Here is a 144,179-nt window from a genome sequence, read left to right as displayed (position 1 = left end):
ATGATTTAGCTGTTATGCTTAACCGTTCAAAGTGTGCAGTTAAGATGCAGTGGGCACAGCGTAACACATTGAATTGTGTGGCCCTATACCGAGAAGAGAGAGGCCCTCAGTGTAAGGCCAGGTTCACATCACGTGTTAGCAGCCCGTTCAACGCATAGCGTTGATGGGCTGCAAACGGTATAGCATAACACGATCGCGTTATGCTATACCCGCTAGCATAGATGATTCATCTGCGCTAGCGGTGACGGAGCCTCAGACGCTGCAGGCCGCGTCCGAGGCTCCGTCAGCGAATGACGGCACATCGCGAACGTGTGCCACTTTACGGCATGCATCGCGATGCACCCGACAATGGGGCTTAATGGCAGCGTTAATGGACTGCGTTACACCGCGTTATACCAATAACGCAATGTGACCCCGGCCTAACCTGTTATTCATATGGAATGTTCTTAACAAGTAATGTGCCGACATCTATAACCGCCAAGTGTGAACTGCATAGATGAAAGATTTAAGCATTGTTACTGCTACGCATTGTACATATGATCCAGACCACACGAACAAGATTTTATTTTTTTAAACGTGTCTGCCTTCTTCATCTTGAAGCTAACGGGTCCCGGCATCCCACAAATCATCGCAGAACTTAACCTGAATGTGGCAGAATCAGAAACCACAACATGTGCACACACTCAGGGACCCATGTTTTGGGTGTTTAGGGCCCCCAAACTACTTCTCAGGAACCCTTATACCCTCATGCTGTGAAGGGTAAAGCGGAGGATCATGTTTCACTTTTACTGCCTTACCCTGTATGTGAAACTCATGATATAGAAAGGGAGGGTAAACATAAGGTTTGAGAGTTTGGCAAATAGATCAGCATTTGTAGCTCAATATCACAAAAAGGAATCTAAATCAGCACAGTTACAGATAATATACCATACATCTACAAATATAATGCACGATGAATGAACATTAGCCAAAACAATATTTACATCTACTATACATCCACAATTGCCTAAGGACACAAATGGAATTTTTTTTTATTGATTGCTATACTTTATGAATTCATAAAACGTTCCAACAATTTTAACCTCTTAATACCTATCTTGTTGACTTTTAACTGGTAGAGAGTCAGATCATTGGAATGTCTGTGCTCATACAGTATATTGTATGAGGAAATGACCTATCTATTTGTATGCTTAAAATAGGTACAAACCAGACAGGCCTAAATGCATCTGCACTATGTTTTTTGTGCACTTTTTATATTTCTTTCAGGGTGCAGTTGGGCCCAAATGGTTCTGCAAACGTGTGGCCTCTGTTCACACGGGATGCATTCTAGTTGGCACTGGGCAGCCCCCCTATATGGTGTTACTAAGAGGTTGTGAGCCAGAAGCCCTGCATTCCCTGTGTGAACATTGCCACATGTGGATTATTTCTTCTGCACTGGTGTACTACATGGCCAGTCCCTGATTGTAGGCTGGCTGTTTCATTTGGTATTTATGCACCTGTGCAGCTGCCATTTTACTTGGGTCCGCTGCACCCTGGATTAGTGCAGATGCATTTAGGCCTGTCTGGTTTGTATCTGAATTTTTTGGAAGATTTTTCCTCTTTTTGAGGTTTTCATGCTTAAAATAGGGTAGAGTGTTGTAAGTGACATCAGTAGTATTGTAAAGAAGGACAACTAGAATAGATATGCATATTAAGACAAATAGCGCAAAATAATAGAACATCGCAAACTTATATAATACCCTGTGCTGAATGTGAATACTTAAAGATGCGCAGTGAAAATATTTAATGTACAACAACTATCTTGATCTAGCCTTGAAAAGTAGGGATGAGCGAACCTGAACAGTAAAGTTCTGGGTCCATATCATATACCTAGTGTCCCATACTGAATCAAGAACATGGACTCTTTAATGGATGTTCGGTTTCCTGTTCAGGTTCGTCAGACTTATAAAACTTGTTGAAAGGCTGCAGGGCAGCCAATGAACAAGCTTCTATACTGTGAGCATTTCCAGAACCATCACAGCCAAGTATTGGCATGGCTGTGATTGACCGGAACAACACGTGTCCCTGCCTATAAAAAGCCTGGATCACGAGTGTTGCTCCATTTATGCTTTTCTTATTTTAGAGACAGGACGCAGCTGGAGTGACAGACAGAATCTGCCTCGCACTCTGCAAAAAAGTTGCTGTGTGTACTCTGAAACCTCGTCTGTGGTAGTACTGTGCATTTTAAGCCACTGTGTGTACTCTGCAACACTGCCTGTGGTAGTACTGTTCCCTTTAACCCCTTTCTGCCATCTGACGTACTATCCTGTCCATGGGACCCGGGACCCTATGCCAATGGACGGGATAGTACGTCATAGCGATCAGCGGCGCTCACGTGATTATCACAGCTGACACCCGACACTATGTGTCAGGGGTGGTCACGGACCACCCCCGACACGTTAACCCCTGGCACACTGCGATCAAACACGATCGCAGTGTACCGGGGTTTAGGGGAGCATCGGCAGGGAGAGGGCTCCCTCCGTGCTTCCCTGAGACCCCCGCAGCAGCGTAATGTGCAGCACTGCTGCGGGGCCTCCTTCCCTGCAGGTCCCCGGATCCAAAATGGTGGCGGGGACCTTCGGGGGACTGCAGGGAGGCGGCTTCCTCTCTGCCTGCAAAGCGCCGGCATGAGGAAGCCTGCAGTACTGCCTATGACAGATAGCTGATCTGTCACAGTGATCTGTGATGTGACAGATCAGCGATCTGTCAAATGAGAGTTATGTCCCCCTTGGGACAATGCAATAAATTTAAAAAAAAGTGTAAAAATAATTTATAAAAATCGCTAAATAAATTAAAAAAAAATAATATTCCCTAATAAATTCATTTTTTGGAAATAAAAACAAAACAATAAAAGTACACATATTTAGTATCGCCGCGTCCGTATTGACCCGCCGTATAAAACTGTCACATTAGTTAACCCCTTTAGCAAACCCCTTAAAAATTAAAATAAAAAACAAAGCAAAAAATAATGCTTTATTATCATACCACTGAACAAAAAGAGCAATAACGTGCGATCAAAAAGACAGATATAAATAACCATGGTAACGCTGAAAGTGTCATCTTGTCCTGCAAAAAAACGAGCTGCCATACAGCATCATCAGTGAAAAAATAAAAAAGTTATAGCTTGCAGAATAAAGCAATGCAAAAATAATTATTTTTTATATAAAATTGTCTTTATTGCATAAAAGCGCCAAAACATAAAAAACGACATAAATGAGGCATTGCTGTAATCGTACTGACCCGAAGAATAAAACCACCTTATCAACTTTACTGCACGTGGAACGGTGTAAACGCACCCCCAAAAGAAATTCTTGAAATGCTGGTTTTTGTTCATTCTGCGTCACAAAAATCGGAATAAAAAGCGATAAAAAATGTCACGTGCCCGAAAATGGTGCCAATAAAAACGTCAACTCGTCCTGCGAAAAGTAAGACCTCACATGACTCGTGGGACAAAATATAGAAAAATTATAGCTCTCAAAATGTGGTGATGCAAAAACTATTTTTACAATAAAAAGCGTCTTTTAGCGTGTGACAGCTGCCAAACATAAAAACCCGCCATAAATAGTAAACCATAACCCCTCGTTATCACTCCCTTAATTAGCGAAATATAATAAAATAAAAAAAATGTATTTATTTCCATTTTCCCATTAGGGTTAGGGATAGGGTCAGGGCTATGGTTAGGGTTAGGGCTAGGGTTAGGGCTGAGATTAGGGTTAGGGGTGTTTTGGGGTTAGGGATGGAGTTAGAATTGGGGGGTTTCCACTGTTTGGGCACATCAGGTGCTCTCCAAATGCAACATGGCTTCTGATCTCAATTCCAGCAAGTTCTGCGTTGAAAAAGTCAACTGTTGCTCCTTCGCTTCCAAGCTCTGCTATGTGACCAAACAGTGTTCTACCCCCACATTTGGGGTATCAGCCTACTAAGGACAAATTGAAAAACAACTTTTGGGGTCCAATTTCTCCTGTTATCCTTAGGAAAATAAAAAATTGGGGGCAAAAACATCATTTTTGTGGAAAAAAAATATGATTTTTTTATTTTCATACCCGGGTGTTATAAACTTCTGTGAAGCCCTTGGGGGGTTCAAAGTGCTCACCAGACATCTAGATAAGTTCCTTAAGGGGTCTAGTTTCCAAAATGGGGTCACTTGTGCAGGATTTCCACTGTTTAGGCACATCACAAGCTCTACAAACGTGACATGGCGTCCGATCTGAATTCCAGCCAATTTTGCATTCAAAAAGTCCATCAAAGTCTGCATTCCAAAACGTCACTACTTCCCTTCCGAGCCCCGGCGTGTGCCCATACAGTAGTTTTCTCCCACATATGGGGTATCAGCGTACTCAGGACAAATTGGACCACAACTTTTGGGGTCCAATTTCTCCTGTTACATTTGGGAAAATAAAAAATTGGGGACTAAATGATCATGTGTGTGGAAAAAATATGATTTTTTTATTTTCACGCCTGGGCGTTATAAACTTCTGTGAAGCCCTTGGGGGTTCAAAATGCTCAACACACATCTAGATAAGTTCCATGGGGGGGTCAAGTTTCCAAAATGGTGTCATTTGTGGGGGGTTTCCACTGTTTAGGCACATCAGGGGCTTTCCAAACGCGGCATGGCGTCCAATCCCAATTCCAGCCAAAAAAGTCAAATGGCGCTGCTTCCCTTCCAAGCCACTGCTTCCCTTCCGAGCTCTGCCATGCACCCAAATAGTGGTTTACTCCCACATGTGGGGTATCAGCATACTCAGGACAATTTGCACAATAACTTTTAAGTCCTGTTACCCTTGGGAAAATAAAAATTGGGGGTGAAAAGATCATTTTTGTGGAAAAAATGTGATTTTTTAATTTTACGACTGTACGTTATAAACTTCTGTGAAGCCCTGGGAGGTTCAAAGTTCTCACCACACATCTAGATAAGTTCTTTGGGGGGTCTAGTTTCCAAATTGGTGACATTTTTGCGGGGTTTCCACTGTTTTGACACATCAGGGGCTTTCCAAACGTGACATGGCGTCCGATCTCAACTCCAGCCATAAAAGTCAAATGGCGCTGCTTCCCTTCCAAGCTCTGCCATGCGCACAAATAGTGGTTTACCACCACATATGGGGTATCAGCGTACTCAGGACAAATTGCACAATAACTGTTAGGGTCCTGTTACCCTTGGGAAAATAAAAACTCGGGGGGAAAAGATCATTTTTGTGGAAAAAATATGATTTTTTAATTGTCCGGCTGTAAGTTATAAACTTCTGTGAAGCCCTTGTGGGTTCAAAGTTCTCACTACATATCGAGATAAGTTCCTTGGGGAGTCTAGTTTCCAAAATGGAGTCAGTTGTGGGGGGTTTCCACTATTTAGGCACATCAGGAGCTCTCCAAATGTGACATGGCGTCTGATCTGAATTCCAGCCAATTTTGCATTCAAAAAGTCCATCAAAGTCTGCATTCCAAAACGTCACTACTTCCCTTCCGAGCCCCGGCGTGTGCCCATACAGTAGTTTTCTCCCACATATGGGGTATCAGCGTACTCAGGACAAATTGGACCACAACTTTTGGGGTCCAATTTCTCCTGTTACATTTGGGAAAATAAAAAATTGGGGACTAAATGATCATGTTTGTGGAAAAAATATGATTTTTTTATTTTCACGCCTGGGCGTTATAAACTTCTGTGAAGCCCTTGGGGGTTCAAAATGCTCAACACACATCTAGATAAGTTCCTTGGGGGGGTCAAGTTTCCAAAATGGTGTCATTTGTGGGGGGTTTCCACTGTTTAGGCACATCAGGGGCTTTCCAAATGCGGCATGGCATCCAATCCCAATTCCAGCCAAAAAAGTCAAATTGCGCTCCAACCCTTCTGAACTCTGCCATGCGCCCAAACAGTGGTTCCCCCTACATATCAGGTATCGGCATACTCAGGAGAAATTGCACAATAACTTTTGCAGTCCAATTTCTCCTGTTACCCTTGGTAAAATAAAAAAAATGGTTCTGAAGTAATTTTTTTGTGAAAAAAAGTTAAATGTTAATTTTCTTTAAACATTCAAAAAATTCCTGTGAAGCACCTGAAGGGTTAATAAACTTCTTGATGTGGTTTTGAGCACCTTGAGGGGTGCAGTTTTTAGTATGGTGTCAATTTTGGGTATTTTCGACCATATAGATCCCTCAAAGTGACTTCAAATGTGATGTGGTCCGTATAAATAAAATGGTGTTGTAAAAATAAGAAATCGCTGGTCAACTTTTAACCCTTATAACTTCCTACCAAAAAAATTTGTTTCCAAAATTGTGCTGATGTAAAGTAAACCTATGTGAAATGTTACTTATTAAGTTTTTTTGTGTGCCATATCTCTGTGATTTAAGGGCATAAAAATTCAAATTTAGAAAATTGCAAAATTTTCAAATTTTTCGCCAAATTTCTGTTTTTTCACAAATAAATGCAAGTTATTTGAATGAAATTTTATCACTAACATGAAGTACAAAATGTCACGAGAAAACAGTGTCAGATTCACCAGGACCCAAGGAAGCATTTCAGAGTTATTACCTCATAAAGGGACAGTAGTCAGAATTGTAAAAATTTGCCCGGTCATGTACGTGCAACCCACCCTTGGGGGTTAAGGGGTTAATCCTCTGAGCATACTTTGCAACACCATCACTGGGAGTAATAAGCCTTTAAGCCACTGTGTGTACTCTTCAACCCCACCTGTGGGATTACTGTGCCAAAAGCCACTGTACTCTGCAGTTGTGTCTGTTTCAGAACACCATTGTGCATAAAAAAAAAATTCTACTCAGCAGCCATCTCTTTGCCATTTGTTGGCCAGACAAATAACTTTTCTGGACTTTTCCTTTTCTTTGGCTTTTCTTTAGTAGTGTGGCAAGTAAATAAACCTCTTTACCTTTTGTAGATCAAAGAAATTTTTTTACTCTATCGCTGTGTCTATACAAGTATTGTTTGTAAAAAATAATTGGACTCTGAGGCTTTTTTTAGGAAGTGTGTCTAAAAAGTAATTGTAGTCTAAAGAGTGTTCAAAAAAATTTTTACTTTTCACTTTGCAGCTGTCTCTATCCCATTTGTGGGCTAAAAATGTTATTTTATTCTAACGCTGTGTCTATATGAGTACTGCATCTAAAAAATTATCCTACTCTGCAGCCGTCTTTTTGGTAAGTAGTGTATGTAAACAATTGTTTTATTATGCAGCCATCTCTTTTTCATTTGTGACCAGAAAACAATGCTTTTTTTCTACTGTGTATATATGAGTAGTGTTTCTAAAAGCGTTTTCTTCTATGCAGTTGTCTTTTTCCCATTTGTGGTCCGAAAAAATTATTTTATCCTACCAGTGTGTCTACACAATTTGTGTGTCTAAAAAATTATTCTACTCTGTAGCAGTCTTTTTGTGAACAGTGTGTCTAAAGAAAAATTCTACTCTACTGTTTTATCTGTACGAGCTGTGGCTGTTCCTTATAAAATGAACCGTGCCTTTAATACTCTGTGTGTACTCTGCATTTCTGCCTCTGGGCGTACTGTACCAAAACATCTTAAGGAGTACTATGCCTAAAAGTCTCAGTGAGCACTGTGCCAAAAATAATTTGTGTGTACTGTGCCAAAAAGCCTCTGGGAGTACTATTCCTAGAAGCCTCTGGAGTACTGTGCCAAAAAGCCTCTCTGTGTACTTTGCAGCTGTGTCTGTACGAGTAGTGTAGCTAAAAAATTATTATACTCTGCCGCTATGAAAGTACAAGTTGTAATTCTAATAAATGCACAGGCATAAAGTAAATGTTGCCTAATGCTAAAACTAACCATGCAGATGGTGGTGCTGGATGTCGCAACAAGCTGAGTAAAGTTTTCCACATTTCTGCCATGCTAACCCTTACATCTGAGGTGGTGCCCCAGCTGAAATGATGACGGAAATAATGATGGCACATTGTGCTCATAATGGACATTCAGCAATGTGGCCACACAGTAATCAGCACTTGTAACAATTCGGCCAAGTTGGCGATCATTGTGCAGGCACAGCAGCTTGTATTGCCTTATGTGTGCCAGGCTGACCTGACTAGAGGTAATGACAAGCTGTCCTCAGTGGGAGGTGTATCATATTTGTCCTCTGTATTAGCTCTGTTTTCCCCCAGCCACGCTACAGTCATGCCATGAGCTGGTTTGAATGCCACCCTGCTGTAAACACGGTTGTTCCTCTTGTTCCTTCTCATACTCCTACTCCTCTTCCTCATCACCCTCATCCTCCAAAACTGTACCCTGGCTGGACATTTGTGTATCTGGCCGCTGTTGGTACAGGAACCCATCCTCCGAGACCGTGTTCCGCCTCCTTTTCTTCCTGTGATATCATGTCATCCATCATCTAACAACCAGTATGCATATCAGCAAATCAATGTCCTGAAGGATAGAGATTCCAGCTTAGTAAAAAAAATTAATATTTATTTATATAATTAATAAAAATCTAAAACAACAAACAGCAGGACAGAATAAGCTTCCCAAAAAGGAGGGACATAAGCTTTACATGGATCCAACTCATGTCATGGAATCTTTTTATGCAGACATATACAGATTATTAATAATCAAAGGGCAAAGTGCAAACCGGTAGTAATCAAATGGTAAGAACGTTTAAATTGGAATACCATTTGTGCTGCATTTGCATTCATGTAGTCAAAGTGCATATGCAACAGCATTTATATAGTTAAAGTGCATGTGCACCTATAGTCTAAACAAAAATGCCTTCCCATTTGTGCAATAATAGTGCATGGATACCAGATCAGAGGCAAAAAATAGGTAGCAGGATGTCTGAAGTAGTAAACAGTGGAAAGTATATTACCTAAATTCAGAGGTAACCAGAGGAGAAAATAGGAATGCTGTGTCTCTGCACCCCAATGCCATTTTACTTTTGCTTCTTCATGGAGAGTGTCTAATTGTAGGGGACCCAGTATTGCTTATACAGTGGGTACGGAAAGTATTCAGACCCATTTAAATTTTTCATTCTTTTTTTCATTGCAGCCATTTGGTAAATTCAAAAAAGTTCAATTTTTTCTCATTAATGTACACTCTGCACCCCATCTTGACTGAAAAAAAAAACAGAAATGTAGAAATGTTTGCAAATTTATTAAAAAAGAAAAACTGAAATATCACATGGTCATAAGTATTCAGGCCCTTTGCTCAGTATTGAGTAGAAGCACCCTTTTGCGCTAGTACAGCCATGAGTCTTCTTGGGAATGATGCAACAAGTTTTTCACCCCTGGGTTTGGGGATCCTCCTCCATTCTTCCTTGCAGATCCTCTCCAGTTCCGTCAGGTTGGATGGTGAACATTGGTGGACAGCTATTATCAGGTCTTTCCAGAGATGCTCAATTGAGTTAAGGTCAGGGCTCAGAAAAAAATGAACTTTTGTGAATTTACCAAATGGCTGCAATGAAGCAAAGTGTGAAAAATTTAAAGGGGTCTGAATACTTTCCATATCCACTGTATCTTTAATCTACCAATCGGTTGCCTCGTAATGACGGGAAAATAAGCAGCCACTTATTGGTATTAGGCGGCATATAGCGTGCTTGCTCCATTCCTTGAAAGCTAAGGGGACTTCTTGGATCGTGTGAATTGGACTACATGCTGCAAAGCATGTCAGTCACATGATACAGCACTCCTGCAAGTCAGGAAAGACAGCAGAGGCATATGTGCTCAACCAAAAGCTGCTCCAGGTTCCAAACAGAAGCCATTGGAGAAAAAGGGAAATCTAGTATTTAGTGATTGGGTTACCGCTTTTTGTAAATTAAATTGAACTAATAATGCACAAAATTCTAATGGTTCCAACCAATGTTATTTTATAACCTTGATATTAAAATTATTATAATTACATTTGCAAAAGTTGATATTAAAATCAAGGTATTTATACAGTGGGGCAAAAAAGTATTTAGTCAGTCAGCAATAGTGCAAGTTCCACCACTTAAAAAGATGAGAGGCGTCTGTAATTTACATCATAGGTAGACCTCAACTATGGGAGACAAACTGAGAAAAAAAAATCCAGAAAATCACATTGTCTGTTTTTTTTTCATTTTATTTGCATATTATGGTGGAAAATAAGTATTTGGTCAGAAACAAGCAATCAAGATTTCTGGCTCTCACAGACCTGTAACTTCTTCTTTAAGAGTCTCCTCTTTCCTCCACTCATTACCTGTAGTAATGGCACCTGTTTAAACTTGTTATCAGTATAAAAAGACACCTGTGCACACCCTCAAACAGTCTGACTCCAAACTCCACTATGGTGAAGACCAAAGAGCTGTCAAAGGACACCAGAAACAAAATTGTAGCCCTGCACCAGGCTGGGAAGACTGAATCTGCAATAGCCAACCAGCTTGGAGTGAAGAAATCAACTGTGGGAGCAATAATTAGAAAATGGAAGACATACAAGACCACTGATAATCTCCCTCGATCTGGTGCTCCACGCAAAATCCCACCCCGTGGGGTCAGAATGATCACAAGAACGGTGAGCAAAAATCCCAGAACCACGCGGGGGGACCTAGTGAATGAACTGCAGAGAGCTGGGATCAATGTAACAAGGCCTACCATAAGTAACACACTACGCCACCATGGACTCAGATCCTGCAGTGCCAGACGTGTCCCACTGCTTAAGCCTGTACATGTCCGGGCCCGTCTGAAGTTTGCTAGAGAGCATTTGGATGATCCAGAGGAGTTTTGGGAGAATGTCCTATGGTCTGATGAAACCAAACTGGAACTGTTTGGTAGAAACACAACTTGTCGTGTTTGGAGGAAAAAGAATACTGAGTTGCATCCATCAAACACCATACCTACTGTAAAGCATGGTGGTGGAAACATCATGCTTTGGGGCTGTTTCTCTGCAAAGGGGCCAGGACGACTGATCCGGGTACATGAAAGAATGAATGGGGCCATGTATCGTGAGATTTTGAGTGCAAACCTCCTTCCATCAGCAAGGGCATTGAATATGAAACGTGGCTGGGTCTTTCAACATGACAATAATCCAAAGCACACCGCCAGGGCAACGAAGGAGTGGCTTCATAAGAAGCATTTCAAGGTCCTGGAGTGGCCTAGCCAGTCTCCAGATCTCAACCCTATAGAAAACCTTTGGAGGGAGTTGAAAGACCGTGTTGCCAAGCGAAAAGCCAAAAACATCACTGCTCTAGAGGAGATCTGCATGGAGGAATGGGCCAACATACCAACAACAGTGTGTGGCAACCTTGTGAAGACTTACAGAAAACGTTTGACCTCTGTCATTGCCAACAAAGGATACATCACAAAGTATTGAGATGAAATTTTGTTTCTGACCAAATACTTATTTTCCACCATAATATGCAAATAAAATGAAAAAAAAACAGACAATGTGATTTTCTGGATTTTTTTTTCTCAGTTTGTCTCCCATAGTTGAGGTCTACCTATGATGTAAATTACAGACGCCTCTCATCTTTTTAAGTGGTGGAACTTGCACTATTGCTGACTGACTAAATACTTTTTTGCCCCACTGTAGGTGCAAGTGCCAAGCACTATACAATTATTTTGGGACATAAGTGATTAACTAGCTTTTTTTTCTAGGAGACATAGAAGTGGGATTGTAATGCTGATGACAGCATCATCAGCATTGGCCACATTCGTGAAGTACATGAAGCAGCAGAACACTGCATATATGTCCTGTATCACCAAATGCTGCCTGCACAGTCTCTCCAACATGTGCAAGGTGGCGTTTCCTTTTATGGTTAGGCCCAGGGTTGCTATAAGATTTTGCCCATTATCGTACAACACCGGGCTTGATGTTTTGCAGCATTAAATGCTCATCAGTCTGTTCTTTGATCCCCATCCACAGCTTCTTTTCTCAGTGTGGGATTTTTGCCCCAATCAGATGAGTTTCAGAACAGCTTGCTCTCGTATTCCTCTGGCTGTATTGTGCAGGTGTAACGTTGACCAGATGAGGAGGCGGATAAGGAGACGGTGGAGGAAGAGGAGGCAACATGGACAAAAAAACATTCAGCAATCCTCGGTGGTGGTAGGACATGCACTAAAACGCTTTCCGCCTCAGGCCCACTACATTTACACAGTGGGCAGTTAGGGAGATATTACCTCCCTAATCAAATAGTTTGATGACTTATCTGATTTATCCTCTGCAAAACTGACTTACAACACCAGTTTTGCAGAGATTGGATATTACCCATTTAAATTCCTCAAATTTATGTGTAATAGTTATAGTAATCATCCAGTGGCATTCATGAAACATATGAATAATTTCTGCTTGTTTTAACTACAATGGATTGATATGTGCAAATCTTTTTCTGAAACAGGTGATAATACTCAACAAATGTGCAGGTGCAAAATTGTTCCCCATAGAAAAAACATATAACTGTTTCTAAAAAGCTCCACTATCAATTGCTGCGTCTCGCACAGACTCTCCAACATATGCAAGGTGGAGATTTTCCTTATGGGAATGTTGCATATGAGGCGGTGAGAGGGAAAGCATAAATGAAACTGCAGAGCAGATAGGCGAACAGCAGCAGGGTGAGAATACCAAAAGTGAGAACACACTGCCCATGCTTTCTGACCAGATGAGGAGATGGTGGAGGAAGCAGAGGAAGAGGCAACATGAAAAGAGAAAAGGCTAGGGGCCAGCCGCTGTGCACAGTATAAGCCAACTTAATGACTAGAAGCCATCCTTGACGCTTTAGCAACCTGCCTCCCCATGACCACCAACTCTTCCTCTGAACTGCCTAAGTCACTTGGAGGACCGTGACTCCATTTGAGGTCTAAGACCTCATCATCCCCCTGTGAAAATCTGAGTTTTTTTAAGTTGTATTAATTACCTATACAGGTTAATTATGCAATTATTTTTTATTCCTTACATCCATGGTCTTACAGCAATTCCAGGTAGATGGCCACAATGCAATGCCCCAGTCTACAAGATACCCACCCCAGGGCCAGTAGATTCACTGCTCTCATACCAGGCAATATCTACTGTCTCCTAACTTTTAGTTGCCCCACAGCTTTTGTATCTCCCGCCAGTATAGTCTGTAGTCACAGTCCATGCTTCTCCAGATGACAGATACCATGACCATAGCACATGTATCTAGCTCCAGCTAGCAACAACAGTCCTTAGGATAGTTCCTCAAATCCAGATGATAGATAGCATGACCATTGCACATGTATCCATCTCCAACCAGCAACAACAGTCCTTAGAGTAGTTCCTCAATCCAGATGGCAGATACCATGATGGTAGCACATTTCCAGCTTCAACCAGTAACAACCCCACAATTTCCTCATAGGTGTTCAAAATACCCCAACCCCCTCCCTGGAATTGAGCCTGGCCATCGGGAAACACTCCCCTCAAAGCTAACTGTGCATTGGTGGAGGTATTTTCCTGAAGCCGAGCCCATCACCTGGGATTGCATGTGAGACCCCCTGAGGTGATGGCTCCAGCGGGTGAAAGCAGGTTGTGGGATACAGTGACAGACAGAAGGCAGAGCAATGGTTAACAACCTTGACAGTTTTAATGTAACAGGGGATTAGCTCCTCACAGGGAGATAAAGGGTTAACTGGGAGAATAACAGTCCAATTGTAAAGGATATGAAGAGTTAATAAACAACGAGAAAGCAGTTCTTTGGTGCATTTATCGTGTCAGGAATCCTTCAAATCGCAGGCACTATTTGGGTGTTGATAGCGTCAGCAATGGCTGGTGTGGTGTTGGTACGAGGAGACTCTGTGGGCAACGATGGTCTGTCTTCCGGCCGCAGCAGTAGGTCTCCGGCACCTTCCGCTGAGGCCCTAATCTATGAGCATATACGGCAGACACAAGCAAGGCCGCAGAACTACCAGAGTCCACCGTGGGTGAGCAAGAATATGCCGGTAAGGTGGGCCGTAGATGTCTATTCAGCACCCGATTCTCTTTCTCTGACACTTGTGCTGTACTCACGGTCGTGACACACACGGCACCTCGTTTTCTGTCAGTTACCTGGCACACCGCGGTTCTTCATCTGTGGTTCCCGCTGGTGACAGCGGGTGTATCAAGACGCATGCAGGTGCGGTCCTGTTGCTCAAGCAGAAGAGCGCACCTCTCTCTCTGCTGTCTGCTGCCTGCTCCCGCCAAGACTGACTGTTTCCATGTGTGCTGTCCCTGTACTTTCCCAGCCAAGCCCCCTGCTTCCCAGTGCAAAGGTCCATCCGGTCTCTTGCTGCTTCCCCCAGACAACAGGGAAGACAGCCCCAACAGTTCTGGACCTGGCACAGGACAGGTACCCATGGCCCGTTCTCCTCCTTACATGGGTCTACTATCCTTATCCACGTAATGGGACTAGCGGCTGAGAGAACAATGGCTTGAGGCCCCTGAGACACTAACAAGAGTTATGGAATAACTACTTTACCTGATTACCAATCTTGTGCCTGGTCTTCTGTATGCATAAGATCCAGCCCGCAAGTTTTTCTCTGCTTACTGTCACTGAATGGAAACAGAGATTCCTGAGGCTGAACATTTTCCAGGAGAGATTTGTGCCCTTCAACTGAAGTACAAGTAAATCTCAAATTAAACACTGCAACATCAACATGACCAGTGCTCCATGCTGGGCAAAGTCTGCATCCCTTATAGCCCTTAGAGCCCTAGATTCCACTCTATGTGCATTGGTCCAATAGTCTTTAGTCCAAGGCCAGCTCCTCACTCCCCCATTGCATCATCACACCTTTCAATTCTGTCTGTAACTCTGCTGCCCTACTAATCCACTTCTGTCCTCGTTAGTCCTCTGCTTCTATCTTTGGCTAATCCTTTCATAGTCTACTAATTCCACAACATATCCACTTCAAGCTGGTAACACTGACCTACAAAAGCCATCCATAATATGTCTCCCTCATATATCTCTGAACTAATCTCCCGATATCTCCCACCACATAATCTCTGGTCCTCCCAAGACTTCCTTCTCTCTTCCACAATCATACGTCCATCATCCAATCGCCTACAAGACTTCTTTTGAGTATCCCCCATCCTGTAGAATTCTGTTGCCCAACACATTTGATTATCCCCTACATTTGGAACTTTCAAGTGGAACTTGAAAACTCAATGTATTCAGAACAGTTTACAGCCTGGAATGACCCTTCTGCCACCTCACCAACACTGGCGCTGTTGCAACACCCAAACATACTGTCTCCTTCCCCATTTTCCTGTAGACTATAAGGCTGCAAGAGTAGGGTCCTCTTCCCTCTGCAACTGTCTGTCACTATTAGTTTGGTCACTGTAATTTCTATTTATGGCTTGCGTGTAACCCCTCGTCATGTACAGCACCATGGAATCAATGGTGCTCTAAAAATAAATAATAATAATAATAATAATAATAATAATAATCCCCCACATGATGTTCCACCCAGTCTTCACACCTACTCCTTGCCAGTGTACATACAGTAGAAAGCTGCAGCAGTTGGCACCTGTGTTTCATCATCAGCATCATCAGTAATGTGCTGCAATAGTCCGCTATTTATTTACACTAGCCCTCCCATGTACTTATCCTCCAACAGAATAAGTTGTTGGGCATCAGTGCACTAAATCCCTTCAAATTGTGAGGCAGGGCCAGGTGAGTGACCCATGGAACCACAGCCAGCAGAGTAATCAAAAAATACAAGTGACCGCCTCAAAACTTGGAGTTCAGACTGCTTGCCTGATTTGCAAGGTGGGGAGGTGGAAGACAGATGCCGATAGGTCGCAAGTGCCAAACCTGCTTATTCAGCATGGGACCGGGTGGAAGACAAAGTCAAGGGACTGAAGATGCTCTCAGCCAAACATTCTAAAATCACCTCTACTTGTTCTGGCCTCACCATTAATCCAATGGTTCTCGGGCCTATGAAATCATGAATAACATCCTGTCACATGCTTGTACAAGAGGAAGGTGTTTCATATGGGTGCATAGCAGACACAGATCAACCACACCCTCTCTGTCCATGCAGAAGCTACATCACCATGACCAGCAACACAGCCACATCTCCTATTCAATGCTCTCCTCATTGTTTTCAACCCCCAAAATTGCAAAATATTTGAAGGCCTGTATGCACAAAGGGAGAGTGCCCCGCAGATTATTACACTGCCTGACAGGCTATCACATCAAAAATCAGTAATAAAATGGCAGTGTTGGCTACCCACTCTGCCTTTTCCACCTATACCACCACCTCCACCTCTTCCTCAACCTACTGCTCCACTTGACCTCTACCTCCTGGTTCAAGATTGTATTTTTTTCTTTTTTTTTAATTCTAAGTCATTTTCCTATTTACATTTGCTTACAGGGCAATTGTCCTGCTCTTATCTCGATTTAGAATCCCTTTGCAGCCCCCTAGCCCTTACTATGACTATTTTACAGATGAAGTTCAGGTCCTCATTAACTTTTATTGGGTTCAGGGTCGAGTTCAGGGTCAAGTTCAGACCTGAATCAAACTTTTATCTGTAACTTTGCTGAATCTGCCAAATCCAAACATCCTCGGGTCTTCTCATCCATATTGGACATTTTATGGCCTTGATTCATCAAGACCAAAGTTGTTCCTACCGGTCTTGATGAGGGGGTATGCTGGAGACAGATGCTCCTGATTCATGAAAAAGTGCACGCCTCTTTATGAATCAGGAGCACTTGATGAGTGGCATACACCTCTGTGTGTGTCTTGCCAGAAATCATACTCCAGCCCCTGGAGAATGATTGGTGGCATATTGAACGCAGCTGCTCATCATGAATTTGACAAACCTTGGTCACCACGTCCCTGTCCTACCCAGGCGGAGCTGGGAGAAACTAGCATGTAAATGCCCGAAATATCAATATTTAGGTGCAGCTCCAAAGTATGCCTAAATTTTGTGACTTTTCAATGCTTTTATGGCAGAACTTTGGTAAATCGACCCTTATCTATGCACTGCATTGAAATACAAGTTGCTGTACAGAAATTTCACTCAGTTTTTTACTAACAAGTCTTACAGAGCAGCCAGAAGGAATCTGAAATCACCTTGGTCCATTTGGTTAATACTGAATTACTTCTGTCTATAATAACTTCTATTATAAATGGTCAGTCATAACAAGAGAGCAGATACATTAAGAAATTAACAAAAAAATTTACATAGGAAAGCAGGAAGATTAAATGTTTACATTCACTTTAAAAATATCTCTAAATGTAATAAATTTCCGAGAATCATTCTGGTGATAATTTTTCACCTTTTTTTTCCATTCATAATTATATATTTTAGATTTTTTTTATTATGGAATATGTTTCGATATAATGAATGAAATACAGTATCTACAACTTGTGTAAAAGCAATCACTAAAATTGCAAAAATGAGTGTTTCTCCAATTTCCTTGTAGCGTATTAGGTTACATATAATAGGTCTGCCTGAATGAGCAGTGTTTGCATTAACTGGATACAGCCCATATGATACTAAATTGGGAGCTTTGACAAACGTGAACATTGGTAATTGCTGAAAATCTTGTTATATACATCAGCATGAGAGGGATGACGGTGACTTATTCTGTATGGCACAGATTAGTCCTTTCCTTTGATTGAAAAATGTTGACTTTATCACATACCATTTACAACTTTTAAACAAACTCTATGATTAGATTATAAGATCACAGTTTACATATCTACTCAATCAGTCCATGATATTTATGTAGCATCTCAGTCGGAACGAATTGGAATAATTCCAAAGGTGACTCATTTTACTGTCAACATGCAACAATACTTATGGCAAATATAGGTTTTATTTTAAGTAATATCATTTCACAAATCATACTGATTATTATTTTGATACCAGTCAAATTTCTAAGGAGACCTGTAAGAAAAAATAAAATATGAAGATATGATCTGTGGAGTACATTAAGCCCAGTCCATAATATCATAATATTCTGCTGGCGGTCTGTGCGGGCTGCAAGGGGTCTGTGCGGGCCTGCCGGGGGTCTGTGCGGGCTGCCGTGGGTCTGTGCGGGCCTGCCGGGGGTCTGTATGGGCCTGCTGGCGGTCTGTGCTGGCTGCAGGGGGTCTGTGCGGGCCTACTGGGGGTCTGTGCGGGCTGCCGGGGGTCTGTGCGGGCCTGCCGGGGGTCTGTACGGGCCTGCTGGAGGTCTGTGCTGGCTGCCGGGGGTCTGTGCGGCCTGCCGGGGGTCTGAGCAGGCCTGCCGGGGGTCTGTGCGGCCTGCCGGGGATCTGTGCGGGCTGCCAGGTGTCTGTGCGGCCTGCCGGGGATCTGTGCGGGCTGCCGGGGGTCTGTGCGGGCCTGCCGGGGGTCTGTGCGGGCTGCAAGGGGTCTGTGCGGGCCTGCCGGGGGTCTGTGCGGGCTGCCGTGGGTCTGTGCGGGCCTGCCGGGGGTCTGTATGGGCCTGCTGGCGGTCTGTGCTGGCTGCCGGGGGTCTGTGCGGGCTGCCGGGGGTCTGTATGGGCCTGCCGGGGGTCTGTGCGGGCTGCCGGGGGTCTGTGCGGGCTTTCCGGGGGTCTGTGCTGGCTGCAGGGGGTCTGCGCGGGCCTGCCGGGGGTCTGTACGGGCCTGCTGGGGGTCTGTGCTGTCTGCCGGGGGTCTGTGCGGGCCTGCCGGGGCTTGTTTGTGTGCAGGCATCGTCCGATTGGACTACACGTCCCATCGGGCTATGCCTGCTACAATGACAGTGATTGACACATTAGCCAATGATGGGACAGTAGTCCCATCATCCGGCTAATGTGTTGAATGTAAAAAAAAAGCATACATACTGCATACTACATACATACTACATATATTCAACATTCATACAACAAACATACATACTATATACTACATACATACTACATATATACTACATTCATACAACATACTACATGCTACAAATATACTACATATATACTACATTCATGCAACATACACACATACATACTACATACATACTACATATATACTACATTCATACAACATACATACATACTACATAATACATATATTCTACATATATACTACATTCATACAATATACATACATACTACATATATACTACATTCATACAACATACATACATACTACATACTTACTACATACATACAACATGCTACATACATACAACATACATACTACATACATACTACATTCATACAATACATACATATAGACATACAGTACATATAACATAGAGTACATACTCACCATCACTTGTCACTTTGATCCCCAAAACCAGTGTCATCTCACTGTAAAAAATATTAAAACAACAAACAACCAATATACTCCCTGATCCGCAGAAATCCACAAGTGTCCGACAACGATCTCCTGCAGCGCATCACTGAGAGGTTACTATAGTTCACTGATCTCACTTTATGGCAAAAGCTGCGTGTGAACTTTCTCACACAGCAATGCCAAAAGTGAGATTAGGGACTATTTTTTTACAGTGGCGGAGGAATACAGTGTGAAAGGATACCTACATCCCATCATTGTATTCCTGGAGCCCCTAGAGAGCGGTCGCATCAGCTGATGCTGCTGTTCTCCATGGGAGATCATCGTGGGACACTCGTGGATTTCTGCGGATCAGGGAGTATATTGGTTGTTTGTTATTTTAATATTTTTACAGATGACACTGGCTTCAGGGATCAAAGTGACAAGTTATGGTGAGTATGTACTCTATGTTATATGTACTGTATGTCTATGTGTATGTATTGTATGAATGTATTGTATGTAGTATGTAGTATGTATGTTGCATGTCTATAGCATGTTTTATGTATGTTGTATGTATGTAGCATGTACTATGTATGTATGTATGTATGTTGTATGAATGTAGTATATATGTAGTATGTATGTAGTATGTATGTTGTATGAATGTAGTATATATGCAGTATGTATGTAGCATGTAGTATGCATGTATGTTGTATGAATGTAGTATATATGTAGTATGTATGTAGTATGTAGTATGTATGTATGTATGTTGTATGAATGTAGCATATATGTAGTATGTATGTATGTTGTATGAATGTAGTATGTATGTAGTATGTAGCATGTATGTATATTGTATGAATGTAGTATATACTGTATGTAGTATGCATGTATGTTGTATATATGTAGTATGCATGTAGTATGTATGTAGTATGTATGTAGTATGTATTTTTTTTTACATTCAACACATTAGCTGGATGATGCGACTACTGCTGTCCCATCATTGGCTAATGTGTCAATCACTGTCATTGCAGCAGGCATAGCCTGATGGGACTTGTAGTCCCATCAGACGATGCCCGCACAGACCCCCGGCAGGCCCGCACAGACCCCCGGCAGCCCGCACAGACCCCCGGCAGGCCCGCACAGACCCCGAGAGGCCCATACAGACCCCGCCCACACGCACAGTCTCCACCCACGCACCGCCCACACTCTTCCCCCTTCCTGAACTGGATGTGCAAGGAAAGAAAGGGTTTATTTTCATTCTGATATTTGTCAATCTCTAAATAATACACAAGTGTCTAGAATCAAATCATAAAGAAATATCCCCTAAAAATGATACTTTATTAGGTTAAAAATAACCAAAAAGCCCCATTGACTTGCATGGGTTTCCGGTATCGGAATCGGCGATACCCGATATTTTTGGGGTATCGGTCTGATCCAATCCGATCCGATATTTCCCGATATTGGAAGGTATCGCTCAACACTAGTCTTATCCAATGACAATAGGGTGTCGAGAAAAAGTAAGATACAGTCACCCTACTGAGTTGCTTAATGGCAACACATGAACGGCAAGTAACAGCTACTGCACATATACCGGACGATAAGACCACCACTGACACGAGGAAAACAATGGAAGCTATCACTTATGGGCTACTGAAATTAATGAAAGCCTTAAAATCAAATCAATTATTGAAACTGGTTTATAAGTCAACCTGATGGTTTGTCCTGATGAAGAGGTCCTGCGTGACCTCGAAACGTGTTGACTTATAAACCTGTTTCAATAAGTTATTTGATTTTAAGGATTTCATCTCAGCAGCACATAAGTGATACCTCCCGTCGTTTCTCAGTTGAGCTTTGGATAGATTGGGCAATGCCGTTACCCAACTGCTCGCCAATATAGCACAGCAGCTTGAAGCAATCACACAATGCACACGTGCCACGAAATCAAGCAGATGCAGTGTGCGAAGAAGGGAGTTTCCGTGCACATGTGTTTGATTTCACCCCCAACCTCATGAAGAGTCTATATCGACTATTAGCGCATATGGAAATGGAGTTTTCATAAGACAATCCTATATACCCTATCTCAACTTCAGTATGACTGCTGTTAGTTTGACCCCAAGTTACCCCAATCCGATCTACTATGTATGGAAACATCTGTCATAGTCATCAAAATGGTGATCATTGTGTTCATGCTGGTGATCAGTGTCTCTTTTTTGTTTTTTTGTTAGGTACTGTAGATCCAGGTGTCTTTAGATCTTGCTAGCAGCACGTTGCAAAATGCAAAAAGAACAATAGTGTTCATCTGTAAGTGGTTAGCCACAGATGGATTTTAAAATCAAACAGTTAATAAATACTTTGGAGCCACGTCCTTACTGTTATCTCTGCTCCATTTTACATTATACAGAATAGACAGACCCAGCATACATAGTATGTTAGAAAAGCCCACGTTACATATTCTCCATATGTTTGCTGTATATGTTCGGAAAATACGTGCCTCTGTGGTTCTACATTAAGGCCAACTGTTTGCTTCTAAAACTACAGCGCAGTTTACATTGTTTCAGCAAAAAATGAGCATGTTTCTGTGGTGTTCCTCACTTTGTAGTATCTTCTCTGTATTTTCACAACAGTTCTTGATAACAAGTGTAGGCACATTCTAAAAAGTCACTTGGGGTCATTTAAGACATTTGAGGTCACATCTTTTTACGTACTGCAGTAAATTCAATAAGCCTACACCAAACAATATAGTATGTGATGAAATCACTACAGTATGATAATGAAGAAGATTAAGGTGTGTGGAATGTAGGAACATTTGGTTACTGGTAGCACTTCAAAGGAGACATAACTACCCTGAAATGTTAGTATTTTGGAAAGATAATCATTTACTCCTTGGATATTACAATGTTCTTTGGGAAACAAAAAGCAATGAGGGTCATGGGTTCCACTATTGCACACACCACTGCAGTGGCACAATTGGATCAACACTAAAGTTTGCTTTAGCCATACCGATAATTGGTAAAAGAGCATTCGTAGGAATCACCTAATCAGGCAGCATGTATCGGGCACCGACTGTATGATCTCTGCCAGGTGTGTATGACTCTGAAACACTGTGATGTTTCCGAGAAGGATATACTTTAAAAGCTGCTGTGGAGCAAGCCACAATGGAGATGTAGGTCTCTTCCTACATGCCATTTAGGTACAGGCTGGTCAGTCATTAGCAGATGGCGGGGAGAAACCGCCTGGGACCTACATGTCCAACTGTCCAACTCTTCTTCTGTGTGGCCCATGCAGCCAAACATACCTGGCTGAGATCATACAGCCAGTGCCTGATACATGCCTGTGATTTGGGCAGCATGTATCAGCTGTCAAGTTCATTTTAATGGCCGATGATGGCATACAGCTCTGGCAAAAATTAAGAGACCACTTTCAAATGTTCAGTTAATATAATAATAATCTTTATTTTTATATAGCGCTAACATATTCCACAGCGCTTTACAGTTTGCACACATCATCATCACTGTCCCCGATGGGGCTCACAATCTAAATTCCCTAAATTAGTATGTCTTTAGAATGTGGGAGGAAAACGGAGTACCCGGAGGAAACCCACGCAAACACAGAGAGAACATACAAACTCCTCGCAGATGTTGTCCTTGGTGGGATTCAAACCCAGGACTCCAGCGCTGCAGTGCTAACCACTGAGCCACTGTGCCACAGTTTGATTTTTCTCTTTGTAAGGCTACTTTCACACATCAGGTTTTCGGCGTCAGGCGCGATCCGGCGTCGTGCCGGAACGCCGGATCCGGCAAATGTTTTGTAAAACCGGATGTGACGGATCCGGTTTTCTGCCGGATCCGTCTTTTTCTTGACAGACAAAACCGGATCCGTCTCATCCGGTTCATCCGTTTTTCTATCCGTTTTTCGACGGATTACGCCGGATCCGGTTTTTAAAATTGACCCTTGTGGCCTTCCGAACGGGATTGGCTACTGGAAAACTATATATAGCATGTTCCTACAGCCCTTCTTTGACAGGTTGTAGAGGAGAAAGTGCAGGTTGGAGAGAAGAGCAAGTTACTGGCGAAGATGGATGTTGTCATTGGAAATATTTTGAAGAATTTGGCGGATTTTATAGCGGAGGCGAATCGTTTGAGGGTGATTGTTCTGGAGAAGGAGAGAGCGAGACAGCAGCGCATCAGGCATCGTAGACGACGTTTGTGGATCCACCCCATCACAGCCAAGAGAATGACGCGTGGGGTCTATTCTACACTCTGCATGGACCTTCAACGAAACCCGGATAAATTTTTTGGATATGTTAGGATGAAAATGGAGAATTTTGATTACTTGGTGGAGCGCATTGCACACCTCATAAGAAAAGCGGACACCTATTGCCGCTTCTCTGTTTCACCCGCAGAGCGTCTGATGGTGACTTTAAGGTAAGCCACATTTATTGGATGTGATCGCATCAGAGCACACTTTCACTGCAATCTTGTTGGTGGTAGTTTGTATCTCCAAGTGTTATAGCTCAGTTTTGGTATGTAATGCTGTGATTTAAAACTAATTTATTGTTTTTTAATTCCCCGCAGATTTCTTGCAACTGGAGAATCCCTTTTGTCACTGCATTTCCAGTACAGACTCGGGATTTCCACCATATCTGGAATTGTGAAGTACACATGCCGTGCACTGTGGGACTCCTTAGCTGAAGAGTTTTTACCAGAGCCCACAACAGAGAGGTGGATTGAAATTGCTGACAAGTTTCAACAGATATGTCAGTTTCCCAACTGCTTGGGCGCTGTGGACGGGAAACATATCCGCATTGTAAAGCCAGCTGGATCGGGATCGGAATATTTCAATTACAAGAAATATTTTTCAATTGTCCTCATAGCCATCGCTGACGCGGAATACAAATTTATTGCGGTTGATATTGGGGCCTATGGCCGCTCCAATGACTCTCAAGTTTTCAAACTGTCTGCCATGGGGCGTAAACTGTATGGAAACACCTTCCAGTTCCCACCACCTAGACCGCTGCTGCAAACATCTGGTCCACCTATGCCATTTGTCTGTGTAGGGGATGAAGCCTTCCAGCTGTCAGAACACCTTTTGAAACCGTACTCTAGCAGAGGATTGACAAGACCAAAACGCATTTTTAATTACCGCCTCACAAGAGCAAGAAGAATGGTTGAATGTACCTTTGGTATTCTGACAGCCAAATGGCGGGTCCTATTGACTGCGATCAACCTCAAGACAGAAACTGTGGACGAGGTGATCAAAGCGTGCGTGGTACTCCACAATTTTGTTATCTGCAAGGAACCCATTTCCATTGAGGACACCTCTGAAGAAACCACCTTGCAAGATTACCATGACATTACCACTAGAAGTTCTGTGACGGTTTCAGTAATGAGGGACAATTTTGCCCTATACTTTATGTCACCTCAAGGCAGAGTACACTGGCAGGATGACAGAGTGTGAAAGATTTGTGCCCTAACCAAACTTGTGTACCTTCTGTACCAACAGTATATACCTTTGCCAACCAAAGTTGGCTATCTTGTCATGGTCTTACTATTTTTAGCTTTAGGCCACAGGTGTGTACCTGGTTGTGTTTTATGCAAAGTATTTCACCTTTTAACAAAAGTTGTGTACATTGTTAGGAAATCACCAACAATAAACACAACTTTTTAGGTGAAATACTTTGCTTCAAACACAACCAGGAACACAACTGTGGCAAAAAGCTAAAATTTACCCACAGTTATATACCTAGTTTTGAATACCATTTCACCTTTTAAATACCCTGTATTTAACCTTTTTCGCCGCAGAAAGAAATGACAGACAACCAGTGTAAAATAATTTAACTTTTATTGAAAAATGGTTTTTTTAGTAAACTTTTTTAAAATTTTAATAAACTTGTTTAATAAAGCTTTGAAACCATAAAACTGGTCATTTTTATTTAAATACACACATTATAAATCTGTGTAGTGTGTGGTGGAAATACTGCTGGAGGGGCTGCGGGACACTTCGACACTGGGAGTGTGGAGAGAGGACTGGGATCGTGGTGGGGAAGGAACAGTTAGAGGTGAAGGTGTGGAAAAAACTACAGAATGGGTGGACATGTGGGAAGCAGAAGAGGTGGTGGGTGGTGGAGTGGAGGGTTGGGCAGGGACTGTAGGAACAGATGATGTTGATGGCAAGTTGTATGGGGAAGGAGTTTGGTACGGGGCAGGTTGCTGGAAGTGGGGAGATGTCTGGTACGGGGCAGGTTGCTGGAAGTGGGGAGATGTCTGGTACGGGGCAGGTTGCTGGAAGTGGGGAGATGTCTGGTACGGGGCAGGTTGCTGGAAGTGGGGAGATGTCTGGTACTGGGGAGGTTGCTGGTACTGGGGAGTTTGCAGGTACTGGGGAGGTTGCTGGTACTGGGGAGGTTGCTGGTACTGGGGAGGTTGCTGGTACTGGGGAGGTTGCTGGTGCTGGGGAGGTTGCTGGTGCTGGGGAGGTGGATGGTGCTGGGGAGGTGGATGGTGCTGGGGAGGTGGATGGTGCTGGGGAGGTGGATGGTATGTAATAGGAGGGGGAGGATGGAAAGTGGCTGGAGGGGGTGTAGATGTAATAGGAGGGGGAGGATGGAAAGTGGCTGGAGGGGGTGTAGATGTAATAGGAGGGGGAGGATGGAAAGTGGCTGGAGGGGGTGCAGGTGGAGGAACTACTGTGGTGGGAGGAGGAGGTTGGGAGGTAACTTGCTGGAGAGCAGCGTGGCATGAATGCATTACATGCATCTGCTGGGCAGGAGAGAGCGTTTCCATGCGCTCCACAACAGACCTGAAAAAGGTGTGGTTTGGCGAAGATCTTGCTTCTGAATGCATGGTTTACAGAAGTGTCTTCACCTCCAGAATGCTGGAGTTGATCTGCTGATAGCCTGCGGAGATTTGCTCTGACAAGACTTTTAGACAGTTCTGGAAAGATGCATTCAGATGCAAGAACTCTGGCGCATAAGTCTTTTCCTGACCCCTCTGCCGCTGCCGCCCAGTACCCGCAGGTGTACTAGAGGTGGCAGGGGCAGAAGGGTGGGGTAAAGGGAAAGCGATCTCCTCACCAGCAGCTTCATGTAATGTAGGCGGCCACGATGCTCCTGTGCTGGTGGATGGGACAGATGGGTCGAATGTGTGGGAAGGCTGGGAAGGTGCAGATGTACCGGGGCGGTCGAAGTGTCCCTCGGTGCCGGTCTCCTCAGGGATCACCTCAGAAGGGTCCAATCGTGCAGGCTCCCGAGTGCTGCTCACCGTGCTGTGGAATAAAGAGAAAAAAAAACAATTAAAATAGTGACATGGTATGGCCCTGGCTGAAAAAAAAAAGTTACATCTAAACATTTTTTTGTCACATGTGGTGTGTAATATTTACCTTCTGGTGAGCATTGTCTCCCGGAGGAACGACAGGGCTCGTGCGTACTTGTACTTGCTCCTGCGTCCTCCAGATCCACTCGGGGCCCGCATCTCTTTATTGAACTCCTTCTTGAAACGATCCCTCACAGACCGCCACCGCTTCACAATTCTCTCCCCTGAAATGAGAAAGGACAAAGTGGTTAATATACAACATCAGTGTTTCCCAAACTCCAGTCCTCATGGTCCCCAGGGGTCATGTTTTCAGGATTTCCAAAGTAAATAGAAATTTTGAACACATGATCCGTGGGGACCACGAGGACTGGAGTTCGGGAAACACTGGTTTAAATCAAGCAACCGGTACTGTATATACTTACGCTCTTTAATCTGGGCCCGAGCTTCGAGGTCCTCCCAGCGGTCCACAAGGAGCGAACAGATTTCCTCCCAGAGTCGTCGGGTAACGATAAGGTCAGCGTGGCGGCGGTCAGCCATATTCCAGAGCGGCTCCCTTTCTCTGACGAGATCGATGAGGCGGTCCACATCAATCCCTCCATCCTCACCGTCAGAGTCGGGAGCACGCTGTGAAGGCTGTTAAAGAAAAAGACAAAAATAACATAATTAGCCTCCACAAAAGAAATGAAATAAAAAGTGCAAAAAAAACAAAGCAAAAATATTTATACTTACACGCTGGTGACCGCCGCGTTGCTGTCGCCGACGACCCTGGGAGGCACTGCGAGGACCTCTTGGCCGAGCACCAGATTGGGAAGACTAGAGAAGAAAACAAAAAATGTTATGTCTTTGGATGTAGGCATTTGTTTGCTGTGTGTGGTCTGCAGAATATTGTTTTCTATGTGTTGTGTGTAGTGTGATGTTGTGTTTCTGCGTTTGATGCAAAAAACTTACCAATTGTGAGCCCACTCCAAGTGTCTGTCCACCCCTTCCTTCTTCTTCTGTGAGCTCCTCTTCATCTTGTGATTCCTGTTTTGAAATAAAAGGCAATGAATACACATATATTACAGAGATGATGGATTTTGGAAATAAAAACTTACCGTCAAACGCTGACGATGCGAGGGAGGGCTCCCAGAAGATGTGCTGTCTTCCTCATGGCCAGACTCCATGGCTGTGGGTGGTGTTTCTGCTGCTGCCATTGCTGCTGCTGCTGCTGCTGCTGCATCTATTGGGCGGCTGTTGAATAAAGAGAAACAAAGGGCCAATGAATATCTTGATATTCCATAGCCCTAGTTTGGAGGAATGGGGGATTTGATAATTACCGTCTCTCATCTGCTGCTGGACTCCCCTCCCGTTGTTCAGCATGCTGCTCCATTTGGGGTGGTGCTGATGGTGCTGCTGCTGCAGATGTCTGCTGCCTTCTCCTGCTCCTGGTTCTTGGCTTGGGTGGCATGTTGGGTGTGGCTGAGGGTCCCATTGTCTTGCTTTTATATATGTCCTGTGGGCAGAGCTACTGAGCATGCTCAGATCAAAGAAACCGGATCCGGCGCTCATAGGCTTTCATTGTATGAAAAAGCCGGACACGCCGGATCCGGCGTGTCCGGCTTTTTCGACGGAGACAAAAAACGTTACAGTCTTCGTTTTTTCCAGACGCCGGATCGCGTCACATTGCCGGATCCGGCGAAAATCGGATGAAATGCATGGCCATCCGGCTCGATCCGGCTCTAATGCAAGTCAATGGGGGGGAAACCGGATCCGGCATTGCATTTCGACGGATCCGGTTTTAGTCAAAAGCGCCGGATCGCGCCTGACGCCGAAAACCTGATGTGTGAAAGAGGCCTAAGTATGTTTTTGAGTGAAATGTAAATTGTTCTTTTAGTCTATGAACTTCTGACAACGTCTCCGAATTTCCAAGCAATAAATTTTGTATTTTTTTTTACAAAGAAAAATGGTCAAAATTAAAAAGATAAAAAAACAGTGCTTACAGACGTCAAATAATGCAAAGAAAACAAGTTCATAATCATTTAGAAACAGCAATGCTAATGTTTTAACTCAGGAAGAGTTTAGAAATCAATATTTTGTGGAATAACCATGATTTTTTAAAAACAGCTTTCATGCGTCTTGGCATGCTTGCCACCAGTCTTTCACTCTGCTCCTGGTGCAAAAATGTAAGCAGTTCTTCTTTGTTTGATGGTTTGTGACTATCCATCATACTCTTAATTACATTCCAGAGGTTTTCAATGGGGTTCAGGTCTGGAGAATGGGCAGCCCATGACAGGGTTTTGATGTGGTGGTCTCTTAATTTTTGCCAGAGCTGTATGCAATCACAGCATAACACAATCCTGTCTGTGTGTCATAGGTCCACTAGAGTGAGTGACTGGATATTAATGTGCACTACATCTATAAAGAGGTCAAAACGCTGCCTTACGGCCATGCAACTTTAGGAATTGCACTGATGACTGCATAGTCAGTAAAAACACAAACTTAAGCCATTGGATGGTATCATAAATGTAAGACTATTGTGTTGTAAAGAATTTGTGAATCTTTACAAATAGTGAGCAATATTTATAGGGTTTCTCTAATAAAAAGCTATGTCATTTACATGTGCTAGCAATCAGTAGAATACAAACACTATGTTATCTCTATTCTGCTAATGGAAACAGTCCATCATGATGATCATGAGCACATCAAAACAGCCCTTTACCTCTGTCTATTTTGGTGTTCAGTTGCTACATTTCACATGTTCTGCAGATGATTGATAGCAGGGAAATTAGATAAAGAGAATTTCATTATTTTTCGTTTGTAGCGACTCTGAATGCCCCATATGACCTAGCGTACATATGACCTAATACTCAAAAATGACTTTTAGCAAAAATGTCTCACAGTGACAATTAAGATCAAATAAAAAAGTAACAATTTAAATTTTTATTTTGCACTATATTCCAATTTAATTGCCTGAATCGTAATATTTGTCATAAGCATTTTAGATTTTCCTATCACTGCACTAGTCATAATATATGACTAAATGACACATCTGTGCTGCTAGTGAGGTGTGTCACAGACAACATATCAAGCATTTTCTTGATATTTAGGCATGTATTTATTGTGTAGGTGGTAGAGCCTCCTAGAGTACTGTTGCAATTCTTTTGCATTCTTTTATGACATACCATATTCGACTGTATCCAGTATTACCAAAAAAATGTTCTTCTAGAGATATAAGGCAAAATATAGGAAATAGATACTTTTTCCTTTTCAGTTCGCTCATTACCTCCACCTAGTCATGCACTCCTATGTGTCCTTAGTAGAGATGAACAAATCTGGCAAAATTCAAATTTGCCAAATCACATAAATTTTAATGGGAAACTCAATTGACAGAAAACATATTCTCCATGAATTGAATGATCCCTATTAGGTTATGCGCTCTCAATAAACCACAAAACATAGCAAACTTAGTGTCATGATTCTGTTTTCGGTGGCTCAGGACCAGAGTCTCCTTCCCTGTCCATTCTGCTAGGGGCGCCCTAGCTCACCCTTTTCACCAGATTACTTCTGATGAAGACGCCGGGGCCACACACCTTGCCTTAGGTCTTGAATCAGTTCTCAGTCAGTACCTTTCCCCCACCCAGGGAAGAGGGGAGTAGTAGTGTATCGTAATAGACTAACCAGACTAGCAAGGTAATACAAACAAGGATAAACGAAAATACCAATCATAGAAAAATATGCTCCCACAAACATCAGAGGAAAACACCTAGAAGTGGGGCATGGGAGAAAAACAAAGTAGGAGAAGGAAGGGATTTAGCACACAACTAAAACTGTAATGAATGGAAGTGGAAGCAGAGATGGTGAAGTTCACATTCGTTTTTATTTTTAAAGTGGAACCTCGGGACCACGTCCGGGGGGCTCCGAAGGGGGCGTGACTAGTGAGCCCCGGGCACCCGTGGTAAAGCCCCTCAGACAGGGCCAGAATGGAACACCCAGAGGACACAGGTGCTACCTCCAATTAGACCCCAAACACGTGGCAGCTGTCCCAGCGGGACCAAAAGGGATAACAGTCGTTACAGCAGAGTCCGTAATGAGCCGGGACCTGAATCCGGGTAGTTGGTAAGGAGTCGGTTCCAGTGACCTTCACACAGTCTTTGGACATGGATGGCTGTTGGCGGAACGGGATGGCTTTCGCCCAGGTGGTTGCAGATATAACCAGGAAGCACAGGATACTGACATGCTGTGGAGACAGATAGCATTAGAGAATGCACAGAGACTGCAGATGCAGCACAGACAGGTTAGCATTAGAACTGGATGTAGCAATGATAGATACTCATTGCTCCGGCGCTATCCCTATGGAGAGACCAAAAATAGCAGCCAGTGCGCTGCCATTGGTTAATTGCACTTTTTGAATATTGCACGCCACCCCTTTAAGAAGGCAGGAGAGCAGGCAGGCAAGTCCTTATAGCCTTAGCTAGAGATCTCCCCACAGGATGCCAGGAGGTGGAGGCAGGAGGGAGACCAGAATGCTGAGATCCAGAGGAGGCCAGTTGCTGCCTAAGGACAGCATGTGAGGCTCAAGGTGAGTGCCCTGAACGGAGGGCAGTGGCAAACCTGGACGCAGCACCAGGACGGCGACCAGGTGTAACAGTGGCAGACCTGGGCGCCGCACCAGGACAGGGACCGGGTGTAACAGTATCCCCCTCTTTACACCCCCTCTTCTTCAAGCCTGTGTAGAACCGTTTAAGGAGAAGAGGAGCCTGGATGTTCTCCCTAGGCTCCAAAGATCTCTCCTCAGGACCAAAACCCTTCCAGTCCACCAGGTAGCAGGTCTTACCCCTTACTTTTTTTACTGCCAGGATATGTTTTACCTCGAAAACATCATCCTCCGAGATAGGGTCAGGAGTGGTACCCGGATCCTTAAAGAAGGGGCTCAAAACTACTGGTTTGAGGAGAGAAACATGAAAGGAGTTAGGCACACGTAGGGAAGTAGGCAACTTCAGCTTGCACGAGACTAGATTAATTTGTCTCAAGATCTCAAATGGTCCGATGAACCGGGGACCCAATTTGTAGGATGGCATCTTTAAACAGATATACTTTGAAGAGAGCCATACCTTGTCTCCGGGACAAAAGATAGGCGCATCCAAACATCTCTTGTCCGTGTGCCTTTTCATACGCTGGAAGGCTTTCTCCTGTGCTGTTTTGGTGTCCCTCCAGACCTTAGAAAAATCATCGGAGAAAGTATCGGCAGCCGGAACGCCAGATGATTCAGAGATGGGAAGAGGTATTCCGGGTTGCAGTCCGAAGACAATCTGAATGGGAGACTTTCCAGAAGATTCACTTACTTGGTTGTTGTAGGAAAATTCGGCCCAGGACAGTAAGTCTACCCAGTCGTCATGATGCACGTTGACAAAGTGATGCAGGAATCCAGCCAGGATTTGATTTGTCCTCTCCACTTGTCCATTGGACTGGGGATGGAATGCTGAGGAAAAATCCAGTTCAATTCTTACCAGTTTACAAACTGCTCTCCAGAATGTTGAGGTGAACTGGACTCCTGTGTCGGAAACGATGTGGAGAGGGAAACCATGGAGACCGAAGATGTGCCAGATGAACAGATCCACCAACTCAGGAGCAGTTGGAAGACCGGGTAGCAGAATGAAGTGAGCCATTTTAGAGAAGTGGTCCACCACTACCCACCCCACAGAACAGCCAGATGAGATCGGAAGATCTGTGATGAAGTCCATCGCGATGTGTTGCCAGGGAGCAGACGGAATTGGTAGGGGCTGAAGCCTACCTGCGGGTAGATGCTTGGCCGTCTTGTTACGGGCACAAGAAGGACAGGCTGTGACATACTCCTGAATGTCCTTAGCCATAGCAGGCCACCAATAGTACCGGGAGATGAGTTGCACAGTCTTTCTCTGACCGGCGTGACCAGCTAACTTGGATGAGTGACGCCACCGAAGCACACAAGTACGTTCAGAAGCTGACACAAAAGTTTTCCCAGGGGGAAGCCGGGTAAGGTGAGAAGAAGCGACAGCAACTAACTTTGAGGGTTCAATGATGTGCTATTGTTCTTCTTCCTGATCAGGAGGTAGAAAGGCTCTGGAAAGTGCGTCTGCTTTGACATTTTTGTTAGCTGGGCGAAAATGAAGAGCAAAATTAAAGCGAGTAAAAAACAAAGCCCAGCCAGCTTGACGAGGATTCAGCCTTTGCGCAGTTTGGAGATAATCAAGGTTTTTATGATCAATGTATATGACTACCTGTTGAAGAGCTCCTTCTAGAAGATGCCTCCACTCCTGCAGAACCAACTTGATAGCCAACAATTCCTGATCTCCAATGGAATAATTCCTCTCTGCGGAAGAAAAAACCTTGGAAAAAACCACAGGAGTGCATTCGCCGGGTGGACAATTTCTGGGTAAGTACGGCTTCCGCACCTACTGAAGAGGCATCGACCTCAAGAAAAAATTGTTCATTAGAGTCAGGACGATGAAGAACAGGTGCAACAGCAAAGGCCTTTTTGAGAGAAACAAAAGCCTCCTCCGCATCAGGGGGCCAATCCTTGGGATTTGTACCTTTCCGGGTCAGAGCCGAGATAGGCGCCACTCGGGTGGAGAAGTTAGGAATGAATTGTCTGTAGTAATTGGCGAAGCCCAGAAACTGCTGTACAGCCATCAGCCCAGATGGACTAGGCCACTTGAGTACAGCCGATAACGTCTCTGGATCCATTTTTAATCCTGTGGAGGAAACAATGTAACCGAGGAAAGGCAAAGAGGATTGTTCAAAGAGGCACTTTTCAAACTTGGCATACAGTCTGTTCTCCCTGAGCCTCTGTAAGACTAGGCGTACTTGCCTCCGGTGCGAGACGAAGTCAGTGGAAAGAATCAGAATGTCATCCAGGTAGACAACAACACAGGTGTAAAGCAGATCCCTAAAAATGTCATTGACGAACTCTTGGAAAACAGCAGGTGCATTGCTTAGACCAAACGGCATTACCAGGTACTCGTAGTGACCATCACGGGTGTTGAAGGCAGTTTTCCATTCGTCTCCATCCCTGATTCGGATAAAGTTGTAGGCACCTCTGAGATCCAGCTTGGTGAAGATCTTGGCCCCTCGGAGATGGTCAAACAGTTCTGAAATTAGAGGCAAAGGGTACCTGTTTTTTACCGTGATCTGGTTCAGTCCCCGGTAGTCGATACAGGGCCGCAAGGATCCATCCTTTTTCTTCACAAAGAAGAAGCCTGCTCCTGCCGGTGATGATGATTTTTGGATAAACCCTCTGGCCAAATTCTCCTGGATGTAGTCTGACATAGCCTGAGTCTCTGCCTGTGAAAGAGGGTAAACTCTCCCATGGGGAGGAGATGTTCCAGGAAGAAGATCTATTGGACAGTCATACGACCTGTGGGGGGAAGTTCTTCAGCTTCCTTTTTCCCAAAGACATCTGAGAAGGACCAGTGTTGTGAGTTCATTTTCCCCTCCGTCACTGAGGCCTGGTGAACTCCCTGTTTTAGTGAAGGAAGGTAGTGAGCCTGATTATCAGGCACCTGGGACTAATGAAGACGATTGGCTGAGTGGAGTCACTGACTGGATTTAAGGCAGCCTACGCCCTTTCTGCCCTGCGGGTGATTTCTCTGTGGACTCTTGGACACCAGTCTGATTCCTGCTCTCCTAAAGCTAAGTTTTCTGTTTTGCCTTTTGCATTTAAGATTTGTTTTTGTTTTTCTTGCTTTTTGGATTCTGCCACTCCCTGCTGGAGTGTGCAGTGTTCCGTTAGCTCTGTCTTCTGAAAGTACCTGAGTGCTGATTTAGTTTTTGAAGCTTAGTTGCTTCAGGGTCATTTTTTATATCAGCTTGTTGGCTTTTGTCTCTGATAGGGTTTTGGCAGATTGCAGACAGCAGCCTTCCTATCCGTTCCTATCTAGGTAGTTTTTGGGCCCCGTCTTTGCTCAGCCTGTCTTTCTGTCTGTGTAAGTGTTTTCATCTTGCTTCACCGTCATTATATGTGGGGGGCTGCCTATTGCTTTGGGGTCTGCTCTGGGGCAGTTAGATTTCCCCTTTCCTTCTTTAGGCCTATGTATCTCTCCGGCTGTGATCGAGGGGTCTAGGTCATCGTAGGAACCCCCCACGGCTACTGCTAGTTGTGTTGATAGGTTCAGGGGTCTGCAATCTGATAGTTGCCAACTTCTCTGGCTTTCTGGACTTAGCTAGCATTTCTGTTTTTGCCTCCTACGGTGACTCAATCATAACAGAATCACCCGCCCAAACCGCAGATCCTGGGGTACTCAATAGCAGGAAAGAATTGTGTTTAAAAAAAAAAAAAAAGTGTGTATATTCTTTCCTCTATATCTCTGAGGCCGTAGGGGGAATTTTTTTTTCTCTCAATGGAGATAAAGCAAGTGTCTGATCGTGTGGAGCAGCTCGCTGCTGAAGTGCGAGGAATTTCCGCCTATCTTGCTCGTTCACATGCTGTTGAACCAAAGATCCCCACACCTGATGTATTTTTTGGGGATCGATCTAAATTTTTGAGTTTCGAAAATAATTGTAAATTATTTTTTGCTTTGAAGCCTAACTCGTCAGGGAGCCCCAGGCAGCAGGTTAAAATTGTCATCTCTTTGCTGCGCGGCGATCCCCAGGATTGGGCGTTTTCTTTGAAACCAGATGACGCTATTCTGACTAATGTGAACGCATTTTTTCAAGCCTTGGGGTTGCTGTACGACGAACCTAATGCTATTGATCAGGCTGAAAAGACCCTGTTAGCATTGAACCAGGGTCGAGAATCTGCAGAGTTGTACTGTCAAAAGTTCCGAAAGTGGGCGGTCCTTACTACCTGGAATGATAGTGCCTTGGCTGCTCTTTTTCGGAAGGGTTTGTCAGAAGCCGTAAAAGATACTATGGTGGGATTTCCTGTTCCCTCTGGTCTGGACGATTCTATGCCTTTAGCCATTCAGGTTGATCGGCGTTTACGTGAACGCAGGATTACACGAGAGGTGTTGCCACCGGTTGAACAGGCGTCTGAACCTATGCAATGTGATAGAGTTTTGTCTAAGGCGCAACGTCAGGAATTCAGAAGGCGCAATAAGCTGTGTTTTTTCTGTGGAGATGCCTCACATATTATTTCTGTTTGTCCTAAACGTGAGAAACGCTTTGCACACACGTTTTCTGTTGGTGGGGTTCAGCCTAAGTTTCTTTTGGCGATTACTCTGATCTGTTCCCTGTCCACATTTTCCGCCAAGGCTTTTGTGGATTCGGGAGCAGCGCTAAACCTAATGGACTTGGATTTTGCTAAACGTTGTGGATTTCCGTTGACACCTCTGCAGATGCCTATCCCTTTGAGGGGGATTGATGCTACCCCTCTGGCTAAAAATAAACCTCAGTTTTGGACCCAGTTAGTCATGCGGGTCGCCCCAGACCACCAAGAAAATTGCAGATTTTTGGTGTTGCATGGTCTGCATGATGCCGTTGTTCTGGGGTTTCCCTGGTTGCAGATTCATAATCCAGTTTTGGATTGGAAGTCTGTGTCTGTGGTGAGTTGGGGTTGCCGGTGTACCTTTAGTGAGGCTCCGGTTTTTTCCACCTCTCCTCAGTCGCATGAGGTTCCTGACTATTTGGCGGACTTCTATGATGTATTTAGTGAGAATGAGTCTGCGTCCTTGCCTCCTCATAGGAGTTATGACTGTGCAATTGAACTAAGCCTGGGGTGTAAATTTCCTAAGGGTCGGCTCTTCAATTTGTCTGTACCCGAGCACGAGGCTATGCGGTCCTATATTAAGGAGGCGTTGGAGAAGGGTCATATTAGACCATCCTCTTCACCCTTAGGTGCTGGGTTTTTTTTGTGGCCAAGAAGGATGGCTCTTTAAGGCCTTGTATTGATTATCGTGCCCTCAATAATATTACTATTAAATATCAGTATCCGTTACCCCTGATTTCGGATCTATTCTCTAGAGTCAGAGGTGCTTGCTGGTTTACAAAGCTTGACCTCAGGGGGGCGCATAATCTTATCCGCATTAAGCAGGGGGATTAATGGAAGACGGCGTTTAATACTCCGGAGGGACATTTTGAGTACCTGGTGATGCCTTTTGGGCTCACTAATGCCCCTTCTGTCTTCCAGTGCTTCATGAACGATATTTTCCGAGACTTTGTCGATAAATTTTTGATTATCTATCTGGACGATATTTTGATCTTCTCCAAGGATTGGGATGCTCATGTGGAACATATTCGGACTGTGTTCCGGATCTTGGGAGAGAATTCCTGTATGTCAAAGGATCAAAATGCCTTTTTGGAGTACAGAGGATTTCTTTTTTGGGATTTATTTTGTCTCCGTCAACTATTGAAATGGACCCGGCCAAGGTACAGGCCATTTATGATTGGGTTCAGCCCACTTCTTTGAAGGCCCTCCAGAAGTTTTTGGGTTTTGCTAATTTTTATCGGAAATTTATTGCAAAATTTTCTAGTATTGCCAAACCATTGACTGACCTGACCAGGAAGGGTGCGGATGTGTTGAATTGGTCTCCGGAGGCGGTTGCTTCCTTTCAGGAGCTGAAGCGTAGATTTACCTCCGCCCCGGTTCTGCGGCAACCTGATGTCTCACTCCCGTTTCAGGTAGAGGTGGATGCTTCTGAGATTGGTGCAGGAGCAGTGTTGTCCCAAAAGGATCCGGTAACATCTAAAATGAATCCCTGTGCTTTCTTTTCCCGAAAGTTCTCCTCATCTGAACGTAACTATGATGTGGGGAATCGGGAACTGTTGGCCATGAAATGGGCATTTGAGGAGTGGAGACATTGGTTGGAGGGAGCCAAACATCAAGTTGTGGTCCTTACTGACCACAAACATTTGATTTACCTAGAGTGGGCTAAACGCTTGAACCCCAGACAGGCTAGGTGGGCCTTGTTTTTTACACGTTTTGATTTTGTGGTCTCTTTCCTTCCTGGAACTAAGAATGTCAAGGCAGACGCCCTCTCTAGGAGTTTCTTTGCTGATTCTCCTGTGGTGACCAAGCCTGCTACCATCTTAGGCGAAGGGGTAGTTCTTTCTGCCATCTCGCCCGATTTGAGACTTGCTCTGCAAGAGTTCCAGGAGGACAAACCTGAGCGTTGTCCCAGTGGAAAGTTGTATGTTCCTGACCAGTGGAAGAAGAGAGTGATGTCTGAAGTTCATTGCTCTGCATTGGCTGGTCATCCGGGTATTTTTGGTACTAGAGATCTGGTGAGTCGTTCTTTTTGGTGGCCCACCTTGTCTCATGATGTCAGGAATTTTGTGCAGTCCTGTGGGACTTGCTTCCGGTCTAAATCTTGTTCTCGCTCTAGTGGGTTGTTGATGCCTTTGCCGGTCCCCAGGAGGCCATGGACCCATATTTCAATGGATTTCATCTCTGATATGCCGGTCTCTCAAAGAATGACTGTTATTTGGGTGATTTGTGATAGGTTCTCTAAGATGGTTCATCTTGTACCACTCCCTAAGTTGCCATCTTCCTCTGAGTTGGTGCCCCTGTTTTTGCAACAGGTGGTTCGCTTGCACGGGATTCCTGAGAACATTGTATCTGACAGAGGAGTTCAATTTGTGTCTAAATTTTGGAGGACGTTCTGTTCCAAGTTGGGAATTCAGTTGTCCTTCTCCTCTGCTTTTCACCCTCAGACCAATGGGCAGACAGAGAGAACAAACCAGACCTTGGAGTCGTATTTGAGATGTTTTATTTCCACTGATCAGGATGATTGGGTTTCATTTTTGCCCTTGGCCGAATTTGCTTTAAATAATAGAGCTAGTTCTGCCACTTTGATGTCACCTTTTTTTTGTAACTTTGGGTTTCATCCTCGATTTTCTTCATGGCAGGTGGAGCCCTCTGCCTGCCCAGGTGTTGACACTGTGGTGGAGAGAATGCACCAGATCTGGGACCAAGTGGTGGATAAGTTATCTCTCTCCCAGGAAAAGGCCCAGCGGTTTTCCAATCGACATAGGAGCATTGGTCCCCAGTTTAAGATTGGTGATATGGTGTGGTTATCATCAAAAGATATTGCTATGAACATGGCTTCTCCTAAGTTTAAGCCTAGATTTATTGGACCTTACAAGATTTTGGAGATTATTAATCCGGTCTCTTTTCGTCTGGCTCTTCCTGTCACATTTAAGATCCATAATGTGTTCCATAAGTCCTTGTTGAAGAGGTTTGTTGAGCCAGTTGTGCCTGAGGTGGCACCTCCGGACCCTGTATTGGTTGAAGGTAACTTGGAATATGAGGTAGAGAAAATTCTGGATTCCCGTCTGGCTAGACGGAGACTCCAGAATTTGGTTAAGTGGAAGGGTTATGGTCAGGAGGATAATTCCTGGGTCTCTGCCTCTGATATTCATGCCAAAAGATTGGTGCGTGCCTTTCATCGGGCTCACCTTGATCGCCCTGGTAGCGTTGTTGAGGGTTCGGTGACCCCTCCTCAAGGGGGGGGTACTGTTGTGAGTTCATTTTCCCCTCCGTCACTGAGGCCTGGTGAACTCCCTGTTTTAGTTAAGGAAGGTAGTGAGCCTGATTATCAGGCACCTGGGACTAATGAAGACGATTGGCTGAGTGGAGTCACTGACTGGATTTAAGGCAGCCTACGCCCTTTCTGCCCTGCGGGTGATTTCTCTGTGGACTCTTGGACACCAGTCTGATTCCTGCTCTCCTAAAGCTAAGTTTTCTGTTTTGCCTTTTGCATTTAAGATTTGTTTTTGTTTTTCTTGCTTTTTGGATTCTGCCACTCCCTGCTGGAGTGTGCAGTGTTCCGTTAGCTCTGTCTTCTGAAAATACCTGAGTGCTGATTTAGTTTTTGAAGCTTAGTTACTTCAGGGTCATTTTTTATATCAGCTTGTTGGCTTTTGTCTCTGATAGGGTTTTGGCAGATTGCAGACAGCAGCCTTCCTATCCGTTCCTATCTAGGTAGTTTTTGGGCCCCGTCTTTGCTCAGCCTGTCTTTCTGTCTGTGTAAGTGTTTTCATCTTGCTTCACCGTCATTATATGTGGGGGGCTGCCTATTGCTTTGGGGTCTGCTCTGGGGCAGTTAGATTTCCCCTTTCTTTCTTTAGGCCTATGTATCTCTCCGGCTGTGATCGAGGGGTCTAGGTCATCGTAGGAACCCCCCACGGCTACTGCGAGTTGTGTTGATAGGTTCAGGGGTCTGCAATCTGATAGTTGCCAACTTCTCTGGTATTCTGGACTTAGCTAGCATTTCTGTTTTTGCCTCCTATGGTGACTCAATCATAACAGACCAGTAAGCGGATGGTAATCCAGGCAGGGTACCAGGTTGGACCGGGGGTGAAACTGTTTCAATCTGGGCTAAGCAACCGTCCGAGCAGGAATCTTCCCAACGTAGAATTTCGCCTGTTCTCCAATTAAGAACTGGTTCGTGTTTCTGAAACCAAGCCAAACCTAAAAGCAAGTGGTGAGACAAACCAGGGTACACATAAAAACAGATTCTTTCAGAATGCATAAGACTTACCCGGAGTTCCACTGACACAGTCTGGAACTGGATGGGTTCAGTCAGTGGCTGGCCATCAACAGCGGTCACCCGCAGCGGATTGGGAAGAGCCTGAACTGGTAAGTGGTAGCGATCCACAAGCGTCTGCTAGATAAAACTCCTGGCAGTTCCGGAATCCAACAGACAGAATCCAGAAAATTTTATTGCTCCGCAGGTCACGGAGACTGAGATCTGCAATGAAGGAGAGGAATGTTCTCTACCTAGGGTGGCCTCTCCTACCGAACCTAGACACAGGAGTTTCCCGACTTGTTTGGATAGGAGCTGATCAGCTGTTTGGAACTACCACAATATAGACTGCTTCCGTCTTTGCGACGCACCTCCTAGCGGCGGCTGGCCAGACCTACTCGATCTACCTCCATAGCTTTGGGAGAAGAAGATGAGGTAGCCATCTTGGAAGAACTAGAGTCCAGATGGTAGGACCTCTTGTCTCACTTGATCTCCATGGAACGCTCCTGAAAACGCAGGTCAATTCAGGTTGCCAAGGAAATCAGGTCATCCAAAATGGTAGGCCTGTCCCATCCCGCCAGCTCATCCTTAATTTTTCCAGATAGTCCCTCCCAGAAGGTAGCCAGCAAGGCCTCATTGTTCCAGGACAGCTCAGACGAGAGGGTGCGGAACTGAACAGCATACTGAGCCACCGTGAGGTTTCCTTGGCATAACGAAGCAGGGCAGAAGCGGTCGACGTGACTCGGCCAGGTTCAACGAAGGTTCTGCGAAAAGTCTCTAGGAAAGATTGAAGATCATTTACCAGCGGGTCTTCTCTCTCCAATAACGGGTTTAGCCAAGCAGGAGCCTCTCCGGCTAGATGTGACATAATGAAGGCCACTTTGGCACGGTCAGAAGCAAACTTGCGCCCCAAGATTTCGAAGTGTAGGGTACACTGATTGAGAAAACCCCGACACTGAGTGGGGTCACCATCGAAGCGGGAAGGAGCCGCCAGGCGAGGACCCTTGCTTGTCGTGACAGCAGGTACCTGGGTGTTAATAGGTGATTCAGAATCAGCCGGGTTCAGCAGAGAATCCATGCAGGTGGACAGGTTACGTAGGTAAGACGTGATCTTTTCCTGTTGATCTTTTAAGCGGGTCACCTCCTGGCACAGTTCCATAGTCGGAGGCCTCTGGGGTCCAGCAGATTCCATGGCCGGAGCAATCTGTAACGAATGGAAGCGGAGGCAGAGATGGTGAAGTTCACATTCGTTTTTATTTTTAAAGTGGAACCTCGGGACCAAGGTCCGGGGGGGCTCCGAAGGAGGCGTGACTAATGAGCCCCGGGCACCCGTAGTAAAGCCCCCTCAGACATGGCCAGAATGGAATACCCGGAGGATACAGGTGCTACCTCCAGTTAGACCCCGAACACGTGGCAGCTGTCCCAGCGGGACCAAAAGGGATAACAGTACTTACAGCAGAGTCCGTAATGAGCCGAGTCCTGGATCCGGGTAGTTGGTAAGGAGTCGGTTTCAGTGACCTTCACACAGTCCTTGGACATGGATGGCTTTTGGCGGAACGGGATGGCTTTCGCCCAGGTGGTTGCAGATATAACCAGGAAGCACAGGATACTGACATGCTGTGGAGACAGATAGCATTAGAGAATGCACAGAATCTGCAGATGCAGTACAGACAGGTTAGTATGACAACCGGAAGTAGCAATGATAGATACTCGTTGCTCCGGCGCTCTCCCTATGGAGGAGAGGCCAGAAATAGCAGCCAGTGCGCTGCCATTGGTTAATTGTACTTTTTGAATAATGCACGCCGCCCCTTTAAGAAGGCAGGCGAGCGGGCAGGCGTGTCCTAATAGCCTTAGCTACAGATCTCCCCACAGGACGCCAGGAGGTGGAGGCAGGAGGGAGAACAGAATGCTGAGCAGCAGCATGAGATCCAGAGGAGGCCGGCTGCTGCCTAAGGACAGCATGTGAGGCTCGAGGTGAGTGCCCAGAATGGAGGGCAGTGGCAGACATGGACGCAGCGCCAGGACGGGGACCAGGTGTAACAGTGGCAGACCTGGGCGCCGCACCAGGACAGGGACCGGGTGTAACAAAAACGTTGCAGCAGTCTCAGATAAATCCACCAAACACGCCTTCTCAAACAACAACATCTCCTAACCATGCAGCATGAAGCTTGCTCTGGCAGTGAGTGCATGCCAGGGCACAGATTAAATAAGATAGGGGAGTTGCCAACAGTCAAAAGCTGAGGGCCTTAATGCAGGAAAGCTTGTAAGAGCTCTCAACTGAGCAGATTAGCCCCTGCACTGCTAAAAGACTCAAGCACCATTTAAAACGAAGGTGGAGTGCTTCTAAAGAGTGTAGGAGAAGAACTCAGATGCTTCAGTCTTCTGGTTCCTCTCTGTCACGGTAAGCCTGTGACACTTAGCATGTAGAAAATAGAAAAAAAAAATAGTTCTCACCTTACTGCTCATCTGTCCTGGCACCCCCGCTGCTTCCAGTGCCTGTTACTGCAACATGGTCGCAGCCAGAAGCCTTGTTCTACAGTGCAGACACCAGGTCTTGGAGGTCATGGTGTATTGTGGCATCACATTGCTATGATGCACAGTGTTCTCCAAGGCTTGCTGTCTTCACTCTAGAACATGATGTTTGTCCATTACCATGCCTTAGAGGTCACAATGGGTCTTGAGATGTTCAGGTCTTGGTGGTCACAATGGGTCATATCATCATGTTGCTTTGATGTGCGATGACCTAAAAAGCCCTGTGTTTGCACTGTAAAACTAGATTTCTGGCCGTGAGCAGGCTTCAGAAGTAACAGTATATCATGACATCACTACATTCAATGCACCATGACCTCTGATGCATGGCCTACAGTGAAGACAAAAGTGCACAACTATAGAAAGAACTATAGAAAGAAAAGGCCATGAGGACCGAACAGTGGGCAGCTGTCACCAGAGGCAGTGAGGTTGTCGGGGCAATTGAACAGTGAGGTATCATAATTTTTTTAAATTTTTAGTCGGCCCTCCGTAGTTCAGCAAAATAGCACCTGCCATTTTGATTAATTTACATGAATCCAATTACAAAAATTACATCTCTATATATAAAAATGAATGTGTGTGTGTGTGTGTATCACCAACCAATCACGAAGCATCTCTCATTTCACCAGAGCTGGTTAAAAGAAGCTGAGCTGTGATTGGTTGCTATGACCAACAGTTTTCCCACTTGACAACACCTCAGCAGACACTGACATGGTGGGAGAAATATAGCATCCCTGGGAACATAAGCTCCCAGCCATTGTCTGCCCCCCTGAAAGGAGCAGTGAGTACTTGACAGAAATGAATCCCCCCTCCCGTGCCTATATACACATCACACATCATCCATCCCGTAGGCACATCTTCCCTCTTACAGGGATCATTGGTATGGAAGTCAGAGCAAATCCATCCAGCACTTTGGTTTTGACCCCAGGCCTCTCTTAAAGGAATCCCCGGTATGGAAGTTAGGACAGTTCCACTCAGCTCTGTGGTTCTGACCACAGGGTCTCTTAAAGGGATCATTGGTATGGAATTTAGGGCAAATCCACTCTGCACTTTGGTACTGACCCCAGGCCCTTCTTAAAGGGATCTCCGGTATGGAAGTCAGGGCAAATCCATCCAGCGCTTTAATTCTGACCCCAGGCTTCTATTAAAGGGATCATTGGTATGGAAGTTAGGGCAATTCCACTCAGCATTCTGGTTCTGACCCCAAGCTCTCTTAAAGGGATCCCAGGTATGGAAGTCAGGGCAATTGCCTTCAAATGCTCTGGTACTGACCCCAGGCTCTCTTAAAGGGATCTCCTGTATGAAAGTTAGGGCAAATCCCTTGGCGCTCTGATTCAGACCCCAGGGTTCTATTAAAGGGATCATTGGTATGCAAGTGAGGGCAAATCCACTCAGCACTCTGGTTCTGACCCAAGTCCCCTCTTAAAGGGATCCTCGGTACGGAAGTGAGAGGAAATCCACTGTGCGCTTTGGTACTAACCCCAGGCCTCTCTTAAAGGGATCTCCGGTATGGAAGTTAGGGTAAATCCCTCAGCACTCTGATTCTCACCCCAGGCTTCTATTAAAGGGATCATTGGTATGGAAGTTAGGGCAATTCCACTCAGCATTCTGGTTCTGACCCCAAGCTCTCTTAAAGGGATCCCAGGTATGGAAGTCAGGGCAATTGCCTTCAAATGCTCTGGTACTGACCCCAGGCTCTCTTAAAGGGATCTCCTGTATGAAAGTTAGGGCAAATCCCTTGGCGCTCTGATTCAGACCCCAGGGTTCTATTAAAGGGATCATTGGTATGCAAGTGAGGGCAAATCCACTCAGCACTCTGGTTCTGACCCAAGTCCCCTCTTAAAGGGATCCTCGGTACGGAAGTGAGAGGAAATCCACTGTGCGCTTTGGTACTAACCCCAGGCCTCTCTTAAAGGGATCTCCAGTATGGAAGTTAGGGTAAATCCCTCAGCACTCTGATTCTCACCCCAGGCTTCTATTAAAGGGATCATTGGTATGGAAGTCAGGGCAAATCCACTCAGCACTCTGCTTCTGATGCCAGGCCTCTCTTAAAGGGATCCCCAATATGGAAGTTACGACCGTTCCACTCAGCGCTCTGGTTCTGACTCCAGACTGACTGGATGATGTGGGATATTAGTGGTAGTTGTCCGGTGGCTCTGACTGATGGTATGATGTGGGATATTAGGAGTAGTAGTCCAGTGGCTCTGGCTGACGGGATGATGTGGGATATTATGGGTAGTAGTCCGGTAGCTCTGGCTGACGGGATGATGTGGCATATTAGTGGTAGTTGTCTGGTGACTCTGGCTGATGGAACAATGTGAGATATTATGGGTAGTAGTCTGGTAGCTCTGGCTGATGGGATGATGTGGGATATTAGTAGTAGTTTTCTATGGACGAGAATCGCAGAAATGTTCCATGAACAGTGATCCGTATGTCATCCGTGTGCAATGTGAAGATGCAATTTTCTCACACCTAAGCATCTGTGTGACATCTGTATGGCATCCGTACAGTGAGATTTTCTCGCTGGCTTGCAAAATGGACATCTTTTATTTCATACAGAGTTAGATAGCAGAATAGCCGATAATTCAATTGTCGGCTTCTGTAAAATAATTACAAAACCCGACAGAATATGAGACATGGTTTTCATACAGTAAACCATTGCATATTCGTTAGATTTATATATGTCCCTCACTAATAATGTTAGTAGTGTATGTGTGTTCAATTTTGGAGCTGTAGGTGTTAACATAAAGGATTAATTCACGGAAAGAACTGGCGTGGGCTCCTGCCCAATTTTCTCTGCCAGAGAGGGCAAGCAAGTGACTAATGGCAGAAATTAATAGCCTAGAGAGGGACCATTGTTTTTGGGCCCCCCTGGTTAAAAGATTGTGTCCCCAGCCACTCCAGAAAAGAAACATCTGTAAGATGCGATTATTCCAGCACTTACCCTCTCTCTTCCCATTGCCCTGTAATGGTGGCATATGGGGTAATAAGTGGTTAATGTCACCTTGCTATTGTAAGGTGACATTAAGCCTGGTTAATAATGGAAAGGTGTCAATAAGACACCTCTCCATTATTAATCCACTAGTCTGAAAGGTCTAAAAAGCACACAAATTAAGAATAAAGAAATAATGAAATAAATAAACACAATTTTTCCATCTTTATTACACTCCCAATCCAATCAAAGCCATTGTTCACCTGTAAAAAATCCAAAATAAAAAAGCAACAGTATCCCATACCTGTCCCCGTACAGTCAGGTCCCACACTGCAATCCATCTGAAGGGGTTAAATAGTTTACTCCGGGACCGGTGCTAATGCGACCGACCCAGCTGTAACCACGGAGGAATGAATGAGAAGCTGCCTGCTCAGCCTTCCCGCCTGACCAGAGATGAACTGTTTAGCGTGGGAAAGTTTCTGAACATTTTCCCATGCTGTCAGTTCACTGCGGGTCAGGCGGGGAGTCAGCGCAGCCTCAGTGACGTCATGAGAAATTTGACCCAAAAAGTTGTTGTCCAATTTGTCCTGAGTACGCTGATACCACATATGTGGGAGAAAACTACTGTATGGGCACACGTCGGGGCTTGTATTTGTCTAATATTTAAATTTGTTTGATGATCAGAAACATTTAAGTGTGACAAACATGCAAAAGAATAGGAAATCAAGAAGGGGCAAACACTTTTTCACCCAACTGTATATGAAAGGGTGGCAAATGTACATGATATATATTTTATGTCCAGTATATGTTGGTGATTAGTCACAAAAGTGATGTAAATACAAATAAAACATAATTTAATTTGTTCTGTTCTTTTCATCTATAACCCATAAAATATTTCCATCCATTTTCAATGTGTTCAAGACTTATTTTGAGGTGCCACTAATTTATAACCCGGCACTCAGCATGTATTACTGTCACTAGCAAGAAAGCCCTGTGAAAACTAACGTTAAAGATGTGAGATCTGACGTTGCTGAGAGAACAGTTGTCTCACTTGTTCTTTTTAATACTGCAAGCTACGAAAGACGCTTTTAGCTCCAATGAAAATTCCTCATAAGAAGTTAATCTCATCACTGTGAGAAAGACTCACAGACCACCACAATGGGTCTGTTTTCCTTCACTCGCAGCACCAGGTAAACCTTCGTGTTTGATCCAAGTTTTTTCACCTTATATTCTGCAATGGTCTGCAGGTCTCCTAGTATCAGAGGGATAAATGAGCTGCTGCGACAGAAGGAAACCAGACCTGTCCGGTGACTTCACCAATCAGCAGCTGCACTAACACATGAGGTCATACCTGACCCTTTTGGCTCTTAGGGACTTCAGCTATATAGATGGATAAACATTGCCAACTGTTCATTGCATGTAAACAATTAACATTATATTGTACACAGGTTCAATCCACCTCCGCCATAAGGCTTACTAACCCTTGACCCGTTGCAGAAAGTGGGTAGCTGAGTACAATAATCCCCATTTAGGTAACAGTAATCCATGCATAACTGGTTCCTGCAGGTGTCACTGAATATGTGATATCACCTCATCTACAATTATAGGTCGAGTACAAATCTGAACACATGTGGCTTCTCGGCTGCATTAGGTTAATTGAGGGAGCGATGGGATTTGAAGTGTGGAGCTTGACAAAGCCCCTTGTGTTTTCGTTATGTTTTTACATTACTGAGGTATTTGTGTTGCATTCCAGTGGGGAATTGTTTGGGTGTGAGAGTTAAAATTTAAAGTAGATACTAAATCCAACGCCAATACAGTAATAGAGTCGAACTGTAATTATAAAAATAGGTTGCAATCTTTTATTTTTAGAAAATATTATTGATATAATGTGCACATAGTCTTCATCATACTATGCTAGCTTGTTCCCATCAGAAGTTATTATAAGGGTATAACCTTCTTCCATACTAAAAATGTGAATGCGCACTTTTAATAGCATTGGACACACAGAACATAGAACTGAGTTAACTCATAAAGGATTAATGCACCCTGGGGGTACATTATATTCTATGAAGGACCATGGGGAGAGCATGATATCGTATGGAGAACCATGGGGGCGCATTATATTCTATGGAAGACCTTGGGGGGTGCATTATATTGTATGGAGGAACAAGGAGAGTGGATTATATTCTGTGGAGAACCATGGGGGGCATATTATACTCTATAGAGGACCATAGGGGTGCATTATATTACATAGAGCACCATGAGAAGTGCGTTATGTTGTATGGAGGACCATGCATAATATCACATATCTGACCACTGTTCCTGGGGCAGATTTGTGAGCTGGGAGGAATCACAAGTCTACAGTCACAGAGAGTGACTGCAGACTTTGCATTTTAGACCAGACGGCCCCTTTAAGTCACTATTAGATCACTGTTAGATTTAGTGCATCCAGCAATCATGTATGTAACCTGTTTTCTGGGGTATTTTTTCTTTTCTGTTTATGTTTAATGAGTGGAGGGCACTTTATGGAGGAATGTGATTGGTGTATTCAGCACTCAGAGCCAATGAGTAGTTTTCTTTATGTTTTCTCCCCTTTGATAGTTTGCAGCCGACAGACACTGCAAGTGCAGCCTTCCTTTTTAACAGCCTATTTATACTTAGTTCTGCTTGAGCTTTTTCAGAGAGTGAAGCTTTTAATGAAAATTTTTAGAGCACCAATAGGCTTAAAATGATGGGTATTGGCTGCTAAATGACGAGAAAGGCCGCCACTTCAAAATATAAACTAAATTACAAAACTTAGCATATTCGTATGATTTCTGAAAAAATTATTAAACATCAGTGCTTTTCTCGTATGAGAAAAATGGTCTGAGTTTCATCAGTGTTTTTGATCAGAGTTTGGTCAGTGTGTCAGCTTTTACCATCAGAGTTGGGTCAGAGTTTATCTGTTCTTTTCGGAGGGTTCTCCAGCTTTTCCTATTAAACAGTCTGAAAAATAACCAGCACGCAGATTTTTTCATGGAACCATAGACTTGCATTAGTGATCAACATTAGATAAGTCTCTGTGCTTCTGTGCAGACTACTCAGTCTGCACAAACTAGACTACCTTTATTATGAATTTTATGCATGAAAAACATGGATAGCACTCATACCACAAAAACTGAAATCTGAATGATCCCTAAGTGTCGATGTTAACAAAAGTTACATTTTAAATAAATTGCTAAATTCTTATAAAAATCTTTTCAATACAAATAAAAGAGTAATTAACATTCCTAAACATTTACAATACTAAAAGTTTAGAATTGTTCAGTTTAAAGTGCCAAAGTGAACATTTAAACCCTTTAAAAACTAATTTTATTAATTACAGTATTTTGCAAGAAGAAAATAGAAACAAAATGTTTTTTTCCATAAAATGGTGCGTGTTATATTCCACTTTTGCGTTAGCTTATCTGGGGGGCAGTGGTGGTGGAGCAGTGTCCCAGGTGGTAGGGTCGCTGTTGGCAACAGCAGGATTTAGGTGATGGCTGCGGGCTCCAAATTGGTATGACGAGGTGTTAAGTGGTGCGGGGGCTCTGCCGACATTGTATGAAAATCTGGAGACCCTCACCTTGCACACATTCTAATGCAGTTGACTCCAGGAAAATGGCAGCTGGGGGAAATTTCAGGAGCCAAGATCTCAGGAGATGAGATCACATTGCCAAGATCTCAATTTGCTCATGGCCCACCTCTGGCGGCCATTATTCCAGGTTCCACCGTATAAAAGAGCATGGAAAGTGCAGAGTTTTGGGCTTTCACAAAATTTTGATGGAGCTCCGGCACCACTGAGCACCTCGTCGTACCAACCTGGGGCTAGCAACCATCGCCCAACTCCTGCCACCAGAAGCTTCTGGCAGCAGCGACACTGGGACCCTGCTCCACTGCAGCCGGTAAGCTCCACAGCAGATACACTTCAAGTTATAAGATGCACCTCCATTTTCCCAAAAAAATGTTTTGGAAAAAAGTGCATCTTGTAATCCAAAAAATATGATATGTTAAAAAACAGCAAAAATCCATCCTGTACAATACAGAAAAAATAAGATATAGGATATTCAGTCTGGTGGACCTACACAGCAGTATATCTAGTTCACTAGACACTTAATACATATAGATCCAATCACAGAGATATACAGAGATATATCCCAGGTAACACACATACGTTTCAGGTGCTAAACAGAAGTTGTCTAACCAGTCTACTATTTAAAACCCTAATCTTGAAGCTATTTGCTTACAGCTATTGCTGTGTATTTGTTACATTGCTGTATATCTGCATTCCAAAATAGAAATGTGCAGAAATTGACATATAATAGATCAAAGTGTTATGATAAATGATTACTAAGATCGACAGCAAACGTTTCTTGAGCGTATGTTATTTTAATGTACAGTATGTGATTGTAAAGTTAGGAATATGATCTGGTGCATTTGGTGTCTTACTAATGGGAAAAAATGAGATAACAAAGAAAATAAAACATGAGAAAAAGAACAAAATGTTATGTGACCTGAAATGACTTAAGCGCACTGATAAGTGATAATATTTTGAAAATGTGATAAACCGTATAATGTAAGACAAGATGTATGGCTGATTGTTCAGATTTCACAAGCCAGAAAAGCTAGTATTCATAAACTGTATAATCTGATATTATAATTATGAAATTATGCAGAGTAATATTGGAGAATTGCAAATCTGTAGCACTTTGACATTGGTTTGAATTTGTTATGGTTTTGTTATCTGACAATGTTACTTCTTTTATGAAACCTGTTAAAGGGAGTTTATCAGCAGTTTTTTGCTATTTACTCTGACCCAGGGCCGGCTCCAGGTTTTTATGGGACCTGGGCAAAAGAGTCTAAGTGAGCCCCTTTAACACATACCACAATTCATGATGCACAGATACGGCACAGAAATATAGATATAGTACAATGCCAAAGATTTCACATCTTACATACATGAGTGATATCTATTGTAAATTCTACAATAGCTCAGAAACTGGACAGTATAGTCTTTCATACAGTATTATGGGCACCACATAGCGGTCAATACAGAATAATGAGCCCCATATACTGTATTGCTCCATACAGTGTAATGAGCTCCATATATTGCTCTATTCAGATGAATGGACCCCATATATTATTCCATACAGAATAATGTACCCCATATAATTCTCCACAGTATAATGAATCCCATATATTGCTCTATAAAGATTAAGCGTGTTACATTGCTCCATGCTGTCATCTGTTTGATAGCATTGGAACTGTATCTCTTTTTGAACGGCAGTAACAAACTTACAGTCGATCAGAGTAGGTGATTCTTGTCTGTCACACAGATGACAGCATGTGAAACACCGGATGTTCGGGCTGCTGAACCCAAAGAGTAACTCTGACTTCAGGGAGAAGTCCGTGTTCGGGGTCAATGAATGGACACTAGGTGTTCGGTATGGACTCCGAACTCTACCATTAGGTTCGCTCATCCCTAAAAAAAACAAATCAATTCCACTTCAGCCACAATTTATCTTAAAGGAGTATTCTCAAGTGATCTTTTGAGTATCTCAGAGCTTTGTTGTCTCCTTATTTTATGATTGCTTTGGGGGCTGGTACTTCGTGACTGACAGTTCATTTGCATTTTAACACACACACTGCTTAGGAAAGGGATTAGGAGAACTGCACTGGAAATTGTTGATGCTGAGTTCTTGGAGATTATGATTCTACAGGGCTTAAAAAAGCATCTTGGTTAGTAGTCAAGAGGGAGCAGAGTGAGAGTAGTAGTAGTAGAGAAAAGATGATGGAAAATGATACATGGAAAGGATCAAAAATCCCTGATGTGAAAGGAAAAGATCCCTCTAACCTAACCCTCTTAACCCGTTTACCCTGAAGTCTGTTTTCACCTTCCTGACAAGGTAAATTTTTACAATTCTGACCACTGTCACTTTATGAGGTCATAACTCTGGAATGCTTCAATGGATCCCACTGACTCCGAGAATGTTTTCTCGCAACATATTGTACATCATGATAGTGGTAAAATTTCTTTGATATGACTTGCATTTATTTGTGAAAAAATGGAAATTTGGCAAAAATGTTGAATATTTAGCAAATTTCAAATTTATATTTTTATGCCCTTAAATCAGAGAGTCATATCGCACAAAATATTAATAAATAACATTTCACACATTTCTACTTTACATCATCCCAATTTTGGAAACATAATTTTTTTTGTTAGGAAGTTATAAGGGTTAAAAGTTGACCAGCGATTTCTTATTTTTACAGCAAAATTTGCAAAACCATTTTTTTAGGGACAACCTCACATTTTAAGGGACTTTGAGGGGTCTATATAACAGAAAGCAAACAAAAGTGACACAATTCTAAAGACTGCACGCCTCAATGTACTCAAAACTACATTTTTTTAAACCCTTCAGGTGCTTCACAGGAATTTTTGGAATGTAGAAGGAAAAAATAAACGCTTACTTTTCTTTCACAAAAATTTTCATTCAGACCTATTTTTTTTTTTACTTTCACAAGGGTAACAGGAGAAATTGGACCATAAAATTTGTTGTGCAATTTATCTTGAGCATTACCCCAAATGTGGGGGAAATGTACTTTTTGGGCAAACGGCAGGGCCCGGAAGGGAAGGAGTGCCATTTCACTTTTTGAATGAAAAATTTGCTGGCATAATTAGCAGATGCCATGTCATGTTTGGAGAGCCCCTGATGTGTCTAAACAGTGGAAGCCCCCCACAAGTGACATCATTTTGGAAGCTAGACCCCTTTGTGAACTTATCTAGGTGTGTATTGAGCGCCTTGAAGCCACAGGTGCATTTTCATAGCAGTAAAAGGAGAAATTGGTCCATACAATTTGTGCAATTTCTCCACAGTGCATAGATACCCAATATGTGGAGGAAAAAAACTGGGTGCACGGCAGGGCTTAGAGGGAAGGAGTGCCATTTGACTTTTTGAATTTAAAATGTACTGGAATAATTAGCAGATGCCATGTCACATTTGGAGAGCATCTGATGTGGCTAAACAGTGGAAACCCAACACAAGTTTAACCATTTTGGAAACTAGACCCCTTTGGTGCTTCACAGAAGTTTATTACATAAAGACGTGAAAATAAAAAAATCTAATTTTTCCCACAAAAATCTTTTTTAGCTCTAAATTTTGTATTTTCACAAGGGTTACAGGAGAATATGGACCCCAAAAATCGTTATGCAATTTCTCCTGAGTTTACCAATACCCTGTAGGTAGTTAGAAATCTACTTTTGAGGCACAGTGCAAAGCTCAGAAGGGAAGTAGCACCACATTACAGTGCAGCTTTTGCGGCACTGGTTTGAGGGTGCCATGTCACATTGGACGAGCCCCTGAGGTGTTGAACAGCAGAACCCCCAATAATTGACCCCAATTTACAAACTAAACCTCTCAATGAATTCATATATGGGTGCAGTGATTATATTGACACCACAAGTGTGTCACAGAATTTTATAATAACACTAGCTGAAGAGCCCGGCGTTGACTGGGCATAGTAACCAACTGTGGTTAGCTATAACAAATTATAATGATTATATTGCACATAAAACCCGTGCATCTAATCCTATCTTGTGTGATACTGACTGCTGAGCCGTGCATCTAATCCTATTCTGTGTATTACTGTCTGCTGAGCCATGTATCTATTCCTATCCTGTGTGATACTGTGTGCTGAGCTGTGTATCTATTCCTATCCTGTGTGATACTGTCTGCTGAGCCGTGTATCTAATCCTATCCTGTGTGATACTGACTGCTGATCCGTGTATCTAATCCTATCATGTGTGATACTGACTGCTGAGCTGTGTATCTAATCCTATTCTGTGTGATACTGTCTGCTGAGCTGTGCATCTAATCCTATCCTGTGTGATACTGACTGCTGATCTGTGTATCTAATCCTATCCTGTGTGATACTGGGCTCCCCCTGCAGTCTGTGTCAGAGGGTGGTCTGTGTTGGCACGGTAATAAATTGTGTTATTTCCAGCTCTACAGAAGGACGATAACACCATAGAAATGATAAGAATAATAGGCCTCAGTTACCACAACTGTCTACAAAGAAAACTGTTGCTGATAGCAACCAATCACAGCTCATTTTTCATCTTTTAAACAGCTCTGGGGCAGAGTAGCGAGCTTTGAGTGGCGACTTTTGTGTTTCGACTTTTATGTAGCGAGGTTGGTGTATGTGTGGTGAAATGTGTGCTGAGGGTGGTATATGTGTTGAAGCACGTGGTAGTGAGTGGCGCATTTTGTGTGCGTGTTCATATCCCCGTGTGTGGTGAGTATCCCATGTCAGGGCCCCACCTTAGCAACTGTACGGTATATACTCTTTGGCGCCATCACTCTCATTCTTTAAGTCCCCCTTGTTCACATCTGACAGCTGTCAATTTGCCTTCAACACTTTTCCTTTCACTTTTTCCCCATTATGTAGAAAGGGGCAAAATTGTTTGGTGAATTGGAATGCGCAGGGTTAAAATTTTGCCTCACAACATAGCCTATGACGCTCTCGGGGTCCAGACGTGTGACTGTGCCAAATTTTGTGGCTGTAGCTGCGATGGTGCGGATGCCAATCCCAGACCTACATACATACATACACACACACATACACACCCACATTGAGCTTTATATATTAGATTGGGCAGTGAATAAAAAATAACTACATTTTAATGATCAAAATTATGTTAGCCCCAAATTTTACATTTTCATACTGGGAAAATGATAAAATTGGTGCTAAAATCTGTCCCACAATTTCTGCTGAATGTAGAAATACCCCATATGTGGCCGTACAGTACTGCTTAGCCATTCGGAGAGACTTGGGAGGAATGGAGCACAGATTTTCCTAGAATAGTTTGTGGACTCCATATACAGAGCCCCCAAGTGCTAGAAAACCAGAATCCCTCTCAAGTGACCCTATTTTGGAAATTATAGCCCTTTGGGAATTTATATACAGGTGTAGTGATGATTTGACTCCATGGGTGATTTCCAGAAACAAGCAGCTCTGAATGTTGCTGAGTGACAATTGCAAACTGCCGTTGTAGTCACCAATACAATATGCCCAGCCCGTGCTTCTGGAGACACGCACCTGTAAATTAGGCAGGTTCTCATCACTACAGAAGTGCCAAAAATGTGGGCAATAAATGTGGTTTAGGCACACTGGGGCTCAGAAGGGAAGGGGGCATTTGGATATGGAAGAGGAGAATTTGCTGAATTTCTTTTGGTGGGTAAGGAGTCATTTCGATTTTCCAGAGCCTTTTATGCTACCAGTAGCGTGGAAGACTGGGTCTTTCCAATCTAACTGTCCCTAATCCTCATTTAAGAACCAGTCCAGAATCAATGAAATTGGCAGCAGATCCACAGTCAACGAAAGCAAGAGCAGATAACGACTGGTTCTGAAAACAAAGTTCCATGTTCAGCAATACTTTATCTGAGAAGTAAAAGAGTACCAGGAAGTCTGGGTGACCTCCTCGAATATCACCCAGACTTAGACGTTTCCTGATGGCTTCCTGGCTTGAGCGCGAATGGAGCAGTCTTTGAGGAAATGAGCAGCATGACCAGGAGTGAACATAGCCTCTCTGCTAACTGAGGCGAACTGCAAAATGGCGCCCCCCCCTCCATAGTAAAGTCAGTACAAATAAATCTGGTTTACTCTTTACTAGCCTAACCTGATGCACATGTAAAATACATACACTTTTAAATAGAAATATATTTGAAACATCGGTCTTCAGGGACTCAATGCCGCCTGAGGTGAAGTGATCAACTTGCTTTATTTTTATTATAGGTGCGCCCCTGGCTGGGGAACAGTGCTTACTGTAACGCTTCTTTCCTGGCAGATGTCTGTGTGGTACTGATGCGCACACGGGCAACACACAGTTGCCACACATATTACACACGGACACAGATATTGCCAGTACCAGTTTTTCCAGTACTGGAAATATCAGGATGTGTGAAACCGGCCTAAAGCCATATTCACACGTTCAGTATTTGGTAAGTATTTTCCATCAGTATTTGTAAGGCCAAATCAGGAGTGGGTGATAAAGCCAGAAGTGGTGACGGGTTTCTATTATACTTTTTCCTCTGATTGTTCCACTCCTGGTTTTGGCTTACAAATACTGAATGTGTGAACGTGACCTGATAGAGTGTTTCTGTTACTTCTGACGTCCCATAGACAGAAATTGCAGTCACAAGATGGTGCTGATAAAAGGTGAAGATGGCAGCCGGGAGTATAAGAGCAGGGTAGCAACCTTAGGTTAGAAGCACCATTCCAGGGCAACCCCCCCCAAAAAAGCACAAAATGGTGCTTAGAGTGCAGAATCCCAGCCTTAAATCTACACCAAATATACATACACTGGGAAACATATAAAATACAGCAAAGACCCAATAATCGGAGTAGTTTGTTAACAAAAAATATATATATTAAAGAAGAAATGTGGAAAAATGCAGTGTTTCTGCATTTAGGACCATGGCACAGGCGGCAGACTGGATATATCAGCAGCACCCAGGGTATAGGATTTGAGGCCATTTTGCTGACACAAATTACTTGTGAATAAAACTGGTGATAAATCTTATAAATTAGTGGTTAGTAATAGTGTAACAAATGTTGTAAGAACAATGGAGATTCCTCCTGCTTTGTCCCAGCTCAGCACCTTCCTGAGAGCAAACATTGCCCATGTGCACACAGGCAGAGCTGCCACTACTGGCCCAGTGGCTGGTACTTTGGGCACACTGACTGGTACTGAGGAAAAGGAAAAAAAGACAGAACAGAGAGAGAAAGAAAGAACAGAGAGAGTGAAAGAAAGAGGGGAAAGAAAGAACAGAGAAAGAAAGAGAAAGAGAGAAAGAAAGAGAGAGAGAAAGACAGAAAGAGAGAGGGGAAAGAAAAAAGAAAAGGAAAGAGGGGAAAGAAAGAACAGAGAGAGAAAGAAAGAACACAGAGAGAGAGAGAACAATTAGAGAGGGAAAGAAAGAACAGAGAGAGAGAGAAACAGAGAGAGAAAGAAAGATTAGAGAGGGAAAGAAAGAACAGTGATAAAGAGAGAAACAGAGAGAGAAAGATCGATTAGAGAGGGAAAGAAAGAACAGCGATAGAGAGAGAAACAGAGAGAGAGAACGATTAGAGAGGGAAAGAAAGAATAGAGATAGAGAGAGAAACAGAGAGAAAGAATGATTAGAGAGGGAAAGAAAGAACAGAGATAGAGAGAGAAACAGAGAGAGAAAGAATGATTAGAGAGGGAAAGAAAGAACAGAGATAGAGAGAGAAACAGAGAGAGAGAATGATTAGAGAGGGAAAGAAAGAACAGAGATAGAGAGAGAAACAGAGAGAGAAAGAATGATTAGAGAGGGAAAGAAAGAACAGAGATAGAGAGAGAGACAGAGAGAGAAAGAAAGAACACAGAAAGAAAGAAACAGAGAGAAAGAAAGAAACAGAGAGAGAAAGAAAGATTCTATAAAGATACTATAGCAGCCCCCCTCCCATTGTATTGCCCACTTGAGCCTCCCAGCACAGGACATATCATAATTCGCTCATATAGCCGGAATCCCCAATTCTAAGGCGATCCCGCTTTCTGCGCTGTCGGAGGAGGACACAGTGATGGATCTGAAGCATTCCCAGAAGTGCCTCCATGGTTCCGTCACAATCTCTCTCCTCCCGAAATTACCTAATTTCCGGTCAGCTTCCAGCACGTCACTTCTGGTGGAACGTCATCTGCAAGTTTTAAAGTGCTCCTCGGGGCTCCGCCATGTACTCCTGTGTCCGCGGGAAAAGTAAGCTCCCGGCCGAGACAGTGGGGCAGACTCTCAAAATTGGGACTGTCCCACTGGATCCTGGACAGTTGGGAGGTATGAATGCTTCTGACCATACACCTCGTACACGCACGGCTCCGAACACCTCATACACACACGGTTCTGTTTTGTATGCCTCGTACACACATGGCTCCACTCCGTACACCTCGCACACACACAGCTCCACTCAGTACACACATGGCTCCACTTCGTAAACCTCATACACATGCGGTTCTGCTCCGTACACCTTGTACATATGCGGCCATGCTCCGTACACCTCGTACACACATGGCTCCACTCCGTAAACCTTGCACACATGCGTCTCTGATCCATACATCTCGTTCAGGCACTGCTCCGCTCGGTAACCATGTACACACGTTGCTCCACTCTGAACACCTCATACTCATATGGCTCCAATCCGTACACCTTGTACACATGTGACTCCACACTGTACGCCTTGCGCACACACACCCCTCCGCTCTGTACGCCTCATACACTAATGACTCAGCTTTGTATGCCTCATAGAGACATGGCTCCGCTCTGTACACCTCATACACACGCGGCTCCGCTCCGTACACCTCGTACACACGTGACTCTGCTCCATATACACATGGCTCCGTTCCATACACCCAGCACACACGGCTGTGCTCCGCTCCATACACACTCGGCTCAGCTCCGTACACTTCGTACACACATGACTCCGTTCCATACACCCCGTACACACGCAGCTCCGCACACCCCATACACACATGGGTCTGTACACTTCCTACACACAGGGCTCTGTTCCCTACACCTCATCCACACACGGCTCCGCTCCGTACACCTAGTACACACGGCTCTACTCCAAACACCTTGTACATATGTGTCTCTGCTCCGCACACTCCGTACACATGCGGCTCTGCTCCGTACACCTCATACACACACAGTTCTGCTCCATACACCTTGTACACACATGGCTCTGCTACATCCACCCTGTAAACCCCTCCTGACCCCACACATAAACTTTACCTCATCCAGCACCATGACAACCAGAACAGCAGAGTCATGCATACATTGATGAGGCCCCTGATCATGTGGCCCCCTGACTCCTCCCCTCCTGTGACCTCATCACAGGTCCTGTGCGCACAGAACAGCAATATATATGGTGTGCGGCTCTGCAGGTTGAGATAGGTCTCTCTGGGAGGGCGAGGATGGGGTGCATGGGGGGGCCGTTGTGGCTTATCAGTGCAGTGCGGGAAAAGTAGCTCCTGGCAGGGATAGCCCAGGCCTGCAAGGCAATAGAGTAGTAACTGAACCTGTTGCCCCCTATCTTCAGGGACACACCACCGCCTGAGGCAAAGTTCTCAACTTGCCTCATGGTAGGTGCACCCCTGAGCATGACCACAATAAAGGCAAAGTCCAAGATCACACCGATGCCTCCTCTCCACAACCCGAGAGCTGGCTGTTCCAACCTCCATTGGTTCTGTTTTAGGCCAGTGAACACACTTGTGTAGGACAGCTGAAACCCCCTGTCATTCACCACATCTCTCATGAATTCAACGATCCATTTGTACGGCTTGGGTCATGGCCTCCTCCTCCAGGGAACAGCATGGAGTATGTAAATCCAGAGCATCCTGTAGAGTATCAGAAAAGCCACAATGAAACTGACACCTGAGAGCTGCAACATTCCAGAAAACCTCAAAGGACCATTGACGGAACTCAGAGCTATAGTCCTCTGTGGTTCGGTCCCCCTGTGTCAGGTTCATGTGTCAGGAACACCGTACTGCACTTGGTCACTGAGCCAGTGCGTGTGTCCTGAGTAAGAGAAACTGTGCTCTAAGATACCTGTGGAGCAGGCCAGCAGCGGTGAAGATGTGTGCTAGACCAACAGGACCTGAAGCACATGACTTCTAGGGGCATGGCCTAAACTCCAGAGAGTTAGGAGCTGAAGGAAAACTCCTAGAATGGTAACTATGGGACAAAGTTACCAAGGGGCATAGACAGAGACGTAAACAGATCAGGCCGGGGTCAAAGCACGAGATAGCATGAAAATTCAAAAGGGCAAGACAGAACGGATAGTCAGGACATAGCCAAGAAGTCAGAAACCAGAGAAGCAGATATGCAATACAGAATCAAGAGACAAACTCACAAGAGGGGACAGAACCGGGTCAGAAACATATAAGCAAGCTAGAAGACAATCAGAAGGCACAGGCACACAGGGGTCACCACACTCGGCCAAAGGTAAAAGTATAACTGACGGGGATTGGAGTTTCCCAGGGCTATATGAAGCTCTCCTTGAACCAAAGAGAGGCCACAATAAATAACCCCAGGCGTGCAGGTCAAAGCCTGCACTGGGCTCAAGACATTAACCCCTGACATGCAATTTCTTACAGAATGCCCTCCAAAATTTGGCCAGAAGCTGCACACCTCTGTCAGACACAACATACAGGGGTACCCCCTGCAATTGGACCACATGCAGCACAAGCAACATTGACAATGTTTCTGCTGAGTGTAATGCTGCCAAGGGAATGAAATGGGCCTGTTTCGAAAACCTGTCCACCATCACCCAGATCACGGTATTGCCCCTAGAAGGTGGAAGACAGGTAATAAAGTCCATGGAGAGATGAGTCCATGGCCTATCAGGAACCGGTAAAGGTATGAGTTCCCCAGCCAGCCAGCTATGCGAGCTTTTAGAACGGGCACAAACTCCACAAGCAGAAATGAATTTCTTGACATCGGACCCAAGTGAAGGGGACCAAAAAACCCTGGCTACTGCCTCTCTAGTGGCAGTGATACTGGGATGAGCACTCAGCCTAGACTCATGAAACTCTTGCAGAAGTCTAGGCCGCAATCAATCTGGAACAAACAATTTATCTCCTGGCCTGGCCACCGGAGCTAGGAACTGGGCCCTCAAAATTTCTTGTTCCAACTTTGATGAGACCCCCGCCACTACCACCCCCAGGTGAAGAATGGAGTATGGCGGCTCAGGGGGAGACACTGGGTCAAAACTTCTGGACAGTGCATCCGCTTTAAAATTTTTGGACCCTGGTCAAAAAGTAATGGAGAATTGAAAGCGTGAAAAAAGTGACCAACAGGCTTGTCTAGGAGTAAGCCTCTTGGCAGATTCAAGGTATGCCAAATTTTTGTGATCAGTGATAAGTGATAGGGTGAGCCACCCCTTCCAAAAAGTGACTCCATTCTTCAAATGCCAGCTTGACAGCAAGAAGTTCTCTATTGCCTATATCATAGTTTCTCTCGGCGGATGAAAGTTTCTTGGAGAAGAAGGCACAGGGTTTGAGATTAGTAAGGGTGGCCGGACCCTGGGACAACACTGCCCCTACTTCAGAAGCATCCACCTCCACAATGAATGGTTTACAAGGATCTGGCTGAACCAACATCATGGGACATGAAACATTTCTTAAGAGCTGAGAAGGACTCCTTAGCGAGTTCCGACCAATTTTTTACATCAGCCCCCTTCCGTGTAAGATCCGTGAGTGGTTTAACCACTTGAGAGAAACCTTTAATGAATCTCCGGTAATAGTTCGCAAATCCCAAGAAGCGCTGGAGCCCCTTGAGATCACGAGGCTGAACCCAGTCCACGATTGCCAGCACCTTCTTAGGATCCATATGAAACCCCTCACAAGACACAATCAGCACCAAAAAAGACAGTTCCTGTACAAAAAATGAACATTTTTGCAATTTAGCAAACAAGTGGTTTTCCCTGAGTCTCTGGAAAACTGTCTATTGATGTTGCAAGTGAGACTGACTGTCCGGGGAATATATCAAAATGTCATCAAAATAAATGACAACAAAATGGCCTCTCAGGTCAGAAAACACAACATTGATAAAGTTCTGGAAAATAGTGGGGGCATTAGATAACCCAAACAGCATAACCAGGTTTTCAAAGAGTCCCTCTGATGTGAGGAACGCAGTTTTCCACTCGTCCCCTTCCCGAACCCTTATTAGATTGTAGGCCCCCCGAAGATCTAATTTGGAGAACCATTGGGCCCCAGATAACTGGTTACATAAGTCTGGGATGAGGGGAAGTGGATAAGTGAGTCCTAACCGTTATCTTGTTTAGATCCCGAAAGTCGAGGCATGGCCGCAAACCATTTTTTTTTTCACAAAGAAGAATCCTGCTGCCACGGGTGACACAGAAAGCCTGATATGCCCTTTGCGGAGACTCTCAGCTATGTACTCCTTCATGGCTTGGTGCTCAGGCCTGGACAAATTGAACAATCGAGCCTTAGGTAACTTGGCTCCGGGTACTAAATCAATGGCACAATCGTAGGGTCTATATGGTGGCAGCGCCTCAGCCTCGCTTTCGGAAAATACGTCTTCGAAATCCTTCAGGTACTCCGGAATACCTTCCAGACCAACAGACAACACAGATACGGTTTTAACAGAGCTAACAAGAGGCCCCAGGTTACAACATTTATCTTTGCATCCCCATTGAGTGATCTCTCCCGTCACCCAATGGTAGGATTATGGCGTTGTAGCCAAGGCATCCCCAGTACCAGTCCTGCAGGCAAGTTATCTAACACAAGACAAGTTAATTTTTCCACATGAGTGGGACCCACTTTCAGAGAAAAAAGTTCAGACCTGAAACAGATACCATCCCGGGTAAGAGAGGACGAGTCAATTGCCACAAGTTTAACAGGATCCTAAAGCCTGACTGTCCCTATCTTATTAAGAGTCATAATCCGGGCATCAATCAGGTTAACAGCAGAGCCACAGTCAACAAAGTCGGTAGTCTGAATAGGACCATCATCAAGTTCCAGTTCAACCCGAAGCACAATTTTTGCAAGTGAGGAAAAAGGTACCTGATGGTCTGGGTAGCCTCCTCGACTACTACCCAGACCTAGTCATTTCCCATCACCTTGGAGGATGATGGACAGGAGGGGCAGTCCTTCTTCCAATGTCCAGATTCTCCACAATAGAAGCACAACTGCTTCTCCTGGCATCGTCTTCTTTCCTTCTCCTCACAGGTGACAGCGCTCACCTCCATAGCCACAGGAGGAGTTCGGGTCTCACCTCCACTGGAGAATAAAGATGTTTCGAGTTGCATAACACCTCTTGCCCGCAGTCTGCGATCCATGCAAGCCGCTTGGGTCATGGCATCCTCCAGGGAGTCAGGTGGAGAATGAAGTGCCAGGTCATATTTCAGACGTTCACACAGGCCTCTACGGAACAACCCCCGAAGGGCGGCATCACTCCAAGAAATCTCAGCTGCCCAATGCCTAAATTTAGAACAGAACCACTCGGTCGAGTGCTTCCCCTGACAGACACTCACACCTTGTCATCAGCCAAACGCACTCTATCCGGCTCATTATAAATATGCCCCAAGGCCTCAAAAAACGCATCCACAGTCATTCTCTCGGGGGCAGATGAGGAAAGAGAAAATGCCCAGGCTTGTGGGAGCCCCCTAAGCAGGGACATAACCACCTCCACCCTCTGTTTCTCATCCCCAGAGGAGCGGGGTCTTAAGGAGAAAAAGAGCTTACAGCTCTCCTTAAACGCCCTAAATTCATTTTTGTTACCCGCAAATGTATCTGGTAACTTAACCGGGGATTCGAGTGAGACTAAAATGACATCTCTAGTCCCCACCTGCGGAAACCCAGCGGAAAGCACCCCCTGAACTGAGTCTGCAAACTGCCATTGGGACTGGGCCAGAGTTTGGTGTTCTAAACTTAGCTTCTGCAACGACTGAGTCAAGCATTCAAGCATTTCACCTGCTTAGATAAGGCATGCATTGAGTCCATGCTGCAGAAGTGAGAAAAAAAAAGTTCACGATCAGTTATAATGTCAGGAACACCACACTGCACTTGCTCACTGAGCCAGGATGTGTGTCCTGAGTAAGAGAAACTGTGCTCTAAGATACATGTGGAGCAGGGCAGCAGCGGTGAAGATGCGTGGTAGACCAACAGGACGTGAAGCACGTGACTGCTGGGGGCATGGCCTAAACTCCAGAGAGCTAGGAGCTGAAGGAAAACTCCTAGAATGGTAACTATGGGACAAAGTTACCAAGGGGCATAGACAGGGATGCAAACAGATCAGGCCGGGGTCAAAGCACGAGATAGCACGACTATACCAAAAGGCAAGACAGAACGGATAGTCAGGACATAGCCAAGAAGTCAGAAACCAGAGAAGCAGATATACAATACAGAATCAAGAGACAAACTCACAACAGGGGACAGAACCGGTTCAGAACCATATAAGCAAGCTAGAAGACAATCATAAGGCAAAGGCACACAGAGGTCACCACACTCGGCCAAAGGCAAAAGTATATCTGACAGGGATTGGAGTTTCCCAGGGCTATATGAAGCTCTCTTTGAACCAAAGAGAGGCCACAATAATTTACCCCAGGTGTGCAGGTCAAAGCCTGCACTGGGCTCAAGACATTAACCCCTGACATGCAGGTCAAAACCTTCACTGGGATCATGACATCCTGATCTTAGCTTCTGTGACTTGGGCCCTGTCTGGTTCGTCAGAGATCATCCCTAAGGCATAAAAAAAATCTACAGAAGACTGTTCTGGGGCTAGTGGGGGCAAAGAAAATGCCCAAGTCTGAGGAGCCCCTTGCAATAGGGACATAATAATTCCCACCCACTGGGACTCATCCCCTGAAGGCCGGGGTTGCAAGGTAAAAAATAGTTTGCAGCTCCCCCTAAACACCCTAAACGGATAATTCTCTGCCATGAATTTGTCAGGAAGTGCAACTAGAGGTTATGGAGAGACCAACTGCACATCAGAAGGTAAAGAAGTCATTACTACAGTCGATTACGAAGAACTTTGGGAAGCATCCATAGTTCTAGAAAACTGACCCTGCTGCTGAGACTGTAGATTCTAGTTTCTGGTGTTCCCTTGTGAGATCTTAAACCATCTGGGTCAGATTCGCCACTTCATCACAGAGGGCACGAATAGCATCCATTGGTGAAGGAAAAGAAAAGGACTTTTGTGGTGAGTCAAAATGTGGCGCTAGTCACAACCTACTAGGCCGTGAATCGGCGCAGTCAGAAGTTCCAAGGTCAATACCAAAAGATCATGTAGTAAACCAAGGGAAAATATGAAGTTGTAAGTCAGGTCACATGCCAGGGTCAGAATACCAGAGAAATAGCAGATTAGCAAAGGGGTAATAACAAACGCATAGTTTGAAAACAGTCCAAAGGTCAGCAGCAGAAAATCAGATGCAAAGGAGCAATAACAGATGGGTAATCTGAACACGGTGCAAATGTCAGCAACAGAATATCAGATGCAAAGGGGCAATAGCTAACTGGTAGTCTAAACACGGTCCAAAGATCAGCAGCGGAAGAAGATCAGAACTTACAGCACAGAGTACAGGCGAACACACCACAGAGTACAAGCTTTGACCAAGATTTTGACTGGCAATGATCTGGGCCAAACAGCTCACCTAAATAGCAGGGCAATTACCAAGAACATGGAGCACTTGTGGAAATCTCTGCACCTTGCAGTCAGATAGGTCAACTGAGCTGTCAATCAAAGCAACGTCAGCTCTGCATGCCCTAGCACAGGATAGGATGACAGAGCTGTCCATCAGAGTCCCAGACATTCTGACCAGACGAATCGTGACAGCAGGGAATTACGTATGTCAGCAGCTGCCCTGAACAGGCACTCACAAACCACCTTCCCTGCAGGACCCTGAAGAACCCCGTGGCCATCTTGTGGCTGGTAATCTCCATGGTGACCATCAGGATAGCGCGATCGCATTGCGTTATCCTGATGGAAGCGCGCAGGGTACTGATTCCCTGCACGATGTTCATTTAGGAAGCTGTCATTAGTGACAGCAGCATCAGATGAGTTAAATGCCTGTGATCAGTGCTAGCACTGTTCATGGGCATTGCTGTAGGGTGTCAGTTCTCACACAGAGCTGACACCCGCACCCAATCGCCGCGTAGCTCAGTTTGAGGCAGTATGATCGGTGCGCTGCACATGTACTGCTGTTTGCAGGAACGCAGCTCCCGTAGAGTAGTACAGGTATGGTGCATATTGAGAAGGAGTTAATGGTAATCACATGCATGTAAATAATGTAGGAATCACACACATACATAAATTGCAAAGACGCTGGCAAGCAACAAATAACCAGCTATTTAGCTCATAATGTACTGCATAAATATGCAATTCCATAAGGCAAGTATATAATGGCATGAGCACTAAATAATGCATGTATTTTAGGGCAAAATTACCCCTATGACTCTATAATGATGCACACACTAAATAATGCATATACCTTAGGACATAGTAAGCCCACAACAGATAGACTAAATATAATAATTTAAACACCATAAAATGCATATAGCTTGAGACATAATGAGCTCATGAAAGGCCATTCAGAGTCACAGAGGGAGGGGGAAAAACTGAGTAAGCACCTCAATGCACGTTTCACCAACACTGGGTCTAGTCATTAGGCGTATCTATGATGAAATATGGGCACTGTTTTTTATGGAATTATCACCTGTGTGCAGCATGATGCCTGATTCCTCTTGACGCAATTGGCACATGCTGAGCATGATGGGCAGGTGTACGATGTCATCCCTTGCACCACCTCAGCAACAAGCAAATAACCGTGTCAGCAGGGCGAGTCAGACAACGTATGCATGGGGTGCATCTGTGTTGAGGACAGTGCAGGAGAACCAATGCATACCACAGCATGAGTTGTACAATGTGAAAAACCAAGTAGGCAGAAAACAGGGTGGCACTGTGATAAAGCAATTACAGTAAATACAGAATAATCACAAATGGAAAATAATACATAAATAACTACATAACCAAAAACTAAAAATAAATACAAAAAATAAACAAACAAACATATACCGTATATTGAACAGTGAAATAAAAATAAGATGAATTTGAAAAATAAATAGCAATGAAAATAACAAATAATAAAAAAAATAAATAAAAGAGAAAAGAAATAATATAAAAATTAAAAATGCACAAACTAATACAGAAATGCAGTAGGTTAAAAAAGATGTAGCAGCAACAAAGAGTGACAAATGCACCAAAATTCGTACAAAATAAGAAAAAAACAAATCATGAAGTATTGATTCCATCACTACAAGATGGACAGTGCATCCACTCCATTCCATAATTTGTGTTTAAGGACAGACCCTTCCTTCAGCTCCAGGGAACAACTGTGGGGGAGATTTGTGCGCTCTCCTTTGCCAATCTTTTATTGGGGCTGTGGGAGAGAGAGGTTGTCCTTAACACACAGGGTCACGATGCTGTTGTGGCGCCCCGGAGGCTTCAGTCGCCACAGAGGTACTGCACCTTCTCCTAAGGTGTAGTGCCCCACCATACAGGTAGGCTGGGAACTCCTTTCCGCATTCCAACACCTGCACCCCACACACAGGATAGTTCAGCAGGGACCCATCCATGCTTTATGCTGGAAAGGTCAGAGAGTGCCTTTTGTGGTCCCTGGCTTCGTAACACGAGAGGTGCTGGGGAGGTGGGTGGAGTTAGATATAAAAGAGAGGGAAGGTGTAGGATTTCAAGTCAGACTGACAGAAGGTCAGTCTCGGGTGAGTCCCAGAGAGAGAGCAGGCTGACAGCAGGTCAGCCTGAGAGGAGCTCAAGGCGGAGGAAGGCAGTCAGTCAGGAGAGGCTGAGGACTGGTCTTAGTGGAACAAGCTCCTCAGGGAAGGAAGAGAAGGAGAAAGAGACGTAGACTGAAGACTACGGATTCCATAAGAGAGATAGAACAGATCGGAACGAAGGAGAATAGAAGGATGGTGGGAAGCAGGTTGAGAAAGAGAGAGAACCCTTCCAGTCCAGAGAGCGCAAAGGCCGGGGCCCGGTCCCCGAGGTTGATTGGAAATTTATGTCCGGCAACAGACACCGGAGGAGTAGTGAGCCGCTAACGCCTTGCTCCCATCATAGACTTGGGACACAACAGCAACTGAATAAAGAGCAGGGACGCAGTGAGGAGTCCCCGAGCAGGCTACAGCTGTCTGTCATACAAGTAAAGACTAGGAACACCTAGAGAGAGGCATTCCAGGGTAACTAAGTACTGGAGTGCTTCGCACCTAAAGGCGCTTTGGAGGAGTCGTTCAGGAAGGTACATGTTGGCGGAGTGTGGAAGGGAGAATCCTATCCTGCCTGGAGGTTGGCTGGAGCCCTGACCTGGAGAATACAGTACGTAGGCAGGCAGGTGTGTGAACTGCAAACAGTGAGTAAAGCTTTGGAACCGCATACTCTGGTGTCCTCCAGCTATTCCAGCACCACTACACCTGGGTACCAGCCTCCATACATTCTGCGCCTCTCCTCATCCATTGCACCTACACTGCCCTGGGACTACAGCTCCACCTGCGGGGAGCTATACCATCTCTGCTGCACGACATCATCAGTCCCAGCGGATCTGTATGCAGCGTTGGCTTACCATCTTACTTGCCAAACACCACGGGTGGCGTCACAAACTATTCTAATAAACTCTAACACCATTAACATCACCGCCATTGATATTGGGTGCCCAGGGCCATGGACCGGGTCACCGTTACTGTGACACATTCAGGCCTTGACACCGGCCCGGTACCGAGTACCCCGCTGCCCTGGGTGTGCGAGGGCGACCCACTGTCGTCTCACGGTCCTGGTATCTAGATGTCCTGGTCAGTATTAGCTAGGAGAGAGACCTGCAAATCTGTTAGCGTCCATAATCCCTGATGTGACTCTTGATTAGTCAGGGCTGGTACGACATCATCCTTGCATCACATTGCACAAGTGACGTTGCGCAAGCTGTTACATATCAAATGTCATGCCTGGGACGCCGGTAGGTAAGAGACTTGCGGGCCTCCCATCTAGCAAACAGGTACCACTGACCTGGACGCTGAGCAGGATTCTCACAAATTGATCAGCTCATCTTTTACAGTTTTGGCCAAAAGTATTGACACCCCTGCAATTCTGTCAGATAATACTCAATTTCTTCCTGAAAATGATTGCAATCACAAATTCTTTGGTATTATTATCTTCATTTAATTTGTCTTAAATGAAAAAACACAAAAGAGAATGAAGCAAAAAGCAAACATTGATCATTTCACACAAAACTCCAAAAATGGGCCAGACAAAAGTATTGGCACCCTCAGCCTAATACTTGGTTGCACAACCTTTAGTCAAAATAACTACGAACAACCGCTTCCGGTAACTATCAATGAGTTTCTTACAATGCTCTGCTGGAATTTTAGACCATTCTTCTTTGGCAAACTGCTCCAGGTCCCTGATATTTGAAGGGTGTCTTCTCCAAACTGCCATTTTTAGATCTCTCCACAGGTGTTCTATGGGATTCAGGTCTGGACTCATTGCTGGCCACCTTTGAAGTCTCCAGTGCTTTCTCTCAAACCATTTTCTAGTGCTTTTTGAAGTGTGTTTTGGGTCATTGTCCTGCTGGAAGACCCATGACCTCTGGGGGAGACCCAGCTTTCTCACACTGGGCCCTACATTTTGTTGCAAAATTTGTTGGTAGTCTTCAGACTTCATAATGCCATGCACACGGTCAAGTAGTCCAGTTCCAGAGGCAGCAAACCAACCCTAAAACATCAGGGAACCTCCGCCATGTTTGACTGTAGGGACCGTGTTTTTTTCTTTGAATGCCTCTTTTTTTCTCCTGTAAAGTCTATGTTGATGCCTTTGCCCAAAAAGCCCTACTTTTGTCTCATCTGACCAGAGAACATTCTTCCAAAGCATTTTAGGCTTTTTCAGGTAAGTTTTGGCAAACTCCAGCCTGGCTTTTTTATGTCTCGGGGTAAGAAGTGGGGTCTTCCTGGGTCTCCTACCATACAGTCCCTTTTCATTCAGATGCTGATGGATAGTACGGGTTGACACTGTTGTACCCTCAGACTGCAGGGCAGCTTGAACTTGTTAGGATGTTAGTCGAGGTTCTTTATCCAACATCCGCACAATCTTGCGTTGAAATCTCTTGTCAATTTTTCTTTTCCGTCCACATCTAGGGAGGTTAGCCACAGTGCCATGGGCTTTAAACTTCTTGATGACACTGCGCACGGTAGACACAGGAACATTCAGGTCTTTGGAGATGGACTTGTAGCCTTGAGATTGCTCATACTTCCTCACAATTTGGTTTCTCAAGTCCTCAGACAGTTCTTTGGTCTTCTTTCTTTTCTCCATGATCAATGTGGTACACACAAGGACACAGGACAGAAGTTGAGTCAACTTTAATCCATGTCAACTGGCTGCAAGTGTGATTTAGTTATTGCCAACACCTGTTAAGTGCCACAGGTAAGTTACAGGTGCTGTTAATTACACAAATTAGAGAAGCATCACGTGATTTTTCAAACAGTGCCAATACTTATGTCCACCCTCTTTTTTATGTTTGGTGTGGAATTATATCCAAATTGGCTTTAGGACAATTCTTTTTGTGTTTTTTCATTTAAGACAAATTAAATGAAGATAATAATAACAAAGAATTTGTGTTTGCAATCATTTTCAGGAAGAAACTGAGTATTATCTGACAGAATTGCAGGGGTGTCAATACTTTTGGCCACAACTGTATGTATATGTGTTAGCAGGTTGTGGGATGCAGTGACAGACAGAAGGCAGAGCAAGGGTTAACAAATTTAACAGTTTTAATTTAACAGGGGGTTAACTCCTTGAAATGGATAAATAAATAAATGGTTAAATGAGGGTTAAACAGTTCAATGGCAAGCAATAGGCAAAGTTAATGAGCTATAAACAAGATAATGGCAGTTCTTTAAATCACTGTGTCAGAGGCTTCCCAGTCCACAACTGAAGCTTTGAAGGCAGTGGCACCAACAACGGCTGGTGAGGTGTTGTTCCAGTGGGGTCCTGCAAACAGCAGTCTGTCTTCTTGTGGCAGCGGTCGGTCTCTGGCACCTTCCGCTGAGCCCCTAGTCCATAAGTTAGTGCGGCCAAAGCAAACAGGGTCGCAGCACTGACAGAGTCCAACGTGGACTGGCAAGTGTCAACTGGCAAGGTAGGCCGCAAATGTCTGTCCTGTACTTGGCTTTCTCTATGCGTCACGTGCACTATACTCACAGTCACGGAGCGCATGTGTCTTTCTCGGAGCAGCTGCTGTCACTGGAATGGCTGCTCTGCATGGCTCTGCTCGGTCTGCGCTGCTCTGCACATCCACCGATACCAGTAAATCTCTCACGCAGTAAGTGTTAGGCGTCGGGTTCTTGCCTCTGCACAGGAGGAATCCCTAGCCTTGCCTTCTGCAGTCTCCCATTTAGTCCTGACTGCAGAGGACGCTGCTCAGCAAAGGCGTCGATCCCCACGTCTTGCTCAAGCTAGTGCGGTCAGGTCGGTTGCTGCTGCCACCTCTGGTTCAGCTTTAGCAATCCGTACTAGTCAGGAGCGAGCAGCTCCAGAGGCTAAGTCCTTTTTGCAGCCTACTGAGCATGCCCGTGGGACGACCTCTCATTGGAGGTTGGAGGTCACATGCCCAGGTCCTCAAGCAGCTCAGATTGGACCATCAGGAATGTCCCAGAAGGACGCTGCTATAAAAGGCTCGCATGGCCGCTCGGTTATTTGTGTGTATGATGATGGATGCATGTATCTGGTGATTGACTCCCTCTGGTTATGTTTGTGTTAGGGATTCAGAGTTAGAGTCAGCGCCAAAGAATGGCTATGCTCATGCCACTGTGCTCCTAGTACTCTGCACACACTAGCATCCAATGGTGTCGCCCACTGTAGGGCTCTATCGTACCGCGGCAAGTGACAACCACCGCCTGTGCAGCGCCGTGCGCCACCTGTGCGCTTATCTGGCCCAACCCTGGGCGATTAGTGGCGTCCGCCTGAGCGGCACTGTGCACACTCGCATGCTTATCTATAATTGTATCCCTTTCAGGCACCGCAGTCGAGGCGCCAAGCGCTGATGGTCTATAGGGACTCTATCTCTTGTCTCTGAGACAGAGTCCTGTGACCGTTTAGCAGCGCTCCCTCTGCCGGCTCCTGTGAAGTTAACAGGCTCCAGCGTTTGTTACTTTGGCTCTGTGAGGTAACAGAGTTCATCCCTGTACACATCGGGTTAGTGGTTAACCTGCTGGTGTTCAGTTAGTGCTTCACCATTACTGAGCAGCATTTTTCCATCTCTGCACTGTGGACCCCGGGTTGCGATATCACTTCCTTATATTTTATATTTAGTGCAATCCGCAACCCTAACAGTAAGTCTCCCTCACAGCTGTTCCAGATCTGTGCACTGCAGCCGGATCTTTTCCCAACCAACTCTCACTCGGAGTACACTGACCAACACGAGTGCTGCTGAGGGTCTATCAGTCTTGGGGAACATACCTCAGGATCCTGCACCCAGACCTCGCTCTTCCGCGCGAGCACCACACTCTGCACAGTCGGGCACACGGCACTCTGCATACACACTGTCTCACCGCAGTGCACTCTGAAGTTCTGCTGGAGCATGGCTCCGCACTGCCTCTCTCACTGCGGAGCACGACGTACACCTGCCTCTGCTCTCACTGCCAGCGGGGAACTGACTCTTTCCTCATGCGCTTTCTCCTCACTGCCTAGCTTAGCCACACCCCCTCTTCCTGGGTCATGGGGACTGTCCTGTCCCCTATTCTTTCCCCCAGGCAACATGGGACGCATCCTCAGCAGTTCCGGACCAGCATCATGCAGGCTCCTGCAGCCTGGTCTTCCTCCTTACATATGTATTTAGGGGTTCTGGATTACAGTCTGTATTAGTTGCGAAATATGCTTGGGTTCTATTATGAGTTCACTATTTGTTTGAGGTGGTCTTTCTAAGATTTTAAAAGTTTACGTCATCTGCATTTGTTTAGGGAGTTTTGCCTTAGAGTGTTCAATATATACTGTGCAAATTGCCTCTTCAGAAAGAAAGAGGACTTTTACTCTACAGCGCCACCTATTGGTAGTAGCGATCCTACAAGTCACAATCAACCCTTTAACGAGTCTTGTAATATGACTTAGGATAAAAGCCAAATCAGAATCTCAATTTGCAGACACGGTGTTTCGAGCTGTTGGCTCTCGTCAGTGCAAAGTATGAGATCTGATTTGGCTAGGTGAGAGGCTCTGGACTAAGGTCTAAGAGGTAAGGTTTCTCCTTGCGGAGAGTGACATGCCAGCTCTGGCTTGTCAAGGTAAGGAGGCTTATTCGCCGTGCAATGCTCCTCTGGGAAAATAATATGCAAATTGCCTCTTCAGAAAGAAAGAGGACTTTTACTCTACAGCGCCACCTATTGGTAGTAGCGATCCTACAAGTCACAATCAACCCTTTAATGAGTATTGTAATATGACTTAGGATAAAAGCCAAATCAGAATCTCAATTTGCAGACACGGTGTTTCGAGCTGTTGGCTCTCGTCAGTGCAAAGTATGAGATCTGATTTGGCTAGGTGAGAGGCTCTGGACTAAGGTCTAAGAGGTAAGGTTTCTCCTTGCGGAGAGTGACATGCCAGCTCTGGCTTGTCAAGGTAAGGAGGCTTATTCGCCGTGCAATGCTCCTCTGGGAAAATAATATGCAAATTGCCTCTTCAGAAAGAAAGAGGAGTTTTACTCTACAGCGCCACGTATTGGTAGTAGCGATCCTACAAGTCACAATCAACCCTTTAACGAGTCTTGTAATATGACTTAGGATAAAAGCCAAATCAGAATCTCAATTTGCAGACACGGTGTTTCGAGCTGTTGGCTCTCGTCAGTGCAAAGTATGAGATCTGATTTGGCTAGGTGAGAGGCTCTGGACTAAGGTCTAAGAGGTAAGGTTTCTCCTTGCGGAGAGTGACGTGCCAGCTCTGGCTTGTCAAGGTAAGGAGGCTTATTCGCCGTGCAATGCTCCTCTGGGAAAATAATATGCAAATTGCCTCTTCAGAAAGAAAGAGAAGTTTTACTCTACAGCGCCACCTATTGGTAGTAGCGATCCTACAAGTCACAATCAACCCTTTAACGAGTCTTGTAATATGACTTAGGATAAAAGCCAAATCAGAATCTCAATTTGCAGACACGGTGTTTCGAGCTGTTGGCTCTCGTCAGTGCAAAGTATGAGATCTGATTTGGCTAGGTGAGAGGCTCTGGACTAAGGTCTAAGAGGTAAGGTTTCTCCTTGCGGAGAGTGACATGCCAGCTCTGGCTTGTCAAGGTAAAGAGGCTTATTCGCCGTGCAATGCTCCTCTGGGAAAATAATATGCAAATTGCCTCTTCAGAAAGAAAGAGGACTTTTACTCTACAGCGCCACCTATTGGTAGTAGCGATCCTACAAGTCACAATCAACCCTTTAACTCGTTAAAGGGTTGATTGTGACTTGTAGGATCGCTACTACCAATAGGTGGCGCTGTAGAGTAAAAGTCCTCTTTCTTTCTGAAAAGGCAATTTGCATATTATTTTCCCAGAGGAGCATTGCACGGCGAATAAGCCTCCTTACCTTGACAAGCCAGAGCTGGCATGTCACTCACCAATATATACTGAGGTTTGGTCTGTGTTCTGAATGAACTTAGTAATCTCATATCAAGTCGAAACCAGAAATTTACATACACTATATAAAAAGACACATAAGCATGTTTTTCTCAATATCTGACATGAAATCAGAATAAAAGTTTCACGTTTTTAGGTCAATTCCGATTACATAATTATTAATATTTGCCAAATACCAGAATAATGAGAGAGAGAATGTTTTAAGACATTTTTATTACTTACTGTAAAGTCAAAAATTTACATACATTTCATTCATTAGTGTTTGGTTCCATTGCCCTTAAACTGAGTGACTTGGGTCAAACGTTTGGGATCTCCTTCCACAAACTTCTCACAATAGTTGGTGGGAATTTGGGCCCATTCCTCCTGACAAAACTGGTGTAACTGAACCAGGTTAGTAGATCTCCTTGCTCGCACCTGCCTTTTCAGCTTTGCCCATAAATTTTTAACAGGTTTGAGATCAGGGCTTTGTCATGGCTACTTCAAAACATTGAATTTGTTACCATTTTGGCAGTATGCTTCGGGTCATTGTCCACTTGAAAGACCAATTTCCGCTCAAGCTTTAACTTCCTGTTTGATATCTTGATATGTTGCTTCAGTATTGCAACATAATCTTCTTTTCTTATGATGCCATCTATTTTGTGAAGTGCACCAGTCCCACCAGCAGCAAAACAACCCCACAACATGATGCCGCCGCCCTCATGTTTCACAGTTGGGATGGTGTTTTTAGGCTTCAAAGCTTATCCCTTTTTCCTCCAAACGTAATGATGGTCATTATGCCCCAAAAGTTCCATTTTAGTTTCATTTAGTATTACTCACTGGGCATGTTTTGCTGTTTCAATAGAGTCAGTACTTTATCAGCAGGAGATTAACTGGCCTAAAACCACACCCCCAGCACTGATTAGCAGCTCTCTGTCACTATACAATATGCACAGAAAGCTGTAGTGTGGGCAGGAATATACACAGCTCAACAACTAAGCTATGCTTAATCTGCAGCATGTGACTCCATCATAACTGATGTAACTAGAAGTAAGTGATACATGTATAATCTGAGTCTCTGTCCTCACCTCATGCTGCTGTCAAATTACATAGCAGAAACCTGCTACGAAAAAGGAAAATATAGGGTCCACACACCTTTATTATTAAGATGCACAAGTATGCTATGTGGCCAATATACAAACATATACAATGTGTACGATTCCCCATTCCGATGAGACCTAGTTTGGTAAATGGAGAGGTAGGACTTATTGTGACTAGGGAACATCCATATTAAAATGAACAACTTGACAAAGTTGGATGAATTTTGCACTCTTTGATCAAAAAATGATAGCTAAGTACCTTATGTTTTTAATGTTTACAGCAATATTGGAGTTCATGTATTAGTTAGTCGCAGTGCACTAGCACAACGTGTATGTAGCAAAAGCCTGCTGGCAGGGTACCTTTAATAGTACTAGTGTCTATCCAGTACTGATGATGGCTGCTGATAACAACGCCCTTAATCTCCTTACCATGTATGTTGAGGACATAGTAAGTGTAAGGCGTCGGGTTCCGGGGGCTGCACAGCGGGAATCCCGAGCCTTGCCATTGACAGTCTCCCATTCCCCTCCGGCTGCAGTGGAGCCTGCTCAGCAGACTCCATGAACCCGGCATTCTGCCCACACCAGCATTGTGGGTTCAGTTGCTGCTACCACCTCTGGTCCAGTTATGGCAATGCAGCCTGGCCAGCAGCAAAAGACTCCAGAGTCTAAGTCCTTCCTTTGGTCCACTGAGCATGCTCATGGGACGATCTCCCATTGGGGATCGGGAGTTACATGCTCAGGTCCTTCTCCAGTTCTGATTGGTCCATCTGGAGGATCAGGAAGGTCCCAGAAGGGCACGGCTATAAAAGGTTCGCATGGCCGCCCCGCCATGTGCTATGATAGACTCTGAGGCTATAGTACTTAGTGTATGCATGATGATGAATGAAAGAGCCTGGTGACTGACGCATTATAATTCCCCCTCCTTGGAAATTACACATGAGTTAGGGTTAGGAATTAGAGTCAGCTCAATAGCTCGGACACTGCACAGTGCCGCAGTGTTATCCTCATCTACCTTCAGCGCCCACGGCATCGGCCAGTACTGGCCTCCTCGACACTGCTACCACAGTGTCCGCCACAGTAACGCCGTGCGCCGTGTGTGCGCTTTCCAGCACTATAGTTAGGCTGGTAAGTGGCACCCGTCAGGGCGGACATTGCACCCGTCATAACCAGTGGTTCACATTACCGTGACCTGTGACGTAAACAGGTTGCGGTTGTTCGCCGGCTGGCACGTGCTACGTGAAGCAATGGAGTTTGTGCCTGCTAGCACCGGGTCAGGGGTTACCTACCGGTGTCCGGCTTTTCTCCTACATGCCTTCCCCTCATTGTTTAACAGCAGTTGGTCACCTCTGCATGGTGGGCCCGGGCTGCGAACGCACCCCTTATATTATTTAATCTTTATTTATTTGGTGCGTTCCGCCAGCCCGTAACATTATCATAGCGCCAGGGCCTGGCTAACAATGACGGATGAGCAGCACCTGCATCGATATGTCCAGCAGCTGGAGGGCAGGTTGTCCGTTCTCGAGCGCTCAGCCTCAGCTACAGACGTCACTGCAGTCGCCATCCAGGTGGTAGCAGAGGCAGTCTCCCGCGCCTCTACATCCATTCCCGTCCCAACATTGTCCCGTCTCCCATTACCCGACAAGTTCTCGGGCGACAGCGCCACCTGTAGGGGTTTCATGAGCCAGTGCTCTGTCCAGCTTGAGTTACTGGCCACGCGATTCCCTTCAGAGCGGGCTAAGGTGAGGTTCATCATCTCCCTCCTGTCGGGCAGGGCTTTGGAATGGGCCGCTCCACTGTGGGAGCGTGCTCACCCAGTGGTTCTGAGTAGAGTTGAGCGAAACGGGTCAAAAAATTCAAAAGTCGCTGACGTTTTCTAAAGTCAGGTTTCATGAAATGAAACCCGACCTTAGCATGAGGTCGGCCACAAGGTCGGTGACCATCGCGCCAAAGTCGCATTTCAAAAGATGCTTTTGCGCCCTTTTTTAGCCAATCAGGAAGAACGGACACTGTGGGCAACGTGATAACATTGACATAGGCAGTGGTTACCACCATGTTTGTGAAGGGCATGCAAGTGATTGACTTGCTTTGTGTGGCGTCACAGGGGGTATAAAAGGGCGTGCACGCCGTCCGCCATGTTACTTATGCTGATCTCAGAATAGGGAGAGCTGCTGCTGCTGCTGATTCTGTAGGGAGAGCATTAGGCAGGGAAGAAGATACCAAAAACTACTTCTGCTGCTAGCGATTTTGCCTGTACAACACACCAGTTACTGTGCAGTGCAAGGGGAGGCTATATTTTGGTGCATCAGCTCTGTTGGTTTTTAGGCTGCCTTTTAAGGCTCCCTGATAGCTGCATTGCTGTTTTCACACTGCTGAGCAAACTGCTTTTTTCAAATCAATCCAAATTTTATTGTTTTGTCCTGGTGAGTTACTGAGCATTCATTTTTTCACACACCATACAGCGGTGTATGCTCCTCACACAGTACCGTGTACCAGCTGTTATCACGGCAAAATTGAAGCTATCTGTGTGTGACTCTGTAAGGAAAAGCCGAGGAGTTTGTCCGTTCTTACAGACCTACACTCTAGGGAGATTCCAATTCTGCCCAATTCTATATACACACCTTGTAGTTAGTCATACACTAGGCAATTTCTGCCTGTCACATTGCGGTGTAATCTGTCCTGGGCCTGAGACAAGAGTTCAGCGTCCTCCAATCTACAGTGTGATTCAAATTCTCACCAATACTCTATACAGCTTCTCTCTTCTCATATACCAGCCAATTTCTGCCTGTCACATTGCGATGTAATCTCTACTGGGCCTGAGACAATAGTTCAGCGTCCTCCAATCTACAGTGAGATTCAAATTCTCACCAATACTCTATACAGCTTCTGCCTTCTCATATACCAGCCAATTTCTGCCTGTCACATTGCGGTGTAATCTCTTCTGGGCCTGAGACAATAGTTCAGCGTCCTCCAATCTACAGTGAGATTCAAATTCTCACCAATACTCTATACAGCTTCTGCCTTCTCATACACCAGCCAATTTCTGCCTGTCACATTGCGGTGTAATCTCTACTGGGCCTGAGACAAGAGTTCAGCGTCCTCCAATCTACAGTGAGATTCAAATTCTCACCAATACTCTATACAGCTTCTGCCTTCTCATACACCAGCCAATTTCTGCCTGTCACATTGCGGTGTAATCTCTACTGGGCCTGAGACAATAGTGCAGCGTCCTCCAATCTACAGTGAGATTCAAATTCTCACCAATACTCTATACAGCTTCTGTCTTCTCATACACCAGCCAATTTCTGCCTGTCACATTGCGGTGTAATCTGTCCTGGGCCTGAGACAATAGCTCACCATCCTCCAATCTACAGTGAGATTCAAATTCTCACCAATACTCTATACAGCTTCTGCCTTTTCATACACCAGCCAATTTCTGCCTGTCACATTGCGGTGTAATCTCGACTGGGCCTGAGACAATAGTTCAGCGTCCTCCAATCTACAGTGAGATTCAAATTCTCACCAAGACTCTATAGACCCTTTACCTTGTTTTACAGTACCATATAGCTGTTGTTATTTTGGGTATCTTTTTCAAAAAAATGAAGAAGTATGGTGGAAGAGGCCGTGGAAGTGTGCGGGGGTTGCCAGCTGGTTCTGATGGTAGTGTTGGTGGTGGTGCTTCTGCTGGTTGTGGCAAAAGCACAATAGCACCTAAGGCAGGAGGTGGTGAGCCGGCGTCATTGTCTGGCTCCACAAGGCCTCGTAGGCTCCCTTTTCTGGGAGTAGGTAAACCGCTTTTAAAGCCGGAGCTTCAGGAGCAAGTTTTGGCTTACATTGCTGGCACAGCCTCCAGCTCTATCGCCTCCTCTTCTGAAGTTTCAAAAAATAAAAGCACTGCATAGTCAGTGGAGTATACTGGTCAGGAACAACACCTTTCCTTGTGTCCGTCACCCCTACCAAAAGTGAAGGATGCGGCAGGCCACACTACAGATTACTCCTTGGAGCTCTTTTCTCATACCATGCCTGGGTTATCAACTCAAATCGTGAATTCCCCAGTCCAAGGTGAATCTGACATGGAGTGCACTGATGCACAGCCACTGCTAGAATTATCTGCTGGTACAATTCACTCAGAGCACTACATTGTCCTCGCAGTGTACTGAGCCAGAATCTGACCCTGATGAAACTCAGGTGCCCCTTCCCGCATACTATACCACCATACATGGTGACACAGAGGAATGTGCTCATGACATTGAAGAGGAGGTGATGGATGACCCAGTTGTTGACCCAGATTGGCATCCATTGGGGGAAGAGGGTGCCACTGCCAATAGCTTAGAAGAGGAGGAGCATCCGCAGCAGGCATCGACATCGCAACAGCTGTTATCTGGCAGGCCCAGAGCAGTCCAAAAACGTGTTACAAAAAGCAAAAGAGTTGCAGGACTGCTTGGCCAGACGGTCAAAATAGCGCAGCGTGCAAGGCCTCAAAATGTCTTCAAAAAGGAGGAGTGCAGTGTGGCACTTTTTTGAACAAAATCCTAATGATCAGGCAAAGGTTATCTGTAAGAAGTGTGCAAAGACCTTTAACCAAGGGAAAAATCTGAGAAATTTGAATACCAGTTGCATGCTTATACATTTAACCACCATGCACTTGCAAGCGTGGACGGACTACCAAACCTCACGTACCTCATGTGCAACTGCTCCCAAAGAAGGTAGTCAGCAACGCTACATTGTTTCCCCCACTGTAAGCCCACCGGTTAGCACACCACCAGCAGCAAATATTGAGGTGTCGTCGCAAGGCCAAAGCAGTCAGGGAATCACAATGTTATATCAATGAAAGACTGAATCTAGGCCATCAGAAAGAACACCAACTCCATCACCATCATCAACCCTCTCTCAGTCCGCCATGTCCACCGCTAGTTCCACCATATGCAGCTCTCAAGTCCAGCTCACCTTACCAGAGACTATGAGTAGGACAAGAAAGTACTCATCCTCTCACCTGCGTACACTGGGTTTGAATGCCCAGATTGCCAAACTAATCTCGTTAGAGATGATGCCCTACCGGTTGGTTGAAAGCGCAGCTTTCCGCGAACTCATGGCCTACGCAGTACCACGCTATGACCTACCCAGTCGCCACTTCTTTTCTCGCAAAGCCATCACAGCCCTCCACCTTCATGTGAAAGATCGCATTGTCCATGCACTCAAGCAATCAGTGAGTGGAAATGTGCACCTGACAACTGATGCATGGTCCAGTAGGCATGGCCAGGGCCATTACGTGTCCATCACTGCACACTGTGTTAATGTGGTGGATGCAGGGTCCACAGGGGACAGCGGTGGTGGGACAGTGCTGCCTAGCCCACGGTATAGGAAACAGTTGACTGTAGGCGTTCGACCCTCCTCCTCCTCCAGAAGCGAAAGCTCGTCCACAGAGCGCAGTCGCACGAGCACTCCATCCGCAGCTGCCAGTGTTGCACACGAGGTGTCCCCCTATCGATCAGCTAGTGGAAAGCGTCAGCAGGCAGTTTTGCAGATGATGTGTTTGGGCGACAAACACGCCGTGGAGGTACTGGCTGACTACTTTCAGTGACAAACTGAGTCATGGCTGGGTAGTCTACATCTTGAGGCAGGCAAGGTAGTTAGTGATAACGGCCGGAATTTTGTGGCAGCCATAGCCCTTTCAAAACTCAGACACATACCTTGCTTGGCTCACGCCTTGAACCTGGTGGTGCAGTGCTTTCTCAATAATTATCTGGAGTTAACAGGCCTGCTCCATAAGGTGTGAAGACTGTGCTCGCACATCCGCCGGTCGCCGATACACTCCAGTCGCATGCAGAAGTTGCAGCGATTGCTCCACCTTCCCAAGCACCGCCTAATTACCGACGTTGCAACAAGGTGGAACTCAACCCTGCACATGGTTGAGCGGTTGTGCGAATAGAGGCAGGCCGCAATGCATTTGTGGGAGGATACACGGGCAGGCACTTTTGAAGGCAGACATGGAGTTGACAGGTGTGCAGTGGTCGAAGCTGAAAGACCTCTGTAAAGTCCTTCAGTGTTTTGAGAAATGCACATGGCTGGTAAGCACAGACGATGCCATCATAAGCATGAGCATCCAACTTATGCGTCATGCTCATGCAAACTTTGAAGCACAATAAGGAGCAGGTGTCTGCAGCCGAGGTAGAAGAGGAGGAAGAAGAGGGAAGCCTTGATGACAGTCAGCCATTGTCTGCTCCGGGACCTCTCCTGGATGAGGTGGAGGAAGAAGAGGAAGAGGAGGAGGAGGATGATGATGGGGAAGATTATTTAGGGGAGGAGGATGCTTCTCGTGGGGCAAGAGAAAATGTTGGTGTGGCAAGGTCTGGTACAGGGTTTGTGCGTGACTGGAGGGATGTGGATTTGCCAGAAAGTGCACCTCCACCCAGCACTCGCAGTGCATCATTGACACCGGGAACATTGGCCCACATGTCAGATTATGCCTTGCAGATCCTAAAAAGAGACCCCCGCATTGCCAAAATGATGAACGATGATGACTACTGGTTGGCCAGCATCCTGGATCCACGCTACAAAGGCAAATTCCAAAACATAATGCCACAGGAGAACCTTGACCTAATATTGGCTAACAAACAAGCAACTCTGGTAAACCGGTTGGTTGAGGCATTCCCAGCACACATCAGCGGTGATGGTTCTCACACGAGCCGTACGGGCCGGGGGCAGCTTGGAAGAGGTGTTCGTGGTGCACACATCAGAAGTGGCATTGGAGACAGGGGTTTCATGACCATGTTGTGGACTGATTTTTCAAGTCCCGCTCACACGACTGGTAATAATGCATCGATTGAAAGTGACAGGAGACAGCAGTTGTCAACTATGGTTACAAACTACTTCTCCCATATTGATGTTCTCCCTCACAGGTCATTCCCATTTGACTATTTGCCCGCTAAACTGGACACCTGGCCTGAATTGGCACAATATGTCTTACAGGAGCTCGCTTGCCCAGCTGCAAGTGTGCTATCAGAAAGAGTCTTCAGTGCAGCTGGATCAATCCTGACAGAAAAAAGGACCCATCTGTCGACCCAAAATGTGGATGATCTAACCTTTATTAAAATGAACCATGCATGGATTTCCAAGGATTTTGTCCGACCTTACCCCGATGACACATAGGTTGACAGAAAAATGGCTTGCTTTGGTCCTCCTCTTCCTCGGACTTGACCAATTTCGCCTTTAGCAGCAGCTGAATGTCCCAGATCAACATGTGCCATTTTGTAAACCTCCCTAACTGGGCTGCCTCCCTCCCATGGCAGGGGTCACCACCTAGCGCACACAACCATGCGAGTGCCATTGCCCTGGACAGGTGGGTAGGCCGACTCTTGGGCACGGGCATTGGCACAGTGCCAGTACCGACACCCACGAGTGTGCCCCCCTTGCTTGGGCAGGGCCACAGCATTTGCAATTTTAACTTTCCCTGGTCCTCCGCTTTGTATTCTGGGCTGTCAAATCCTTCACTGGGACTGCCACTACAAATTTGTTGAACTGATAGATGATGGTTAAGACGTAGCTATGTCCTGTCCCGCTGGCCGGGCTCTAGCTTCAGATGATCAATGGCTTCCATTTCTTATGGACATCGACTGACAATGACATGCAGTGGTGGTTTATCATCAGCTTTCACAGTTTTCCTACTCACAAGCGTGTGACATTCCGGCGCACATTTTTAATTATGCCCTCTCATGCCAGTCCCATAGAATCGACTATGGCCTGTGACTTCTGTCTTTTGCACTCCAAAGTTACCTGACAGATCATGATAGGCAGTGAGCAACATGTTTACATCGCTCCCTGTGATAAAAATTTGATGGAGATGAGTAACGCTGATGGGATCAAAGGTACTGCGATACAGCAACACTTTCTTCACAAAGTTATGTTTTCTTTGTCTCCACACACAAATTAATTGAGGGTCAGCATCGCCTCTGAGATTTGTGACGGAAGTTTTTCCCGTGATTATTAATTCCTAGATTTCTGCAATCACTAGACTTTATGTCAGTAATTGTATGCATCTCATTTCCTATTGCGGAGAGGCTGGACTGTCTTACTGAGACAGAAATATATATGAAGATTTAAAAATACCACCAAAAGTGTATACTGGTGTACGCTTCAAAAACATTTCCTTTTTTCTACTTTTTAGATTGTTGTCTAATCCAGACTGAGAACACGGAGATTTTAAATGTTTAAACTATGCTATATATACCTGCTATCCAGTGATAATGTACCCTTTCTCACCTTTGTCCAATCACGTCTAATCCATACTGGGCCTGAGACCGTCTGAGCCTGCCTCCTGATCTATAGACATAGGTTTTTAATGTGTAAACTATGCTACATATATACGTGTTATCCGGTGAAACTGTACCCTTTATCAACTTTCTACAATGTTGTCGAATCCATACTGGGCCTGAGAACGGCTGCCGAGCTGTTAAGCAAGCTACAGCACCTGTGGTTTGGACACGTAATTTTTTCATTTTGTCAGGAATGCCGGTTAGGCCTAATTCCATAATTGCGGTTGACCTGCACTTACTGGGAAATCATCGTTCGTGGGGAACAATTGGAATCCCAGATCCCCATCACTAATGGTGTTCAGCGGGTTTTCAGTACCTGTAAGCGACAAAAGCTGGTCCTTTCAGTGAAGTGCGCATGCAGCCCCGGACATGTAAGGGCATGATAGACCTGTTATTGCTCGATCTTGCGTGACAGAGCCTCGCATATCCCTCTAGTAAGCTTGACGCGTACCGCGGGGGCATGCCGGAGTCTCGGTCGTTAACGGAATAAAGCTGAGAAATCCCTAGCCCGACTGCAAACAGACATACCACACCACACACAGAATCGACAAAGCTTGCAATCTGTCCATCTTTTCTGTAGCTTGTATGGTTGTGGTTTCCCAGGTGGAGTCCAATTAAGCCGCAAGCTCCACTCCAGGTGGTGCCCTTTTGGACATTCTTTTAAGGTTCAGCTTTGCAATCATACAGCCCCCGGAAACCAAACACTTTACCTTCATGGACACAGTTTGGAGGTTCGTGGGAATAACGACGCCCCATCGGCAGTTGGCATAATTTATTGGTGGGAAGTCCGACGGTATACGATCGCGTTCGATTTCAGAATTTTTTTTTTTGGGGGGGGTTTGTATTTTACATTTTTATTCCAGCCTTTCTTGACTTCATAAGGGCATGACAAGCCTATATCTGTGTCTCCTCCACCTCCTCCTTTTACTCCTCCACCTCTTTTCTAAATGTAGTTGCCCTTTTCCATATGTTATTTTTGTCGTCTGAGCATTTTGTCTGCTTTGTGACATCTTTAAAGGTGTTTTGTAATTGATTTCTATGTGTTTGTGTGTGTTTGTGTTTGCCTGCCATTGTTTTCAATGGGGTTCGACGGTGTTCTTCGAGCGTTCGACGAACATTCGACGAACTTGCCTCCTGTGCGACGAACCAAAACACTAGTGGGGTGGCTCAACACTGCTCCTGATATATAGAGGTACATTGTTAATGTTTAAACTATGCTATATATACCTGGTATCTGGTGATACTGTACCCTTTCTGCCAGGAAGTCCTCCTCCAACCAACACTCTAAGTGTATCATTGACACCTGGAACATTGTCCCACATGTGTGATGATTTCTTGCGGATCTTCTTGTCATATTGTGGTGTGATCCATCCGTGTGAGTGTCTATGGGTTACTCCTGCAATTTAGATGTACATTTAAAAATTACCCCAACACTGTATACAGCTCTACGCTTGGGATACATTACCCATTTACTGCTTGTTATATTCTGGTCTAATCCAAACTGACCGAGTGAGAGTTATTTTCTGACTGTGGAAATAAATACTGAAATTGAAACAATAATGCCACCTACACTATGTACAGCTGTACCCTTGAGATCCATTACCGTTTTACTGCTTTTTAGATTTTGTTGTAATCCAATACTGAGCCTGAGAGTGTCTGTGTGTGCCTCCTCAAATATCTATGGAGATTTAGAATGATTAAACAGTACTATATACTGTATACCTGCTATGTGATGATACTGTACACTTTGTCTAATTTTTATATTCTTGTCTAATCCATACTGAGCCTATGACTGATGGAATATATAGGGAAATTGACAAACATCCTTTGACTGAATAGAGCTGTACGCTTCTGATACAGTGCCATATATATGATGTTATTTTGGGTCTATTTTCTGCAAAATTTTGAAGTTTGGTGGAAGCGGCCGCGGACGTGGGCGTGGGGGGGCCAGCTGGTGATGATGGTGGTGGTGCATCTGCTGGTAGTGGCAAAAGCACAATAGCAGCTAACCCAGGAGGTGTTGAGCCTGCGTCATGGCCTGGCTCCGGAACGCCTGGAAGGCTACCTTTTCTGGGAGTAGGTTAACCGCTTTTAAAGGCGGAGCATAAGGAACTGGTTTTGGCTTACACTGACGAAACAGACTTGAGCAAATATGCCCTCCTCTTCTGAAGTTTCAAAAAATGCAAGCACTGAGTCGTCAAGTGCTGGCTCCTGGTCAGGAAGAACCGCTTTCCTTGTGTCCTTCACCCCCACCAAAAGTGAATGATGCAGCAGGCCACACTTCACATTAGTCCATGGAGCTCTCTCTATCATACCATGCCTGGGTTATCAAGTCAAATTGTGAATTCTCAAGATTAAGATGAATCAGACATGGAGTGTGGGTGGACAGCCAGGGCAGTGGGGTTAATCGGTACCGGGCCGGTGTCTCACAGGGATGTGTCACGGTGGTGGTGACCCGTTCTGTGGCCTTGGGCGTCCATGCAATGGGGTGAATTATGCTTATAGGTGAATGATACGTGACGCCACCTGTGGTTTCTGATTAGATTGACCAGCGCTGCAGTGTCGCTTGTTGTGAGTTCATTTTCCCCTTCACTACTGAGGCCCGATGAACTCCCTCTTCTGGTAAAGAAAGGTAGTGAGCCTGATTATCAAACACCTGAGCCTAATGATGATGACTGGCTGAGTGGAGTTACTGACTGGATATAAGGCCGCCGACGCCCTTCTGCCCTGCGGGTGATTTCTCTGTTGGATCCTTGGAGACCAGTCTGAATTCCTGCTCTTCTAAAGCTAAGTTTTCTGCTCGGCTTTTTGCATTTGTGCTTTGACTTTGTTTTGCTTTGTTTTTCTGGATTTCTGCCATTCCCTGCTGGGGTGAGCTGAATTCCTTTAGCTCTGTCTTCTGAAAATACCTGAGTGCTGATTTAGTTTTGAAGCCTAGCTGCTTCAGGGTCTTTTTCCATATCAGCTTGTTGGCTTAAGTTTTTGATAGGGTTTTGGCAGATTGCAGACAGCAACCTTCCTTTCCTGTTCTGTTTAGTTAGCTTGGGCCCCATCGTTTGCTCAGCCTATCTTTCTATCTGTGTGTGTTTTTTCATCTTGCTTCACCATCATTATATGTTGGGGGCTGTCTTTTACTTTGGGGTTTGCTCTGGGGCAGTTTAGATTTCCTTTTCTGTCTTTAGGCTATTTAGCTCTCCGGCTGTGATCGAGGGGTCTAGGGCACCGTAGGAACCCCCCACGGCTACTGCTAGTTGTGTTGATAGGTTCAGGGGTCTGCAATCTGATAGTTGCTGTTAGCGTGGGTGGTCAGGAGCGGGAGCTCCGAGAGTGGACCCTCTGGACCGTGGCACCGAGGGACCCCGGGCGAGCTGCCAGGTGGAACCGACCCCTATACAGGGACCGTTAGGAGCAGGCCCAGGGGTTCGAGTACCACGGTAGCCGGTACCGAGAGGGGCGGCTCAGGATGGACCGGAGTAAGACTGAGACTGGAGTAGGACGGCAGGAGCACTGAAGACAGGACTGGAGTAGGACGGCAGGAACACAAGGCAGGACTGGAGTAGGACGGCAGGAACAGTGAAGGCAGGACTGGAGTAGGACGGCAGGAACACAAGGCAGGACTGGAGTAGGACGACAGGAACACGGGTAGCAGGACTGAGAAGCTGCTGTGAGGAGCAGCCAAGACAGGAACTGCAGGAGCAGAGTGTGCACGATGGAGCGAGGCCAGAGTGTCAGGAAACACAACGATCAGGCGCCTCCCTCAGGGGGAAGCGGCCTGATATGGCCCCGTCTGGTCAGCCATTGGTCCAAATGTGCTCCCGGGTCAGGGCACAGCCGGAGCATAAGAAGCGGGAAGGAGGCGCGGCCGCGGCCTATGGCGCATGCGCATAGCATGCAGGGAAGGCATGGGTCGCGGGTCTGTCTCAGGTGACCGCCGCGGCCGTCGGGTGGAGAGAGGCTGCGGCGTGGGAGCGGAGGGCGACTGCGGCGTGGAAGCGGAGGCCGGGTGAGTATGGCGGAGCGGTGTAACAGTACCCCCTCCCCTAAGCCGCCCCCCCGGAGATTAACAAGAAACCTCTTGAGGATACGGGGAGCATTAATATTCTCCCGAGGCTCCCAGTATCTCTCCTCAGGACCAAAGCCCTTCCAATCAAGAGAAAGAAAGTCCTACCTCTAACTCTTTTCACAGCGAGGATGTCCTGCACTTCAAAAACGTTGTCGGCACCCACCGGCTGAGGACCAAGATCAAGCGAGGAATGGAAACGATTCAGCACCACAGGCTTCAGGAGAGAGACGTGAAAGGTGTTCGGGATCCGGAGCGAAGCAGGCAACCTCAATTTGTAGGCAACTTCGTTAATACGTCCCAGAATTTCAAACGGACCGATGTAGCGTGGACCCAACTTGTAGGAGGGCAGTTTTAGTCGGACGAATTTTGAGGAGAGCCAGACCTTAGCGCCAACACGATACGGAGGAGAATCCAACCTCTTTTTGTCTGCATAGTTCTTCATCTGATCAGCGGATCTCTTGAGTGATGTGTTGGTCTCAGCCCAAATCTTAGAAAATTCCGAGGACAAGGCATTGGCCGCGGGTACCTCAGAGGCAGGGGTTATCGGAAGAGGGACACCAGGATGTCTGCCAAAAACAATGAAAAACAGAGACTTGGCCGAAGACTCACCAGCATGGTTGTTATAAGCGAACTCTGCCCAGGGGAGTAAGCTGACCCAATCGTTCTGGTGGGCGTTAGAGAAGTGGCGTAAGTATCCCGTAAGCGTCTGGTTGGTACGCTCTACTTGTCCGTTGGACTGTGGATGGTAGGCCGAGGAGAAGTCGAGGGAAACGTTCATAAGCTTACAAAGCGAACGCCAGAACTTGGAGGTAAACTGAACCCCTCAGTCAGACACAATGCGTCGAGGTAGTCCATGAAGCCTGAAGACTTGATGAATGAAGATCTCGGCCAGCTCCGGCGCTGAGGGAAGACCGGGCAGAGGGATGAAGTGAGCCATCTTGGAAAAACGATCCACCACCACCAGAATGACTGAGCAGCCCGCAGAGCAGGGTAGGTCGGTGATGAAATCCATGGCGATGTTCTCCCAAGGAACCGTAGGGACAGGCAACGGAAGCAACAAGCCAGACGGAGATCTCCGTGGTACCTTGTTCTTTGCACAGGATGGACAAGAAGCCACAAAATCGAGTACATCTTGGCGAAGTGAGGGCCACCAGTAGTGACGTTTGATAAGATCAAGGGTCTTCTTAGTTCCGGCATGGCCGGCCAGTTTGGAGGAGTGCCCCCATAGAAGAACCTTTTGCTTGAGATTCTCTGGCACAAGCGTCTTGCCAGGCGGAGGAGTAAGCCAGTTCACTGGAGCCACGGTGATGATCCTAGTGGGATCAATGATATGTGACGGTTCCTCCGTGGATTCGTGTGGTTGGAAGACCCTGGACAGGGCGTCGGCTTTGGAATTCTTGCTGCCGGGACGGAATCGGAGCTCGAAATCAAATCGGGCAAAAAATAAAGACCATCTGGCCTGGCGAGGGTTTAGTCTCTGGGCAGACTGGAGATAGGCCAGATTCTTGTGGTCCGAGAAGATGACAAAAGGATGGACAGCTCCTTCCAGGAGGTGGTGCCATTCCTCCAAGGCCAACTTGATGGCCAAAAGTTCCCGGTCACCGATCGAGTAGTTACACTCGGATGGAGAAAAGGCCTTCGAGAAGAAGCCACAAGGGTGCAGGCGACCGGAGGCGGTTCTCTGGGACAGCACCGCCCCGGCACCAGTCGAGGAAGCGTCCACCTCGAGTACAAAAGGTCGATCGCTCTCAGGGCGATGCAGGACCGGAGCCGTGGAGAAAGCCCGTTTTAGGGACAGAAAGGCCTCCTCTGCCTCAGGAGACCAATCCTTGGAAGTAGACCCTTTACGGGTGAGCACAGAAATGGGTCTTGTGATCGCGGAGAAGTGGGAGACAAATTGCCGGTAATAGTTGGCGAACCCGAGGAATCGTTGTATCGCCTTTAATCCGACGGGGCGAGGCCATTTGAGGATGGCAGACAACTTCTCGGGATCCATCCTTAGACCAGCGTCGGAGATAATGTATCCCAGAAATGGCAGAGAGGTCTGTTCGAAGAGACATTTCTCGATCTTTGCATACAGACGGTTCTCCCGAAGACGCTGAAGCACCAGGCGGACACTCTTTCTGTGGGACGAGAGGTCCGGCGAGAAGACGAGGATGTCGTCTAAGTACACGACCACACAGGAGTACAAGAGATCCCGGAAGATCTCGTTGACGAACTCTTGAAAGACTGCAGGAGCATTGCAAAGACCGAAGGGCATGACCAGGTACTCGTAATGGCCATCTCGAGTGTTGAAAGCGGTCTTCCACTCGTCACCTGCACGGATACGGACCAGATTGTAGGCTCCTCTGAGGTCCAGCTTGGTAAAGACCCGAGCCCCTCTGAGACGGTCAAACAGTTCCGGAATGAGTGGAAGAGGGTACCTGTTCTTGATGGTAATCTCATTCAAGCCCCTATAGTCAATGCATGGCCGTAGAGTCCCGTCCTTCTTTTTGACGAAGAAGAACCCGGCTCCCGCGGGCGAAGAGGATTTCCGTATAAAGCCTTTGGCGAGGTTCTCTCGGACGTACTCGGACATGGCGGTGGTCTCCACGGGAGACAGAGGGTAGATTCTGCCCCTTGGGGGGGTTGAACCAGAAACAAGTTCAATTGGGCAGTCAAACGGCCGGTGTGGAGGGAGGACCTCTGCTTCCTTCTTATCAAAAACATCGGCGTAGGAGCTGTAAGCTGGAGGAAGACCCGGGAGGTCTGGAGGTGACCGTGGAGCGGCCGCCAGGCGGACAGGAGTCAGACAGCGAGCTTGGCACGGGTGCCCCCAGCGGAGTATCTCCCCAGAAGACCAGGCGAGAACAGGCTGATGAGTCCTTAACCATGGAAGACCGAGTAGAATGGCGTGAGAGAGCTTAGGTAAAACGTAAAAGGCTATCTTCTCTCGATGTAAGGCTCCGATTTGCAATTCCACCTCTTCAGTGACCAAGGTGACGGTCACCTGTAGCGGTTTGCCATCCACGGTGGCAATCTGAATTGGGTTAGATAGAGTGACTACAGGAATTTGGTATTTGTCTACCTCTTCCGGCCGAATGAAGTTACCCGCTGAGCCCGAATCCACGTAGGCCACCTCGGAACCACGCCTCCCTCCTGAAACCAAAAGCACAGAAATCGTAAGGGGTTGAGAGGAATCATCATCATCACCTAGGAAGGCCTCTCTTACCTGACCTAGGTGGAGTCGTTTCCCTGTCTCTTAGGACAGGTGCGGATATAGTGTGACGAATGACCGCAATAGAGGCACAGACCTTGTGCCCGTCTCTCTCTCTGACGTAACTCGGCCAACCTGAGATGATCTATCTGCATGGACTCACCCGAAGAGAGGGAAGAAGATCCGACTGAACGTGAGCTGGCCGACTGAGTGAAAGGAGGAACTGACCTGGAGGAGCGCCTGTCTCTCACTGACTCCCGAGCGCGCTCCAGGAAGCGCAGGTCAATGCGGGTAGCCAGCGAGATAAGGTCCTCTAAGGTGGACGGGGTATCTCGACCAGCGAGTTCATCCTTTATTTTACTAGAAAGACGGCGCCAGAATGCCCCCACCAAAGCTGCGTTATTCCAGCCGAGCTCAGAGGAAATAGTGCGAAAGCGAATAGCGTACTGTCCGACCGTGAGAGAGCCCTGGTGTAAGTTAAAGAGTGACTCAGTGAGAGAGGCTAACCGGCCCGGCTCATCGAAAACCTTACGAAACGTATCCAGGAAAACCGGGAGACTCGAAACGACCGGGTCGTCACGTTCCCAGAGCGGGTTTACCCAAGAAAGGGCCTCTCCCTCCAGATGGGACATGATGAAGGCCACTTTGGCCCGGTCCGAGGGATATTGCTGCGGCAGCCATTCAAAGTGGAGACTACACTGATTTAAGAACCCCCTACAGAGCTTGGGATCCCCGGTGAAACGAGGCGGCTTGGCGAGGCGGGGCGTCGGATGAGCAGCAGACGCAGGGGGAGGAGTCGGCACTGCAGCGGCAGCCTGGAGGGCCGACAAGCGACTATCAAAGGAGGCCATGTAGGACAAAATGTGGGTTTGAGTATCTTGCTGCTGGCCCAGCTCCTGTTGGAGACTGGCCAGCTGAGTGGCATTTCCAGGATCGGCCACCTGTAAGGCCGACAAACGGGTGTCCATCGACTTTATGATTGACATAATGCGCCCCTGATTCTCCCGTAGGAATAGCAACTCTTTCTGGGTAGCAGCCGTAGTACCGGCAGAGTCCATGGCCTGATCGCACTGTTAGCGTGGGTGGTCAGGAGTGGGAGCTCCGAGAGTGGACCCTCTGGACCGTGGCACCGAGGGACCCCGGGCGAGCTGCCAGGTGGAACCGACCCCTATACAGGGACCGTTAGGAGCAGGCCCAGGGGTTCGAGTACCACGGTAGCCGGTACCGAGAGGGGCGGCTCAGGATGGACCGGAGTAAGACTGAGACTGGAGTAGGACGGCAGGAGCACTGAAGACAGGACTGGAGTAGGACGGCAGGAACACAAGGCAGGACTGGAGTAGGACGGCAGGAACAGTGAAGGCAGGACTGGAGTAGGACGGCAGGAACACAAGGCAGGACTGGAGTAGGACGACAGGAACACGGGTAGCAGGACTGAGAAGCTGCTGTGAGGAGCAGCCGAGACAGGAACTGCAGGAGCAGAGTGTGCACGATGGAGCGAGGCTAGAGTGTCAGGAAACACAACGATCAGGCGCCTCCCTCAGGGGGAAGTGGCCTGATATGGCCCCGTCTGGTCAGCCATTGGTCAAAATGTGCTTCCGGGTCAGGGCACAGCCGGAGCATAAGAAGCAGGAAGGAGGCGCGGCCGCGGCCTATGGCGCATGCGCATAGCATGCAGGGAAGGCATCGGTCGCGGGTCTGTCTCAGGTGACCGCCGCGGCCGTCGGGTGGAGAGAGGCTGCGGCGTGGGAGCGGAGGGCGACTGCGGCGTGGAAGCGGAGGCCGGGTGAGTATGGCGGAGCGGTGTAACAGTTGCCAACTTCTCCAGTTTTCTGGATGTAGCTTCTATTTTTGTGTCTGCCTCCTACGGTGACTCAATCATAACAGAATCACCCACCATACCGCAGATCCTAGGGTACTCAATAGCAGGAAAGAATTGTAAAAAAAGAAAAAAAAAAAAAAAAAAGTGTGTATATTTTTTCCTCTATATCTCTGAGGCCGTAGGGGGAATTTTTTATTTTTTTTTCTCTCAATGGAGAGAAAGCAATTGTCTGATCGTGTGGAGTAGCTCGCTGTGGAAGTGCGGGGAATTTCCGCCTACCTTGCTCATTCACATGCTGCTGAACCAAAGATTCCAACACCTGATGTATTTTTTGGGGATTGGTCTAAATTTTTGAATTTCAAAAATAATTGTAAATTATATTTTGCCTTGAAGCCTAACTCGTCAGGGAGCTCCGCGCAGCAGGTTAAAATTGTCATCTCTTTGCTGCGTGGCGATCCCCAGGATTGGGCGTTTTCTTTGAAACCAGATGATCCTATTCTGACTAATGTGAACGCATTTTTTCAAGCCTTGGGGTTGTTGTATGACGAACCTAATGCCATTGATCAGGCTGAAAAGACCCTGCTGGCATTGAACCAGGGTCGAGATTCTGCAGAATTGTACTGTCAAAAATTCCGAAAATGGGCAGTACTTACTACCTGGAATGATAATGCCTTGGCTGCTCTCTTTCGGAAGGGGTTGTCAGAAGCCGTAAAAGATACTATGGTGGGATTTCCTGTTCCCTCTGGTCTTGATGATTCTATGTCATTAGCTATTCAGGTTGATCGGCGTTTGCGCGAAAGCAAAACTGCACGAGAGATGTTGCCACCTATTGAACAAATGTCTGAACCTATGCAATGTGATAAAGTTTTGTCCAGAGAGCAACGTCAGGAGTTCAGAAGGCGTAATAAGTTGTGTTTTTTCTGTGGAGATGCCTCGCATATTATTTCTGTCTGTCCTAAATGAGAGAAACGCTTTGCACACACGTTTTCTGTTGGTGGTGATCAACCTAAGTTTCTTCTGGCTATTACTCTGATCTGCTCCCTGTCCACATTTTCCGCCAAGGCTTTTGTGGATTCGGGAGCAGCCCTAAACCTAATGGACTTGGATTTTGCTAAACGTTGTGGATTTCCGATGACACCTCTGCAGACGCCTATCCCTTTGAGGGGGATTGATGCTACTCCTTTGGCTAATAATAAACCTCAGTTTTGGACCCAGGTGGTAATGCGGGTCGCCCCAGACCATCAAGAAAATTGCAGATTTTTGGTGTTGCATAATCTGCATGATACTATTGTTCTGGGGTTTCCCTGGTTACAAATTCATAATCCAGTTTTGGATTGGAAATCTGTGTCTGTGGTGAGTTGGGGTTGTCGGTGTGCCTTTAGTGAGGCTCCGGTGTTTTCCACCTCTCCTCAGTCGCATGATGTTCCTGATTATTTGGCTGACTTTTATGATGTATTTAGTGAGAATGAGTCTGCGTCTCTGCCTCCTCATAGGAGTTATGACTGTGCAATTGAACTGAGCCCGGGGTGTAAATTTCCCAAGGGTCGGCTCTTCAATTTATCTGTACCCGAGCACGAGGCTATGCGATCCTATATTAAGGAGGCATTGGAGAAGGGTCATATTAGTCCATCCTCGTCACCCTTAGGTGCCGGTTTTTTTTTTGTAGCCAAAAAGGATGGATCATTAAGACCTTGTATTGATTATCGTGCCCTCAACAAAATTACTGTTAAATATCAGTATCCGTTACCCCTGATTTCTGATCTATTCTCCAGAGTAAAAGGTGCTTGCTGGTTTACCAAGCTTGACCTCAGGGGGGGCGTATAATCTTATTCGCATTAAGCATGGGGATGAATGGAAGACGGCGTTTAATACTCCGGAGGGACATTTTGAGTACCTGGTGATGCCCTTTGGGCTCACTAATGCCCCTTCTGTCTTCCAGTGCTTCATGAACGATATTTTCCGAGATTTTGTCGATAAATTTTTGATTATCTATCTGGATGATATTTTGATCTTCTCCAAGGATTGGGATTCTCATGTGGAACATATTCGGACTGTGTTCCGGATCTTGAGGGAGAATTCCCTGTATGTCAAAGGATCTAAATGCCTTTTTGGAGTACAGAGGATTTCTTTTTTGGGATTTATTTTGTCCCTGTCAACTATTGAAATGAACCCGGCCAAGGTACAGGCCATTTACGATTGGGTTCAGCCCACTTCTTTGAAGGCCCTCCAGAAGTTTTTGGGTTTTGCTAATTTTTATCCGAAATTTATAGCAAAATTTTCTAGTATTGCCAAGCCATTGACTGATTTGACTAAAAAGGGTGCTGATGTGTTAAATTGGTCTCCGGAGGCTGTTTCTTCCTTTCAGGAGCTGAAGCGAAGATTCACCTCCGCCCCGGTTTTGCGGCAACCTGATGTCTCACTTCCGTTCCAGGTAGAGGTGGATGCTTCTGAGATTGGTGCATGAGCTGTTTTGTCCCAAAAGGATCCTGTAACATCTAAAATGAATCCCTGTGCTTTCTTTTCCCGAAAGTTCTCTCCATCTGAATGTAACTATGATGTGGGGAATCGGGAACTGTTGGCCATGAAATGGGCATTTGAGGAGTGGAGACATTGGTTGGAGGGAGCTAAGCATCAAGTCATGGTCCTCACTGACCACAAGAATTTGATTTACCTAGAGTCGGCTAAGCGCTTGAACCCTAGACAGGCTAGGTGGGCCTTGTTTTTTACACGTTTTGATTTTGTGGTTTCTTTTCTTCCTGGAAGTAAGAATGTCAAGGCAGACGCCCTCTCTAGGAGCTTCTTTGCTGATTCTCCTGTGGTGACCAAGCCTGCTACCATCTTAGGCGAAGGGGTAGTTCTTTCTGCCATCTCGCCCGATTTGAGACGTGCTCTGGAAGAGTTCCAGGAGGACAAACCTGAGCGTTGTCCCAGTGGAAAGTTGTATGTTCCTGACCAGTGGAAGAAGAGAGTGATGTCTGAAGTTCATTGCTCTGCTTTGGCTGGTCATCCAGGTATTTTTGGTACTAGAGATCTGGTGAGTCGGTCTTTTTGGTGGCCCTCCTTGTCTCGTGATGTCAGGAATTTTGTGCAGTCCTATGGGACGTGCTCCCGGTCTAAATCGTGTTCTCGCTCTAGTGGGTTGTTGATGCCTTTGCCTGTCCCCAAGAGGCCATGGACCCATATTTCAATGGATTTCATCTCTGATATGCCTGTCTCTCAAAGGATGACTGTTATTTGGATGATTTGTGATAGGTTTTCTAAGATGGTTCATCTTGTACCACTCCCTAAGTTGCCATCTTCCTCTGAGTTGGTGCCCCTGTTTTTGCAACAGGTGGTTCGCTTGCACGGGATTCCTGAGAACATTGTATCTGACAGAGGAGTTCAGTTTGTGTCTAGATTTTGGAGAACTTTCTGTTCCAAGCTGGGAATTCAGTTGTCCTTCTCCTCTGCTTTTCACCCTCAGACCAATGGGCAGACAGAGAGAACAAACCAGACCTTGGAGTCATATTTGAGATGTTTTATTTCTGCTGATCAGGATGATTGGGTTTCATTTTTGCCCTTGGCCGAATTTGCTTTAAATAATAGAGCTAGTTCTGCCACTTTGATGTCACCTTTTTTTTGTAACTTTGGGTTTCATCCTCGATTTTCTTCAGGGCAGGTGGAGCCCTCTGCCTGCCCAGGTGTTGACACTGTGGTGGAGAGAATGCACCAGATCTGGGACCAAGTGGTGGATAAGTTATCTCTCTCTCAGGAACAGGCCCAGCGGTTTTCCAACCGACATAGGACCATTGGTCCCCAGTTTAAGGTTGGTGATATGGTGTGGTTATCATCAAAAAATATTGCTATGAAGGTTGCTTCTCCTAAGTTTAAGCCTAGATTTATTGGACCTTACAAGATTTTGGAGATTATTAATCCGGTCTCTTTTCGTTTGGCTCTTCCTGTCACATTTAAAATCCATAATGTGTTCCATAAATCTTTGTTGAAGAGGTTTGTTGAACCTGTTGTTCCGGGGTCGCACCTCCAGACCCTGTATTGGTTGAAGGTAACATGGAATATGAGGTAGAGAAAGTACTGGATTCCCGTCTGGCTAGACGGAGACTCCAGTATTTGGTTAAGTGAAAGGGTTATGGTCAGGAGGATAATTCCTGAGTCTCTGCCTCTGATATTCATGCCAAAAGATTGGTGCGTGCCTTTCATCGGGTTCACCCGGATCGCCCTGGTGGCATGGATGAGGGTTCGTGACCCCTCCTCAAGGGGGAAGTACTGTTGTGAGTTCATTTTCCCCTTTACTACTGAGGCCCGATGAACTCCCTCTTCTGGTAAAGAAAGGTAGTGAGCCTGATTATCAAACACCTGAGCCTAATGATGATGACTGGTTGAGTGGAGTTACTGACTGGATATAAGGCCGCCGACGACCTTCTGCCCTGCGGGTGATTTCTCTGTGGGATCCTTGGAGACCAGTCTGAATTCCTGCTCTTCTAAAGCTAAGTTTTCTGCTTGGCTTTTTGCATTTGTTCTTTGACTTTGTTTTGCTTTGTTTTTCTGGATTTCTGCCATTCCCTGCTGGGGTGAGCTGAATTCCTTTAGCTCTGTCTTCTGAAAATACCTGAGTGCTGATTTAGTTTTGAAGCCTAGCTGCTTCAGGGTCTTTTTCCATATCAGCTTGTTGGCTTATGTTTTTGATAGGGTTTTGGCAGATTGCAGACAGCAACCTTCCTTTCCTGTTCTGTTTAGTTAGCTTGGGCCCCATCGTTTGCTCAGCCTATCTTTCTATCTGTGTGAGTATTTTTTCATCTTGCTTCACCGTCATTATATGTTGGGGGCTGTCTTTTACTTTGGGGTCTGCTCTGGGGCAGTTTAGATTTCCTTTTCTGTCTTTAGGCTATTTAGCTCTCCGGCTGTGATCAAGGGGTCTAGGGCACCGTAGGAACCCCCCACGGCTACTGCTAGTTGTGTTGATAGGTTCAGGGGTCTGCAATCTGATAGTTGCCAACTTCTCCAGTTTTCTGGACGTAGCTTCTATTTTTGTGTCTGCCTCCTACGGTGACTCAATCATAACAGTCGCTTCTTTGGGACAGATGTTGTGGTGCAGCTAAGTTGTAGAATCCCTTCACAGGTAGGGCCGTAGTCGCAGGGCAGATGAAAGAGATGGTAGATGGTGTGCAGTGCAGAATGTAGCAGAGCCGTGCGCCAGGCGCAGGAGAAAGATGACAGACGCAGTCGTGCAGTTCCTTTACCTGTACTTGGTAAGTGCCGTCCAGGACCCAGAGGACAGATGGAGAAGGAGTTGGTCAGCCTGGAAGCCAATTTCGAATTCTCTCTCTGCAGATAGGTAGTGTGGCCTCCGTTCTAGCGCTTATCTGAGGTACTTGCAGTGCTGAGTTCAATGAAGTTCCCCCTGTTGACTCTCTTTTGGAACTTTCTCGTACGGCAGGCAGCCGTAGCCTTTTCCTTCTGGCTCCCACACGTCGATGCTGGGGCCTCCGAGCCTTAGTTGGGTACAGAGCATTTACAGCTGCTACTTCCTCCGGTTTGTGCTGCAGGAACGTCAGTGTCCCTACAAACTCGGTAACCGGAATCCAGACCATGCGCTCCAGCTAGGAGTGAGCCTTAACTCTGCTCATCCTCCAGCTCCCCTTCTCACGTCCACACACTTCCCCTTCTCTGCACAGAGTGCCCTAACTTACCTCCTCCCGACCACAGAGAGCAGCTCCTCAGCAGTCAGGTTCAGAGGTCTCCCTGCTGGCCTGGAGTGGGAAATGTGTTGTGTGTTGGTTGACCTGCTAGAGAGATCCTTCATTGCTCCCAAGCATGACATCACACTCCCTAGGAGGAAGGTAATGCCACTGTGGCCACCGTAATCCTGGGGACGCCACAAGTGCACTGATGCCCAGGCACTGCTAGATGATTCTGCTGGTACATTGACCCAGACCACTACATTCCCCTCACACTCTACACAGCCAGAATCTGACCCTGAGGAAACTCAGATTCCCCTTCCCGCATACTATATCACCTTACAAGGTGACAAAGAGGAAGGTGCAGATGAAAGTGCAGGTTCCTTGAGCAGGTGGGGGGCATACTCATGGGCGACGGCACTGGCACAGGGCCCCTCATAGTACGCAAAATTGTCTCAGCCCATCCGCCGTCAGACACACCGCCACACAGCGCCGTACTATGAGGGGCCCTGTGCCAGTGCCGTCGCCAACGATTGGGCCCCCCCTGCTTGCTCCGGATCACAGCACTTGCAAAGTTGAAATACTTACCTCTCCCTGCTCCACCGCTATGACATCTTCCGCGTGTCCTGACAGTGATATTCTGATCAGAGAGCGCAATGACATCACGTCTGTATGCCCTCTGCCTAAACAGCCAAGTGCAGTGAGATGGAAGATGGGGACGACGAGAAGATGGGTCCAGATGGAAGATGGGTCCAGACTAGTACAGGGATTCCCTAGCGAGGAGACTTATTTATTTGTTTTCAATGTTGGAACAGCAATTTTTGGAGAGCACTATACTCTGGAGAATGATATATGGGGCCCACCACACACTGGAGCATTTCAAAGGTGGACATCAGACACTGGAGCAGCATTTACAGGGCCCATTATACACTGGAGAATTAGAAATGGGGCCCATTATATATGGAGCATTATTTGGGCCCATAAGACAGTGGTGCTTCATCCATGGGGACCAACATATGTTGTATCATTATGTGGAGCTCATCATATACTGTTTCAAACATTATATGGGACCAATGATTCTGTTTGGAGAAATATATGTGCCTCATTACTCTGTAAAGCGCACTATGCGGTGCCCATAATACTGTATGGAGTAATATACTGTCCGTTTTTGGAGCTATTGGAGAATTTAAAATCGATATCAGTCATGAGATGTAAAAAGTGAAGTATTTTTCATTGTACCATACCGCTATTTCTCTACCGTATCGGAGCATCATGAGTTGTGGTATGTGTTAAAGGGGTGCTCTTTGGCCCAGGGCACATGAAAACCTGGAGCCAGCCCTACCCCTCCACATCTTTAGCCAAATAACCCCCAGTTTTCAGTGCGTAACTATTATTATGAAGTAAATTAAGGTTGACAAACTTCAGTAATAAAAATTGATGTTTTTGGCATTGAAATGGGCACTGTAGGTGTGTTTAATGTCCTCCACTCCCTGCCAACTTTGCTTCCCCATTGACTTGCATTGGGTTTCGTGTTTCAGTCGGCCTTCGACTTTTCTCGATAATCGGCCGATTTCGTTCGACCCGACTTTTGAGAATGTTGGGTTACATGAAACCCGACTCGACCCGAAAAAAGACAAAGTCGCTCATCTCTAGTTCTGAGTGCTGGGCAGTTCCTGACCTTCCTAAAGTAGGTCTTTTTGGGGCCGTGGGTCACACACGACACCTCTCTCCAGTTGTTGGCACTAACACAGGGATCCCTCTTGGTCAGCCATTATGCTGTCTGCTTCCAAGCACTGGCTTCCGAGCTGTAATAGCCTGATAAAGCACTCATCCCTGTGTTCTGGAGATGTTTGGCGGAGCACGTTAAAGATGCTCTAGCCACCAGGGAGGTTCCCGTTAGTCTGGAGGAGCTGATTACCGTTTCCACCAGCATAGATCTTCGTTTTACAGAGCGCGGGTTGGAGCATTCTCAATCCAGACCGAGGGTTAGGTTGGCTCCTGCCTTCTCTAAACCCCTTTAACCCCCCGCTCTGGGAGTCATGCCGCCGGAGGCCATGAAGGTGTCTCGCACCGGCTCCAAGTCGCACCCGGTGCGAATCTCTGCACGCTGTTTCCAGTGTTGACAGCCTGGTGACCTGGCCAACAGGTGCCCTCAGCTGTCGGTAAATGATTGCGCCTAGTGGTAGTCAGAGGAGGCCTACTAGACACTGGAACATTCTCCTCCAAACTGTCCTTCTGAGGGACGTTAGAGAGCGGTGCTTCCACCTGGGAGGTAGAGGTCTGCGTGGACTCCAGGGCAGAGGGAAACTTTATGTACTCGGCCTTTGCCCAACGGCACGCAATTCCCTTGGTGCTACTTCCTCACCCCGTGACCATCAGGGTGGTCAATGGTTCGACCTTACCATCCCAAATTACACACCAGACGGCACCCCTTGGGCTCTCAATCTCGCCATCCCATCACGAGACGTTGTCTCTGCTCATTATGCCCGAGGGTATCGACCAGGTTCTCCTAGGAGTTCCCTGGCTCCGTTGCCATTATCCTCATATAGAGCAGTCCTTGGGGAGAATACTGGGTTGGAGCAAGTCCTGTGAGGGTAGATGCATGAGGGACTGCGTTCAGGTAGCCTCCACCGAGGTGCCTGCGGATCTCTCCGCACTCTCCAGACACTACCAGCAGTACACGGACATGTTTTCTAAAAAATCTGCAGAGACTCTCTCTCCCCATCGTCCCTACAACTGTCGTATAGACCTTGTGCCAGGCGCGGAGCCTCCTCGAGGCTATGTATATCCTCTGTTCATCCCGGAGACGGAGGCCATGTCACAGTACATGCGGGAGAACCTGGCAAGAGGGTTTATTAGGAAGTATGTGTCACCAGCGAGGGCATGGTTCTTCTTCGTACAGAAGAAGAGTGGAGAGCTGCGCCCTTGCATTGATTACAGAGGTCTCAATGCCCTTACTGTCAAAAACAAATATCCTCTTTCCCTGGTCTCTGAGCTGTTCGACAGATTGCGAGGGGCCCGGATCTTCACTAAGCTAGATCTATGGGGGGCTAACAACTTGATTCGCATGGGTGAAGGGGCGAGTGGAAGACAGCCTTTAATACCAGGGATGGCTACTATGAGTATCTGGTTATGCCCTTCGGCCTCTGTAAAGCACCAGCTGTCTTCCAGGACTTCGTGAATGATGTCTTTCGCGATATGCTTTCCACCTCGGTGGTGGTCTATCTGGATGACATTCTCATCTTCTCTCCAGATTTGGCCTCTCACCGGAGAGACATCTGCAAGGTCATTTGCGGGCGAATTCTCCCTTCGCCAAGTTGGAGAAGTGTCAATTTGAGCAGGAGGTCTTTGCCGTTCCTGGGCTATATTATCTCGGCCCAGGGGTTGGTTATGGATCCTGACAAATTGCAGGCGGTAATGGACTGGCAGGAGCCCCACTCTCTTAAAGCGGTGCAGCGTTTTTTGGGGTACGTTAATTACTACCGCCAGTTCATTCCCCACTTCTCCACACTGGTGGCTCCTTTGGTCGCCCTCACCAAAAAGGGATAAACCCTTTATTCTAGAGGTAGATGCCTCGTCAGTCGGTGCAGGAGCAGTCTTTTTCCAGAAGGATGCTCAAGGACGGAAGCATCCCTGCTTCTTTTTCTCCAAGACCTTCTCACCAGCAGAGAGAAACCACTCCATCGGGGACAGGGAGCTGCTGGCAATGAAGTTAGCCTTTTCCGAGTGGAGACATCTCCTGGAGGGAGCCCGGTTCCCCTTTCAGGTGTACACCGACCATAAAAACCTGGTGTACTTACAAACGGCCCAGCAGTTGAACTGTTGCTAGCCAGGTGGTCGCTCTTCTTCTCCCGCTTCCGCTTCACCATGCACTATCTGTCCGGTGAGAAGAACGTCCAGGCTGATGCTTTCTCTCGCTCGGTGGTGTCAGCGTAGGAGGAGGAGGCTGAGCCTCAGCTAATTGTCCCCTCTGAGAGTCTGAGGACCGTGGCTCCGGTCGCTCTTGAGTCAGTGCCGCCGGGCAAGACCTTTGTTCCTCCCCACCTGCGGCCAGAGGTTCTCGCATGGGCTCACGTGTCCAGGGTGGGTAGTCACTTTGGTACTAGGTGGACCATGGAACTCTTGGCAAGGACTTATTGGTGGCCGCACATGGCTCGGTACATGAGAGAATACATTCAGGCATGCATCTCCTGTGCTCGGAACAGGTCCTCTAGGCAGAGGCCAGCTGGGTTACTGTACCACTTGCCGGTGGCAGACAGACCATGGAAGATGGTTGGCATGGATTTTGTGGTCAGCCTGCCCAAATCCAGTGGCAGCACGGTCATCTGGGTGGTCACCGATCATTTTTCTAAAATGTTGCATCTGGTGCCACTCATGCGACTGCCTTCTGCCCGTGGTCTCGCCGCGCTGTTCATAAAGCACGTATTTCGCTTGCACGGTATGCCGGACAAGATAGTTAGTGACCGGGGCCCCCAATTTGCATCTCGGTTTTGGAGGGAGCTCTGCAGTCTGCTCAGCATTGAGCTAAATTTGTCATCCGCCTATCACCCTGAGATGAACAGGCTGGTTGAGAGAGCTAACCAAACTCTGGTTACATACCTGCAGCATTTTGTCTTGGCCAGGCATGATGACTGGGCATCCTTACTACTGTGGGCAGAATTTGCACTGAGCAACGCGGTAGCTGACTCCACTGGTCAGACCCCATTCCTCCTTAATTACGGCCAGCATCTGCGCGTCCCCATCCCGATGCCAGTGTCTTCCACTGATTCCACAGTGGCAGACTGGGCAGTGGAAGCTTGTGACATTTGGGATCACACTCAGGATGCCATCCGAGCCTCTAAGGAGAGAATGAGGGCGTCCGCCAATACGCATCAGCATCCCACTCCATCTTTTGCCCCTGGTGACTTGGTGTGGCTCTCTGCCCGAAATATCAGGCTGCAGGCCGAGTCCACCAAGTTTGCGCCGTGATACATTGGTCCCTTCAAGGTCCTGGAGCAGGTCAACCCTGTGGTCTATCGCCTGGCTCTTCCTCCCCACTTGGCCATTTCTGACACCTTTCACGTGTCCCACCTTAAGCCAGCTCACTTGTCCCGGTTTTCCGAGTCATCTGCCGGGACATCCAACGTATCTTCGGATGAGTTTGAGGTCAATGCCATCGTGGGATGCAGGGTGGTGCGTGGCAAAAAATTTTATTTGGTTGACTGGAAGGGTCATGGACCTGAGGCTTGGACCCAGTGGAGAATATCCAAACCCCGCTCCCTATTGCGGCATTTGAGCGCAGCAACACTCAGAGGGGAGGGGGCCCTAGGAGGGAGGATAATGTTAGGCGTCGGGTTCCGGGCGCTGCACATTGGGAATCCCGAGCCTTGCAATCGACAGTCTTCCATTCCCCTCTGGCCGCAGTGGAGCCTGCTCAACAGACTCCACGATCCTGGCGTTCTGCCCATACCAGCATTGTGGGTTTGGTTGCTGCTACCACCTCGGGTCCAGTTATGGCAAAGCAGCCTGGCCAGAAGAAAAAGACTCCAGAGTCTAAGTCCTTCATTTGGTCCACTGAGCATGCTCATGGGACGATCTCCCATTGGGGATCGGGAGTCACATGCTCAGGTCCTTCTCCAGTTCTGATTGGTCCATCTGGAGGATCAGGAAGGTCCCAGAAGGGCACGGCTATAAAAGGTTTGCATGGCCACCCCGCCATGCGCTATGATAGACACTGAGGCTATAGTTCTTAGTGTATGCATGATTATGGATGAATGAGCCTAGTGACTGACGCATTATAATTCCCCCTCCTTGGATATTATGCATGAGTTAGGGTTAGGAATTAGAGTCAGCTCAATAGCTCAGACACTGCACAGCGCCGCAGTGTTATCCTCCTCTACCTTCAGCGCCCAGGGCGTCGGCCAGTACTGGCCTCCTCGACATTGCTACTGCAGCGTCCGCCACAGTAACGCCGTGCGCCGTGTGTGCGTTTTCCAGCACCGTTGTTAGGCTGGTTAGTGGCGTCGTTCAGGGCGGACATTGCACCCGTCATAAGCAGTGATTCACACTACCGTGATCTGTGACGTAAACAGGTTGTGGTTGTTTGCCGGCTGGCACGTGCTACGTGAAGCAACGGAGTTCGTGCCTGCTAGCATCGGGTCAAGGGTTACCTACCGGTGTCCGGCTTTTCTCCTACACGCTTTCCCCTCATTGTTTAGCAGCAGTTGGTCACCTCTGCACGGTGGGCCCGGGCTGCGAATGCACCCCTTATATTATTTCATATTTATTTATTTGGTGCGTTCTGCCAGCCCGTAACAGTAGGAGTCACAGTTTTACACAATACAATTGTACACTATGTGCTTGTTAAAGTGATAAAAATAACCAAACAACGTAAAATATGCAAAAGTAAATTTCCGGAATTTAAAAAATGTACTATATAAATATACACTCACTGGCCACTTTATTAGGTACACCTGTCCAACTGTGTGTTAAGACTTAATTTCTAATCAGCCAATCACATGGCGGCAACTCAGTGCATTTAGGCATGTAGACATGGTCAAGACAATCTCCTGCAGTTCAAACCGAGCATCAGTATGGGGAAGAAAGGTGATTTGAGTGCCTTTGAACGTGGCATGATTGTTGGTGCCAGAAGGGCTGGTCTGAGAATTTCAGAAACTGCTGATCTACTGGGATTTTCACGCACAACCATCTCTAGGGTTTACAGAGAATGGTCCGAAAAAGAAAAAAAATCCAGTGAGCGGCAGTTCTGTGGCCGGAAATGCCATGTTGATGCCAGAGGTCAGAGGAGAATGGGCTGACTGGTTCGAGCTGATAGAAAGGCAACAGTGACTCAAATTGCCACCCGTTACAACCAAGGTAGGCAGAAGAGCATCTCTGAACGCACAGTGCGTCGAACTTTGAGGCAGATGGGCTACAGCAGCAGAAGACCACACTGGGTACCACTCCTCTCAGCTAAGAACAGGAAACTGAGGCTACAATTTGCACAAGCTCATCGAAATTGGACAGTAGAAGATTGGAAAAACGTTGCCTGGTCTGATGAGTCTCGATTTCTGCTGCGACATTCGGATGGTAGGGTCAGAATTTGGCGTAAACAACATGAAAGCATGGATCCATCCTGCCTTGTATCAACGGTTCAGGCTGGTGGTGGTGGTGTCATGGTGTGGGGAATTTTTTCTGGGCACTCTTTGGGCCCCTTGGTACCAATTGAGCATCGTTGCAACGCCACAGCCTACCTGAGTATTGTTGCTGACCATGTCCATCCCTTTATGACCACAATGTACCCAACATCTGATGGCTACTTTCAGCAGGATAATGCGCCATGTCCTAAAGCTCGAATCATCTCAGATTGGTTTCTTGAACATGACAATGAGTTTACTGTACTCAAATGGCCTCCTCAGTCACCAGATCTCAATCCAATAGAGCATCTTTGGGATGTGGTGGAACGGGAGATTCGCATCAGGGATGTGCAGCCGACAAATCTGCGCCAACTGTGTGATGCCATCATGTCAATATGGTCCAAAATCTCTGAGGAATGCTTCCAGCACCTTGTTGAATCTCTGCCACGAAGAATTGAGGCAGTTCTGAAGGCAAAAGGGGGTCCAACCCCTTACTAGCATGGTGTACCTAATAAAGTGGCCAGTGAGTGTATATATAAAATCAGTGACCAATGTGGCCACCCTTATTTTCAATAACAGTCATAAGCTGAATCAGATGAGGAAGGGGACATGACATTATTTTTTCATGTTTAAGGCCTTTACTTTCAGCCAAGCAGTGGAGTACATTGATGCATGATATGGAGCATCGTCCTACATAAAAATAACGGTTTTCCTGAAAGATGCAATCTTTCCTGTTCCATTGCTTAACAACATTTTCTTCAAAACACTAGCAGTAGGTTTAGGAGTTGATTTTGAGTCCATCTTCAACCCAATAAGGTCCCACTAGCTCAGGGCTCCCCAACTCCAGTCCTCAAGGCCCACCAACAGGTCCAGTTTTCAGGATTTCCTTAGTATTGCCCAAGTGATAATTGCATCACCTGTACAATACAAGGGAAATCCTGAAAACATGACCTGTTGGTGGGCCTTGAGGACTGGAGTTGGGGAACCCTGCACTAGCTCATCTTTAATGATATCAGCCCATAGCAGTACCCTACCTCTACCTTGCTGGCGTCTGAATTGAAGCAGAGGTCTGTGTCCATTATTGAGGCAGCCCCAGGCCCATCATCTGGTCTGTCAAGACTAACTTTCATCTCATCAGTCCATAAAACTTTTGGCAAAATTGTCTTCATATATTTATTGGCCCAGTATTCACATTTAATTTTACAGATAGTTATTCTCTGTACAGATATGAAAAAAAAATACACGGTGTAAAATTCTCTACTTATTAAATAAAGCCTTTATTAAAGTCTTGAGTTAACGTGAAATTAGTGATTAAAAATGAGACCACTATGACCATTAGAAAGGGGAAGATAGGACCCAGGAGGTGCCTGAACCTATCCAATTTCTAGACTGTTCCTATCTCACACTGGAGGTTGGCACCCTATGACCTGTGGACTAGTGGCCCCACTCACCGATGGCTGTCCCTTCTACCCCTATATGACCCTGTATGGAATGGAGGGAGACAGGGAGGGAAATGGTATGCAATCAGCCTGAGGGAATGCAAATATGGCCAATAATTGGCTTTATTTATATTGTAAATATAAATTTCTGCTGCATAAATTTGGATATTATCAGGATCCTGACAGCGCCGGCATACAGTCTCCGCTGAGCAGGGACTCACCTGCACTGTAGGGACCCCTGGGGACCAGAAAACCCAACAAGTGTAGGTGCACAGGACCTTAGTGATGAAGTTAAGCCAGCCGGCACGGGACCTATGGTCATGTGACTGCAAGGGGCGGGGCTTAGCGTCCTGCTTTCACAGAAGACAGCAAACTCAGTCAGGCAAAACGGAGGTCGTTCACAGTATGGACAGTGAGGTACAGGAGGGATAAACAGACGGGAGGTCAGACAAAGCCAAAGGTCATACACAAGAGGGCGACACGGTACCAAGGGGATGAGCAGAGAGAAGTCGGGTCACAAGCAGAGAGTCATACACGAGAGGTAGCACAGTACAAGAGGGACAGGCGGAACTCGTAACAGGGACAGAACCGAATCAAAACCAAACAAGCAAGCAAGATATCAGGCACAAGGCACATGTACGCACAAGGTCAACTAACTCAGCCGAGGGCAGGAGTATAACTGACACCGGGCCTAGGTCCAGTGAGCATTAAATAGCCGCCCTCTGCCAGGGAGAGGCAGAATAATTAACCCCCAATCAGACCAGGACGGGCCTTATTGAAAAAATGACTAAGTATGGAATGGACAAGGCAACTGTTAGGTGGATTCATAACTGGCTTAGTGATCGGACCCAAAGAGTGGTCGTAAATGGCTGCACATCCAGTTGGAAGAATGTCTCAAGTGAGGTACCACAGGGCTCTGTCCTGGGCCCTGTATTGTTCAACATCTTTATCAATGATTTAGATGAAGGAATTGAGGGTAAACTGATTAAATTTGCTGATGACACAAAGCTAGGTGGGATAGCTAATACTAGAGAAGAGAGAGAGAGGATTCAAAAAGATATAAATAAACTGGAGAAGTGGGCAGCAACTAACAGAATGGTTTTTAACAGGGAAACATGCAAAGAACTACATCTGGGCAATAAAAATGAAAAAAGCATATACAGAATGGGAGGAATAGGGCTAAGCAACAGCACATGTGAAAAAGACTTGGGTATACTAATAGATCACAGACTGAATATGAGTCAACAGTGTGATGCAGCAGCAAAAAAGGCAAATGCAATTCTAGGATGTATTAACAGAAGCATACAGTCTAGATCACGTGAAGTCATTATTTCCCTCTACTCCTCTTTGGTCAGACCTCATCTGGAATATTGTGTCCAGTTTTGGGCACCACATTTTAAAAAGGACATCAACAAACTGGAGCAAGTTTAGAAAAGAGCAACCAGAATGGTGACCGGTCTGCAAACCCTATCTTATGAGGAAAGGTTGCAGGATTTGGGATTGTTTAGTTTGCAAAAGAGAAGACTGAGAGGAGACTTAATAGCTGTCTACTAATATCTAAAGGGCTGTCACATTGTAGAAGGATCATCTTTATTCTCATTTGCACAAGGAAAGACTAGAAGCAATGGGATGAAACTGAATGGGAGGAGACACAGATTAGATATTAGAAAAAGCTTTTTGACAGTTAGAGTGATCAATGAGTCGAACAAGCTGCCACAAGAAGTGGTGAATTCTCCTTCAATGGAAGTCTTCAAACAGAGGCTGGACAGACATCTGACTGGGATGATTTAGCGAATCCTGCTTTGAGCAGGGGGTTGGACCAGATGGCCCAGGAGGTCCCTTCCAACTCTACGATTCTATGATTCTATGAAAGCAAAACCCCGTCCTGGATCATGACAGTACCTTCCTCTCAATGGGGGGCCACTGGACCCCCAGGTCTCTCAGGGTACCTGGCGTGAAAGGCCCGGACCAACCGATCTGCATGAACCGATCGAGCAGGAACCCACAAGCGTTCTTCAGGACCGTAGCCTTTCCAATGTACCAGATATTGAAGGGCACGACGGACCAACCTGGAGTCGACAATTCTATCCACCTCGTACTCCGACTGCCCGTCTACCAAAACCGGTGTTGGGGAAGCTGATGATCCCTCCCCAGTGGACCTCACAGGTTTCAAAAGGGTCTTATGAAAAACATTTGGGATCCGCAGAGATGGCGGGAGACACAACCGAAAAGCCACCGGGTTAACTGCCTCGGTAATTTCATAAGGACCGATAAACTTGGGTCCAAGCTTCGCATAGGGGACCTTGAGTCTTATATTCTTGGTGGACAACCATACCCTATCCCCAATCTGCAACACCGGTCCCGCGGATCGTTTTTTGTCCGCAAAAAATTTAAACTTGTCCTGGGCCTTCGTAATATTACTCTGGACCTCTCGCCATACCTCCCCCAACCGCTAGATCGTCTCATCCGCCCCAGGACACCCAGAATTCAAACGGGAAAATTCTCCAAAATGAGGATGAAACCCATAATTGCAAAAAAAGGGAGATGTACCCGTAGACTGGTTATCACGGTTGTTAAATGCAAACTCAGCCACCGGTAACACAGAACACCAATCATCTTGTCGGTCTGGAGTCAAGCAATGCAGAATTTGCTCCAGAGACTGATTGGTCCGCTCGATCTGCCCATTAGTCTCTGGGTAATAAGCGGATGAAAAGGACAGACCAATACCCAACCTTTTACAAAAAGCCCTCCAAAATCTGGAAACAAATTGTACTCCCCTATCAGACACCACATTCAAGGGTACCCCATGCAACTGCACCACATGCTCAACAAACAATCTGGACAATGTTTCCGCATTAGGTAGAGCTGCCAAAAGTACAAAATGTGCCTGCTCACTAAACCTGCCCACCACAACCCAAACGAAGGTACTACCCTTGGAGGGGGGAATGTTGGTGATGAAATCCATGGACAAATGCGTCCATGGTCTCTCAGGAATTGGCAGTGGTACCAATTCCCCGGCCGGCCGGTTATGGGGGGTTTTTGCATGGGCACAAACATCACAAGCAGACACATATTCCCCAACATCAGAGGCTAAAGCAGACCACCAGAATACTCTAGCAATGGCCTTCTGGGTAGCCGAGATCCCTGGATGTCCACCCAGAACTGAGTCATGGAACTCCCGGAGGACCTTAAGGCGAAGCTGAGCTGGCACAAAAAGTTTGTCCACCGGCTTAGCCGGCGGTGCAAGGGACTGGGCTTCCCGAATCTCTCGTTCCAACATATTCGAAATACCTGCCACCACCACCCCAGGTTGAAGAATGGAGGATGGAGGTTCCCCGGGGGGACACCGGATCAAGACTGCGTGACAAGGCATCTGCTCTGACATTTTTAGATCCTGGCCGAAAAGTTATCGAGAAGTTGAATTGGGAAAAAAAAAAAGTGACCATCTGTCTAGGAGTCAACCTCTTAGCTTACTCAATATAAGCTAGGTTTTTGTGGTCCATAATTGCGGTTATAGAATGGACAGCCCCCCTCCAAAAAATGCCTCCATTCTTCAAAGGCCAACTTAACGGCCAGAAGTTCTCGATTTCCCACATCATAGTTTCTCTCCGCAGGAGAGAATTTCTTTGAGAAAAATTCGCAAGGTCTTAAATTGGTCAAAGTGGCGGGTCCTTGGGACAATACCGCCTCCACCCCACCTCTGAGGTGTCTACCTCAACAATAAATGGTTCAGACGGGTCCGGTTGAACAAGAACCGGGGCCGATATGAAACATGTTTTCAAAAACTGAAATGTCGCTACCGCTGCGGTTGACCAATTCTTGATATCGGCCCCCTTTTGAGTCATGTCTGTGAGGGGTTTAACCACCTGTGAGAACCCCTTTATAAATTTGCGATAGTAATTGGCAAATCCTAGGAAACGCTGCAGAGCCTTCAAATCACAAGGTTGAACCCACTCGACAATGGCCTGCACCTTATTAGGATCCATGCGATACCCTTCAGCAGACACGATGAACCCCAGAAACGACAGTTCCTGAACAAAAAACGAACATTTTTCCAGTTTAGCAAAGAGACAGTTCTCCCGGAGCCTTTGGAGAACTGCCCGAACATGACCAATTGGAGCCTGTTTATCAGGAGAATAGATCAATATGTCATCCAAATATACCACCAAAAAACGTCCAATAAAATCAGAGAACACATGATTTATGAAGTTTTGGAAGACCGCTGGAGCATTCGTCAAGCCGAAAGGCATAACCAGATTTTCAAACAACCCTTCAGTAGTGAGAAAAGCGGTTTTCCATTCATCTCCGTCTCGGACTCGGATAAGGTTATACGCTCCCCGTAGATCTAATTTTGAAAACCACTTAGCTCCGGACAATTGGTTGTATAAATCAGGAATAAATGGAAGGGGATACGTATTCCTCACAGTTATCTTATTTAACTCACGAAAATCGAGGCATGGGCGTAAACCACCGCCTTTTTTCTTTACAAAAAAGAACCCCGCCGCCACAGGAGAAACAGAAGGACAAATGTGTCCCTTACGGAGGCTCTCGGAAATATACTCCTTCATCGCAGCCCATTCTGGACCCGAAAGGTTATACAAGCGGGCCTTGGGCAATTTAGCACCTGGATCCAGGTCAATAGCACAATCAAATGGGCAGTGTGGTGGTAAAACCTCAGCCTCTTTTTGGAGAAAATGTCCGTATAGTCTATCAGGCACTCCGGAATACCTTCCAGACCCACGGACGACACAGACACAGTATCAAGACATTTCTCAGAACAATAAGGACCCCATTTAACAATGTCCCAACATTCCCAATTAATTACAGGATTATGCAATTGTAACCAGGGGAACCCCAACACCAGTCCCACTGGTAGGTTGTCCATCACAAAACATGAAATACGTTCCTGGTGCAAGGAACTCACTTTAAGGAGAAACTCTTCAGTACAAAACATAATGTCATTTTTTACCAGTGGTGTTTTGTCAATGGCCACAAGGTGAATAGGAGTCTCCAACCTAACTGTCCCTAACTTACACCTGGATACCAAATCAGAGTCAATAAAGTTAAATGTTGATCCGCAATCCACGAAGGCAGAAGTGGATGTGGAGACACTCCAACGACAAAGTTCCACTTGCAACAACATTTTAGAGAAGGCAGAAAAAGGTACCTGAGAGCCTGGGTGACCTCCACGACAATCACCCGGGCTCAGTCGCTTGGTTAGTGGATGGGAGGGGCACACCTTTCTCCAATGTCCAGAATCGCCACAGTGAAAACAGTCTTTTCCCATGCGCCGTGGTCTCCTTTCAATTTCCTTGAGGTCGATGGTTCCCATCTCCGCGATCTCCAAAATAGGACTGGGTCCCCTTCCTTGGGAGAATAACGGTCTTTCACTTTGCATCACTCCCCTCACCCGTAGCTGGCGATCCATTCGGACGGCCTGTGTCATAGCCTCCTCCAGGGAATCAGGCGGAGGGTGGAGAGCCAAGGCATCTTTCAGATATTCAGACAGGCCTCTACAGAACAAACCCCGGAGGGCGGCATCATTCCAACAGACCTCCGCTGCCCAGCGTCTGAATTCTGTACAAAACCACTCGGCTGAGTGCTTTCCCTGGCACACACTCATCACCATGTCCTCAGCCATAAGCATACGATCAGGCTCATCATAAATATGCCCCAGGGCCTTAAAAAATGCTTCTACCGTCATACACTCAGGGGCCGTGGTCGGAAGGGAGAAAGCCCAAGCTTGGGGGGCTCCCCTTAACAGAGACATAATGACCCCCACTCTCTGACTTTCATCCCCAGAAGAGTGTGGTCTTAAGGAAAAAAAAAGCTCACAGCCCTCCTTGAAAACCCTGAACTCTTTTTTATTTCCTGAAAAGGTATCTGGTAACTTCACTGGAGACTCAGGGGAAACTAATGTAATATCCCGAGCCCCCGATGAAAAAGCCCCCTGCACAATGTCAGCGATCAGGAGTTTCTGAGACATCTGGGTTAGGTGTTTAACCTTCTCAGAAAGAGCGTGCATACGATCCATCATATGAATGGAAGCAGAGAGAAAAAAAAAATGGTATCGGTCAGTTATAATATCAGGATCCTGACAGCGCCGGCGTACAGCCTTCGCTGAGCAGGGACTCACCCGCACTGTAGGGACCCCTGGGGACCAGAAAACCCAGCAAGTATAGGTGCACAGGACCTTAGTGATGAAGTTAAGCCAGCCGGCACGGGACCTACGGTCATGTGACTGCAAGGGGGCGGGGCTTAGCGTCCTGCTTTCACAGAAGACAGCAAACTCAGAGTCATGCAAAACGGAGGTCGTTCACAGTACGGACAGCGAGGTACAGGAGGGATAAATAGACGGGAGGTCAGACAAAGCCAAAGGTGATACACAAGAGGGCGACACGGTACCAAGGGGACGAGCAGAGAGAAGTCGGGTCAAAAGCAGAGAGTCATATACGAGAGGTAGCGCAGTACAAGAGGGACAGGCGGAACTCATAACAGGGACAGAACCGAATCAAAACCAAACAAGCAAGCAAGATATCAGGCACAAGGCACACTTACGCACAAGGTCAGCTAAATCAGCCGAGGGCAGGAGTATAACTGACACCGGACCTAGGTCCATTGAGCATTAAATAGCCGCCCTCTGCCAGGGAGCGGCGGAATAATTAACCCCCAATCAGACCAGGACGGGCCAAAGTGAAACCCCGTCCTGGATCATGACAGATATATAGTATCTCTGTCTTCAGTTTGGTAAAGTGCATTAGTGCTGATTCATAGACAATAGGATAAAAGCCAATGATTGAGAAGGAGGACATATTTCCCTTATCTGGGCCCTGCCTGACAGTAGGGGTTGGTACCATAAGTTTGTAATGAGATTAGTTCCCTGGCTCCAGGTGGCTGACCCTCTTTTCCCTAGAGATGTCAGCAGATGCTACATGGGTCGCAAAAAATAGGTGTGTTGGGCAGTGGAGGAGGGAAATATGAATTAGGAGGTAAGGGGTGTTTAGCAATCATATAAAATAGCAAATTGATATTAAAGATGCAGAACATGATATTGCACCATCCCATATATAAAGCAATAGGTACGTGTGAGACAAACAGTTTAGGAAAACCACTTATGGAAGAATCAAAACATAAGGGTATGAGCTATTGAAGATTAATCACATATACTGTATATCATCAAGAAACATAGAACTAAGAGCTCCGAGGAACACTCAACGCATTTCCTTTTTCAAAGGTTCATCAGGAGTGAGCAGGATGTTAAGAGACTACTAAGGCTGGTAGATGTTCCTATTCACCCAGCATGGTACTAGGGTTTGGGAGTCAGGCACATGAGGATCAATCCCTCCTGATGGTTGCTGCATGAAGCAGTGCACTCTCCACTGTAAGGTATGAACTGTCTAGCAATTGGATAGGTTCAGGCACCTCCTGTGTCCTATCTTCCCTTTTTTAATGGTGATAGTGGTCACTTTTTTAAATCACTAATTTCACGTTAAGTCAAGACTTTAATAAAGGTTATATATGTATAGAATTTTACCCAGTCTTAACATTTCAACTTCTGTGTCATATGGTCAGGTTTCAGACTGCCTTACCTTAGCCATGTCACTGTGCACTCCAGGGAGGTTGTATTTCTGAAATATGACAGCAGTGGAGGCAAGCACACATGTACTCTCTATGATAGAGCCACTGTTAGACATCTTTGGTGGTCGCTTATCTCTTAGAGTGTAAAGCCCCCGTTACACACTGCGATATCGCTAGCATTATCGCTGTAAAGTCACCGATTTTGTGACGTTGCAGCGATAGGAGACAGTAGGTTGTTGCATTGCAGCAGTTCCGGTGTTGGCTGAGGTGATATCTCCAGTAGTGGTGAGGAGGTAGCAGGGTCATTGCAGGCTGTAGGCTTTCTTGAAGAGGTGGGCTTTCAGGTTCCATCTGAAGGATCCGAATGTGGTTGATAGTTGGACGTGTTGGGGCAAAGAATTCCAGAGGATGGGGCTATTCGGGAGAAGTCTTGGAGGCGGTTGGGTGAGGAGCGAATAAGTGTGGAGGAGAGAAGGAGGTCTTGGGATGACCGTAGATTACGTGAGGGAAGGTATCGGGAGATTAGTTCAGAGACATATGGAGGAGACAGGTTATAGATGGCCTTGTAGGTCAGTATTAGTAATTTGAACTGGATATGCTGAGGGAATGAAAGCCAGTGAAGAGATATGCAGAGGGGAGAAGTGGAGCAGTAGCGAGAAGAGAGATGAATTAGTCGGGCAGCTGAGTTAAGGATGGACTGGAGATGTGCGAGGGTGTTAGCAGGGAGTCCACAGAAAAGGATGTTGCAATAGTCGAGGCAGGAGATGATGAGGGTATGTACAAGGAAGGGACGGATTCTGGAAATATTTTTGAGCTGGAGGCGACAGGAGATAGAAAGAGCTTGGATGTGCGGTTTGAAGGACAGGGCAGAATCAAGGGTTACTCCGAGGCAGCGGACTTCTGGTACTGGAGAAAGTGTGATGTAATTAATTGTGATAGATAGGTCAGGTAAGGAAGATCTGTGAGATGGAGGAAAGATGATGAATTCAGATTTGTCCACATTGAGCTTCAGGAAGCGAGAGGAGAAGAAGGAGGATATGGCTGATATGGCCGGGATTCTGGACAGCAGAGAGGTGACGTCTGGGCCAGAAAGGTAGATCTGAGTGTCATTAGCATAAAGGTGGTACTGGAATCCATGGGACTTTATGAGTTGTCCCAGACCAAAAGTATAAATTGAGAAGAGCAGGGGTCCTAGAGCAGAGACTTGGGGGACTCCAACAGAGAGAGGGTGGGATGAGGAGGTAGTGTGGAAGTGGGAGACACTGAATGTGCAGTTTGAAAGGTATGAGGAAATCCAGGATAGGACGAGGTCTTTGATGCCAAAGGAGGAGAGGATCTGTAGTAGGAGGCAGTGGTCAACTGTGTCGAATGCAGAGGACAGGTCTAGAAGGAAGAGTATAGAGTATTGTCCATTTGCTTTGGCTGTAAGTAGGTCGTTGGTAATTTTAGTCAGGGCTGTCTCAGTGGAGTGATGGGGGCGGAAACCAGATAGTAGATTGTCAAAGAGCAAGGTATATGAGAGGTGTGAGGAAAGTTCAGCATTGACTCGCCGCTCCAGGAGTTTGGAGGCGAATGGGAGCAGTGATATTGGGCGATAGATGGACATAGCCATTGGGTCGAGTGTTGTGAGTTCATTTTCCGCTTCACTACTGAGGCCCGAGGAACTCCCTCTTCTGGTAAAGAAAGGTAGTGAGCCTGATTATCAAACACCTGAGTCTGATGATGATGACTGGCTGAGTGGAGTTACTGACTGGATATAAGGCTGCCGACGCCCTTCTACCCTGCGGGTGATTTCTCTGTGGGATCCTTGGAGACCAGTCTGAATTCCTGCTCCTCTAAAGCTAAGTTTTCTGCTCGGCCTTTTGCATTTGTGCTTAGACTTTGTTTTGCTTTGTTTTTCTGGATTTCTGCCATTCCCTGCTGGGGTGTGCTGAATTCCTTTAGCTCTGTCTTCTGAAGATGCCTGAGTGCTGGTTTGGTTTTTGAAGCCTAGCTGCTTCGGGGTCTTTTTCATATCGGCTTGTTGGCTTATGTCTTTGGTGGGGTTTTGGCAGGTTGCGGATGGCGGCCTTCCTTTCCTGTTCTGTTTGGCTGGCTTGGGCCCCCTCGTTTGCTCGGCCTGTCTTTCTGTCTGTGTGGGTGTTTTTTCATCTTGCTTCACCGTCGTTATGTGTTGGGGGCTGCCTTTTGCTTGCCCGAGGAACTCCCTCTTCTGGTAAAGAAAGGTAGTGAGCCTGATTATCAAACACCTGAGTCTGATGATGATGACTGGCTGAGTGGAGTTACTGACTGGATATAAGGCTGCCGACGCCCTTCTGCCCTGCGGGTGATTTCTCTGTGGGATCCTTGGAGACCAGTCTGAATTCCTGTTCCTCTAAAACTAAGTTTTCTGCTCGGCCTTTTGCATTTGTGCTTAGACTTTGTTTTTCTGGATTTCTGCCATTCCCTGCTGGGGTGTGCTGAATTCCTTTAGCTCTGTCTTCTGAAGATGCCTGAGTGCTGGTTTGGTTTTTGAAGCCTAGCTGCTTCGGGGTCTTTTTCATATCGGCTTGTTGGCTTATGTCTTTGGTGGGGTTTTGGCAGGTTGCGGATGGCGGCCTTCCTTTCCTGTTCTGTTTGGCTGGCTTGGGCCCCATCGTTTGCTCGGCCTGTCTTTCTGTCTGTGTGGGTGTTTTTTCGTCTTGCTTCACTGTCGTTATGTGTTGGGGGCTGCCTTTTGCTTAAAGGCAGCCCCCAACACATAACGACGATGAAGCAAGACAAAAAAACACCCACACAGACAGAAAGACAGGCCGAGCAAACGATGGGGCCCAAGCCAGCCAAACAGAACAGGAAAGGAAGGCCGCCATCCACAACCTGCCAAAACCCCACCAAAGACATAAGCCAACAAGCCGATATGAAAAAGACCCCGAAGCAGCTAGGCTTCAAAAACCAAACCAGCACTCAGGCATCTTCAGAAGACAGAGCTAAAGGAATTCAGCACACCCCAGCAGGGAATGGCAGAAATCCAGAAAAACAAAGCAAAACAAAGTCTAAGCACAAATGCAAAAGGCCAAGCAGAAAACTTAGCTTTAGAGGAGCAGGAATTGAGACTGGTCTCCAAAGATCCCACAGAGAAATCTCCCGCAGGGCAGAAGGGCGTCGGCAGCCTTATATCCAGTCAGTAACTCCACTCAGCCAGTCATCATCATCAGACTCAGGTGTTTGATAATCAGGCTCACTACCTTTCTTTACCAGAAGAGGGAGTTCCTCGGGCCTCAGTAGTGAAGGGGAAAATGAACTCACAACAGTCGAGGGTTGGCTTTTTAAGGATAGGCATGATTGTGGCATGTTTAAAAGTAGAAGGGAAGGTACTGGACGTTAGCAATAGGTTGAAGAGGTGGGTTAGGGATGGGATAAGTGTAGTGGTGAGGTTGGGGAGGAGGTGGGATGGGATGGGGTCAAGTGCACAGGTTGTGAGGTGCGATTTGGAGAAGAGGCAATTAAGCTCCTCTTCAGTGATGTTGGAGAGGGAAGTTATGGGGTTTGGGCATTGGTCTGGCATACAAAGGGGTTGTGGTGGTTGAGCAATGAAGATTTGCCATGAATGGCAGCCTGTACAGTGTTCCCAAGCAGATGCAAAAGATAAGGCCCAACGGGTTGTCATCTTTCCCACAGGAGCAGTGCCCAACTTCAGCCCTGATTCTCAATATAGGTGGCATGTCCCTCTCAATGGCTTTCTTAGCCCTAGGGAATTTTCCTCAACTCTAACAGTATATCCGGATTGCAATACCTTCCGCCCCATGTAGTCTGAGTCCATCCTTCCCTGTAGCTTCACAAGCTGAGTGTGCATCTGGTCCCTGACATCCATATCGAGGTTGCCCCAGATCATTAGACGGAATCACACAGAAGAATATTTGTGGCAATTCACTGCCCCGAGTATTAGGCTCACGCTGTCCCTAGCAGCCTAAGACATGCTACATTACTCACTGCTACCCTCACACAGACTGACTGTCACTTCCTGCTCTTGCCACTAACACCCAATTCCCCCTCCCTAACTGGGCTGGCCACTATAGTTAACCCTGTCCCAGCTAACTGCAGCCCAGTGGGTATAATACCTTTATCACAAATATAGGGATCAAGTATATTTAACCCTTGAGTGTCAGGGAGCAATCCATCAGCTCCCACCACTGTTACAAGAGAATAATATTATCTGTAGTCTGAAATCAGACATGCCAGATCCTTATCGCTCTCAACAATAATCTGTCAATTGCTCCCATACACATTAGACTGTCAACTGAAGCCATTAATATTGTCGGGTTCGGATGACATTTGATAATAGTTAAGACTCCCAAATAGATAGAATTAAGGATATGGACACTGTAATTCTTACTTGCCAGTGCAGAGTTTGACAACTTTAAGTTCCTAGAGCAGTACAATCACCAAGGCACTACGTGTACCTAGATGAACTGATGCTATTTTGAAGTCACAGGATGGACACACCAAACATTGACTTGATTTAGATAATTCACTTTGCATTTTGTTAAATAATAAAAATAAACTATCATCACATTCTTACTTAAGAGCATTTTTTCCACACCTGCCTAAAAAATTTGCACAGTACTGTATGTATACATATATGTATAATTATATTTCCTTTTCTTCTACAAGCAGATGTTTCCTAAATGTAATGACAATAAGTATGGAAAATGTAAAACAATACTTTCTACAGGTCCAGTGATATCATTGCTATTTTAATTACTGCATTAGGTATGGTCATAGCATTTCAAATAGGATTCCAAATGTTTCATTCCTCTGGATTTATTCCAGAGTTTTAAGATTTAAAAACTAAAATCACCCCATCTCTGCCTGACTTGAGAAATGTTTTACACCCTTCATCAGAGGGATTCATTAAAGCCTCTCCCTTGAATTGACATATACTTGATGAGAATGACAGCTCTTGGAGACCTTTCAAAAATAAGAACTGATGCAACAACAAATACATACAGCTCAGAAATGAAGCAGAATATATTATAGTAAGAAGTACTGAGCTAGCTTCACGTGCTTTCCTGGGTACTAGAAGGGACCAAAAGCAATGTTATAGCAAAGCTCCGGTCAGACTGTTGTCAATTGTTTTTAGTTACCAAAGTTTTTCAATACTATGCATATCTGCTTTTTGCAGTGTAAACTGAGACATTTCTATACTTTTATTTAATTGTAAATAGCCCAAATACTGTATCTAAAAAAAAAATTATCCTTCCTTCATTTATTCATACCTCGCCATTGTTAGTTAAATTGTTATCAGACCTTCCGTTAATATGCCCTCCTATGGCAAATGTATGTCATAAAAAAGTTCTCCCTCACTGGAATAACCATCCATGCATTACATGAAACATTACCTTCCACGAATATTTTCATTTGAAACATTATATATTTTGGTGCTGCTTAAAGGCAAGTCGTGGCTGCGTTTACACCAGTGTTTTGATGTTCATTATTCTGTTCTAAATTATGAGCAGAATAATGGAATTTATGGCATAGAGTTCTACATTACATGAGCCACTCCTTTGATGCAAGATAAACCCTATTAACTTGTAATGCAGTCCAACATATTTTCATTGGGATGGCCATCATTTTGACAAACAACCCAATATGTTGCCCTATTTGTTCAGTTAAAATTATGAAATCTAACATTGAGGTAACCAAGGAGCAAATATTTCAATGTTCGGTTCGGATTACGATAGCTGAATTTGCAATATTTGCCGATTTATTTGTCGAACATAGTCAAACGCCATTGAAGTCAATAGGAGGAAAAAATAAACACATACACAACACCTTCAAATGGGCCCAAAAGCTGCCAAAACACATCAAATTCGAATCAGACACCAGGAGAGTGGCCTCAATTCAACAACAGTGAAAATTTTAGAAAGGCACAGCAGCAATCAGCCATGCATAAGGTATCAGGGTCTGGGCCAGCATTTACAGCTTTGATTTGAACTTCAAATTAAGGTAAGGTGAGTGAGGGTGTAGAAATCGCAGAAACGCAGGATGCAGTGACGGGCAGGTGGCAGATCAAGGGTTAACAGATTTATTAACAGATTTATACTCCTTACAGGGAGAAAGTAGCTATGGGGGTATGGTATGGAGCAATGTTGTAATGGAAGGAAAGGAAGGGGTAAAACAAGGGCAAACAAATGTTCAAGAGAAAGTAAACTTATCAGTCTGTTGGTGTCTTGATTGCAGATCCTCGGTTTCCAATGGTGGGACCGAAAACAACAGCGCATGTATTGTCTGAATCGCCCGGCGTAGATGAACTTCCGGTTTCCTATGCGGGCCTGGGGTCTTTGCTGGGTCAGCTAGGCTCCTGTTCCCACGGATTGTATGTAGTGTGCTCAGTTCATTGTGCGTAGCTGCTCCACAGTGTTTGCGGGTGACGTGGGTTACAAACGTCTATACAGTCCTAAGTTCTCTCCTTGCAGCATGTGCGCTGTATTCACAGTCACAAAGTGCATGGCACCTTGATCTCTGCCAGCTACTGGGCATGCCACACTTTCCTCTCTATGCTGTGCGCTGCCTATTCCTGCCAAAACTCAAGTGCTGGCAACCACTGGTGCGCTGCTTCTCTCTGGTAGTCACTGGCACCCTGCACGTGCCTCTCCCTCTCTGCTCCTTGCTGCTGGCGGTGGGCGATGGCAGACGCTGGCTTGCATGATGCTGGCGCTCCACAGACTAAACACTCTTCTCCCTGGCTGCTGCTACTGCTGGACCCACAGCTCTCCTCAGCACAGCAGTCCCTGTCCTTCTGGTCTGCTGCAGCCTGGCTCTGCTCTGTGTAAATGGCTCAGTCCTGCATGGCTCTGCTGTGCTCTGCTCTGTTCTGCTCTAAGGCAATCCCTCTGTGGGTGACGGGGGCTCACTCTACATGGACTGTCACAGCACTGATACTTGGTGGAGAGGGAAGGGGAACCAGGGCGCGCCACTCACCGCTCTGCACGCTGCACTCTGTTGGCGCCAAACTGTCCTCCAGTGCGCACTTTCTGCTCTTATCCTGTGCTCCTGTGCGCGCTTTTCTACTCTGTCTCCTCCCCCTTCTTACAGCAGGAAGCCTAGCAGCCTGTCTAGTTCTGGATCTGGCATGCAGGTACCCGTTGTCTCGTCGGCCCCCAATAAGGGATCGGTGTAGGCCTGATGTGCTGGGAGTCCTAATACCACATGCAACAGCTCAACTTGCTTTTATTCTCAACCACACAGGTGAAAACAAATATCAGTTAAGTTGACTTCTACTGTCAGAGAAATGTAAGGATAGTAACATGAGCAGTTGACTCACAGGAAGTGGAGGCCTGCTGATCTCGGAGACCTGCTGCTACAGGCAACACACATGAAGGAGACCCAACCAGGAGTCTACACATTTCCAATAATTAGTGACAGATGCTACTAAAGTGTCATCAATTTCACTAGAGTAGAACTAGTATAATAGGGACTGACCCATCTTCCTCTCCAGCCAACACTGTAGATGGAGAGACACAATTAGGAATGTTCACATTTCAAACAATTAGTGGCAGACACCACCAAAGTAGCATCAATATCACCAAAGTAGAACTAGTATAATAGGGATCGACATGTCTTCCTCTACAGCCAACACAGCAGATGGCTGGCCACCCAACCAGAAGTGTACACATTTCCAAAAATTAGTGGCAGCTACCAACAAAGTGAAACCAATTTCACCACAATTGAAATAGTATAATGGGGAGCAACATCTTTCCCACAACAGCCAACCCAGCAGATGGACACCAACACAGGAGTGTTCAGATTTCCAAAAATTATTGGCCAATCACCACCAAAGTGGCATAAATGTCACCAAAATAGGAGTGTTCACACTTCCAAAAAATATTGGCAGTCACCACCAAAGTGGCATAAATTTCACTAGAGTACAAATACTATAATAGGGACCAACTCATCTTACACTACATCCAACCTTTCAAATGGACATCCTATGAGTAGTCTTCAAATTTCAAAATAAAAGGGCCTGCCAACAGCGAAGTGGCATCAATTTCACAAGAGTTGAAAATAGTATAATAGGGTCTGACACGTCTTCCACTACGGCCAGCCCATCAGATAGACCCCCAACCAGGAATGTTCACATTTCTAAAAATTATTGACAGACACCACCAAAGTGGCATAAATTTCACTAGCATAGAAATTGTATAATAGGGAGTGATATATCTTCCACTACAGCCAACTCAGGCAATGGAGAGACCCAATCAGGACTCTCCACATTTGCAAAAATTAGTGGCAGACACCAAAGTGGTATCAATTTCACAAGGGTAGAAATAGTATAATAGGGACCAACACGTCTTCCACTACAGCCAACCCAGCAGATGGACACCCAACCAGGACTCTTCAAGTTTCAAAAAATGAGGGCCTGACATGACTAAAGTGGCATCAATTTCATGAGAGTAGTAATAGTATAATATGGACCGACACATCTTCCACTACAGCCAACCCAGCATATGGAGACTGTTTACATTTCCACAAATTTGTTAACATATGCAGCAGCAGCAACAGCAGGCACAGAAGCCACACTAAAGATATCACAGACTGCTATTGTTAGGAGTCGGATTCCTGCGTTTACTCAGCAGGGATCCAGATCCTCACATTCTGCACTCTCCTCCTATCTTTCCACTGCAGAGGAGATTGCAGAGGAGATTGCCTTGCAGCAAATATCTCCTGAGGCGAAATCCTTCTGTCCTTTTACTGTGCATGCTCATGGGGCGACCTCCCATTGAGTCATGTGCTCAGGTCCCGCTCCAGTTCTCATTGGTCCATCTCAGAGATCTGGAAGCGTGCAGAAGGTCCCCGCTGCTATAAAAGGCGCGCATGGCTGTTCCGCCATGCGCTAGTATAGTCATACTTGCTGCTGTGTGTATGAGGACAGATGTATGATTCTGGTGACTGACTCATTTGAAACCCCTTCCCTTTGATATTATGCATGTGAATAGGGACTGAGTTAGTTTCAGCGCCAGCGCTCCTCTGCTTCAACTTGCACAGCTGCTAGCATCCGACATTGCGCTTGCGCCTTGCCTTTGTCGTTTGGTGGCAGTGTGCACGCCGCGCTGCAGTAGCAGCCTCCTTTGCGTTCGCAGTTGCAACGACACGCACACGGTAGGTCTAGACGGACGTAGTGCTGCCATCTTGGGCTACTCCTGTGACCGTATACCGTGTGTGCGTTTTTTACTGAGTATTGTGACTACAACAGGCTCAGTTATTTGTGTTTGTACTTTTGGCATCTCCGTGAGTTTAACTGAGATTGCTCTGCACACCTGGGTAGAGTTTAACCCTGTGTGCAATTCTGCCTTATTGCTCCTGCCACCACTTAGCAGCGGTTATTTCACCTACTGCACAGTGGACCCCGAGCGTTGAACGCACTTTATTTATATTTTTATTTAGTGCGTTCTGCCGTTCCTAACATTATACTAGTGCCAGGGTCTGGCTAGTGATGGCAGAACAGCTGCAACTCTTACAGTGTATTCGGCAGCTTGAGGGCCGGCTGGCCACTCTTGAGAGGGCTCTCTCACCTGCACAATCCACCTAAGCTGCTGAAAAGGCAATCACAGACGCGGTTTCCCGTATTTCCATGTCCTCCCCCGCGCCGACAGTTACCCGCCTCCTGTTGCCCGATAAATTTTCTGGCGATGGCGCCTCCTGTAGGGGTTTCATCAGCCAGTGCTCCATTCAGCTGGAGTTACTGGCTGCGCGATTCCCTACGGAACGGGCCAAGGTGGGGTTTATTGTTTCCCTGCTGTCAGGCAAAGCGTTGGAGTGGGCTACGCCACTATGGGAGCGTGGTGACCCAGAGGTCCGGACCGCTGCTCACTTTCTAAAAGCTTTTAAGCAGGTCTTCCTCGGTCCACGGGTCACGCACGAAACTTCTCTTCAGCTTCTAGCTTTGACTCAGGGTGCTTTCTCGGTTAGTCAGTATGCCGTCCGTTTTCGGACACTGGCTTCCGAGTTGGAGTGGTCCGATAAAGCCCTCATGTGTTTTTGAGAATTTTGGCGGAGCATGTTAAAGATGCTCTCTCTACCAGAGAGGTTCCTGAAAGTTTGGAAGAGCTGATTGCCATTTCCACCCGCATTGACCTCCGTTTTTCAGAGCGCGGTATGGAGCGCGCTCAATCCAAATGGAAGGTTACCTCGGCTCCCAATTTTTTTTGAGCCTCTGGAACTACCTGAGCCAGAGGTTCCACCCCCAGAGCCCATGGAGGTGTCTTGCGCCGATCTTCAGGCCTGTCTGGCACAAGACTCCAGTTGCGGCCTTATTTGTCAACATGCGGGGTCTCAGAACACCAGTGCCCCGCAACAGCCAGATTCTGTACTGCCGGGTAAGACCTTTGTTCCTCCCCACCTTCGACCGAAGGTTCTTACCTGGGCACACACTTCCAGGAGGGGTGGTCACTGCGGCTATATGCAGACCACAAAACTCCTGGCAGGGTCTTACTGGTGGCCGCACAGGGCTCGGGATATTAAAAAATGTATTCGGGCCTGCGCCTTTTGTGCTCAGAATAGCCTCCTTAAGCGAAGAGCGGAGACGCCCGCCGACACACGGTGGCATTCCACTTTAACTTCGGCTACCGCTGTCTCCCATGGGTCCCTTCTCAGACCCGGTGATCTTGCCACCCCTGAGGCCTTCCACATGTCCCGGGTCTCTCTTTCATCTACCGGGACATCAGACTTGCCTGCGAACGAGTCTGAGGCCTATACCTCTTACGGGCACAAGTTGGTGGATCGTAAAGCTCAGGGAGGGGGGGCCCTAGGAGGGGGGGTAATGTTAGGAGTCGGATTCCTGCGTTTACTCAGCACGGATCCAGATCCTCACATTCTGCACTCTCCTCCTATCTTTCCACTGCAGAGGAGATTGCAGAGGAGATTGCCTTGCAGCAAATCTCTCCTGAGGCGAAGTCATTCTGTCCTCTTACTGGGCAAGCTCATGGGACGATCTCCCATTGGAGATTGGGAGTCATGTGCTCAGGTCCCGCGCCAGTTCTCATTGGTCCATCTCAGAGATCTGGAAGCGTGCAGAAGGTCCCGACTGCTATAAAAGGCGCGCATGGCTGTTCCGCCATACGCTAGTATAGTCATACTTGCTGCTTTGTGTATGAGGATGGATGCATGATTCTGGTGACTGACTCATTTGAAACCCCTTCCCTTTGATATTATGCATGTGAATAGGGACTGAGTTAGTTTCAGCGCCAGCGATCCTCTGCTTCAACTTGCACAGCTGCTAGCGTCCGACATTGAGCTTGCGCCTTGCCTTTGTCGTTTGGCAGCAGTGTCCACGCTGCGCTGCAGTAGCAGCCTCCTTTGCATTCGCAGTTGCAACGACACACACACGGTAGGTCTAGATGGACGTAGTGCCGCCGTCTTGGGCTACTCCTGTGACCGTATATCGTGTGTGCGTTTTTTACTTTGTACTGTGACTACAACAGGCTCAGTTATTTGTGTTTGTACTTTTGGCATCTCTGTGAGTTTAACTGAGATTGCTCTGTGCACCTGGGTGGAGTTTAACCCTGTGTGCAATTCTGCCTTTTTGCTCCTGCCACCACTTAGCAGCGGTTATTTCACCTACTGCACGGTGGACCCCGAGCGGCGAACGCACTTTATTTATATTTTTATTTAGTGAGTTCCGCCGTTCCTAACAGCTATTACGCAAGATCAATGCAGCACACTAAAAACTTCAACATTGCCTTGTCTGTATAGTCTGCAGCTGGGGTGCAAAAGTTCATCTTGGTGAAAGTGAGGCTACACTTTTAGGGGACAGCAAGCAGCGCATATCCATAAGGACACCACCAGCAGCGCTGAAGACACGTTCTGAGAGAACGCTGGCTGCCGGGCATGATAAAACATCCAAGGCGTTAGAGATGAGCTTAGACCACACATCCATTTTGAAAACCAAAATGTGAAAGGGTTCAAACCCCCCTTAATGGTATTGCTATTCAATTCTAGATACTCCTGCACCATCCTCTTCATTCGCTCACCACGTGTCAGACTTGGACTCGGTTGTGCTGGTGCACAAGCTGGTTTAAAAAATTGTGTCAAAGCACTCACAGAAATTGCTTCTGCCACTTACTCTACTGCTGCTGCTAATATTTTGGTGTTGACAAATTGATTAGCTGGAGGTCGGAAGTCTAGAGCTGCGATGCACAGTGTGCCTCACTGCTGTCTTGGGGAAAACCTCTCTTAAGGTTCTGTAAAAGCGTGTTTCAATACTCCAGCATTCACGGGTCCCTTTCCAGGGCAGGAAGAATCTGGCAAAATTTTGCCTTATAACATGGATCTAACAGAGTGGCAACTCAGTAGTCAACACTATTTTGAATCATAACTATACAGGGATCATGTTGCAGATAGTGCAGCAAGAAGGCACTCATATGTCGGGCTCTTCCATGAGGTCCAAGCCCACGCTGTGTTGGTGTCTGGGTAACACTGACACGTGTTTCCTCTGTCCCATCTCACCAACCATGACCAACAGAGATTGTATGATTATCCTCTTCATCTCCTTACACTTACTCACCTATCACCTCTTGCTCCCCCATTTTTGCCTCGGATCTTGCACCTTCACTAACAGTTTGTCTGTTATCACCTGCTTTTCTCGGTCACAGTAATCCACCATCCCTTAGCACCCACCTGTGAGATGACAGTCTTGAACTTAGAGACAATGTTATCCCTTTCACATCCTCTTCTGCTTCCTCCTCTTCATCTGGGACCACAACTTCCTCCTGTAGGTATTCAAAGTCTGCTCCAGCAAATAGATGACTGGATGCTGATGATGGCGTCTTCAGCCCTAACCATCTTAGTAGCCATTTTGAAACTTGACAAAAGAGTTCAGAGGTCGTTAATCTGTGCCAACTCCGTAAACATGATATGCGCCACGTTTTTACTGTGTTGGCCCAGGCTATACCACATGACGCACTGCATCAGGGCTCGTTGCTGTTGCCACAGTTGCTGCAACATGTGCAGAGTGGAAATCAACCGTGTCAGCACATCGCATATTAACTTGTTAACTGGCATGGACAAAGACCTCTGTATCTATGCAAGTCAATTACTTGAGGGGTGTGATTGGTAAAAGTGAGCACATAGCTTCCATGCTTTCTGCAGCAGCTCACCCAGGTCAGGAAAGTGCAGAGAAAATGCTTAACCACCAGGTTGAGGATGTGAGCCATGCAAAACATGTGTGTGAGCTTGCCTCAGCATAGGGCTGCAACCAAGTTTGCACCATTATCAGACATGGCCTTTCCAGGATGCAGGTGTAGCAGAGACAGCCATTGCTCCAACTCGGCCTGGAGAGATGTCCACAACTCTTCCTTGTATCACTGTGATCTCCCAGGCATATCAAATTTACCACTGCCTGATTGCAGTGTGCTATGGCAGCGCAGTTCAGAGGGGGTGGTGGTTCACTCTGCACTGTTGGAATGCATGTCTCACTAAGGCAGAGGTTGAGGGCACAGGAGAAGGCCCTAGAGGAGGTAGAGGAGAAGGTAGAAGCAGTGGAGGAAGTGTGAAATATAGAGGTTTGTCCTGCAAGCCTTCGGGATTCTAAGACTTGTGGAGCAGCATCTTCTCCGCCTCCTCCCACAGACACCAGTCCTCCAGTGTCCAGTCAGTGAGCTGTAACACCCTTGACAATGCTTACTCATCCAAGTGTCTATGGTGAAATGCACCCTGGCAGACATAGATTTAGTTAAGGATGTTGTGTAAGGATTCCAGACTTTCCTGTGTGCCTGTTCGCCCTGATCCAAGATGGAGTCTTGTATCTCAACATGTCATGGAACTTTCTGTCTGTCCTGTATTTAAATCCAGGTCATGTGCTTTCCTGTGCCTGAGTATTGTGTTACTGCATTGCTCCTAAGCTCCTGCCCATCTGCTAGTGGACTCTGCAACGGCTGCTGCTCATTACTCGGTGCTTTGCCTCGCTACGCTTTGCTGCCTACTGCCCTGCTGTGCTCAACTACAGTCTGGACTTCTGATGTGGAGCTGATCACCCTAGGAACTGCTTTGGCTAGTAAGGAATCCTAACTTTGTTGTCTCCTTTAAGGTCTGTGTCTATTTGGGCTGCGTTTCTGGACTTGAGCGGGACTTTCAGCCCTATAGGTACATGTTGCGACCTGCTCCTGTTTTGTCACTCCTGTATAATGCTGGACTGCTACGTTTGAGTGCTATGTGCATTTCACCCTTGTGTTTGCTGGACTACTACACCCTGGTGCTGTGTGCATGCTGATTTTTTACATCGTGGGACTGCCTCATTAATACGGTGTACTTGCTCATACATCTGCTGCTGGGCTCCTACATTCAGTGCCTTGTGCACACTTGTGTATTAATACAGTTGGACTGGTTCTTGCTAGCAGTCTTACCCCACTTTTCAGTCACTTAGGACATTTCCATATTGTGCTGAGTTTTCGTTACATGTTGTCTGTGACATGCTGGTATAGTGCAGGCACAGCTTCTTAGAGAAGGTAATGGGTGATTGGGTAACTGGTACTGTGGCCATCAGCATTCGGAAATCGCCTGTATCTACCCGGTGGAAAGGCAGCATTTACATAGCCAACTGATTGGAGATGGTTGAGTTCAACCTCTTAGCTTTGTCATGTTTAGGAGGAACAATCTTTTACGTGACCACAACTGCGAAACCATGGGTTGGCTGCAGTGCTGGGAGAGGGCAGAGTACAGTGAACCCGAAAAATTGCTGGACCATAAGGAGGGTGCAGGTGGAGATGTTATGGTGGATTGAGAAAGCTGAGGTGCTCTCTGAGATCAGTCAAACTAGCAAGCATCTCCGCTTATGTTACAGCTGACGGCGGGCTCTCAGTCAGCGTGACTGGAGTCGGTAAAGAACCCGAGGTTCTGCGATCGTATATCTGCATCACTTGCTATTGATGGGGCGGCCGATGGTTGTTGAGGTCTGCTAGTCCACATCTTAGCTCTGTTGAATTCCCAGTGTAACACATGTTGATTGTGCATATGAAGGTTCATGCATGTAGTAGTCAAATTATTGTACTTTTTCACTCTACTCAGTTTTTTCTGCAAAGTTGGCAGATTAAGTGAGTTGGCTCACCCTTTTGCAGTGTCAAAAAAGAACCAAGCTAGGCAACCCTTGCTGCGCCTGCGAGCTGCAGATCCGTGAACGCTGCTGTCCACAGCCACAGTTGTGGCTGAGGATGCATTGCTCATTGTGGCTGCACCACTACGTGTCTGTGCCATATGGCGCAACATAACCTTCTCATCTCCCTCCTTCTCAGATGACCTACTCAGCTGTGTGCTTCTGTGTTCCCTGAGAGTCCCCTTCCTCCTTTTCCTGCCCTGACAGCACAGTACAGTCCGCATGGGCCTTAGATACTTGAGTCTCATCAGTATCACCTCCCCCCCCGGGAGTTAAGGTCTGGTAACGAGGGTCAGGATGCTGCTCAGACCCTACTTCATCCTGCTCCAGATCCAAGCTAAGAACATTTTGCATATTTTGCAGATGATTTCCTCCACTTAACTTTATGAAGCATTTGAGTACACTTCTGATACCCATTATTATTATTATTATTATTTATTATAAAAACTTAATTCCAGCTCACCCAGCTGCTCTATGCTCATCCACCTGGGGCTCAGATACTGGCCTCGCCCTGGCCTCACATCAAGGATAATAGAAAAATTGGAGTCTGGCTCAGCAGGACTGGATTTTCCTTTTCTTTTTCAAAAGAAATTATAGTGCAAACAAAAGAAAAATTTCATGGTTGACATGACCCAGTCAGCGTGTTTCAGCTGCACTAAACAGTCTTACACCTGATTATTTTTTATTATAGCGCCATTTATTCCATGGCGTTTTGCATGTGAGGAGGGGTATACATAATAAAAACAAGTGCAGTTATCTTAAACGATACAAGTCACAACTGGTACAGGAGGAGAGAGGACCCTACCCACGAGGGCTCACAATCTACAAGGGATGGGTGAGGATATAGTAGGCGAGGGTAGAGCTGGTCATGCAGTGGTTTGTTCGATCGGTGGTTACTGCTGGTTGTAGGCTTCAGGTTCTTTTTGAAGGTTTCCATGGTAGGCAAGTCTGATATGTTGTGATAGAGAGTTCCAGAGTAGGGGTGGAGAAATCTTGTATTCAATGGTGGGAAGAGGAGATAAAAGGGGAATTTAGAAGGAGATCTTGTGAGAATTGGAGGTTGCGTGCAGGTACTGTAAGTACTGGGAGACAAGGTCACAGATGGTCACATGGCTTAGAATGTGTGAACAGCTCTGCAGACTCACTCATCTGTGGCTCCGTACAGTCAGTTGGGCAGTTGGAGAGTTATGACACCGGGAAGAAGCAAGGGTAATTTGGGTGGCAAAGCTGTGGACTGTACTGGGTGTGATGTTGAGGAGGAGGAAGAGTAGGAGAGGCCACTTGAAGCTGCCTTCCACCCAAGCACATTATCTTTCTGTGCTTCTTCAACAAGGTGTACCGCTGTATGGCTGCAAAAGAAAGGTAGAGGAGTAGCCCATCCAGTAACAGACATTGTCAGTTGTCTTTGCATAGGACGCAACATTGTTGGTTCATTAGTGCTTTCACAAACATTACCACCCACCCCACGTACACCTTTAACACCAAGCCTAATCCCCCTTCCACCACAACCTCGCTTTTTCCCAGTCATGTTGCTCAGATAGTGTGGTAGGAGCACAGTATTAGCAATTAAAAAAATAGATTTTTGACTCTGCACCAGCTCTGCACACAGCTGAATTTCAGTGGAACTAAATGACAAGGTGAAATATGGCATGCTGAATTGCGTTAGTCACAGACGAAAGAATTGTTTGAGCGTGGATGAGGCCTGTATGACAAAGAAAATATGCTCCAAACAACTTCAAAATGAGATTTCCCCTACTGTATGACGTTAGTAACATAAACATTTAGTTTTGTATGGATGAGGCCTGTATAACATAGAAAATGCTCCAAACAATTTCAAACTGAGATCTACCCTACTGTATGACGTTAGTAACAGAAGAATTTTTTTTCTGTGGATGAGACCTATATAACATAGACTAGATGCTCCAATTTCAAACTGAGATCTTCCCTACTGTAGAATGTTAGTAATCAAAGAAATTTTTTTGGGGTGTGGATGATGCCTGCATAACAGACTAGATGCTCCAAACAATTTCAAACTGAGATCTCCCCTACTGTATGTTGTTAGTAACAGAAGAAATGATTGTTTGAGTGTGGATAAGGCCTTTATGACAAAGAAAATAATCTCCAAACAATTTTAAAATGAGATCTCCTCTACTGTATCACATTCGTAACAGAACAAATTTGTTTTTAGTGTGGATGAGTCTTGTAGAACCTAGAAGATATGCTGCAAACAATTTTAAGCTCAGATCTAGCCTGCTGTATCATGTTTGTAAAAAAAAAAAAAATAATGTACAACAGATCTTCACACAGAAATGACAAGGTGGCATATTGGGGAATGTAACAAATTTTGCAACATAATTTTTTTTAATCTTTATGAGCTATACAGACAGCTGAATTTCACCGCCACTAAATGACAAGGTGATATATGGTGTGCTTTTTTTTACTGTGCAACAACTCTGCGCACAGAACAATTTCACCAACCACAACATGACAAGGTGGGATATGGTGGCCTGTATCTCGCTTAGCAATAGAAAAAAAATGTTTTTCAGTCTGCATGAGCTATGCAGACACTGCCATTGAATGACAAGGTGATACAGTTGTGGCCAAAAGTATTGACACCCCTGCAATTTTGTCAGATAATACTCAGTTTCTTCCTGAAAATGATTGCAAACACAAATTCTTTGGTATTATTATCTTCATTTAATTTGTCTTAAATGAAAAAACACAAAAAGAATTGTCCTAAAGCCAAATTGGATATAATTCCACACCAAACATAAAAAAAGAGGGTGGACAAGTATTGGCACTGTTCGAAAAATCATGTGATGCTTCTCTAATTTGTGTAATTAACAGCACCTGTAACTTACCTGTGGCACCTAACAGGTGTTGGCAATAACTAAATCACACTTGCAGCCAGTTGACATGGATTAAAGTTGACTCAACCTCTGTCCTGTGTCCTTGTGTGTACCACATTGAGCATGGAGAAAAGAAAGAAGACCAATGAACTGTCTGAGGACTTGAGAAACCAAATTGTGAGGAAGCATGAGCAATCTCAATGCTACAAGTCCATCTCCAAAGACCTGAATGTTCCTGTGTCTACCGTGCGCAGTGTCATCAAGAAGTTTAAAGCCCATGGCACTGTGGCTAACCTCCCTAGATGTGGACGGAAAAGAAAAATTGACAAGTGATTTTGACGCAAGATTGTGCGGATGTTGGATAAAGAACCTCGACTAACATCAAAACAAGTTCAAGCTGCCCTGCAGTCCGAGGGTACAACAGTGTCAACCCATACTATCCGTCAGCATCTGAATGAAAAGGGACTGTATGGTAGGAGACCCAGGAAGACCCCACTTCTTACCCCAAGACATAAAAAAGCCAGGCTGGAGTTTGCCAGAACTTACCTGAAAAAGCCTAAAACGTTTTGGAAGAATGTTCTCTGGTCAGATGAGACAAAAGTAGAGCTTTTTGGGCAAAGGCATCAACATAGAGTTTATAGGAGGAAAAAAGAGGCATTCAAAGAAAAGAACACGGTCCCTACAGTCAAACATGGCGGAGGTTCCCTGATGTTTTGGGGTTGCTTTGCTGCCTCTGGCACTGGACTGCTTGACTGTCTGCATGGCATTATGAAGTCAGAAGACTACCAACAAATTTTGCAGCATAATGTAGTGCCCAGTTTGAGAAAGCTGGGTCTCCCTCAGAGGTCATGGGTCTTCCAGCAGGACAATGACCCAAAACACACTTCAAAAAGCACTAGAAAATGGTTTGAGAGAAAGCACTGGAGACTTCTAAGGTGGCCAGCAATGAGTCCAGACCTGAATCCCATAGAACACCTGTGGAGAGATCTAAAAATGGCAGTTTGGAGAAGGCATCCTTCAAAAATCAGGGACCTGGAGCAGTTTGCCAAAGAAGAATGGTCTAAAATTCCAGCAGAGCATTGTAAGAAACTCATTGATGGTTACCGGAAGTGGTTGGTCGCAGTTATTTTGGCTAAAGGTTGTGCAACCAAGTATTAGGCTGAGGGTGCCAATACTTTTGTCTGGCCCATTTTTGGAGCTTTGTGTGAAATGATCAATGTTTTGCTTTTTGCTTCATTCTCTTTTGTGTTTTTTTCATTTAAGACAAATTAAATGAAGATAATAATACCAAAGAATTTGTGTTTGCAATCATTTTCAGGAAGAAACGGAGTATTATCTGACAGAATTGCAGGGGTGTCAATACTTTTGGCCACAACTGTATATGGCATGCTGAATTACATTAGTAACTGCACCCCGTATTTTTTTATACTGTGCAACAGGTCTGCACACAGAACAATTTCACCAACCACAATATGACAAGGTTGGATGTGGCGGCCTTTATCACGTTTAGCAACATAATTTTTTTAAAATCTGCATGAGCAATGCAAACATCTGAATTTCACCACCACTAAATGGGAAGATGATATATGGAGTGCTGATTCACTTTAGCAACTAGCAACTGTCAATTTTTTTTTTTTTTTTTACTGTGCAACAGCTCTACACACAAAACAATTTCACCCCCACAAAATTACAACATGGGATATGGTGGGCTGTACCACATTTAGCAACAGAATTTTTTTTTTAATGTGCATGTGCTCTGCAGACAGCTTAATTTTATCGCCACAAAATTACAACGTGGGATATAGTACGCTGAATCACTTTAGGAACAGCCCAAAAAATATTTTTTTACTGTATAACAGCTCTACACACAGAACAATTTCACCACCACAAAATTACAGCAACGGATAAGGCGGGTTGCATTTTTTTAATCTGCATGAGCTATGCAGACAGCTGAATTTCACTGCCACAAAATTGAAACGTGGGATATGGCGCAATAAATCACGATTAGCAATTTTGGAAAAATATTTTTTTTTGTTAGGAAGTTATAAGGGTTACCATTTTACCAGCAATTTCTAATTTTTCAAACAAAATTTACAAAACCATTTTGTAGGTGCCACATCACATTTGTAGAGACTTTGAGTTTATTAACTCTTCAGTTGCTTCGCGAGAACTAAAGCAATGTGGAAGGAAAAAAGTTAATATTTAACTTTTTTCACTAAAAATTTACTTTAGACTTAAAACTGTTTTACTATCGCAAGGGTAACAAGAGAAAAAGTTACAAAAATGTGTAAAGCAATTTCTCTTGAGTACTCTGATACCCCATACGTGGGCTCGGAAGGGAAGGACCACCATTTGACTTTTTGAAAGCCAAATTGGCTGTAATCGAAATTGGATGCGGTGTCACGTTTAGAGAGCCCCTGATGTGCCTAAACAGTGGAAACCTCACACAGGTGACCCCATTTTGGAAAATACACCCTCAAGGATTTTATCCAAGAGTATAGTAAGAATTTTGAACCCACAGGTATGGCACAAAATTTGATAACATTAGATTATCATATTGAATATGTTATCATTAGTGTTGAGCAAGAGTGCTTGCTACTCCAGTTTGCATCAGGACCTTGGGTATGCACCAAATATCTTGGGTGCTCTAGAGACATGCTCTAGTCCCTGACCCACATGTTTTACATCTGTTAGTCGCCCCCCAAAAAACATGCAGGGATTGGCGATACTTCCTGCATACCTGAACACCCTATGAAAACTTGAGTAGCGAGCTCTTGCGCTCAATACTAGCCATCATATTGTCATTTTTTTTAACTTTTGAAAAATATCCAATTTTAACCCCACCCTAACACAATCCTAACCTCAATTCTAACCCTAACCCCCAAACCACAACCCTAACACTAACCCTAACTGCAAAGAATGGAAAAAATACAGTGAATACTGAAAGTATTCAGACCCCTTTACATTTTTCACTCTGTTTCATTGCAGCTATTTGGTAAATTCAAAAAAGTTCATTTTTTCTCATTAATGTACACTCCTGACTAAAGCCTGACTCCAGCCTGACTAAAAAAAAAAAAAACAGAAATGTAGAAATTTTTGCAAATTTATTAAAAAAGATAAACTGAAATATCACATGGTCATAACTGTTCAGACCCTTTGCATAGTATTGAGTAGAAGCACCCTTTTGAGCTAGTACAGCCATGAGTCTTCTTTGGAATGATGCAACAAGTTTTTCACACCTGGATTTGGGGATCCTTTGCCATTCTTCCTTGCAGATTCTCTCCAGTTCCATCAGGTTAGAGGTTGAATGTTGGTGGACAGCCATTTCCAGATCTCTCCAGAGATGCTCAATTGGGTTTAGGTTAGGGCTCTAGCTGGGCCAGTCAAGAATTGTCACAGAGTTGTTCTGAAGCCACTCCTTTGTTATTTTAGCAGGGTGCTTAGGGTCATTGTCTTGTTGGAAGGTGACACTTCGGCCAAGTCTGAGGTCCAGAGCATTCTGGAAGAGGTTTTTATTCAGGATATCTCTGCACTTGGCCGCAATCATGTTTCCTTCAATTGCAACCAGTCGTCCTATCCCTGCAGCTGAAAAACACCCCCATAGCATAATGCTGCCACCACTATGTTTCACTGTTGGGATTTTATTGGGCAGTGTCTGGTTTTCTCCACACATACCACTTAAAATTATCACCAAAAAGTTCTATCTTCGTCTCATCAGACCGGGGAATCTTTTTTCTCATAGTCTAGGAGTCCTTCATGTGTTTTTTAGCAAACTCTATGTGGGCTTTCATATATCTTGCACTAAGGAGAGGCTTCCGTCAGGCCACTCTGAAATAAAGGCCCGACTGGTGGAGGTCTGCAGTTGACTTTGTAGAACTTTCTCCCATATCCCTACTGCATCTGTTGAACTCAGCCACAGTGATCTTGGGGTTCTTCTTTACCTCTCTCAACAACGCTCTTCTCCCACAATTGCTCAGTTTGGCTGGACGGCCAGGTCTAGGAAGACTTATGGTGGCCCCAAACTTCTTCCATTTAAGTATTTTGGGGGCCACTGTGCTCTTAGGAACCTTGAGTACTGCAGAAATTATTTTGTAACATTGGCCAGATATGTACCTTGCCACAATCCTGTCTCAGAGCTCCTTGGCCAGTTCCTTTGACCTCATGATTCTCATTTCGTCTGACATGCACTGTGAGCTGTGAGGTCTTATACAGACAGGTGTGTACCTTTACAAATCAAGTCCTGTCAGTTTATTTAAACAGACTCCAATGAAGGAGTAGAACCATCTCAAGGAGGATCACAAGGAAATGGACAGCATGTGACTTAAATATGAGTGTCTGAGCAAAGGGTCTGAATACTTATGACCATGTGATATTTCAGTTTTTCTTTTTTAATAAATTTGTAAAAATTTCTACCTTTCTGTTTTTTTCAGTAGATATGTTGTGCAGAGTGTAAATTAATGAGAAAACAAATGAACTTTTTTGAATTTACCTAATGGCTGCAATGGAACAAAGAGTTAAAAATTTAAAGGGGTCTGAATACTTTCCATACCCACTGTAAAAATTAAATATTTTATAATTTTTTTTCTAACTAAAGGGGTGACAAAGAAGAATTTGATTTACTATTTCTTCTTTATTTTGATGACTGTGATAGGGATTATCCCAGTGATCAAAAGGAACCAATAGTAAAAATTCCCCAATGTTGCCGGGTACCGGCCGGAAGATCTCAGTGGGCGCACTGCACATGCACCCACAATTTTTTTCCAGGAAGATGACATGGAGGGCCAGGGGACAGAGCAGGAGGGTCTGGGGATGGCAGAGGTATCGGGGAGAATCCGGGGAGATATGTCATATCATATCAGAGGAGAGAGAAATGAATAGTAAATCAATTTATTTTTAATCACCGCTATTTGATGAATAACGTCTTAGTTACCTCTGGTAGCCAAAACCCCTGAGATTTTCTGATGCTGGGTGGTGCTATACCCTTATTTGTCAGCGCCGTTAAAAGTGGCATTGGGGAATAGGGCCCCTTAACTGCTGTTGTTAAAATGCGTATTGGCAGTTGTTAAGGTGGTTAATAGTGTTGTGGCCTTTCATAAAAGGTGTGTATATACTGACAGACCATTTGACACTTAGAATAGACACAGGTGAACTTCCTTTCACTAATCATGTGACTTATGAAGGTAATTGCTTGAACCAGAAATTTTTAAGGACTTCATAGCAAAAGGTGTGAATACATATGCACATGCCAGTTTATAGTTATTTGATTCAATAAATTTAATTTATGTCTATATTTTTCTCTCTTCATGTCACCAACTTTGACTGGTTAGTGCTGATGTATCACAAAAAAATTGGATTATAAAAATATTTAGCACAGATTGTAATAAAACAAAATTGGTAAAAAGTCAAAGGGGTGAATACTTTCACCAGGCCCTGTAACTGCTTGTTCACATCAGTATTAGGGAATTCCATTTGTCTTTCATGTCTAGGAATAGACAAATAAATTTAACCCCTTGACGTAACGATTTCACATATGGATGTGCTTGTATGGAGCAGGATTAGGAGCTGATCCCGCTCTATAGCAGGCAGATGCATCTGTCTGTAACAGCAGCAATCAGAGCTCCCCTCGATTACTGCTGCTTAAAGTATTTAATTACCCTTGTCATTTATTGAAAGCAATTTTTAGATTAGTGTGATGGTGGGGGCATGCACTCATAAGTTGCCATCAGTCCCCTGTGATGTAGATTATGCTACCCAACAACCGGGGGGAGTGTCTCTGTCCTCAATTAGGCTAAGTTCACACTTGTCTTTGTGTGCTCTTTGTAGGGCTGCGTACTTCTTCCCTTCAGATCCGCAAAGATGCGCATGCGTCCTGCATACCTATCTTGTTGCGTTCCATTGCGGTCGGCGAGCACGTCAAAACGACACACGCAGACGCATCCACATGCAATGCATGTCCCTGCATACCCAATGTTAAAGATTGGTATGCAGGATGCATGCGCATTTATGCAGAGCTGAAGGGAAGAAGTATGCAGCCCTACACAGAGCACCCAAATGCAAGTGTGAACTTAGCCTAATTGAGGACAGAGACACTCCCCCCGGTTGTTGGGTAGCATAATCTACATCACAGGGGGCTGATGGCAACTTAGAGCTGATAAGGTGGTAAATGCCCGTTTGGCCATATTTTGTCAAGACGTATTTCCAAGGGAGATACTTACATATTATGGGACACAGTCTTTTTTAATGCAGGCTCTCTGTAAGAAAAAGCAGGTGCAGCACCTGGTATCAAGTTTGTATCACCCACAGACCAATGGTTTGTGTGAACTATTTAATGTTACCCTTAAGCAGAGGCTTAAGATGCAGGTTGAGACCCATGGGTGTGACTGGAAGCAGTACATCCCACAACTGCTGCACAGTGCATCCCACACCTGCTGCACAGAGGGGTATCACAGGCCTCAGCAGGGTTCTTACTTATCTCCTTTATGGCAGAATAGTATAGGGGCCCTTGGTCTATTAAGGGAGTCCTGGGAAGGGGAATTGAACACCCTTAAAGCTTCCATCATCAAGTATGTCATGCAGCTCCATGACAAAATGCAGTCAGTGACGCAGCTGGTACATGAAAATATGGTGCAGGTCAGCCAGAAGATGTGTTATGACTGGAATATCCGGTAGTGGGTGTACAAAGTGGGTCAGAAGATCTGGGTCCTGATTCCAATGATCCAATGCAAGCTTCAGGTGACCAGACAGGGTCCATTCCTCATGAATCAGCACCTCAATGATGTGCTTGGTCACCACTGAAAACGTCAGGAAGAGACAGTATGTCTTCCATATCAAGATGATGAAAGGTCATCATTAGAGTTGAGCGAAACGGGTCGAACAATTTCAAAAGTCGCCGACTTTTGGCAAAGTCGGGTTTCATGAAACGAAACCCGACCCTAGGATGAGGTCGGCCACGAGGTCGGCGACTTACGCGCCAAAGTCGCGTTTCAAAAGTTTGTTTTGCGCTCTTTTTCAGCCAATCAGGATCCACGGACACTGTGGGCAACGTGATGACATAGGCAGGGGTCACCACCATCTTTTAGAAGGGCATGCAAGTGATTGGCTTGCTTTGGTGGGCGTCACAGGGGGTATAAAAGGGCGTGCACGCCGACCGCCATCTTACTTCTGCCGATCTCAGTATAGGGAGAGGTTGCTGATTCTGTAGGGAGAGCGTTAGGCAGGGAAGAAGACAAAAAAACTGCTTCTGCTGCTAGCGATTTGGCCTGCACAACACACCAGTCACTGTGTGTGCAGTGCAAGGGGAGGCTATATAGTGGTGTATCAGTGGTGTTGGTTGTTGGGCTGCCTTCTAAGGCTTCCTGACATTCCTGCATTGCCGTTTACCCACTGCTCCGCAAACTGCTTTTTTAAAAGCAATCCAATCTCCCTTATCCTCTAGTCACTTTTGTCACAGCTGTGCCATCGAGCCTGTGACATAGCGCTCAGATATCAGTGGGCCTCACACAATCCAAAAGTGTCCAGTGTCCAAAAGTGTGTGCAGAGATTCAAAATCTCCCTTATCCTCTAGTCACTTTGGTCACAGCTGTGCCATCGAGCCTGTCACATAGCGCTCAGATATTCATTGGGCCTCACACAATCCAAAAGTGTCCAAAAGTGTGTGCAGAGATTCAAAATCTCCCTTATCCTCTAGTCACTTTGGTCACAGCTGTGCCATCGAGCCTGTCACATAGCGCTCAGATATTCATTGGGCCTCACACAATCCAAAAGTGTCCAGTGTCCAAAAGTGTGTGCAGAGATTCAAAATCTCCCTTATCCTCTAGTCACTTTGGTCACAGCTGTGCCATCGAGCCTGTCACATAGCGCTCAGATATCAGTGGGCCTCACACAATCCAAAAGTGTCCAGTGTCCAAAAGTGTGTGCAGAGATTCAAAATCTCCCTTATCCTCTAGTCACTTTGGTCACAGCTGTGCCATCGAGCCTGTCACATAGTGCTCAGATATTCATTGCGCCTCACACAATCCAAAAGTGTCCAGTGTCCAAAAGTGTGTGCAGAGATTCAAAATCTCCCTTATCCTCTAGTCACTTTGGTCACAGCTGTGCCATCGATCCTGTGACACAGCGCTCAGATATTCATTGGGCCTCACACAATCCAAAAGTGTCCAGTGTCAAAAAAGTGTGTGCAGAGATTCAAAATCTCCCTTATCCTCTAGTCACTTTGGTCACAGCTGTGCCATCGAGCTTGTCACATAGCGCTCAGATATTCATTGGGCCTCACACAATCCAAAAGTGTCCAGTGTCCAAAAGTGTGTGCAGAGTTTCAAAATCTCCCTTATCCTCTAGTCACTTTGGTCACAGCTGTGCCATCGAGCCTGTCACATAGTGCTCAGATATTCATTGGGCCTCACACAATCCAAAAGTGTCCAGTGTCCAAAAGTGTGTGCAGAGATTCAAAATCTCCCTTATCCTCTAGTCACTTTGGTCACAGCTGTGCCATCGAGCCTGTCACATAGCGCTCAGATATCAGTGGGCCTCACACAATCCAAAAGTGTCCAGTGTCCAAAAGTGTGTGCAGAGATTCAAAATCTCCCTTATCCTCTAGTCACTTTGGTCACAGCTGTGCCATCGAGCCTGTGACATAGCGCTCAGATATCAGTGGGCCTCACACAATCCAAAAGTGTCCAGTGTCCAAAAGTGTGTGCAGAGATTCAAAATCTCCCTTATCCTCTAGTCACTTTGGTCACAGCTGTGCCATCGAGCCTGTCACATAGCGCTCAGATATTCATTGGGCCTCACACAATCCAAAAGTGTCCAGTGTCCAAAAGTGTGTGCAGAGATTCAAAATCTCCCTTATCCTCTAGTCACTTTGGTCACAGCTGTGCCATCGAGCCTGTCACATAGCGCTCAGATATCAGTGGGCCTCACACAATCCAAAAAGTGTCCAGTGTCCAAAAGTGTGTGCAGAGATTCAAAATCTCCCTTATCCTCTAGTCACTTTGGTCACAGCTGTGCCATCGAGCCTGTCACATAGCGCTCAGATATTCATTGGGCCTCACACAATCCAAAAGTGTCCAGTGTCCAAAAGTGTGTGCAGAGATTCAAAATCTCCCTTATCCTCTAGTCACTTTGGTCACAGCTGTGCCATTGAGCCTGTCACATAGCGCTCAGATATTCATTGGGCCTCACACAATCCAAAAGTGTCCAGTGTCCAAAAGTGTGTGCAGAGATTCAAAATCTCCCTTATCCTCTAGTCACTTTGGTCACAGCTGTGCCATCGAGCCTGTCACATAGCGCTCAGATATTCATTGGGCCTCACACAATCCAAAAGTGTCCAGTGTCCAAAAGTGTGTGCAGAGATTCAATATCTCCCTTATCCTCTAGTCACTTTGGTCACAGCTGTGCCATCGAGCCTGTGACATAGCGCTCAGATATCAGTGGGCCTCACACAATCCAAAAGTGTCCAGTGTCCACAAGTGTCTGCAGAAATTCAAAATCTCCCCTGTTCTATAGACACCTTGTACCTTGTTTTACATTACTATATAGTTTGTTGGATTTTGTCTACATTTCTACCAAAAATGAGGAAGGCTGGTGGAAGAGGCCGTGGAATTGGGCGGGGGTTGGCAGCTGGTAATGATGGTGTTGGTGGTGGATCTGATGGTAGTGGCAAGAGCAAAATAGGACCAAATGCAGGAGGTGTTGAGCCTGCGTCATCATCTGGCTACATAAGGCCTCGAACGCTTAGTTTTCTAGGAGTTGGCAAACCGCTTTTAAAGCCAGAGCATCAGGAAAAAGTTTTGTCTTACATTGCTGACTCAGCCTCCAGCTCTATCGCCTCCTCTTCTTCAGTTGTAAAAAGTAAAAGCACTGAGTCGTCATTGGAGGCTCATGTTCATGAACCACACCTTTCCTTGTGTCCTTCACCCCAACCAAGATTGAAGGATGACGCAGGCCATACTACTGATTACTCCATGGAGCTGTTTTCACATACCATGCCTGGATTATCAAGTCAAATGGTGAATTACCCAGGCCAAGATGAATCTGACATGGAGTGCACTGATGCACAGCCACTGATGGATGATTCTGCTGGTACATTCACTCAGAGCACTACATTGTCCTCGCAGTGTACAGAGCCAGATTCTGACCCTGATGAGACTCAGGTGCCCCTTCCCGCACACTATACCACCATACACGGTGACACACAGGAAGGTGCACATGACATAGAAGAGGAGGTGATGGATGACCCAGTTGTTGACCCAGATTGGCATCCATTGGGGGAAGAGGGTGCTGCTTCCAATAGCTCAGATGAGGAGCATCCACAGCAGACATCGACATCGCAACAGCTGTTATCTGGCAGGCCCGGAGCACTCCAAAGACAGGTTCCAAACATCAAAAGAGTTGCTGGACAGCTTGTCCAGAGGGTCAAAAGATCACAGCGTGCTAGGCCGCAAAATGTCTGCCAAAGTAGGAAGAGTGCAGTGTGGCACTTTTTTGAACAAAATCCTCATGATCAGGCCAAGGTTATCTGTAAGAAGTGCGCAAAGACCTTTAGCCGAGGGAAAAATCTGAAAAATTTGAATACCAGTTGCATGCTTAGACAATTAACCAGCATGCACTTGCAAGCGTGGACACAACACCAAACCTCAAGTGCCACATGTGCAACTGATCACAACGAAGGTAGTCAGCAACGCTACATTGTTTCCCCCACTGTAAGCCCACCGGTTAGCACAGCAGCAAATGTTGAGGTGTCGTTGCAAGGCCACAGCAGTCAGGGAATCCCACTGTTATATCAACGAAAGACTGATTCTAGGCCATCAGAAAGAATACCAACTCCATCACCATCATCAACCCTCTCTAAGTCCGCCCTGTCCACCGCTACTTCCACCATATGCAGCTCTCAAGTCCAGCTCACCCTCCCAGACACTATGAGTAGGTCAAGAAAGTACTCAGTCTCTCATCCGCGTACACTGGGTTTGAACGCCCACATTGCCAAACTAATCTCGTTTGAGATGATGCCCTTTCGGTTGGTGGAAAGCACAGCTTTCCGCGAACTCATGGCCTATGCAGTACCACGCTATGACCTACCCAGTCGCCACTTCTTCTCTCGCAAAGCCATCCCAGCCCTCCACCATCATGTGAAAGACCGCATTGTCCATGCACTCAAGCAGTCAGTGAGCGGAAAGGTGCACCTCACAACTGATGCATGGTCCAGTCGGCATGGCCAGGGCCGTTACGTGTCCATCACTGCGCACTGGGTTAATGTGGTGGATGCAGGGTCCACAGGGGACAGCGGTGGTGGGACAGTGCTGCCTAGCCCACGGTATAGTAAACAGTTGGCTGTAGGCGTTCGACCCTCCTCCTCCTCCTCCAGAAGCGAAAGCTCGTCCACAGAGCGCAGTCGTACGAGCACTCCATCTGCAGCTGCCACTGTTGCACACGATGTGTCCCCCTATCGAGCAGCTAGTGGAAAGCGTCAGCAGGCTGTGTTGCAGATGATGTGTTTGGGCAACAGACACACCGCCGAGGTGCTGGCTGAGTACTTGAAGCGACAAACTGAGTCATGGCTGGGCAGTGTACATCTTGAGGCAGGCAAGGTAGTTAGTGATAACGGCCGTAATTTTGTGGCAGCCATAGCCCTTTCAAAACTCAGCCACATACCTTGCTTGGCTCACACCTTGAACCTGGTGGTGCAGTGCTTCCTCAAAAATTATCCGGAGTTAACAGCCCTGCTCCAGAAGGTGCGAAGACTGTGCGCGCACATCCGCCGGTCGCCTGTACACTCCGTTCATATGCAGAAGCTGCAGCGATTGCTCCACCTTCCCAACCACCGCCTCATTATCGACATTGCAACAAGGTGGAACTCCACCCTGCACATGGTGGAGCGGCTGTGCGAGCAGAGGCAGGCCATAATGCATTTGTGGGAGGATTTGTGGGAGGATAGTTGTGCAGTGGTCGAAGCTGAAAGACCTCTGTAAAGTCCTTCAGTGTTTTGAGGAATGCACACGGCAGGTAAGCGCAGACGACGCCATCCTAAGCATGAGCATCCCACTTATGCGTCTGCTCATGCAAACTTTGACGCACCTTAAGGAGCAGGCGTCTGCAGCCAATGTTGATGAGGAGGAAGAGGAGGAGGGAATCCTTGATGACATTCAGCCATTGTCTGCTCAGGGACCTCTCCTGGACGAGGTGGAGGAAGAAGAGGAGGAGGAGGATGATGATGGGGATGATTACTTAGGGGAGGAGGATGCATCTCGTGGGGCAAGTGAAAATGTTGGCGTGGCAAGGTCTGGTACAGGGTTTGTGCGTGACTGGAGGGATGTGGATTTGCCAGAAAGTGCTCCTCCACCCAGCACTCGCAGTGCATCATTGACACCGGGAACATTGGCCCACATGTCAGATTATG

The sequence above is a fragment of the Dendrobates tinctorius genome, unplaced genomic scaffold (assembly GCF_039654945.1).
Source record: "Dendrobates tinctorius isolate UK_male_01 unplaced genomic scaffold, ASM3965494v1 ptg000128l, whole genome shotgun sequence".
Taxonomy (NCBI): domain Eukaryota; kingdom Metazoa; phylum Chordata; class Amphibia; order Anura; family Dendrobatidae; genus Dendrobates; species Dendrobates tinctorius.
Note: the sequence above shows the minus strand (reverse complement) of the source record.